The sequence below is a fragment of the Watersipora subatra genome, chromosome 2 (genome assembly GCF_963576615.1).
Source record: "Watersipora subatra chromosome 2, tzWatSuba1.1, whole genome shotgun sequence".
Taxonomy (NCBI): Eukaryota; Metazoa; Bryozoa; class Gymnolaemata; order Cheilostomatida; family Watersiporidae; genus Watersipora; species Watersipora subatra.
Genome location: NC_088709.1, coordinates 1898157 through 2007219, shown reverse-complemented (window position 1 = coordinate 2007219; position 109063 = coordinate 1898157). Strand labels below are relative to the sequence as shown.

Sequence of the window (109063 nt, the reverse complement as noted above, 5' to 3'; positions counted from 1 at the left end):
CCTACAGGCCGTGAAATCATCAGGTGCTATTGATGAAAAACATGCATCGGCAGAAACTCTCAAATTGTGGTCAAGAAAAGAATTTTTGGAGATAGGCCCAAACGGGGCTCTGCAGATCAAATTGCCAGATGGGCGCCATAGAAGTCACCAAACTGTGTGCCCTCAGGAACGGCGGTTGCTAATCATGACTGAAAATCATAACCAGGCTCACCTGGGAGTCAACAAAACCCTACTAGCTATTCGTCGACAATGGTATTGGCCTGGTATGACGGGAGACATCCGAAGATTCGTGGCGTCATGTACAGCGTGTCAACAAGCCAAGGTAGCTCGCCATCGCCACTTCCACCCCAAGAATCATCTAACGGCAGGCCGGCCTTGGCAAGTGGTTGCTGTAGATTTGTGCGGACCGCTCCCTGAGACAGAAGCAGGAAATACGCAAATATTAGTGCTGGCAGACCATTTTACCAGATGGTATGATGCCATTCCGATTAAAGATGGCAAAGCTTCCACCGTGGCTAAAATACTGGATGAACGGGTGTTCTCATATTTCGGCATTCCTGAAACATTACACAGCGACCAGGGGGCGCAATTTCAGTCCCAGCTGCTAGCGGAATGCTGCAAGCTCTGGAACTGTACGAAGACCAAGACGGCACCTTATCACCCACAAGGGAACTCAGTGGTAGAAAGATTAAACCGAACGGTAGGGAATTCCCTGCGTGCCCTATTGCGTGATTCAGAGCATCGAGAATGGGATGAGCTTTTGCCACAAATTATGAGAACCCTACGTGCCACGCCCCACCGGATGACAGAAGAAACACCGAATTATTTGATGCTCGGAAGAGAAACGCGACTACCACCTGATCTACTCCATGAAGGACGGGAGGAATCCGTGTTGCAAGAAGATTATGCCCAGCAACTCCAGGAGCGTTTACAAATAGCTGGAGAAAAACTTCGAAGGAAACAGCTAATGCCTCGAGTCTCAGATAGTGAAGAACCATCAAAATATATGGTTGGGGATAAGGTGTGGTTGAAATCCTTCTATAAACCTACTGGGAGGGGCCAAAAACTTCAGCCCAAATACATTGGTCCATACCACATTACGGCAGTGCTTCCATATCAGAGTTACGAGATGAGCCGAAACGGCAAGCTATCCGTTCAACACGAAGGACGTATCCGGCTATGGCAGGGAGGGGAACAATCGCAAATGGAGGAAACTCCAGCTCAATCAGATACAAATGAAGACACCCAAGAAAGCCATGACATAGGCCGCCAGGTCGCAAGTGCCGTTCAGAGACAGCAGGTGTGGAAGTCACCCCGAGGAAAGAGGAAGTCTTGTCGACCCAGATACCTAGATGAGTTCCACTTGGACCTGTGTAAGGCTCAGGAGATGTTTCCGGTCGACAAAGAAGTAGCTATTCTGGGACAGAATTCAGTTCTTGTCGGGGGTAGTGAAGTAAACGCTCATAGCCAGATGAACAACACTCTTGTACAAGGTGGTGGCCCTGAAAAGGGCCCTTTGGGGGAGAATCAGCTCGAAACTATAGGCTATAGTCCCAGTCGATCACGAGGGTCAGGTCAGATCGCGAAGACTACTCGCTTTGGAGGAGCATTAGATTTAGCATGTTAGAACTAGCTTACGGTATTTATGGGTAATAAGCGGGCGTATCGGAGAGAGGACTTGTAAAGCGGAGGTAATAGACACTCGTTTTGTTTGTTTTGCGCTAACTTTTGTGGTAAGATTTGACTGGATCTTATCGTTTTGCTGTCTTATCCATGCGTGTAACCAATTACAGTCAGTAAAATTGACCTATATTATTTTAACCAATTATCTTAGTTTTTGCTATTTTTGTGTGTATATAAGGACATGCAATCGTGTTGTTAGAACGTTCTGCTCGTGTTGTGCTTTGTGCTGATATTCGTGAATAAACTTTGACGCTTTCTTAAAGTGTTGTTAATTGATTTATAGCAGACTATCTAGTAGGGAGCACTAGCTTTATTTGTTTTGTCTTCTCCTCATAAGCCGTGGCTTAAGACTGCGTTTCATAGCTGCAGCCACACAAGGCTTCGAGGGACGACAGACAGATTTGGCGAGTCTGTAACGCTGTGCGTAGGCACGTGGTATTAGACAGCGAACCACAGCTGCATCCACGCTAGTGCACCACCTCAGCCAGACAAGTGTTCTGCCAACTAATAGGAACTAGACATTTAATGATAGTTGGATCCTACGCGGCCAGTATTCGGTCTGATCCTACGAGGCCAGTATTCGGTCTGATCCTATGAGGCCAGTATTCGGTCTGATCCTACGAGGCCAGTATTCGGTCTGATCCTACGAGGCCAGTGTTCGGTCTGATCCTACGAGGCCAGTATTCGGTCTGATCCTACGAGGCCAGTATTCGGTCTGATCCTACGAGGCCAGTATTCGGTCTGATCCTACGAGGCCAGTATTCGGTCTGATCCTACGAGGCCAGTATTCGGTCTGATTCTACGGGCCTGTGTTCGGTCCAAATTCGTCAGGGCCAGTCTTCGGTCCAGCTTAGTCAGACTTAGGGTAGCTCCCGTATAATCTTGACGGTCGGGTGTGGCATCATTAGCGAGTATTACTTTATATTCATGGTTTTTATTTTGTTTCCTCATTTTGTATTAATTGTATGAGTATCAAATGATTTTTCATTGTAATCATTGTAGCAAAACAGACTACCTAGCCATTACTTGCTAATTATTTCACATTTAAGCACCTTCGCAGTTGCTTTTTCCTCTTAATTTATTTGAACTGCATAAAACACTTTTCGCATCTCAAAATATGAAGTTTAAAAGTTAAAATGGTAAATGTTGTATATGTTAAATAAAAATAAAATTTCTGTCGAAAGACTTTTTTATTACTGCTTCTTTATCTCTTTATTACCCAGGAGGCATTCATCTAGTATATACATACATACTCGTATATGCACAAATGTGTATATATCTCATCTTATATCTATATTTCTCAAAGTATGTAGTAGGTGTGTAGGTTTTCCGGCTATAGCTTGTTATGTCACGTATTAACCAATAAAATTTATGATAACACTGGATTAGCCGATAGTTCAATAGTGCAACAACAACGAGAGTTCATGAGACTACGGTTCAAGCATGGTATAGGACGATAGCGTTAGACAATCAGTTTACAGCTAAAACTTATTACTATTATTAGGGTTGGCCAGCCACTTAGATTATTTACATTAACTTCAACACTCAAATCACTCAACACTACTAAGGTAAACAACTATCTTGTAACATAGCTATTATTAGAACAGCTGAGCTGGACAACAATGTAGACTCAAAGTCATGGCTTACCGTCATTGGAAGCCTAACCTTATTAACTAGCTTAGTGGAGTTTTCCATTGGCATTATGCCAGGCTACTAGCTTGAACAGTACAGTTGTTTGACAAAGTTTTAAAACCTTTACAGTTGTTTTTATTTGTCTCTTAATTTATTTCAACTACACGACACACTTCTCTCATGATATGTAGTTTGAAAGTTAGAATGGCAAATGTTGTTATATGTTAAATAAAAATCAATTTTCTGTCCAAAGACTCTTCTATTACACGGGCAACACCGGGTGGCACAGCTAGTATACATGTATAGCTAATAAACTATCAATCGAATTATGCGGTACTTGCTTATCACATATTACCCAATCAAACCTGAGCTTCTGATTCTCGTAGCTAACATACTCATTCCTCTTACTATTATAGTAAGACATCTACATTAAGCGTTATTGACAGCATTTGAAATCGCTCTCTTATATGGTCTAATAGAGCTTTTAGATGACATGATCAAATCACTTTGCAGTTTTTCTCCTAGATAGGGAGGCCTGGTTGGGTTTTTTCTATGCAGAATGATAAGTTGCTGGACTTGCAGAATGGGTAATGTTCACTGATTTTCAAATTCACCGTTACATTCTTAACGATTTTACATTACAGTAACTATTTTGTCACTCTGTTAGTTTGTCTGAAGCAGCTTTTCAACAGACCTTTTGTTACCACTTTATGGAAGCTTACTAAAGCACTCTGTATAATTGATCTTCTCGTAACAGTGTCCAATAGATGGGGAATGTTGAGTACGAGAGGTAGCTGTCCAGACTGAATCACTTTACTTTTGTCAAATGTAACGATATTTCATCTAATGATGTGAATTCGCAATATCAAACCTCAGCCCACGGTTAATTATTACTACAACCCACCTTTATTACAGCACAATGTAAGTATGTACTGTAGATGAACATTTCAGTTTGTTCTATAATCATTTTTAATAATAGCAAGTTTAAAGTGTTAGGAAATCCCTTTGTGTAAGGTGGGTTCTTCTTGCTTCAGGGAGTGTTGCTATGAGAATCTTCTCATAGCAACACTAAACATCCATTAACCTCAGCAAAAGCTTCGGGCTATGCAAGAACGTAAAATCCTAAAAACTGGCCCACTTTTGGGTGAGATATTACAGCTTTCGAGTCTGTTGGGAACATCTATTGCACCATTGCATGAATACATGTCGCTAACCCAGCCTGTATGGTCATTTATGATACAGCACTTCGTATGCTGTAAATGCATATAGACATGCATGTTGTTACTAACACATTTGAACATATATGTGATACCTTCATACTCAAATTGCTGCATTCAACGTTCTGTTCTGCTCGCCCAATAATGGATCATTAACTGTTTTATTGTAATATAGTTAGTGGAATCTGGAGAATCAGAAAATGGAACAGCTACCTAGCGTTATCAAGAGCCTCTTAGTCCTTAAAAAAATCCTTTTTAATGATATGAATATTTTTTACAGATTTCTGTGAAGCGGAGTGATGAGCAAGAGCTTCTCCTTCAACACAGTTATCTACCTTTCATAATAAGACACCTACACCTATATATACCTACTGTTCATAACCTATGACACATATCTAAAATTTAATCACATTTTTTAATGCCATTCTGTCTGTTCACATTCTTTGTCACAAATAATTCTTAGTCACATGTTTTGATATACAAGGACAAAGAATTTATTCAGCATTGCAAGCAAACAGAAAATCATCACAGAGCTAGATGCTGGGCTTTCACTACATTTATATACCTGAAAAACAATTGGGGGAAAAACATTTAGTATTAGATGTGTAACATAAGTCTAAGTCGCCTCCCTTGACTCTGGTGAAGTAGATTCATGGGTATTTGTATGCTGCTCACCGCTATCATCTGCAAAAGTATAGTATAGTATAATGAGCTGATGTTTTCTGAGTAGAATATTCTACAGTAATGCTCAAGTTACTCAAGTGTATGGCCTAAGTCTAGAGACGGGTAGTAGAAGTCTACCATAATTAGCCTTGCCTGCCAGTTCTTGGCTTTCAGCTGGCAGTTTTTGCATGAGTTCTTTGTATATATCCTCATCGAGCTTCAGGTAAACGCAGAAAATAATGAAGCAGTCCTACAAGATATGTCATAAAAGTGATAATATAAGAGTGGATCAAAATCAATAATATAGGGGTGGATCAAATGACAGTTGACCGCATGACAGTGACTACGTGATAGATGTCTGAATGTGCAGACACCATTGGATTTCACTGCCTGTTCCAAAGTTATTTGCCATTTGAGAATTATAGAGTACCTCAGATACAGTCGACAACTTCATCATAACTCAACTTGAACTAGAATAACTTGGTAAGCTTTTGTTAGTAATTTGATCAAATGCACTTGTGTAAATTTTATTGTGAACAAAAAGAATCAAGGAATGTTTCTTGTTAATCATGTGTGTGAGAAAACCATGTGACAGATCTGCTTAACTGAAGGGGTGAGTCAAGGTGCAGGGTTGCCCATCACAATGTTTTACCGGAGTAAGGATAACATTTTACATGCAGTACTAAGTTTGACAGGGCAGAAAATACATGATAGAATGTTGTGTTATTAAAGCAACTCTGTTGTAGGCTACCTTACAGCATGGCTTCTTCTGCCAATTATGCTAACATATTCTACTAAAAGGCCACTATTAGAAACTACAGTATTATTAAAAACTATTATTAAAAACTGCAGTACAGCTTCCTCTCTAAACTATGTTGACAAGCTCTATTTAAAATCTGCAGCAACTTTATAATATTCTTAAAATACTTGCTGGTGACCTAATTTACACTCCAATCCCATATAGTAGACAGGTACGTCATGCTACATCGTCATGCTACATCGGCCAGTCTCTTCTTGGCATTCATAAGGACAACTAAATCTAAGATGATTATGTATGCTGATTGTTGAACTAAACATACATATAAGTCAAGGTCATTTGAGTTAGATTAGAATGGCTTCAGATGGTCAAATTGATGGAGGAAGCCATGATGGACTCTGTATATATCTGAATGACATGCTGTCGATGGCTTTGCTTATCCAAGCGCAATAGACCTCCAAAGTAGTATTTTATGGTAAAATATATGAACAAACTACATCGTGAATCTGAAATACCTAGTTGAGAAATTGCATTTGAAACTTCTGTATAAAATTACGCAAAAGAATTTTCAGTCCTAATGATGGATAGGGACCCCAATGCAGAATATTACGCTTTCTGCGTGTAAGCATTCTGCAAATGCCAAGCGCTTGAATAGCTAATCGTAAAAATGATGCCGGGAATGAGCAACCTGTTAAACTTTGGTATCGATGTTAAAGAGGACATGGGTAGAGGAATAAGGTACATAGACTAGCACAAATGCTTGTATAAGCAGTCCAGAGTTGAAAAGGGTTAAATCTCAACCACACCTAGAAAACTTGACCTTTTTTTAAATCAATTCTTATAAGATGGAGACAACTTACCGACGAGTCTTCAGAACGGTTTTTTAACCAGCTGTACACAGTCTCCACAGCGACTTTTGCAGCGGAATCATTTGGGTAGCCTGGACAAGAAAAGAGCTAATACACAAACATACTTACTCACCATGATAACTAATGAGGGCATCTAGCTCATCCAATCATATTGGATCGCTCTTCTGACAGTGGCAGCACTCACTATTTATGCCCGACGCTGGCAGCAGGAGTTTACAGATTTCTTATTGTCTTTGAAACTAGCAGTGAATTGTAACATGTATGCTTACTAACTCAAGCACTGGCAGATTCGCGAGAAACGAGATTGGAGCATGCACACATTTTTCCATTTTTATAAAATGACATACAAATGATGGTTTCTCATTGAATATCTACTTATTGAACTGTCAAACCAACTCATTTATTTGCTTAGGACGGAGTGCAAGAGTGAGTCTTGCTGCCTGCTGCATATCCTACATTATGATAGTCATTACCGTATATGCCAGTAGCGATGCAGGGGAAGGCTACACTTTTTAATTTATGCTCATCGACCAGCCGTAGCACATTCCTGTAGCAGCGTCTTAACATCTTTTCAGACGCGTCCTTCGGTCCGACAGCGTGAATGACATCTACAAAATGACAGATCTCTTGGTAGCAACTAGCCTTGAAAATACTTTGTGGAATGAAATCAAACAAGATGAAAACCTTGCGCTTCCAAGTTATAATTACCCTAGCTAGAAGACTATCTGAAATCTGTCATGGACAGTTCCATTTGACTAACATATCAGTTACAGGTAAAAATATTTTCCATTTGTTTATGCGTAAAAGGCTAGTGTGAAATAATATCAATTTGTGCTAGAGATGAAAAAAATGGAATCAGGAACAAGCCCATTGGTAACAAACCTTTTCGGACAATCATAGATACTTACGTCAGTTTACTCTTCCACCTTATACCTCACTTAGACAAAAGAAACACACCTTGTCCATATGTGTCAGAGAAGTAAATACAAAGAATACACTAACATACCAGATAACAGCTACTCACTGCGTGCAAAAAAACTAATCTGAAATAAGGCAGCAATGAAATAACCACATCAGTCAGTATCAAACCGGTGAGAGCAAACAATTTTTTCATAAATTACACCATTCAAGTGGAGCATATACGTTTAGCTGGCAGTCGGTATCCAGATGTGATTCTGGCCTCTCCGGTAGGACAACCGTCTGGGTAGCGCTTATCTGTTTCCTTCTTCAACAGTTTGCCAGCAGCTATGTGAATAGCACCATCAACTGTAAAAAGCAATACGCAAAACCTATCATGTTGACTTCTGTACATAAATCTATAGCATTCCATTTTCTGACAGCGATGAACATCAACAGACAAGCTGATGAGACAGCCTAAAAAGACCTACCACCACCACCTCCCCATAAATTTTTATTCGCTGCATTTACAATGGCATCGACTTCAAGGCAAGTAATGTCCCCTCTCCATATACACATCTTATCTTTTACGCTGTTCCTTACACCTGCAACAGAATTAAATTTATATTAACAATTAATCAGGATCCTCACATTTGAAACAAAGAATTGTATTGATCGATTTAAAAAAATATGGCATTGATCCAGCAGCATAGTATCCAGTTTTAACAGTGACAGATTAGTGACAGACAGAAAGACTTACCCTTGCCGAAGAATCGAGGAAAATTGTCTTTATCAAATGTAATAAATTTATTGCCACAGGAGTAATGGCGGCGCTTGTCTTCCAGATCCATCTTCTCAAATTTGTCTAATAACAGACATAAATTGGTAATCAAAAAAAGAGAAATAACAAAAACAAAATCTGTCAAGGACTTCCAAATGATCATTTGCATTATTGTCAAAAAACATCATCTTCTTCCGCATAGTCTCGAGAGACTACGAAGAGCATTTGAGTGAAGGACACAGAATGAATCGTAATAAGGCTCTGTGACATGCACTGCTAACATGAGAGAAGTTTACTAACTTGGTCTTTGCTAAGGCAACCAAGATATTCGAGAGTAAGGCATCCCAATTGACGAGTTTATTATGCGGTCTAACTAACCTAATCTTGTATTTTTTCAAATTACCGATAAAGGACATTTGAGGTATTTTGCAGTTCTGAATCTCTTGCAGCAAACATTGTATGTGCGACCCGTGAATCATGAGTCAACGACTGACGTACGGCAAATTATGAGTGATATGCAGTCACAGCGATTCATTACAGCTAAATGACCAATAAGAGGTTACGGTTGTTAATTATATTCATATTATTATTATTATTCATATTATTTATTAGTTTTACTGCATTAAAAGTTTGGTCAAGCATGTGTTGAGTCATCATTGTTGTAGAATGTTTCACAACGGATTCTACAACTGGCCGATGTCCAAAGTAGATAGAACACTAAGTTAAAAGACTAGTAGTACGCTAGCTCATACTATGAGTTCCGCAGGACGTAGTGCCGCTAATAATACACCTCACAATCACAGAGTAAACACCTTCAAATCTACATCAAACTCTTCGAGTCAGCAGCACTAGCTCTTCAAATGTGTAAATAAACCTGTTTCCGCTTGTCAGCAAACTATTATAATGTTAATTTATTTAACTAGTGCGAACTGACCATTATGAGAAAAAATATTAAATATATTTTTACAATCTACAACGGTTCATTCTGTTGAGAAGTGACACAAGAACGCAACAAACAGGCCAACTACTTGTGACTGTAATAGAACACGCTGGATAGAATGCAGCTCAATGATCATTTCATGTTGAATAGGTATTCTATAACTACCGACCTTTTTCCACTTCCCATGACGATTTATGAGATGTTGTAAAGCATGAAAGTTTTGATGTAGTAGAGTATCTTCCGGTCGCACTATCATTACTCTTTCGCCTCTTGTGATCCATCGGGGCAACTAATGAAGGCGCAGATTTGTAGACTGCTAAATATCTTCTCAACTCATGAAAAAGGCTTTGCATGAGCCAGCTTCTAGAAAATACAAATAAACATTTTAGTATGACACAACAGTAACATATACCTTCTATGTTGTTTTTATTGACAGTTGACATAAGGCAAAGACATGAGACATTGTCTAAATGATTGCGCGCGAGAGAAATATGTTTTCAACTTGAAGAAATCATTTTCCTAGATGTGATACAGAATATCTTTTTATCTCAGTGATGAGTCTAACTACCTAATCTAATCATCTCAACATGTAGTGTAGAAGATGAACAAGTATTTCAATTTTTGCCTCACATAATTTCCAAGATACCAGTTACTGTAGTGATAACATTACAGATTAGGGCTTCAACAATATTTATCTGTAATTTTTGATGATAGTCAAGATTTCATCAACATTTTCAAACCATGAAAATGGACAGAAAGACTCGCGACATAAAATAATGACCAAAAGAAGCTGTGATGCTTCATAATGATATAAAAATCGCTTGATTTTGAGCACTCGATTGTATAAATATTGTTCCTTCAAAATCCTCATTCGTGGAATCGGAGCATGCATCAATTTGTTTCTAAAAACAAAGACTTCCGAAAATAGCAAATTTTTGCAGGCTTTTAGGTTTTCGATTTGCTTGAAAAAAAAATCTCTTGCTAGTGCACTCCACGAGATGTATGCACAAGCAAATTGGTGTAATTTTATAAACACCACTCAGTCGCCAAATTTGGGACGTATAGTAAATACGATATACTATTTTCTGTATTTGTGCATTCTACTTTGACCTTGGGCCGCATGAGCAAAAGATTGATGTTAAAAGCAATGAAGTTAAGGGCCATCGGTGAGAAAAGAGAAAAGTGTGCATTCAGCTTTTAATTAACGCCATTAATATTTTTAATGACAAATTTGGACTTGATTTTCTGGAGTTAAATGATTTGTAACGATACTAAATAAGGATTTGTAATGAAACTTATTTCTTTAGTAGTTCTCTTACAAAAATCATCAATTCAAACTAGTGGCTTTTCTTCATAAGGTTCATAAGCAGCATCTCTCTGTTGTAATTAACTGCGATGAAGAAAAACCGTAAAGTAGCGTCAGGCAAACAGGAAAAATGTATCTAAAATGGCAGCCAATATACAGCCTTTCATGACGCATCGACTAATCAGCGGCTTTGACATCAACAATTCTTATGTCAAAAAAGATAACCTTGCATCACGTGATGCAAGTGTTTTTGTATCCATAACTGACTTCCTATTTTACCCGCATCAAAATCAGCATTGAAAAACTATTTCGATTACATTGTTGCAGATAGATGTAGTAATTTTAGAATGCCATCAGTCATCTTGTAACAGTTTTTGAAGCTATAAAACTTGCAACTAAGCTTCCATAAAATGCGATTTGGTGTTATCCAAAAATTATCTTTCAGATTATGAAACCAAACCAGGTAAAAGAGAAAGTATGTTGCTCTAAATTATTAATGTGTGTATGACATAACGTCGCAACATACATTACATTTGTATGAGTGTTTTGACATATTACATAAAAGCATAGTAACCAAATATAGCATACACTACAAAAAAATTAGAAGTCTTAAACTAAGAACTGAAGTCCAGCACAGCAAAAAAAAGATATTCTACCAAATTAGAATGTCCTAAACCATACATGATCTGAGAAGAATGTTAAACTAAAAGCAAATTCAACAGGTATACATACATATACGCATTGTATATAAATATTTACACCAATGCAATATACCAGATGGCTATCTCTCCCTAAATAAAAATACCATCAAGCGACCTTTCCTTAACATTTGCAGCTAAATTGCTTTGAAGTTTTACCTTGTTTTAGACAGCAGGAGAGAGTTTCAAAAGCATAAGCCTTGCATCCAACAAAAGTGTAGCAAAGTACATTTACAGCGAGTGATTAGCAGTTCGTAAAATAGTTTTGATAAAACTGATAACAAGCGACTAAACCAAATGCTTTGTAAGCTACAGCGGCTACTACTTTGCTTTATTTTCAAAACTAGCATCTTAACATCTTTACTAAGATTAGGTATCTAAATTAGCCTTAATGTAACATAAATTATAGCTGGTCATTAGGGAGACCCAAGGCTGCATATATTATTGCTTTTTATAGTTGCTTCTAAAATTAATGATGACCTTAATGCAATTTAATTCTCATGATATGTAAGTATATGAAACGCTGTTAGGCATGCTTTTGGTGTATATAGTTTTATCACTTGGTGAGTCAACATTGCATCCGTGTAAAAATAATGATTGCGCGTGTTGGAACTGTTATTTTGCTAGCAACATATATTTTGCAAAAGGTGTTCACCAGCAGCTGTATAGGCAGCATAACTGTCTTGATAGCTTTTGTAATAGGCCTACTGCACTGTAACTTGCCAAACTGCAGACTGCTTTAAGATAATGTTATATTTGATATCAGCCATGTACAGTTGGACAAAGAGAATAACAGGTTAGATCACTATTGCAAATTTCATAACCGAGTTTCATAGACATAGCAGCTACAAAGTCCGGAGATGAGATGATCACCACTACAAGTCAACTTCAAGATTCAACCTACCCATTGCACTATTAGAACATTGAGAATTTGGCATAAGAAAATCTCAGATAATCACTAAAAGAATGTTGATAGTTATAGCCCAGACTATAACGACTTGTGTTGTGCGATATCAAATTCGCATCTGGTACCAATCTATACCAGACGTGGAATTACGATTAGAGATTACAAATGTTGAACTTTTCGCTGACAGAAAACAACAAGAAGTAGTCAAAAATGCCCAAAACTGCAAGATTTATAATCAAAAACCTAAAATGTATAGTTTCACGCCTGGACAATAAGGCCAATACTGAACCAATATAATAGGACGAATATTCACTCTTTCAATACAGCTTCATCAGAGTAGACAGACGCATCCGCAGATCGAGCTGAGAAGTTGATTACCGAGAGAACAAGAAGGTGACTGACTATATTCTAGGTCTCAGACATTTACTTTCTATTCTTATAATTTAGTCTACTGGTATAATTATTATATCTGTTTCCTGTTCTTAAAATAAACATAGAGTTATGGTAAAACTCCTTTACTTTCTTTACTTTAGGAATCTCAATTTCCTTTGAAACTGTAGTTCTAAATTGCTGCACATGGGATGGACAACTGTAAGATCTTAGTTACATTAATCAACAAGATAAAATAATTAAAAGTCAGTAAACAAGATCAGACCTTATTTAGGAGCTATTAGCAAAAACTACTCAAAGCAGTCCATCTGCGTTCAATAATAAGCTGAGCCATTCCCAACACGTTGTAGAGTAATTGGTACGATAATCCAGTTTTATCAATTACCAACACAACAATAGAGCAGTTTTAACTGGTAACTCTATTACCTGTCGTTTGACGGTCAAAACAAGCTGTGAATAAGTTTATGGCGAGTGCTTGTTAAAGTTGAACACAGAAAAACAATTCACCTTGCATGTTTGTGTAACGCACCATGTATAAAAATAGATTATCCGAGTTCTTTTACATTCATGTAGTCAGTCTTGTGCAACGGGTGTGACTTGGCACAAATACCTACAGTAATCCATATTAAATAATTACAGAAGTACGTGTAGATGGCAACTTATAAGATTTTAAGGTTATTGTTTAAGCACCAAGGTCTCAGGTAAAAAACTCGACCTGACACGCAATCACTGTACTTCAGATAATAAGGGTAGAAAACAATTTACACTCGTATAAACCGGTAAATCCTAGCGGCACAACAATTAACACTTTTTTCAACTTTAAGGTAAATAAGTGAAATCATTGTGATAGCCACATGGAAGTATTTTTTTCTAAATGCCAGAGTTGCAGAACCACAAATGTATAAAGCTAAATCATCGTTGTGGCGATTTTGCAATTCACCAAAACCGAGATAAACCTGATGAGAAGTGATGTCATATTCAGTTGTGCAAGTGATACTGAAGGATTGTTAGAGACAGTTTATTAGAGACATATTAGAATAATAATATACTCGTATTGATAACAAACGAACCTACTTACCGCTTTAGTTCTATTAGTGCGTTAGTTCTGCATGAATGCAGAAAATTAAAAACAATTGAGAAGGTGATTATATGGATTCGCTAACTTGAAAATAAAATAAGTTTCGCTAATGCAAGCGATAGGCTACTCGGCTGTGGGACGAGCAAGCAGACAAAAGACCCACACGAAGTTCGGTTGGCACCCTTTTGAGTAACAATTTCTGATGTGAATTAGTTTAATTGAGTATGGAAAATTTAAAACTGAACAGCTGTCGCGGCTGCCATTTCCACTTCTGAGAAAAAGTTGATAAAATTTATGTTTTAGGATCTATCTCCCTTGAAGATTCCCTCCGTAGAAGCATCAGATTTGCAACTTTTTCTTAGAATTATTTTGCAGTGATTTAAGATGTTAGTGCACTCAAAATTCTACAAGCAGTGCTATGTGAGTGTCAAAAATCCAACTGCTGAGAGAACAGATGTACCAGTATCACAGCAAAGTTTCCCAACACAGAGCTTGAAGTAAACGCTCATAGCCAGATGAACAACACTCTTGTACAAGGTGGTGGCCCTGAAAAGGGCCCTTTGGGAGAAAATCAGCTCGAAACTATAGGCTATAGTCCGAGTCGATCACGAGGGTCAGGTCAGATCGCGAAGACTACTCGCTTTGGAGGAGCATTAGAATTAGCATGTTAGAACTAGCTTACGGTATTTATGGGTAATAAGCGGGCGTATCGGAGAGAGGACTTGTAAAGCGGAGGTAATAGACACTCGTTTTGTTTGTTTTGCGCTAACTTTTGTGGTAAGATTTGACTGGATCTTATCGCTTTGCTGTCTTATCCATGCGTGTAACCAATTACAGTCAGTAAAATGGACCTATATTATTTTAACCAATTATCTTAGTTTTTGCCATTTTTGTGTGTATATAAGAACATGCAATCGTGTTGTTAGAGCGTTCTGCTCGTGTTGTGCTTTGTGCTGATATTTGTGAATAAACTTCGACGCTTTCTCAAGGTGTTATTAATTGATTCATAGCAGACTATCTAGTAGGGAGCACTAGCTTTATTTGTTTTGTCTTCTCCTCATAAGCCGTGGCTTAAGACTGCGTTTCATAGCTGCAGCCACACAAGGCTTCGAGGGACGACAGACAGATTTGGCGAGTCTGTAATGCTGTGCGTAGGCACGTGGTATTAGACAGCGAACCACAGCTGCATCCACGCTAGTGCACCACCTCAGCCAGACAAGTGTTCTGCCAACTAATAGGAACTAGACATTTAATGATAGTCGGTCTGATCCTACGAGGCCAGTATTCGGTCTGATCCTACGGGGCCAGCGTTCGGTCTGATCCTACAAGGCCAGTATTCGGTCTGATCCTACGAGGCCAGTATTCGGTCTGATCCTACGAGGCCAGTATTCGGTCTGATCCTACGAGGCCAGTATTCGGTCTGATCCTACGAGGCCAGTATTCGGTCTGATCCTACGAGGCCAGTATTCGGTCTGATTCTACGAGGCCAGTATTCGGTCTGATCCTACGAGGCCAGTGTTCGGTCTGATTCTACGGGCCTGTGTTCGGTCCAAATTCGTCAGGGCCAGTCTTCGGTCCAGCTTAGTCAGACTTAGGGTAGCTCCCGTATAATCTTGACGGTCGGGTGTGGCATCATTAGCGAGTATTACTTTATTGGTGGCAGCGGTGGGATCTTGCTGAAGAAAGATCAGAGAACCCACATAAAACAGGAGGATGTCGACACCCCAAGCCTCACCAATATCATCGCGAACCAGGGCAGCTATTGGAAATAGCTCGATTACAAGACAGATGGGAGCCATAGCAGCTGATGTGAATCATATGGCGGAAGAAACTGTACACCTAATGAAGGCATCAAAAAGGGCAAATCTACCTACACCTACGTTTGATGGGACCTCCGATGTCGATACATTTATACACCAGTTCACGCGAGTTGCACAGTTAATGCAGTGGGAGGAGCCAGAAGCTGCTATTAGATTTCAGATGGCGATATCGGGGCCTGCTAAAAAGGGACTAACAGCAACATCCTTCGAGGGGATGTGTACTCAGTTAACCTCCCGCTACCGTTTGAGTGAAGATAGCGCAGTGAAGCTATTGAAATCATTGAAGTGGAAGGCGAATGACAATGTTCATGAATTTGCTGCTTATGTGCGCAAATTGGTAGAAAAAGCTTTTCCGGAGCTGGATGATACACAGCAAGAGAAAAGAGCCATTAAGGAACTTACCAATGCGTTGCCATCGGGATGTCAGCCGCTTTCATGGGAGCTGCGTCATCGTACTCCTGATAGTTATGAAGAGGTGGTTGAGCTTGTACAGTCGTTTGGGGAGCTAAATTTTGGAGGACCCAATCGCATAAGCCAGGTCGAGACAGATGAAGTGAGTTGCCTGCGGAAGGAAGTTGCAGCTCAGGCCGCCTTAATTGAGCAAATGGTAGCTTCGCAGGCGCAAATGCAAAAGCAGCTGAGCGCTGCCTTAACACAGATACAGCCCAGGCGTACACCAATTACATGCTACCGTTGCCAAAAGACTGGGCATATGGCCAGGAGTTGTCCGACCATGCCTAGACCGGCCCCAAAGCTGCAAGCGGAAAACGGCAATGTTCAGCAGGGTCAAGCCTGAGCCCTGCTGAACAGGACCCTATCCGGCAAACTATTGTATTTAACATTGGAGGGCACACATCTGCTCTATTTGTTCCTACCAGGTTTGAGAACAAAACTATGCCCATGCTACTCGACAGTGGTTGTACACAATCCGTCATTCCAACCGCGGTGCTGGAGACCTTGCCACGAAGTTGTTACACACCGGTTTCGCCCACCCGAGGTCGCGGGGTGCTCGCTAATGGGGAGGAGATCCGGTTAGATGGGGTCACAACACTAACCTTTAAGCTGGGTCGTCTACAAGTAAGTGCACCATTCTGGGTGGCGGACATCAACAACCACGCCTTATTGGGGCTCAACTTTTTCCAGGAGCATGACAGCTCAATCGACTTTAAAACTTGCCAGTTCCAATGCGATGGTATCAAAGTCAGCTGTTGCTCAAAAGAGGGAGAACCCTTACAGGTCGGGGTACAAGCCAGACACGCAAGCAGGATTCCTCCGCAAACGGAATTGGTCATACAGGCCCGACTAAATCGTGTCTGGGTACATGGGGCTGGGTGTATTGAAACCACTCAAGCAGCCCCAGGAGTGGTAGTGGCTAGCTCGTTGCACCGCCCTAATGGGCAGCTCTTACCCATACGGGTGATGAACTATAGCGATCATCCAGTGACCATTCCTGCGGGCAAACGGATTGCGGTTTGTACAGCAGTACAAGCAATAGAAAGCCTAGACATGGCCACCCCAGCCATACCAGACAAAAACTGGGAGGATATCGTCTGCAGATGGTGTGAAGGTCTGGATCAAGAAGGATCCGTAAAAGCAAGGAATCTGCTCAGCAAACATCACGCAGTATTTAGCAGAGAGAAATTTGATCTGGGTCGAACAGATGTTGTACAACATGACATAAATCTCAACACTGGAGCTAGGCCTATCAAACAAAGACCGTATAGACATGGGCCTGTGCAAGAGGAAGAGATTGAAAAGCAAGTCGAAGAACTAAAAGCACATGGCCTGGTCAAGGAAGGTCATGGTGCATGGAGCTCTCCAGTGGTGCTGGTAAAAAAAAGAGATGGCAGTTGGCGCTTTTGCGTCGACTATCGTAAGCTAAATGAGGTCACACAAAAAGATGCTTACCCCCTTCCGCGCATAGACGACAGTCTGGATGCTCTTGGCGGGAGCCGCTTGTTTAGCACCTTGGACTTGACATCCGGATATTGGCAGGTGGGGCTAGCTAAGGGAGCTCGAGAGAAGGCAGCCTTCGCCACACGTTCTGGTTTGTGGGAATGGCAAGTCCTCCCCTTTGGTCTAACCTCAGCTCCATCGACATTTGAAAGATTAATGGAACGAGTACTGCGAGGGCTACACTGGCGAACTCTGCTTATATATCTGGATGATATAATCGTGTTTTCCAAAGATTTGGACAGCCATCTCAGTAGGTTGGAAGAAGTATTCACCCGACTGAAGGCTGCGGGGCTGAAATTGAAGCCGAGCAAATGTACACTTTTTGCAAAACAAGTAAACTACCTGGGACATGTTGTCAGTGCAGATGGGGTGGCAACAGACCAAGAGAAGGTTGCAGCTGTTAGAAATTGGCCAGTACCGCAGCACAAGACTGATGTGCGGGCTTTTCTGGGAACTTGCGGGTACTATCGTCGGTTTATTGCCGGGTTCTCCGAACTCCAAAGGCCACTCAGTCAACTTTGTAAACGGGAGGCAAAGTTCCGTTGGGATGAAAATTGTCAAAGAGCATTTGATATACTCAAAGAGAAGCTGACATCAGCTCCTATTTTAGCTTACCCGGATTACACCTTACCCTTCATTTTGGACACAGATGCCAGTCAGGTGGGAACTGGAGCTGTTCTCTCCCAAAAGCAAAAGGAAGGTGAGAAGGTTGTCGCCTACTACTCCAAAATGTTTTCCCCGGAAGAAATGAACTATTGTGTCACCCGCAAGGAGCTTCTGGCCATAGTCAAGGCAGTAAATCATTTCCGGCCACAACTATACGGCAGGAAGTTTGAGATACGGACGGACCATGCCTCACTTCTCTGGCTTTTACGAACCTCTGTTCCAACTGATCAACTTGCACGTTGGATGGAAACACTGTCAGAATTCGACTTTTCATTGACTCATCGTTCCGGTCGCAAGCACAACAACGCTGATGGATTGAGTCGCCAAGAGTGTCAAGACTGCAAGCAATGTGCCAGGTTGACAGGGGAGATTAAGTTGAGTGCCTTAGACAACCCAGAGATTCATAAGTCAAAAATAACCTCCGAACAATTGGCTGACCCACACATTGGACCAGTCCTACAGGCCGTGAAATCATCAGGTGCTATTGATGAAAAACATGCATCGGCAGAAACTCTCAAATTGTGGTCAAGAAAAGAATTTTTGGAGATAGGCCCAAACGGGGCTCTGCAGATCAAATTGCCAGATGGGCGCCATAGAAGTCACCAAACTGTGTGCCCTCAGGAACGGCGGTTGCCAATCATGACTGAAAATCATAACCAGGCACACCTGGGAGTCAACAAAACCCTACTAGCTATTCGTCGACAATGGTATTGGCCTGGTATGACGGGAGACATCCGAAGATTCGTGGCGTCATGTACAGCGTGTCAACAAGCCAAGGTAGCTCGCCATCGCCACTTCCACCCCAAGAATCATCTAACGGCAGGCCGGCCTTGGCAAGTGGTTGCTGTAGATTTGTGCGGACCACTCCCTGAGACAGAAGCAGGAAATACGCAAATATTAGTGCTGGCAGACCATTTTACCAGATGGTATGATGCCATTCCGATTAAAGATGGCAAAGCTTCCACCGTGGCTAAAATACTGGATGAACGGGTGTTCTCATATTTCGGCATTCCTGAAACATTACACAGCGACCAGGGGGCGCAATTTCAGTCCCAGCTGCTAGCGGAATGCTGCAAGCTCTGGAACTGTACGAAGACCAAGACGGCACCTTATCACCCACAAGGGAACTCAGTGGTAGAAAGATTAAACCGAACGGTAGGGAATTCCCTGCGTGCCCTATTGCGTGATTCAGAGCATCGAGAATGGGATGAGCTTTTGCCACAAATTATGAGAACCCTACGTGCCACGCCCCACCGGATGACAGAAGAAACACCGAATTATTTGATGCTCGGAAGAGAAACGCGACTACCACCTGATCTACTCCATGAAGGACGGGAGGAGTCCGTGTTGCAAGAAGATTATGCCCAGCAACTCCAGGAGCGTTTACAAATAGCTGGAGAAAAACTTCGAAGGAAACAGCTAATGCCTCGAGTCTCAGATAGTGAAGAACCATCAAAATATATGGTTGGGGATAAGGTGTGGTTGAAATCCTTCTATAAACCTACTGGGAGGGGCCAAAAACTTCAGCCCAAATACATTGGTCCATACCACATTACGGCAGTGCTTCCATATCAGAGTTACGAGATGAGCCGAAACGGCAAGCTATCCGTTCAACACGAAGGACGTATCCGGCTATGGCAGGGAGGGGAACAATCGCAAATGGAGGAAACTCCAGCTCAATCAGATACAAATGAAGACACCCAAGAAAGCCATGACATAGGCCGCCAGGTCGCAAGTGCCGTTCAGAGACAGCAGGTGTGGAAGTCACCCCGAGGAAAGAGGAAGTCTTGTCGACCCAGATACCTAGATGAGTTCCACTTGGACCTGTGTAAGGCTCAGGAGATGTTTCCGGTCGACAAAGAAGTAGCTATTCTGGGACAGAATTCAGTTCTTGTCGGGGGTAGTGAAGTAAACGCTCATAGCCAGATGAACAACACTCTTGTACAAGGTGGTGGCCCTGAAAAGGGCCCTTTGGGAGAAAATCAGCTCGAAACTATAGGCTATAGTCCGAGTCGATCACGAGGGTCAGGTCAGATCGCGAAGACTACTCGCTTTGGAGGAGCATTAGAATTAGCATGTTAGAACTAGCTTACGGTATTTATGGGTAATAAGCGGGCGTATCGGAGAGAGGACTTGTAAAGCGGAGGTAATAGACACTCGTTTTGTTTGTTTTGCGCTAACTTTTGTGGTAAGATTTGACTGGATCTTATCGCTTTGCTGTCTTATCCATGCGTGTAACCAATTACAGTCAGTAAAATTGACCTATATTATTTTAACCAATTATCTTAGTTTTTGCCATTTTTGTGTGTATATAAGAACATGCAATCGTGTTGTTAGAGCGTTCTGCTCGTGTTGTGCTTTGTGCTGATATTTGTGAATAAACTTCGACGCTTTCTCAAGGTGTTATTAATTGATTCATAGCAGACTATCTAGTAGGGAGCACTAGCTTTATTTGTTTTGTCTTCTCCTCATAAGCCGTGGCTTAAGACTGCGTTTCATAGCTGCAGCCACACAAGGCTTCGAGGGACGACAGACAGATTTGGCGAGTCTGTAATGCTGTGCGTAGGCACGTGGTATTAGACAGCGAACCACAGCTGCATCCACGCTAGTGCACCACCTCAGCCAGACAAGTGTTCTGCCAACTAATAGGAACTAGACATTTAATGATAGTCGGTCTGATCCTACGAGGCCAGTATTCGGTCTGATCCTACGGGGCCAGCGTTCGGTCTGATCCTACAAGGCCAGTATTCGGTCTGATCCTACGAGGCCAGTATTCGGTCTGATCCTACGAGGCCAGTATTCGGTCTGATCCTACGAGGCCAGTATTCGGTCTGATCCTACGAGGCCAGTATTCGGTCTGATCCTACGAGGCCAGTATTCGGTCTGATTCTACGAGGCCAGTATTCGGTCTGATCCTACGAGGCCAGTGTTCGGTCTGATTCTACGGGCCTGTGTTCGGTCCAAATTCGTCAGGGCCAGTCTTCGGTCCAGCTTAGTCAGACTTAGGGTAGCTCCCGTATAATCTTGACGGTCGGGTGTGGCATCATTAGCGAGTATTACTTTAAGCTTTGCGCATGCGTGCACTGTAATAACACTGAAGCAGCAGTAGCAGAGCACGCCTATGGCAAAAATGATGATTTAGAACTCAACATATTGAACAAATAGTTAAAATGTGCAATATTTCGAAGTGCCCCAGCTAGTTTTGTAACACTGTTGATATTAGCATTAGTACTAGTTGTTGTATATTAGAGTTATCTTCCCTATCTGTTCAATGTTTGGTTCTCATTAATCACGAGATTTAGTGTGATCAGTGTTCGTCCATGAAGGGAACAATAAACATGTGTAAACCATAAAGCTAATTCAGATCCTAATAAGATACAACAAATTGGCGACGAGGATGGGATTAGCAGTAATAGCACAATGGCAGAGATGGGAATTAAAGCTCCTACACTACTGTGTGTAATGGGAAAACCTCCCACTCTGGAAAACTGGAGAACTTTTAAACAGCAACTGAAGCTGTACCTCATTGCATCAGGTATTCCTGATGATGCTGAAGCTAGAAAGCAAGCAATCCTTCTGACACTGGGAGGTCCTGAATTGCTTCGCATATATAATACATTTGATTTGGCGGAGGACCACGGAGAAACACTTAATCAAATCTTAGTGAGATTTGATAATCACTTTCAACCACGAGCAAATGTGCTTATAGAACGTTTCAAATTTCGATCAGCCAAACAGGAAATGGAAGAGTCTGTTGATGCATATCTAGTACGAATCACTGGACTAATTCAAGATTGCGGTTTTGCTGACAATACACGCAATGAACATCTTAGAGATCAGCTGGTCTATGGATGTTATGATGAACGGTTGCGAGAGAAATTGTTTCGAAATGCAGCGCTGACATTTGATCAAGCCAAAGCTGATGCTAGAGCTCACGAAGCGGCACGTGAACAAATGATGATATTCAATCAGGCCAGCCAAACTCGGTCTAATGAAAAGCATCGCGAACTGGGTGCCAATAAAGAGGTCGTTGCGCAGGTAGTCCAACGAAACTTTTCACCACAAGGTAACAAGTCCTGCTACCGATGTGGCCGAAGGACCCATCTGGCCAATAACTGCCCTTTTAAGGACGCGGAATGTCATCAATGCCATAAGAAAGGTCATATAAAACCCGTATGCCGCCAGAATGACCAGAAGAAGAAACCTAACCAGGAGAACGGCAGCAGTGTAAAAACCGTAGACAGTACTGGCCCGTCCAACCATCGAAGCGGAGAATCCGGAGATGATGAAGATGGAGAGAATCCTGTATATCTTACTTCGGAGGTAGTACACGCAACTGAAAGTTTACCTAAACATGGCCATCCAATAACTGTTACCTGTGAAATAAATCAAGTAGAGCTAAACATGGAAGTTGATACCGGATGCTCTACCACTCTAATCCCTGATTATGTGTATGACACTAAATTTAGACATTTAGTTTTACAACCATCTAATAAGAACTTTTATAGTTTTACAGGTGAATCGGTAGCCTGCAAAGGAAGGCTGTGGGCAGAGGTGCGCTATGCCGGATGGTCGGGGAATCTGTGGTTGTATGTGGTCACTGGTGCTAGATGTGTTCTTCTGGGGCGGGACTGGATGCGACGGCTTCCTATAGACTGGTCATCGGTTTTACACGCTGGAGGGATTGGCAAGGTAGGTGGTGGAGACGGTCTGTCATTGGATGAGGTGTTGGCTCGTCACACTGAGTTATTCCAGCCTGGTTTAGGGACCCTGAAAAACATAACAGCTAAGTTGTATTTGAAAGAGGGTAGTAAGCCAGTTAGGGAGAAAGCATATAGGATACCACTTGCACTAAAAGAATCGGTTGAAGTCGAGTTAGACCGGCTAGTAAAAGAAGGAATAGTCGAGCCTGTAGAATTTAGTGAGTGGGCGTCAGGGGTAGTACCAGTAGTGAAAGAAAATGGTAGTCTTAGGCTATGCGGTAATTTTAAACCCACTATTAACTCATGTTTACAAGAGTTGTCCCCTCCCCAGATACACATGGATGACATTCTGTCCAAACTGTCGGGTAGTAAGCTGTTTACAACACTAGATTTATCAGCTGCCTACAACCAGATGGTAGTAGATGAGCAGTACAGGGACTTGTTAACTATAGCTACATGCAAAGGTTTGTTTAGATTTAAACGTTTGGCCTTCGGTATCAAGACGGCTCCTGCTATCTGGCAGCATGCGATGGAGCAAGTTTTAAATGGATTACCAGGGGTTCAAGTCTACTATGATGACATTTTAGTTTCCGGTACTTCTAAGCTTGAGCATAATATAAACCTTGATGCCGTAATGGATAGACTAGAACAGTTTGGGTTGAGACTGAACAAGCGTAAGTGTAAGTTCATGCAGCTTTCGGTGCAATACCTAGGTCATATAATTGATGAGAAAGGTGTAAAGCCTGTCCCTAGTAAGGTAGAAAGTATCGTTGATACCAGTGTACCGAAGGATGACAAAAAGTTGAGGTCGTATCTAGGCATGCTGGGTTTCTATAGAAAATTCATTCCGAGATTTTCAGAAGTGGTGAAGCCGCTAACAGAGTTATTGAAGGTCGCTGTTGATTCGCCAGTCTGGGGTTTAGAAGCGCAGAAAGCGTTTGAGACATCTAAGAAGTTGTTGATTACTAGTGAGTTTCTGATTCATTTTGATCCAAACAAACCGGTTGTACTTACTTGTGATGCCTCTAGAGATGGAGTAGCCGCGGTTTTGTCCCATAGGTCAGCTGATGGTCAGTGTCAGCCGATTCAGTTTGCTAGTAGAGTTTTGTCGAAAGCTGAGCGAAACTACCCTCAGCTAGAAAGGGAAGCTTTGGCCATAGTTTTTGGAGTTGAGCGCTTTTATTATTTTATCTTTGGGCGTACATTTACACTAGTCACTGACAACCAGCCAGTAAGCATAATATTTGGATCCAAAGCTGGCATACCAGTCATGGCAGCAGAGAGATTACAACGATGGGCCTTAAAATTATCTGGGTTTAACTATCAGATTGAGTGTTGTCGAAGTGAACAAAATCCAGCAGATTTTCTGTCTAGATATCCAGCTGAGAAAGGTGATAATGATCAGTCTGAAAAGGAGGAAGTAGCTTATGTATTCCGAGCAGCAAGTTTACCAGTTAATTCTGAACAAGTTGCAGTAGCCACTCGTACAGATGTGGTATTGTCAGAAGTAGTAGGTAGGTTACGGGAGGGTGGTTTAGAAAAAGCATCATCTGAATCAATGAAACCTTTCATAGCTAAGAAAAGCGAAATGTCTCTAGTAGGAGGAGTGTTAATGTGGGGGTTACGAGTAATAGTTCCAGAGAAGCTCAGGGCTAAACTATTAGAGGAGCTCCATCAGGGTCATTTAGGCATGAGTAAAATGAAGGCTTTAGGACGCTCGTTTATATGGTGGCCTGGTTTTGATCGAGACATAGAGTTATGTTGCAAAGCATGCCCACTTTGTCAGTCATTGGGGGGAGATCCGCCAAAAGTTGAAGTTCACCCGTGGTTACCAGCTAAAAAAGCTATGCAAAGAGTTCACATTGACTATGCGGGACCAATCAAAGGAACAATGCTGCTGATAATAGTAGACGCGTACTCTAAATGGCCAGAAGTATATTTAACCACTAGCACTACGTCTACTAGTACGATCGGAATGCTTGCTAACTATATGTCGAGATACGGTTTGATCCAAGAGTTGGTATCCGATAATGGGCCGCAGTTTGTGTCTTATGAGTTTCAACAGTTTTTACAATCGAATGGGGTCAAGCATACTAGATCTGCTCCTTATCATCCAGCTACGAATGGGCAGGCAGAGCGTTTCGTAAAAACAATTAAACATGGCTTACAGTTGTGTATGGAAGAGAATCCAACTGATAGTATACAATTGTGTTTAGATAGATTCTTACTAGCTTATAGAAATTGTCCGCACATAGGCACCGGGGAGTCGCCCGCTCTACGATTCATGGGAAGGGAGCTCACTACCAAGTTAAATATGATTAGACCAACCTTTGAAGATCATTACGTTACAAGGGGTGGAGGTAGAAAACCTATCAGATTTCAAACCGGGGAATTAGTCTGGGCACGTAGCTATGTAGGTAGTACAAAGTGGCTAGAAGGCAGGGTTAGGTCAAGAGAAGGGCAATTACTATATAGTATAGAGGTCAATAATAAAATATGGAAAAGACACTTTGACCAGCTTAAACCAAGGCTGGTTGATACTCAGTTTGAAGAGTTCCAGGCACCTTTGAATGTGATTGACCCAAATCCGCCGCTTGTTGTAGATCCGGAAAGTGTGTCGGATCGAGGCGAGTCTGTGGGATGTCCGGCTGCGCCCGGCCCGCCTGGAGGGGCGCTGCCTGGTGTTGGTGGCGCGGCGTCCGCGATTTCTCCTACCACTCCTCGCATATCCCTACCTACGCCTACAGCTATCCGACAATCTAACCGAGAGCGGCAGCCACCTAAGAGACTGATTGAAGAAGTTTAATATTACTATTACCCCGATATTCATTATTATAGAGTATTATTTTTTCTTTGCGAATTCGACAATCAAGTAATCAGCTGTATCTAGATTTTTATTGAGATGGGGAAGAGTTGTTGTATATTAGAGTTATCTTCCCTATCTGTTCAATGTTTGGTTCTCATTAATCACGAGATTTAGTGTGATCAGTGTTCGTCCATGAAGGGAACAATAAACATGTGTAAACCATAAAGCTAATTCAGATCCTAATAAGATACAACACTATTAATCACCATGTTCAGTGCTTGCAGCTTTCTTGTTATTTTCTATGATTCATCGATGTCAAGTTATACAACGTAATTAAAAGGATTTTTTGTAAAATAAAGATATTAAACCGGATACATGTATATATATGTATATAGTTTGCACGTACGTGTAACAATTAGTATAGGGTATGGAATATTAGAAAATAGGTAGATAAAAGATGAATTTTAACTTCCTATGACCCTTCTTCCAGTAACCTGCAAAGGAGGAAGTTGCATCACCGCCAGAGCAAGCATGCAAACCTATGAGACTTTCCTATTGGTAGGTTATCTCGCAGCTTAGTAGCCATTGCACTGACATCTAATAGCCACCTCTCATCCCTCTGTACAATAAGAAAAACTGAGTCAGCATTCAATATTCTTACCATGGGCAAGTGCCATGATAGCAGCATCTGCGTCAAAGGATTCGATCGTCACTGGTGAATAGTTATCAGCAGCATGCCACGCAGGCAGCACGGGACGCATGTCTACCTCCTCGTGATCACAAGCCAAAGTATGCATCTCTGTAGTGGTGTGTTGAGTGTTAGGGTTAATACTGAGCAAGCAGCATGATTTTGTTATTGTTTGTGTAGAGTATCAGGGTATCATGCCTAACTGTAATCTTCCCGAGCGAAGCAATGAATGCCCACATCATTTGTTGCTTTTAGACTTTGGAGAGGCTTTTTAGTTTGCTATCTTCACAGCTTTGTTACTATCATGAAGATCGCTTTGCAGTTGCTTATCACCTTTTGCTTAGCACCCTAACCTCGATTCTCTTGTAATAATTGTCCATCGCAAAATCCACACAAGCAACCTTGTACTTTTAAGCATGAGCAATAAGCACATCAAGAATGGTATCAGCAAGTCGTCTGAATGTTAAAGGAATACCACTGATAAAGAGGGCTTAGATAAGCGTAATGGCCTCCACAATGATGGTCCCCACATCCTCAATAGTTTGAAGTCACTGTATTCATGGTAGTTTGATCATGTCTGCCATAACTGGTCCTCCAAAAGGTTTCTGACTCAGTTATCCGCAAAAGTTATATCCAAAAACTACAGGTAGAGGCAGATCTCTCTGCTTGTGCCACTTTACGTAAAAAGTTTCAAGGTAAGTGTTGAGCAATCTTTTTAATTAGTTCTGTCAAGGCAAAACTGATCAATATTTCTAGCGCTTATGCAGAAGTATATCGAACATGATGCAGATTTACTCATCATAACGTTTGCTATGATAGGCCATCTCTAATCTAATCCGGTCTTGATCAAAGTGCATGAGTATTCCCTCTTCCTGCTTGCTGGTAGCAGCATTCTTCAAGCCAGCTGCATATGTAGGCAGGTGCACCACTCGAAAAATTAGTAAAATTCTTACGCACACCCATGCTTCTTAACACCTGCTTGAACATGTTGATAGAAGTTTAAACCATCTGTGGAGTCATAGCTGCTTGCAGGGTGATGTGACACCAATTATCGGTACCGTACCAGTACAAAATGGACTGAAAACCGTAGACAGCACCGCTTATAAGTTACTTATCAAAGTCAAAGCAACTGAAGAAATCAAGTTCAGAAGAAGAAATGCCTCAAGAAGAAAAGAAAGAAGAATTCAATCAAATGAAACATGCGTCGACTTAGTTCACAGGATAGATAGACGTACCAGCAGACCCAGTTTTTTTGGCTACACAAAGAACAGCTTAAGTTGGGAATAGTCGAGTTGTGCGAGTAGTACTGCACTTTCTTTTCACAAATCACACATATACGTTAAAGTATAGGTGTTGATGCGGAGAAGTGGACAGCAGAATCGGATCTTGTGATTTTTTTTGGAGGCTAATCTTCATCTTGACAAGGTCTACCAGAAGTAGCAGGTTTCCGACTCTCTTCGTGTGGCTAAATGAAAGCCAGGAAAACACTGATAGGGGAAATTACTATTACTCAGTCAATTAATACTAATGAACTAGAGTGAATACATGAATGCTTTGTCCATTTGATAAACAAGGGAAAAATTAAGTCTGGCTAGATTATAATTTAGCTATTTTTTAAACTGAACACAAGTGCCTTGATCAGTAGCCACCACTACTGTTTTATACAGAATACCATGTCAGCCTTCCTTTTGTTTCAATAATAATAATTAATTATGTAACTAAATTACATAATAATTATAAGTCACATTATCTCACTTTAAATGTCTGAGTGGTAAAGTATCTCAAGTCTAGAAAACAACTCAACTCACCCCAATGTGTTCATTACTAGCAAGCTCAATATTGCTTTTCTTAGTCAGGCTCTGATAGCATGCTCTGTGAATCTGAGAGCAATCTTTTGCAGACAATTTGAAGGCACACACCATTGGAAACAGACCTCTCAAGCCCTTTAAAGAGTATTCATCCAGCTTTCTAGACAGTGACTAAGCGTTTGACTTGTTTGCTCAGTTAATGTTATCAAATTATTTTCTTGGGAACCATTAATGTGGGCTACACAAGCCATGTCAAAGCTTACACCATGCATGCATAGCAAGAAAAATAAAAGTTAACTGGTGATGCTTTGACCTTGACCTTAGTAATAAGTAGGCAAACTGAGACTCACTTCGAGCCAATTACATTTCGGTATAAAAGGAGACAACTCCTTAAAATCTACCAAGCTTAAAATGGGAAAGTTCTCCTTATTGGAAATAGTAGGCACGGCAACTCAATGGATATGAATTTTACACCATCAAATCTATCTATTAATAGCAAAAATTTGCCACTGAAAGAAGGTGCCAACAGAAATGCCAGATAAACTACCTTGGCCCACGCCTATTATACACATGTACATGTATATTTTGTCTTATTATCATTGGAGTTTCCCCATAAGACCGCACTTGGCAATGCGTAAAAGAGTGTAAGAACGCAATGTCTTAATAATTGAAAAAAAGCAGTTACTTTTCTTGGGTTTAAAGTAATAACTTGGTTTAGATGTATTGTCGCTAACTTTATCTGCATGTGATGAGTACTTTTCAAGACCCTAACTCCCTTAGTGTAGGAGGCCAAAAGGATTGGTTGCTATATACAGTATAGTGTATACGGTAGTTGCTTGCTCTTTGAGGAGTATTACATGTATAACCTATGCTATAAAACTGAAACAGTGGCTCAATGCATTCAGCAGAACACCAAACATTCTGTCTCTGCCTTCCCTGCTTTCTCCTCTCCTTCAGAGACTCAGTATCTTCTCTCAGTTTTGTAAAGCTTATTTGCTCTTCGGTTTTCAAAATAAAGCATTATGTTTTATTTTATAGCTATATTGTGTAGTTGTGTTGTGTAGTTAATGCAAGGTATTATCTTTATGACAACTCCTACACAACATGAAAATTGATTATTCCTGCACTTCTGACGATGTTTTGAATGTGTTTCTGTATGGGAATATCACCAAAACAAAATATGCACGCAATATACACATACAACATGATGCCTAAGATTCAATAATTAAAAAAGCAACAAGCAAATTTGAAACTCCAAAGTCGAAGGAATTTTCAGATAAGCTTTGGATTTGCTGCTGCTTCTATCAGTTATTTTTTTTTGGATCTGTTTTTCATTACAGAGTGTCGCTTGTTCTGGTTTCTTTTGCTTTCAGGATATTCATCATGACCAATGGTTACAGACCGCAAACCAAAGTTGACTGGACCTCCAGTGACGCTTATGTCGTTTATAAATAGTATTTTAGAATAGCTGCATTGCTCAAGCCTGCAGCTGCATGTACTTAGGTATTTACAGTACTTTTGTATGATTTACTATTTACTTTTGTACTATTTGTACTGTATTTACAGTAACGTTTTGTACTTGGGCAGGGTCATCACACATGCTTTTATTCCTGCAATTACACATCTGGTTTGTATTCCTGGTAGTGGTAAGCTTGCCTGCCTTTTGTGAGTGACCCTCAGTTGTTAAATACATATTAACACATGCAATCAGACTTTAAGAACTAACTCACGGTTTAAATTGTGGTGCAAATAAGTGGAAAGAATTGTTGGTGGACTGCTTGCTTCCACATCTGACACAATTAAGGTGAACCAAATATACGTTTGGGTAGGCGCTCATGTTAAAAGGCTCATTGAATCCAGAAAAAATGAAGACCCAGACGTCTAGCTAGATACTGATGAGAAACCTCCAAATGAACTGGCTGCCTGTCTAATGCCTGAAGCTTCTCTCAGAAAAGCTAGAAAGGTTTTTACAGCATCAAACTAAATGAAAATACAACCACATTCTATTGTCGCATAATTGATGTGTACAAACGAGTTTATTTTCCAGACTACACTGACTCCCTAATTGTTGACAAACTTCTCCATAGAGGCAACGACATGAAGTGTAAACACACATTCATGACTAAACCTTGATATACCAGACAGTATATTCAAACAGTGCTTGGATAAACTGAGATGTTTTGAAGCTGTCAATAGAACTATGAGATGTTTTGAAGGGTTTGATTAACCTGCTTCAAAGGTACACGCAACTCATCTCAAGGATTCTATCATGAAAGAAAATTGGTGATAAACAAAAACCAGTAACATCTGGCTATAGAAGACAAACCCAGTTTTTTTGATTCTCAAGCTAAGAAGAGCTACTCTTGGTGTGATAAAACACCACAGTCTAGAGATGAATGCCTGGCTAGAGGCGCCACATGCAGATTTTATGGTAAAAGAAGCCATTTAAAAATAGCCTGTACAAAGAAATGAAAAACCAAAAGCACAGTGGTGCCCAACGCCAGCATGACATCAGCACTGATCTCTCTGACGATTGTAAGCTCGATCTGAAATTCGTGAATGTAGAAACTCTACTGTAAAAGAATCAAACAAAGGAGGTATTTGCTTCTGTAGAATTCTTCCTGCAGTTGTCTGGAATGGCAACAGCAGTACCTAAAATACAAAAAGGTAAAGCGAACACGTAGCTATGGTTTTTTGCAGGCCGCTTTTTATCCTGTCATCGCTCAGACTCTCTGAAAAGCACTTTACACACAGAAAAATTACATTTCAAGTTGTTTCAATCAACGAACTAGAAAACCTTGGATTCATTGATGTCATGGTCAGATTAAAGACAAAGCTTGATTCTATGTCACAAATTCCAGCCGTGACCTCCTGGGAATCATGTTTTGTAAGAAATTTCAACTCGTGAGTTATGCTTTCAAGTTAGTGTTTAGCCAAATAATTTTAACACTGTTCACATATTCTATTCTCAACTCCAGAGACAATGGCAAAGGCATCTACTTCCGGGAAAGAAAACCGGAGATGCGCTGAAAGACCTTAAACTAATGTTTTATACAATGTTTGATGGAAAATTTGGATTATTTGATGGTTAGTGTCTCTAGATGTTTTTGCGGATGCTAAACCAGTACAACTTCCCACAGAGCATTTTACTTCAGCTAAAAAAGAACTAGATGAATTGGAACAGGAAGACACCACCAGACCTTGTCCTGAAACCATGGAATGGGTTCACAACCTCGTCACTGTTGTCAAGAAGAATGAAACCCTCAGACTATGTTTAGATTTAAGAAATCTTAACAAAGACCTTATCAAAATTTAGCCCTATACAGCATCATGGAAATATGCACAACATTGCTTCAAGTATGGGCAGCATTTTTCAATGCTTGATGCAAAATCAGGCTGTTGAACAAAACTTCTCAACAAAGAAAAACCAGCTTTTCACTGCTTTCAATACACCCTTCAGAAAATACTGCTTTGTCCCGCTGCCATTTGCATATCTAGCATCGATTAAAATCTTCTGTGAGCACATGGATAGTGCACTAGAAAAACATTATTAAGAACATGTTCGTTATTGCCATAATATGGTTGGGAAGAAAGTAGCTATTTAAACAGGTGCACATATTTTACTGATAGATAGACAATTGTTGAAAGCGATAGCGAGTTTTTAAAAAGGGTTCAAAATAAGAAAATGTAAAGACGATAGCGACGAAAGAAATATTTCTAGATATTGGGCAAGAAATAGAAACTATGTTAGAAAAGAAATTTTACAATTGTAAATTATGTCCAAGAGTTTAGGAGTTGTCCGGGTATTACATGTTTTTCTTGCGGCAAAGGCAGTCGTGTATCCCAAGATTGCAGGAGTAAGTAACACAATGTGAGTTACAGTAAGCAACATGGCAGTAACTATAAAAAGTACAATAGGAGCCCTGAAAGTAGTAGGAGGCAAGGAAGTAATCATAACGACAGTTATAGAATGCATAGTAATCGAGAAGGTATTAGGGAAAAGTTGAGTGAAGAGTGAGACAGTGGAATGGATAGATACAAGAGTAGAGACGCGATATACATAAAAGGAATAGTAGATCACGGAACCACCGTATGAACAGATGCGCTAGTAGAGAAAGCCCTAATGATAAAAATAAAATTACCATAGGAAGCGAGAGAGAAAAAAATGCAGCGACTATGAAAATGGCAGCAGAAAGTACGATTGTCGTGAGAATAATAGTTTTGGCAGAAGTTTTAATTATGCTAGTTCTAAAAACAAATATGGCAAAGTCCTATGACTATCTGGAAAATGTTCAATAGCTAATTGGGGAATCATATGCACTTAATTGGGAGCACTGCCTACTTGCTATACTATGGAATAATCGTGTACATATTTATTACACCATTTAAAATACGGATGCTTATAGCACTTGTGAAAATACTATTGATTACTACTAGATCATGAGTGAGTGAAAGATCCGATTATAGCATAATTGCAAGCACGGCTCCTATTATAATAAAGATTTAGACTAGCTTAAGTTATTAGCTCAAATTACTAAAATTCATTACGTTAAGAAACTTAACCTCTACATTACCTGTCACTGTTACAGTGTTACATATGTTACAGCCAATGTGTAAAATCAGTCAATTAGTAAAATGATGAATACTTTTCAGTCAATTTACAAATTGACTACAAAACCAGTTCACATATTTGACAGACTGCCTGAAACGGTGATTTGAAGTAAAAAAGGCGATTTATGTCAAGGAAAGCATAACTATCGCATATATGCATTCTAATATTGTTTAATTTGCTACCATTTAGTACTGTAAAAAATAATTTCTTCAATAAGCACAACATATGACGTGAATATACAATATCAAATATCTGAACCAGATGCATGGAAGCTAAGATGCTTGGATGAGTTGCAACGTGACAAAAACTTTCAGTCATTTTACAAATTGTCGATGGAGTGACAGGGATACAGCAGATTCAGTGTTAAAAGCTTAGTTGTACTTTTACTCCCTAAAATACCTACCAGAGCTGAGGAACCAGATCAACCAAACTTCACAACATAGGGTATGATGAGAAGCGAGTGCCCTTGTAAGAAGACAAACATCCAACTACAATACTATAAAATGTTTGGAATCTTATTGTTTTAAAAAAGTCATTCTTACTAGAGTATTTCTAGACAAATTCCATTAAACCATTTTGTTTCAAATGCATTATTTGCTGCGTAGTCACCATAAAGTGGCGAAGAATGCCATTGGCTTGGACGTAATGAAAATATTGGTTGCATTTGGTCATAAATGTCGAATTTAGACCTAACGTATGTTCTGCACCACAAAACAAAGCGTTAGCAGTCCTATGCAAACAAGCACCAGTTTCTTTCACCAAGAAGCTCCAAAAAATGATATTTTTAGTGTGATTTTGTGAACTTGGTGGCACTCGTGTGCTCATACAACCATGAAGTCGCAAGTATAACCTAGTAGCATTGAAACTCGTGCCTCTGTACATACAAGAAGTCTACAACATGTGAGTCCTGTAGTTGTGAGCTAGTTACGTTAGAAGTAATGTACTTGAGTGTTGTGCCTGGTGCAGGTGCTCAAACTACACCGCTAGTCAGTACTGTAACCGCTTGGCTCATAACGAAAAAGACAGCTGCCTTTTTGAGGTGCAAGCAAATTATCTTTTTATGTAAACATTTGAAGAGCTGACGATTGATCGCTCCTTCATAAGATTGTAACCCACTAATGCATTCCAAGTAGTTTTAAATGCTATGCACGATTGTGTACTATTTTGGATAAAGCATAGCTGCGGATAAGCTTTCACTTTCAGTTATTGCTATTTTATTCTTTTGATCGATTTTTTGGAGGGGATAATAGTAACATGAAAACACTTTCATGGCTGTCAATGCCACTATCATCTCTGCACTGAGAAGCAGAAGTAGTTGCTAATCTGGGCACGTTCATGTGATTTCCAGACACAGAAAGCACCTTATACGTAAGATTATGTGCTGTGTGAAGCGCACATCTTCACAAACAGATGCACTCTTACTGGGATTGAACCTGAAATCTTTCAGCTGCACGCTAACTGTTACTGCCTTCGCTACAGTTGACAAAAAACTCCTAGCAGAGAATCTCAGCACTGAGTATAATATTTGTTTATTTTACAAGCACCTAATTTGTGTTGTTATCACATTATCAAAGTATGTATGTAAACATAGCGTTAAGAAAACCTGTATGCCCTGTGGACGAGTTATTCTAATCGTGTTACGGCCAGCAAGCTTATTATTTTGTTCATAGGCTTTCTGTCTTGTTTAGGTTGTTCACTAGAAAAGGCAGCTACTAATGAACATTATGGTGTTACTCAACGGTGTTTAATATACAAATTAGTTACAGTCACACTGAGCAATTAAACTTATAGCTATTACAAGAGTTATCTTCTCAGTTACAAAGGCAAAATTAGGAATGGCCAACCAAATGAAAACCTAAGGCGAACAGGGAACAACAAGACAAGTTGTTTTGCATTTATTATGACCAGTGCATAACTATAAAGCATTTGTTGTGGAAAGACAAGTATGACCTTCATTAGAGGTTTCTCCATGACCTTAAGCAAGCCCTGACTACTTGTAGATCATTGTAGGCAGCTTACTTACAAACAAGACAAGCTTACTTGTCCAGGAATGATAAATCAATGATCTGAAAAGATTCCATGACATACTAATAAGGCGGACTAGTACCAATTGGTAAAAAAGGTTTACTAGCTAATCAACCTTGTTCAGTAGCAACTTGTGACTGGACCTCTGCATGTAGGGGGCCTTCTCTCTCATACACCTGTAAATCACATGTGAAACAGTGTCACTTCAAGTGTCCCAATGCTGGAACAATAAAAATAACCATGATAGTGATGATCAATAATCAACTAGGCTAACTTAACAACAAACTGTACTGAGTGATCCGCATATTAGCAAAGAGGAGGCAATCGCTTGAATGCGTGCCAGATGTCAGAAAACAACAAATTTCATTACATTGATAGTAGTCCTCTCCTGCACATTTTAAGAACCGCAAGAACTGAATACCTCATAGTCAGCAAAAGAGACTTCATCGAAGGACCCTAGCACAGTTCTTCACAAAGTGTTGAAAAGCGCTTTCTACATTTTATCCCATCCATGAGTAAGAATGTAATCAGTGGTGTTCACAAATTTATGTTATTTAAAACGTATTACTTTAATAGTGTCGTATTTATACTCACCAGTTAAGTTTGTATTGGAGTGCCATTGCATAACTCAGCAAGGTACATTTACCGAACTAGTTATGTATGTTACTACAATACCACAACTATCAGACCTGCGCAGTGACTAAGTGCCTACATACAACTTACTAAAATGTAATGCCTCCTAGCATACAAATCAAACAGTTACACTTATAGAGGATTGCGGTTGTGCAGTAGCGCCCCACCTTAAGCTTAAGGAGAGTCGAAGAGGAAAAGATTTGATGAGCCGAACTCGTATGAACAAGGTTACGTATCACATTATACTTGAGAATATGGCCCTCCTGTTCGCTCTCTGTGCTTCTGTCAAGCAAGTACTCGAGAAAGGTCGGGTGATCCCTCATCGCCTGCAACATTTAACCAATGTATAGACTCAAGCAAAAGGAACCAGTACAAAGTAAAGGTGTATTCAGTGTGCAGCTGCAGGTTTACAGCAATTGTACGTTAAGCCTCGTTGCCATTTTATTAAAATTATTCAAATCTCAGGGAGTACGTGCGAAGTTACCTGTTGCGCCCAAGCGTGGTCAGACAGCGCTAAAAAGATGTGTAAAGCGGCGAGTCGAGCTTCAGAGAATGGAGTGGTGGAGATGCGAAGAAGTGTACCCCATAAATCAGAGGCAGCGGCATTGAACCACATTTGACATATGTCTGAGAGGATATTTATTCCATCTTGATCGACCTGCATGAGACGGCTGAGACAGACCAATGCGACCTGCCGTACCTCTGATCGACCTCCATTGATAAGTGAACCGATCCTCTTTAGGCATTGGTTGATCTTCAAACCTGGCACATAGAGAGTGGAGTCTCAATACCATTTAGTAACATTGCGGGTGTATGGCCACAGGATACAAATACGCAACAGTACATATAGATGTTTCTCATGGCTAGTTCAAGATAAGCTGTGTAATGCACAGTCCAAGACCACCCACGAAAGAGTTCAGGTGTTATTAAAACAAGAATGAGAGGGCAACGAAAGTAAAAGAGTGCTCAACCAATATATAAAAGTAAGCACAACCTGCCTATACTTTGTATAATTAATTTTTTAATTTTAATTCAATTTCATTATCAAGATATATTCATTTTTGCTGCATGTACAGCACTTTATTCCGAACCAGATTTATCCTGGACCTAAATGTACTGTGACCATCTGCGCAAGGGATTTGGCACATGAGCAATTCTGGTTGAATGCTCTTCCTAACAGCACTAATGGTCCTACTGTGATTCGAACCACTGACCTACTGATTATATGAACCACGGACGGCTACCCCGTAGCTTTGGTTCAGTGGTTAGTGCACTGGCATATAATCAGTAAGTCTTTTGGTGTATCAAATTTGCGGGATTCACCTCATTTGCAATCTTAACCAACTCATCTATGGACAAAACAAGATATAAAATACGGTATCATGACACCCACCTGTTTTATGCAAAACCACCTTGCCTTGATTGGTGGTAGCAGTTGCGGTGAGAGAGTCCAAGGCATTGGTAAGCAAGGGGTCGTCCACCCTTGTTTCATGCACCAGAGTAAAGAGTTTGTCAAAGTATTTATCATTGTTGTCGAACACCTTCTCCGGATACTTTAGTGTGACCGCCCCAAAGAACTTGAGTACCGCTGTAGGGGCACAACTATAGGTCAAATACTACTGATTTAACATGAACTGTTCAACAAGCAACTGCATGAAAAACAACATGAGCTAATTTAGCAATCGTAGAATAATACATGAACAAATTTTTACATTACAGCTTCCACACCCATCCCCATATCAGGGTATCAAAGTGCAGAAAGAAGATGAAATCTGCTGACTTAAAAAAAACACAATAATAAACATACAAGGCACAGAATGGAATGCGGTATCTATAGGTCTTGCCTGGTTGAATGAAGGAACTCAAAGGATTGTCCGCATCATCTAGAGTTCCCACCAAATCAGTCATGACTTCCTGTCCAAGCAACCAATCATACCCTAGCTCTGTCCGAGCCAGTCTTTCCAACATTTCTATGGCTACTGATTGACTCAATATGTCTGAATCGTCTTTGACCTTGATAATGAACTGGTGTAGTATCTCATTGTCAATGCATAGTCTAAGAGCATCCTTGCTCTCCGCACAACACTCTAGAGCCACCTAAACAAATAGAAATAGCACTCAGAGAAGGCGTAATACTTACTTGAGTCCCTCCATATCACACTGATTGAACACTCTCCCCTTGTGGCCTCCAGTCCCTCCATATCACACTGATCTGACACTCTCCCCTTGTGACCCCCAGTCCCTCCATATCACACTGACTGAACACTCTCACCTTCTGACCCCCAGTCCCTCCATATCACACTGATTGAACACTCTCACCTTCTGACCCCCAATCCCTCCATATCACACTGATTGAACACTCTCCCCTTGTGGCCTCCAGTCCCTCCATATCACACTGATCTGACACTCTCCCCTTGTGACCCCCAGTCCCTCCATATCACACTGATTGAACACTCTCACCTTGTGACCCCCAGTCCCTCCATATCAAACTGATTGAACACTCTCACCTTGTGACCCCCAGTCCCTCCATATCAAACTGATTGAACACTCTCCCCTTGTGACCCCCAGTCCCTCCATATCACACTGATTGAACACTCTCCCCTTGTGACCCCCAGTCCCTCCATATCACACTGATTGAACACTCTCCCCTTGTGACCCCCAGTCCCTCCATATCACACTGACTGAACACGCTCCCCTTGTGACCCCCAGTCTCTCCATATCACACTGATTGAACACTCTCACCTTGTGACCCCCAGTCCCTCCATATCAAACTGATTGAACACTCTCCCCTTGTGACCCCCAGTCCCTCCATATCACACTGATTGAACACTCTCCCCTTGTGACCCCCAGTCCCTCCATATCACACTGACTGAACACGCTCCCCTTGTGACCCCCAGTCCCTCCATATTACACTGATTGAACACTCTCACCTTCTGACCCCCAGTCCCTCCATATCACACTGATTGAACACTCTCACCTTCTGACCCTCAGTCCCTCCATATCACACTGATTGAACACTCTCACCTTCTGACCCTCAGTCCCTCTATATCACACTGATTGAACACTCTCACCTTCTGACCCTCAGTCCCTCCATATCACACTGATTGAACACTCTCGCCTTGTGACCCCCAGTCCCTCCATATCACACTGATTAAACACACTCACCTTGTGACCCCCAGTCCCTCCATATCACACTGATTAAACACACTCCCCTTGTGACCCCCAGTCCCTCCATATAACACTGATTAAACACTCTCCCCTTGTGACCCCCAGTCCCTCCATATCACACTGATTGAACACTCTCACCTTGTGACCCCCAGTCGCTCCATATCACACTGATTGAACACTCTCACCTTCTGACCCTCAGTCCCTCCATATCACACTGATTGAACACTCTCGCCTTGTGACCCCCAGTCCCTCCATATTACACTGATTAAACACACTCCCCTTGTGACCCCCAGTCCCTCCATATCACACTGATTGAACACTCTCACCTTGTGACCCCCAGTCCCTCCATATCACACTGATTGAACACTCTCACCTTCTGACCCTCAGTCCCTCCATATTACACTGATTGAACACTCTCACCTTGTGACCCCCAGTCGCTCCATATCACACTGATTGAACACTCTCACCTTCTGATCCTCAGTCCCTCCATATCACACTGATTGAACACTCTCACCTTCTGACCCTCAGTCCCTTCATATCACACTGATTGAACACTCTCACCTTCTGACCCTCAGTCCCTCCATATCACACTGATTGAACACTCTCGCCTTGTGACCCCCAGTCCCTCCATATCACACTGATTAAACACACTCCCCTTGTGACCCCCAGTCCCTCCATATCACACTGATTGAACACTCTCACCTTGTGACCCCCAGTCCCTCCATATCAAACTGATTGAACACTCTCCCCTTGTGACCCCCAGTCCCTCCATATCACACTGATTGAACACTCTCCCCTTGTGACCCCCAGTCCCTCCATATCACACTGATTGAACACTCTCCCCTTGTGACCCCCAGTCCCTCCATATCACACTGACTGAACACGCTCCCCTTGTGACCCCCAGTCCCTCCATATTACACTGATTGAACACTCTCACCTTCTGACCCCCAGTCCCTCCATATCACACTGATTGAACACTCTCACCTTATGACCCCCAGTCCCTCCATATCACACTGATTAAACACACTCCCCTTGTGACCCCCAGTCCCTCCATATCACACTGATTAAACACTCTCACCTTCTGACCCCCAGTCCCTCCATATCACACTGATTGAACACTCTCACCTTCTGACCCTCAGTCCCTCCATATCACACTGATTGAACACTCTCACCTTGTTATCCGACACGCTCACCTTGTGACCCCCAGCCATCATGAGCTTGGATTGAAGCTGACCCCACCAACTGCCTAGAACCTAACAGTGTATTAAGACTGACCTCCACCAACTGCCTGAAACCTAACAGGGTATTGACGCCGACTCCCACCAACTTCCTGGAACCTAACAATGTATTGATTCAGTACTGCAAAAGTCAATTTTACTTGGTTATATTGTGGCTATGCAGACCGCTTGTCGCTTTTGTGGACATCACGGTCTTCGGCACCTATGTGGGCACTGCCATGTTGGGCACTAGTGTGTTAAGAACATATAGGGGCACCCAATTGTTCCGCATCGGTTAGCACTGTGTTTGGTACCTATGTAGGCAGCGCTGTGTTTGACACCTATGTGGGTACCACTGTGTTTGACATCTATATGAGTACCACTGTGTTTGACACCTATGTGGGTACCACTGTGTTTGACACCTACTTGGCCATGAGAGTGTTTCTCACATACATTCGATGACATGGAAACTAGGTTTAACATGTTAAAACTTGTGTGAATTAATCTTCTAGTTATCTATTTTGGTTAAAAACACTCTTTGAAAAGATAATAGAAATGGTAAGATCAACTGATAAACATAGATTAATATGAAATAGTCTTAAAATGCGTAATGTCATTTAGCAATACCTAAACAGTGTGAGCATAACTATTGAAATATAGTTAATAAAACAAGTACTGTGCATGACTGCCTGCAGCAGCACTCAAGCATCGGCATGATGCCCCATGCTAACCACCGCCTCCCAAAAGCCACTCTTTTACCAACTCAAACATACAGCTAGTAATCACCTTTCACTAGCTCCATGGAAGGTCTAGTAGGTATCTGTTTAACTATTTGTAAAATCCCTATAAAGAATGTTTGGTTCCACGAGTTAACCGACGTTAACCGGTGCTATCAGTTAAACCGAGCCCACTAACCTCCATCAGCCTGAACCAGACTGTTGTGCTGCTGTTAACGAAGCATTTGAACATATAGGCTAGAGTTGGGCTCTGAAGGTCAAATAGTGCACGAGCGCCAGATGGAGACTGACCTAAGAAAGAGAAATGCTCACGATGGTATGATGACAAATCATTTTAACAAATATGAAATCAGCATAGCGTGAACAAAAATACTTAAATAACATGGCAGACACAAACAGGGCCATCTACTGTATTTAGAGCCATGGATAGCCATGGCTGAGACTTGAATAAGAGTATTTGAGATAGATTGACATATCACTTCGCATGATAATAGGTTTTTTAAACTTATTGACCAGATGTCAACACAGCAGATATCTTTCCGACTAGCTGCCAGTCATGTTTCTGGCAGATAGTTTCGACAGCGACTAAAGGCACGCTTACACTCCAACAATAGTGTTGTGACGACTTGCTGATTTGATAGATGCACCGAAACACAATATTGAGAACTATTTGGCATTTAGTTGATAAACAGTTTACATTAAAACAACTAGCTTGGCGACTATTTCATGCAGTGCCATAAAATCAAATGCCCTTACTAAGAATTTCTGGTTAATAATTAAAACGCACTGCGCAAATTAAAATATACATGTATTTAATATATTTGCATGATTTGATAAATTAACGTATCTACAGTCATACCTCGACATACGAGTGCCCTAACATACGAGAAAATCGAAATATGAGCAAAGTTTTGAGACAGTTTCTACTTTGAGACACAACAAAACCTTGAGATACGAGCATATGAGCAGGTTCTTTACGCAGTCACTAAGTGGCCAAATATGTGAGTGGCCGTTTTTGAGAACAGCATCGCTCGATTTTTTTCGTCAAATCGGTTTTAAAAAGCCGGCTAAAAATTATAGTGAAAGTGAGGCAGTAAGCACCAAGTTGAAAAGCGATAATAAAAAATTAAAATGGAGACAAAATTATAGTTATGATTAGTAAAAGATTAAGACTTGCTCTATGTGCTGATTAGTAAGTAAAATTAATTAAAGTTAAATTCAAAGTTTATGTTATGTTGAGTAGCGTCACCAAAGTCTGGTGCACTACGTCTGTCTTGAAGGTATGATCTCCTTACAGCAGTAGCAGGACTATACATAGTAATGTCACATTTTATTGCAGATCATAACCACTACATTTAAGCATTAGTATATTTGTTACTTTGTGAGCTTAGGTACTGAATTACAACAACTAAAACACCTTAAAACATTTTTCCATCATAATATGGGAATGCATTAACTTGTATTTAATTATTCTATATGGTAAATATTGCTTTGAGATACAAGAACATTAACATACGATCTTAGCCCCAGAATGCTGAGAGTTGTCTAGCGGCAGCCAATTATAAGAAGTGTGATGCATCAGGCACTTGTACCCTTGCACTAGCAAGTTCATGAGCTATAAGGATAATTTCATCCTAATACTACTAACACAATAAGCAGTGATAAACAACTAAGCTCATATGTCAGGGTATGACTGTATATTTATAAATACATGTATCTAGATTGTCAGTCCAGCCAAGTCTAGACGATATCGATTGTTTTTTACCATTTAGCATTGACACTCAGACAACCTCCACAGAATTTTGAAGCGTGACCAAAATAGTCTCAACTCTCCATCAAGATGTAGCCATTTTGTAGGATTTTCTTAAGAAAATTCTCCACAAATTGTAAAAGAATTTCTACAAATCAACATGGTCCGCCATAATTGTTCTTTGTTCTTCTCCAGAAAGTTGCCCTTATGCAGCTGATGTAAAGGTTGCAACAATAAGGTTTTTTTACTACAAATATCTTCTATATTATAACATTTAGAAAAATCAATATTATAGCCCATTCAAGGTTGGAACTCACCACAAAACTAGAAAATACTCCAAAACTTTCAAATTAATACCAGTGCTTTGGTATCAAATTCACCTCCTCTCTGCAGAAGTGTATCGATTTGGCATAATCCTCGGTTGTAATGCTTCTAATGAAGGATTTTGTAGACAATGAGGATTGTAGCACTCATGAATTTAAAGTCTAAAAATGTTCCCACTTGTTAATAAATGTTGTTCCAAGCTTTTCGGAGCTTCCGCTTTACCTACTTCTGTAACATGGTAGTCTCAAAGTGCTTTGTACTGTTTTCACAACTTTTTTCTACAGATGTGAAAACAAGCAAGAACAAATACTGTACCACTACAGATGTCAAGTCAAGGCACCAAACATATTTGTAAAGAATATTTGACGTAACATTTTTGGCAACTGCAAAATCAGTTCGTATAATATTCTTGATGGGTAAACCTTCAAGACATAAAACTGAATATAAGAAGGCAGCCTGAAATTTAAAAAAAACGGAATATCCAGCTAAATATTTATAAGATTGTATAAAACCTTGTATCCTAAAACAATGAAACTTACCTAGTCGTACAAGTAGGTGGGATGAGGAGCGATGAGCACTTCCTGCAGTCTCAGATTCATCACAGGTACAATCAATGAGTGGTTCTAAGAACTGCTGTTGTATTACATCAGAGCCCTTTTCTGTGCTGAGTAGTCGATCCAACTGAAGTAAGTCAAGATCAGCTGTAGCTCACTACACGTCTCTTCACCAAAATAAGTCACAAGACATTACAATACTAAGAATTGTCCCCTCAAAAAAACTAGCATAAGGTGTAGTGATTAGACCCATGTGAGAGTATTTGGACTATTTGGATAAAAAATAATATTTCGTATAAATGACTATTTGAGCAGTTACCTGTGTGCAGCACAACTGTTTCACAGCCCCTTGAGGGTGCCGCAAACCAGCTATCAAGTCATTCTTGTAAGCTTCTAACACAGCTATAGGGTCTAACGTTTCTAGCAACTTGTGCAAGACATCACATGTTGATCTGCACAATTCCCTGCAACAACGTAAGACTTGGAGTGTGCATCGCGTCACGAGCGTTGCACAGTGTCACGACTGTGTCACAAGCATTGCTAAGGGAAGATACAGTCACCGTTATCACCTACTAGACATCTACATTTATACGTTGTCAGCCATGACTGAGAGCTGTTTTTTCCTACAGGTTGAAACGAATTCACAAGGTGATGCTGCAATGTGTAATACCTATGATAAGCTATACCAACACCTTTAAGAGACCAACTAGGCCTACAGGACATATTTTTGTCGTTGGCTTGCTCTTAGTTCAATAATTATGCCTCACGATATCCGAACAGTCAAAATACTATTTTAATGCCTAATTCACATAAGCTAGAGCAAATTTTACATAGCATTATCATCTTTCAATTATACAAGTTAAAAGAATGATGTAAGACATAATCGCTCAAGTACAATAGCGACAACTAATTAATAGATTGACTATCCATCAAATTAGTCAAAACTTCGTTGATCATTGAAAAAGAATCAAAAAGCATGTTACAATAATTAAAACGACATTTGCTAAATGTTATAAACTGACAGAAAAAAGAACTCCAAGGAAAAAAATAGGAGCTACATCACATAAAAGAAATTGCTTTCATTATCAAGATTTATTCCCTCTCTGCAGCATGTGGCCTTCACTAACCACACCAATGAAGAGTCACGGAGAGGAAGGCCATGGAGAGAGACAACTAAAGAGGTAAAATTTAAATCTAGCTAGCAAGCTATCTATTAATTTATAAAAAACAAACTCGCCATCCTTTAACATTTATAAACAGCATGGCATCCAAAAAGTGAAATGCACAACATGTAATAGATTCTAACTCAGCAACAGACAAACAAACTAAACAAATAGCACGGGAGCCAGATGACTCGAGGAGCTATAAGCGTCAAGTTATATTTGCTACTACATTATACTTTATTCTAATTTGATTTGTTAAAACTCTTATTTCTTAATTAGAAATATGACACGGAGAAATAGACTAAAATGTATAAAATATATGCAGTTTTGCTAGGCTATGCTAGACTTCCGACATTTTTAAACACGAGTACCGTAAAACCTCTAATTGAACGCCATGGCGACCTATTTTTCAACCTCTCCTCTATGGTGGCGGTCAATTGGAGGCGACGTTCAAATAGAGGCTGGCGGCCTATTTTTTAAATAGCTCGTCAGAATTTTCGCAAGATAAATTTAGCCCTAATACGGGCGAAGCGAATGTCGTCTATATTTTACCCTCTTTTTCCGGTGGGCAAAAGAAATTTATTAAACAATCTGAATGCAATAATTATGCCAACTTACCTCTAACTGGTCAAAGATCTCTTAATAAATATGCATCAAAAAACCGAGAAATATCTCTATCAGTTGATATCAATTGCTTGCAATTGACCTGCAATGATATTATAGCCTGTGTCTTTTGCAATTTGTTGGCATTTTTAAATTTTATTTAATTTTAAAATTTGAAGACATAATTTTATTTTATATCTATAATTAGCAAGTTTGCATAAAAGCTCATTGCACTCACTGATATGTTTGCTAGTTTTCAGCCAAAACTAGCTTTTTATGTGCAATAGAAGTGGAATTATGAGCATCGATCCATTGGAGTTATGAGCATCGATTCATTGTAAGCCGTGTTAAGATAGCCGCAAAATGCTATTAAATAACATACTATAAATCTGCATATTTATATGTTATGCAACAATAATCTATCAAATGATACAAATATATATTCATGAACAAGTGACATAAATGAACCACACTTGTATTACATGCAGAAAAAAGAATTCACGTTTTTAATACAAAAAAATATTTCCATTGTTTGCTCGGATAGCTGCGTCTGATTGTTGCTTCGATGGAATGAACATTTTCTAGTTGTCCAATACCTTCCACAATATCTTCTGGCTTCAATTCCTCTTCTGCACTGCTGAACCAGTCGATATTAGCGTCCAAACAATTTTTCGGCAGAGCAAAACTTTCACATGCAAATTTATCACTGATGCAGTGCTAAGTGTGCACGTGAAAGCAGTGCGAAATGCAGTGCTAGAAGTTTGCTCGCTAAACGTATACCCTTTGGTCCAAAACTTGCGAACCAGTTTTTATATGCATGTCCTTCGAAGTATTAGGACCGTGTTAAACAAGGAACTACTATTAGCCTGAGATAGTCAGTAGTTATTTCTATGGCGTTGCTTTCCAAGTTCCATCTACTATTGTAAATATAAGCCGTTTTTTATATATGTAGGCTAATTCGTATCGTATGGCTAATTTATATACCGTATGTAGGCCAATTCGAAGTAGAAAGACCGAGTTAAACAGAACTTCTAGTAGCCTGAGACCGTTATTGATTATTGCTACAGTGTTGCTTTCAAAGTTTTAACGCAAAAAAATGAAAAGCTTTGGAATTGGACAACAAGATAATTAACTGTTATTGATATAAACGATTGCTTATTAATACGATTTTGTGTACACTTTTTTACTGATCAGTTGATAATATGGGCTCGGAAAGATCAATAATGTCAAAGTGGCGGTCAAATAGAAGTGGCGTTCAATTGGAGAGTGGCGGTCTATTTTTCAACCCTTCTCTCAGGGTGGCCGTCAATTGGAGGCGGCCGTCAATTGGAGGCGGCCGTCAATTGGAGGCGGCGTTCAAATAGAGGTGGCATTAGAGGTGGCGTTCAATTACAGGTTTTACGGTATATTTTTGTTGCAATTCCTTAATACATCTACGAATACCATTCATCTACGCTAACCAAGTTAATGCTAATTAACAGTGTAATAAAAAAAGTGGACGACAAGTACGACACCGAGTTTCCACCATTGTCGTCGCAGAACAAAACCCTTAAAACGAAAATGATAGCCCTGAAAAGGGCTGAGGTGGTTGGTGAGACTACTGGCACTCAAAAATCGATTTTGACTGGTGAGTCCAGTAGCCCGAGAGGGTCACTGTCGTCCCCGATAGGATCTACCGATGGGCGAATGGTCTTGGACCCCACTTCATGCTTGTAAAAGCGAATGAGCTGTCAATCAGTGTGTACCCGTATTTGTAGAAGTCAGAATGCGTAAGAGTTGATGACGTCTTTTCTAAGCCTATAATCCGGCAGCTTCAAATTGCTAACTCAACGGATCTATATTACGTTCATCGCAATTAAGACAAATTTGAATAGTCATTTATAAGGCGCACGCTTAACACTTGTCCAATGTAGAGTATATGTATGTGTGATACTAGCAATTTTTTTATGTTACCCATTTATTACCATATTGTTCTAAGATTTGCATGTTACTATACAAACACTAAAAAAATTATTAATACTCGTATTGCGTGATTAGTTAGTGACAAATGTTATCGTTTTTGTATTCGAAATATGTTATTGTGGAATTGGTTGACCTGATTACTGTGCAGCCAATCAATTGTGGATTTTTCTTGGGATTGCTATATAACCTGCCGGTTTGATCATTGTTGGTGTGTTACTGCTTGGTACTGAGAGATATAACACAAATAAAGATACTGCGTTCTTTACAAATAAGCTCTGCTTGAGTTTGAAAAGCAAATAGGTATAACATTCTTGTCACTGTTTCTGACTTTAGCATTGTGATATTAGCCAGCGTATCATAGCTGCATTCACTATAAGTGCTATTGACCGAACATCAAGAATTATTGTGCTTGGCTTGCTAGGGTGTAATAGTTGAGAAAAGACACCATCGAGTCTGTTCATCAGCTCACCCACGAGTCTGCTTATCGGCTCACCCACGAGTCTGTTTATCGGCTCACTCTCGAGTCTGTTTATCGGCTCACCATCGAGTCTGTTTATCGGCTCACCATCGAGTCTGTTTATCGGCTCACCATCGAGTCTGTTTATCGGCTCACCATCGAGTCTGTTTATCGGCTCACCATCGAGTCTGTTTATCGGCTCACCATCGAGTCTGTTTCTCGGCTCCCTCTCGAGTCTGTTTATCGGCTCACCCGCGAGTCTGTTTATCGGCTCACCCGCGAGTCTGTTTATCGGCTCACCCACGAGTCTGTTTATCGGCTCACTCTCGAGTCTGCTTATCGGCTCACCATCGAGTCTGTTTATCGGCTCACTCTCGAGTCTGTTTATCGGCTCACTCTCGAGTCTGTTTATCGGCTCACTCTCGAGTCTGCTTATCGGCTCACTCTCGAGTCTGTTTATCGGCTCACCCGCAAGTCTGTTTATCGACTCATCAAGTTTGTGTGAACTCGCTCTTGAGTTGGGAGTTGTCTATCCTTGTCGAGTAGAATTTACTTCAACAGACACATTTTCATACCCCACTTCTTTCAAGTCTATCACCAATTATTTAACTGTTGAAAATCCCTTTAGCAACAACAGCGTTGAATGATAGCATAACGTACCTTTGGGTTCCAAACAAGTATCATTAATAAACATTTTTATATTTACACTCAAGTAGCATAGTCTAGTTGTAAGAAGTGTAGTAAAGCAGCAAAAACTGCAAAAAATTTCAGTAAACAGCAAAATGTTGCAACATATACAAGCATTATTTGTCATAAAAAGGTTCTAGTATGTTAGAGACTTCCATAAAACTTAAAACCAAGTTGCTTGAAAGTTTTACCTCGCCTGAGGTGAACTAATATATGCTTACCGACTGACCTATGCATGTTGCCGTGATCTCTGTTATTAATTGTTAGATATTGAAAAAGTACAGGAAATGGTAAAGGTTTGTCATATTCAAGAATTTGTCTCGTATTCAATGAATTAAGAAAAATTGACACATCTGAAACAGCATCTAGTTTGTTTTTTACACTGTCATATGCACAAAGTGAGACGTTTTTGAGTAAATCGGATAGCTTGCTCGAATCCATTTTGCTGAGCAATGTGTCGAAAACTAGGCTCCATTAATATTGCGGGTAAACGATCTTTTTTATAATCGTGAAACGTAATATTACGCTCTAAGGCTATTTCAGAAGAAAAAGTCCCGTAAACCAAAGTTAACCAATTAACTACACCCTTTTTGATCATTGACCAATATCGTATTACCGGAAATCAAGAGCTTTACGTCGTGGAGTACGCGAAGTGCTGTGACATCAATTTAGAGAAAGCATGGCTTCTCAGGTTGCTTCTAATATCGAAGCTCTGTTAGATCAACTACTAACTCCTGACAACGAAGTTATTAAGAAAGTATGTAGTGAAAACATAACTTTTTTGTCTTTGCTTCGATGAATCAAGAACCTTTTTGCTAATGCTACGAACCTACCAGTGCTTCGTGGATAATTTCATTTTGTTGGCCGAAACTCCGTCTACGCTAGCATATATGCGGATACGTGTTCTGATATAGTTATCGACGCACAACTTACTGTTAAAAAGTTGTGTACACATCAGAATTCAGCACGTTACACAGCACTTCCAATCTAAATCAAACATTAGTAGAACGGCGTTGTAGCTTACTCGTAGGCCTAATGCTATTTTATCATAACGTTTACCTCATGCGCTCAGCTACTTGTACTGCCACTTAGCAAAGCAAAAACAGTAGTAGACTATCTAGATATATATTACAACTGAGCCATAGTAACTAAATTTTAAATAAAAAGTAACCACGTCGGTAACTAATTAAAGCAGTACGTCACGATGTACTGTTCCAGATCCAACTTTAGTTGTCTATTACCGCTTAATGTATTAGTAATTTTAGGATGTGCACAATTATCTTTATGGCACATGAAATTGCTAGTGCAAGCGCATAGGGGTGCAAGTGCATGATACATCACACTTCTCAGAGTTGGCTGCCGCTGGACACTGCCAGCAGATATAAACTAAATTGGAACCATATTGGCAAGAGTGAATAACCAGACTGTTTTAAATAAATTTTGAAATATTTTGAAATCAACATTAAATATGTGATTGCGTTCAAAGGGTCGATTTAATAAAATTAAGACCATTAAAAGGCTAAAAAATCAGCTACCATTTGATGTCGTTTTTGTCTTTATAAACTAACCCTGTCCAAAAATATAAGCGTATGAATGAGGCCATCTTTTAAAAAGCTCAGATTCGAGCGGGTGCTTCATTCGTGATGTAATGAGTGATACATGTGAAAAGAGTCCATGAGCGATAAATATAAGATCTCTTCATTAGCCAATCATCAGCACGAAATTTTTATATAGGTCATATTAAATGTTATCGCTCGTAAAACGGTTTGTCTGTGACTTCAAAGATTCTCATTGTTAGGGATTTCACTCTATTACTAGTGAGTTACGCGCATCGACTAGTAGTAGATTCTAGTAGCTACGTGCATCGACATCGATATTTAATTTACTGATTTAATTGACATTGTTGATTTACTGAATTACTGTACCGACACGTTTTATTGACGAACAACAGAATTGTAACGATGTTCAGTTCAATGAAAGTGACTCAAAGTTTTCTGAGCGTCAGGTTATTAAAGATTGGAGCAGACAGGTTATGGTTAGAGCCGACAGGCGTCAGCAGCGTTATGCTGCAGAGGAAGATAGGAGAATGGAGGTAAATCTATCTTTAACTTTGAGTATCTTTTACATATATTCTAAACTAACGGTAATAATTTTAGTACTCATGAATACATCTACTAATAAGTAAAATTATAACTTTTCGCTATCACGAATCATCGTTTCATAACTTTTTAATCGTTTCACAACTTTTTATCGTTTCACCTCGCTATAACAGTTGCTTAAAATTTTCTTTTTAGCATTATTTTTAGCTAGTAAGTTAGATTTATGATTAGAATTTATGTTCATTTCTCGCTTGTAGAAAGTGAGGAACAGCGATTGATCATTGCTCATCTTTAACTCTCAGAGACAGAGCTTCGAATTGCTGGCTTTGCGTATTTATGTTTTCTTTAAACATTTATTCATTTTGAAAATTACACTCACAATCTATCTAACTCTCAAATTGAAAGCTTTCAGTAGATACGCGTTAGAACCACATATATATAAATGACATTTATTACATGTTTTATTGTTACAGGATGTTTATGTGGTTCACTAGAGGAGCAGTCGTGTCGGTGTGGAAACTGCCATAAATGGGAAAGAGAACCACGAATGTGGGCTGCACAAACCATAATATGTTTTGTTTGAGTTTGCTGCAGTGGATTAATTTGTTCCATTATATGAGCTGAAACTATATGAATAGCCATGACTTGGATGGACGTTTTTATTAAAAACTTTATGTTGCGATGAAAACTTTTTGGCTTGTAAAAGTTATATAATAAAATAATATTGTTGAAGACAGTGCAAAACATGATTTGCAAAACATATTGAATACATCATAGCCATGTTGCCATCTGTGTTGAAATCTTCTCTGATAGATGGATTTATGAAGTGTAATCAGAGCTGTATTGGCAGGTGCTTCTGCATAGCTCAACTCAATTCCAACAGACCAAATATTAAGTTCAAAATTTTTTATGCTCCACCCGACTAAATGAAAACAGGTAAGTCTACAAACTGCCAACCAGGTGCAAGAATGGCTTTAGTAATCCTTTAGTAGTACACAACAAACAACATATCAACTGATAGACAAAAAATGCTTTCTTTTGAAATCAACTAAAATTTGACGCAATCACATCTTTAACAAAATTGTTGCCTACCCTGTATATACTCTATTCTGTTAAAATGCACATTTAAAAGCGTGTAGGTGTTTGTTTCTGTTTTACCACATTTTTACTGAAGGCAAAATACTCTTTGGTAAGAACAGTGTTTATTTAAAACATTGAGTATTCAATAAAATAGTCGCTTAATGTGGTTATATATGTTGATTAGGTTAGCAATTATTTGTAATGCTAACGATACTTTATCACAGCTTTACCTTGTTTTATCTAGGCCTGTCCATTTGCAATTTGCTGTATTCATCACTGAAAAACTCTTTCTTGTGTTCTCTTATACTTGTGGTCGCAGTTCTTTAAATTTGATGAGTTAATAGAGAAATATCATGGATTCTAAAGAAATATAGTCTGCTGCTTTTCTTAAAGGTTGACTTGCAACAAAATTCACATTACAGTTATTTGGTATCAAAAGATTCGCCATGTCTTACTCTATTGTGTTGTAGGTGCCAAATATGTGGGAATGTGATTAAAAGCTCGTAAAAGCTCAAAAACGAACAGAAAATCGCAGCCACACGAGACCGCCCTAGTTTGGATTCGTTTTCCAAAACAGCTAAAATGTGACGTATGTGTGCTAAAACGGCTAAAATGTGTGCGAGATAGTTTATGTTTACACTTTCATGCATCCTTATTCGTCGAACTATTTTCACAAATATACTTCACGCTTGCGATAAAAACCATGTCTATTGTTCTTACGCGTCCATTTTATCGGCATCGTAATGCTGCAACTTTGAGCACTGATATCTCAAAACATAGCATAAAAATATGTTTAATATTTTAAATTTAGCTTGAACGATTGCATATCATCCTCTGATAAAAATGATGAGCCTTTTGGTCCGCTATGATGGTTGAAAAATGCTGTAGAAATTGTTCGCGCCATATGGCGGGAATTGTAAGTCACATGATCAGATAATGTTAGTTTCAGTTCAAGTTTGATCCATCGCAAATAGCAAACACGCTTTCTCATATTAAACTTGTTAATTTCAATTCGTCATAATGTCTAACGCGCCACATAGTGTTTGTGCAGCTGCCAAGCTGAGAAGCACCGTTTTTTTGGCCAAGAGCTGAGAAAAGACCAGACCTTCACCGGGCGTGGAGCAACTGGGTGAAGCTGGATGTGACAAACTATTTATTCGCCTGCTTACTCTTACCTTTGTTTTCGCCTGTTCAAAGACGACATGTTTTCTAACCTGTTTGCATACTCCACATATCACCAAAGCACGTGAGTAATTTATTTTATGAACTACCTGTATTAGTAGTTGTAACTCGGGTTATTTTCTAGTATTCTCCTAATAGTACTGTACTAATCTATATTTAATATAACGATATTAATGTCATTTAATTGTAATATGATATTATTAGTATTTTATCTTTTTAATTACGTGTATTATTCTTATAATAACAAAACTAATTCATACTGCATATCTATCTGTAAAACGTAATATATTAATATATAATTGATAAAATAATGTTGTTTCACGATTAATTTCGCCAAATTTCTTAACCCCACTCACTTATAGATATGTTATATAAAATAGTTATTGTCATTTTCTGGTATCATCGTTAATAGCATATTGATATTACTAGATGATTATTATTAGTATTAGATGAAGAGTTTGTGCCAACCACTGAAGACTGGGAAGAGTTTGAGCGCTATGTTGGCCAGCGCTATGTTGGCCAGCGTCAAACGCTCTCCAATTACATGTAAGATAGAGCTGAACTAAACCAAACTTGACAAAATATAAAGAATATCCATAGAGTTATTACTCACATTTTTATGTTTACAATATCATGGATTCTGATAAGGTTTTGTAAAATCTGTGTCATGATTGCATGGCTATATATTTATTCTTTTTCTGATCAAGCAAATATGATATAATAACAGGAAATGATGTTGTACAAATCTTATTGCAAGTCAACTATTGTGTTGTGATTTCAGACCCGAATCCTCCTTCAAAGAGGAGAAAATAATAGTAAGTGTGACAGCACTCCAGCGACTATTTCACTGTCACGCCTGCGCCCTCCCCTGCTCATTCACGATGGTGCGAGAAGGCGGATGGGTAGAGTTCAAGGTTACACGTGCCTCCTGTCACCGATCGTACACTTGGGAAACAACTGCCAGGGTGAACAGAGCTCACGTCATCAACCCCCTGCTGGCAGCTGCATCGCTCTTTTCTGGCGGATGCCTTACGCAGAACCTCCGTTTTCTGTCACTCCTGAACATCGCGATACCAAGCCACAGCGTTTGCCTCTACCAACAAAGAGAATACTTACATGGTGTAAGTGTTAATATTTACTCATAAACTTGGAAAATGTGAGTAAAAGCTTGGCACACTAATTGAATAACGACATTTAGAAACAATTTTTTTCTTGAAATGAAAATATGTCATCCTTCAAGCGAAATATATTATAATTTAAAATTCTGATTCTTCATCATAATATAGCACAAAAAGGGGCAAGAGGATTCTACATTCTTAGACTAATGATAATGATACAAATTAATCTTGTATAATGAAGTTTTACAATATTTTACAGTGTATTGCTGAGCAGTACACCCTGCATAACGAGGGATTGATGGCAGCAATCGATTGGGAGCTTGATTTGGCAGGTGACGGTAGATGCGATAGTCCGGGGCACTGCGCACTATACAGGGCCTACACTATGATGGATCAGAGCTGCGGTTTAATAGTCAGCAGCCATCTTGTAAAGGTAAAACTTTGACAGTTTTTACTTCACAGCCTGACAAAAACCCGAATGTTTTAGTAGTTATCAATACATAAACATGAAGTTGCTGATCTAGCTAAATAATTCATTCAAATAATGTGAAAGTGATTGTTGGTCGTAACTTTCTTTACTTTGCAGTCAACAGAGACCACCAGCTCTAACACCATGGAGCTGGAAGGCTTCAAGCGTTGCCAGTCCGATCTAATTTCCCACGGCCTCAGAGTGAGGTCCATTACAACGGATGTTGTTACAAAGGTTGTGTGCATACCGCAAGCTTGTGTTTTGGCTTATGCCGCAAATTCGTCGCCGTGAGCGACGGCCTCTACCTGCCTGCTTGGTGTCTAAGATTCGGGCTCTTTTCCCACCAACGGATGATGAAGAAGTGTTTGCAGACTTGCAAACAAGATTTGCGGCATAAACCAAAACACAAGATTGCGGTATGCACACAACCTTTTCCGAGCATTTGGCGATGGCTCTCCAATTGGTAATAGATTATCTACCAAACAATTATTGAAAAACAATAATTGCTGATCATCAAAATAATCTCGATCTTTATATAATAAAATCATAAAACTAATACACTCTCTACTGTAGTAAGTGTACAAGCCAAATATAACAGTTCTCCTTGTGTTCCACGAGTTCAGAATATGTGTGTTCAACCGATGCATTAAATGTTTAACACAAGAATTGTAGATAATTCATGACACATTAGCATAGCTTTGGTGTTGTTGGCATTAAATGAAAATCCAACTCACTATGATATCGCAGGTAATTATTCCACCCCAACTCAAGGGGTGCAGGCACTACGAGTTTGTCCACACCAGGATGCATACACAGGCATTCATGCTCCCCGCGGTCATGGAGACGATGCACAAACTCAGCATCATGGCAGCGCAAACATTCAGGAAGAGATGGCATGTCTTGTCAGCGCTTGCAGACACACCACTCTGTAGCCGGTGGTATTAGCTCCTAAAGAAATGAACAGATATGTCTATGCAACCATAGCTAATACATCGGGTCGATGTTATCCAACAGTATATCAGTGCAGCACTAGACTAAAATTGTTAATGTTGTCATTCAAGAAAAATCTGTAATTATTTTTTCGCAATATGAAACGATAATTATCATTACTAAAATCACATATATAATAATATTCGTTCTATCACTCTCAAGCTAAAACTATTACTACTAGCTAGCTTGGCACATAAGAGCTGGCTAGTGGCGGTGCTTACTTGCTGTGAGGTTTGATTCTGTTGAGAATCAGTTCTTCAGAGTTCTTCAGATAGAGCGTTAGGCTCGAAACGCCAGGGTCTTAACTATTCAGAATTTGACATTTTTTTATGATCGCAACTGAGACATGTACACGTACGTTGAATCGTTGGACGGAATGCCCAAGCTGAAACTGTAAAGTAGCGAGCATCTATATTCGATACGGGGTCTTAGGTAAAGCCCGAAGTGTTTCTCATAAACTATCGCTACGATAAGTTTTATATTGAGCTTTTTATTGGCCTTTCAATTCGCGCGAGAACATCACGTGACAAGACAATAACCAAATGGCGCGGATACGTCATCGAAATCAAGAGATTCCAATCTATGGCGGCTTTTTGTTTTTGAGCTTTTAAGAGCTTTTAATCACATTTCCACATATTTGGCCCCTACCACACAACACAGTAAGACATGGCGAATCTTTTGATACCAAATAACTGTAATGTGAATTTTGTTGCAAGTCAACCTTTAAAATAATTTAGGTCATGATTTCTAGGGGAAAATTTTAATTTTCAATATTTGGATTTTTTCACAATTTTGAAGCATCAAGTGTTTCTTGACAATTAATAATGTTCTAATGTGCGTGTTACCAAGTCTGTAAACACTCCTATGTCATGAATTAGCACGTGTAATGAAGATAATTGACTGCATATGTACTACATTGCTTTGGAATGACCTTTGAAATTAGAACCTACATGTTTATTTATTAAACCTCAAAGCAGGATTAGTTGTGAGAAGCAACTATAACTGGTACGGTTGTCCATCTCTACTCTGTTTGATAAAAGCATTATGACATCAAATGACATTATGTCACATTCCTGCAATCAGCTTGTAGTGCCAGCGTTGTAGGGTATTATCCACCTTTGGTCTCGTTGATACCAAAATAATTAACCAGCCAGGTACTATAAAACCCAGCAAACCGATATTTATATTTCACATGATCAACCGCATCGATCATACGAAGAGAGAATGCTCTTAAATACTTCACACTTCAAAAATGAGTTCATCAGCATTCTGATGTGCAATGCAATTCACAGACAATTTGCATAAGTACAAATGAAAGATAACGTCTAATTTATCAAAAAAAAATTATTAAAATTGACAAAATCCAATATTTTATTTTTAAAAAATCATGATTTTTTCCAACCCTGTAAATAATTAAATTCTTAATTTTTTCACGACTAAAAGCACATTTTTCTGTTACAATTGAAGCGGCTGGTTTCAACTTGAAGGTTATGAACCTTCTTGAAAAAGGTGGAGAAAAGATATTTTACAGCTTTTTTACAACAAAATTTCAAACTGATATAAATATCAATGTTTAGCATGTCTCTCCCAATAATTGTCGATAAGGAGTTTTGACCGACAGCAAAAAAATTTGTGTTGCCATCTGATTTGAGTTTCTTTAAAGAGTTGACTGCATCAAGTAGTTATTTAAAATACACACATCACTTTTTTTAACTGCTGAATTACTGTCGGTGATAACCAGAGTATCCTAAACCACCTAGTAGATAAACAGACCTTTAGCTGTCGTTGATGGGTTTCTTTTACAAAGTTAGCCCTTCAACTAACTTAAAATATTTATGTCGCTTTTCGCAGCTTGCAAATTGTTGCTGTTACTGATTTCTATGTTCTACAATGCCTTGAAGAAAGGCAGTTGAGAGCATTGTTAGGTGCTTGCAGTAGGCTCACTGCAAACTCCTGCAAAGTTTTAGCAGATATTTCAGTCTGTGGAACTTGTGTGTAAATGATGTCTTATATGTGTACACAGTAATACAAATTTTATGACTATATAATGTCATTAAAGACAGTTACTAAGTGAGTGCAATATTGCCCAATTTTTCATTCTTTAGTTTGTCTTTCATATTTCCTCCAACCTAAATTTTTTGTCAGGTATTGCCAGCATCATTGTTATTGCTGTCATTTTAGGCAACTGAGCAATTGCGGACTCTTTCTTCAGCGCCAGAATTTCTACCCTCGCTCTGCACAGTTCTAAGTACTTCCCAGAGTTCTCAGGTTTGTGTTGCAATCTACATTTTATTGTTATACAAGCGCTGTCTCAACTTGTTCATGACAGAATCACTTGTCTTGTTGAGAATTCGCAATTTATTAACTTGACAATTCACTTTACAATAGTCTTGTCTTAGACTGAGTAAATATTGACTTGACTGAATAATGACTGACTATATTCAGACTGTTTGATTAGATCCAATTCTTCATCATTAATGAGCATCAATCGACAGAAACTGAACTTTACAAGAAGTGGAATAACACAAGTATCCTTTATATCAAAATAAATCAGGCCAAAATTTTGTTAGATTAACGCGTATTGCCTTTAGGGTTGCATTCCAGAGACTTTGATAAACAAACATGGAAATAGTTTGTAGTTCTTGCCTCCAATTTGCTTTATCATGGCTGATCATCATGCATGGCTGTTGAAAGGCATAAAGTACATTGCATATTTTTGTAAAACCTGGCTTCATGCTGGTACATACAGTAATACATCATTTTTGGCAGCTAATCGAGACTCGCACTCTACACTCGGTACGATAAGGGAAAGTCTGCAACATAGAAACTAATAAACTCATATCTAATGAGGTGACATTTTCATTAATCGTCCACGTTCTTTTATGCTTAGTTTCATTAGACAATTTTGAGAGAGTTCAGGGCATTTATGTGGCATAACGAAGGGTGTCACAAGCACTCTGCCCTTCTATACTCTACAAAACGCAACAAGAAAAACAGCAAACCGCGGTGACTACCACCATAATAATGTTTGCAGAGGTATCTCACCGAGTCAGAGTCAAAAAGTAATTATGGATTTTACTTTTATATAGTTGTTTACTTTTTTGAGAATTATTTTTCACCCCGAGAAATACTAAAGAGGGACTGGGAGAGGGATTACTGTGGTAGGGATTACTGTGGTAGGGATTATTGTGGTAGGGATTACTGTGGTAGAGATTACTGTGGTAGGGATTACTGTGGTAGGGATTACTGTGGTAGGGATTACTGTGGTAGGGATTACTGTGGTAGGGATTACTGTGGTAGAGATTACTGCGGTAGGGATCACTGTGGTAGGGATTACTGTGGTAGAGATTACTGTGGTCAAGATTACTGTGATAGAGATTACTGTGGTAAAGATTACTGTGGGTGAGATTACTGTGTAGAAGTTTTTGCTAACATACAGCTTTAGATGGATCAACAGTCATCGCATACAAGCTACATGTCAGACAATAATCTCTGCTAGATGGACAAATGACTCTTTTATCTTCTGACATTGTAATAGTTGCCATTGTTAAAATATAAATATCAGAGTTGTGAGTAAATTTATGTTAACATCGATACATGTGACAATGTGAGCCTGTCTTGACAAACTTGTTTTTGCAGAGTTGTCTCCCGTCGAGCGGAGCGAGCAAAACAACAGCTTCTCACAATACGCACTGCACCTGATTCATCAGCTGCACTGAAAGGGAGTTGTTCTCTTCCGTTCATGCGGTTTGGCTGTGATGTTATGTCGGTCGCTCCATTGGTAATCATAACGGATTTAGCCCAAAAATTTATGTAGAAAAAATAAGATGAAACCGTTTAACCAGAGACCAGTTTCCGCGGTACACTTTAGTAAAACTTAAGAATAAATTAAATTGAAAATAAAATCAACAAGAACTAATAAAACTGACTGATACAAAAATACAACTAAAACTGACTAAGCGCACAAACAACGACATGTTCAGTTGCTGTTGTTGCTCAAGTTCTTATTTTCTACTAAAGTTTCCCGCAGAGACTGGTCTCTGGTTAAACGTTTTTATCTTATTTTTTTCTACATACTGTAAATTTCTGGGCTAATTCCTTTATGATTACTCATGGAGCAACTGACATAACACCGCAGCCAAACCGCATAGATGGAAAAGAACAATTCCCTTTCAGTGCAGCTGATGCATCAGGCGCAGTGCGTATTGTGACAAGCTGTTGTTTTGCTCGCTTCGCTCGCCAGGAGACAACTCCGCAAAAACGACAGTTTGTCAAGACAGGCTAGTGACAATGTATGAACCTTGAACTTATCTTAGGACAGTGTTTCAGGCGAGACAGTACGGTGCGGTGTTGCTAAGACGTCGGATAATAAAGCGAAGTCAATGGATGAGTTTATCTGAAGAGATGAGAAATGGGTGAGTTTCGGGCTGCCTGTATTGGTGAGTCAAAGCATCCGTCGAGTTTGTGATAGTCTGTCGAGTGCTCTTTTCACCTGGCTAATAGTTAAACTCAACTCCCTGGTATGACTATTCAAAAGCCATTCTAACAGTTCAACTTTGTTTATTCTACTTTGTTTGTAGATTAAAGGAAAGTATATTTGACGTCCTAACCGGGGAGCAACAGTAAGTATTCGTATTAAATATCTCTCTGTTTAGTTGCTGATGTTGTTACTTTCATATAATTCCATGTGAAGCACAAATCCATGTAGTTCTCTATTTCCTTACTTGTGGAGGTACTCCTGTGCCATGTTCAGGCGAAGCAAACTTAACACCATGGTGTTAACAACATGGTGTTGACATCATGGTGTTAACATCATTGTGTTAACAACATGGTGTTAACATCATGGTGTTAACATCATGGTGTTAACATCATGGTGTTAACATCATGGTGTTAACATCATGGTGTTAACATCATGGTGTTAACACCATGATGTTAACACCATGATGTTAGCACCATGGTGTTAAAATCATGGTGTTAAGAACATAGTGTCAAGTAGAGTCATTTGTAGACTCACCAAAGTTCAGGTTATTTGAAGCGTCCTTTTTTTGGTAACTGACTATAAGTTACATGAATATTTGGTCATAGCTCGAAAAACAACTAGAGTTTCAGCTATCCTTTAAGGAGGTATAAAAAGAATTGTGCATTGCTCTTTACAACGGTTAACCAAGAAATTTATGCATTTGAATCTTGCGTATTGAGTAATAATGCTCAAAATGGTAACTAAACGTCTCAGTTATCCTTTTGAATAAGCTAAATCATTCCTAAGCCATATAAAGCACTACATTTGCTTCTCTAATCATTTTTAATAATATCACTCATTCAATGAGTTTGTAGACTTCTACATGGTACAATATTGTAGCAGTGTAAGTGTGGAGTGTGTCCTTCAAGGTCAAATCTAGTGCTATATGAATTCGGGCTTGCATAAATTTTCTACACATTTGCTAGCAAAAGAAATTCTCTTCACAAATAGCTTGTGATGGTTTTAATTTTAAGCATTTGAAAACTTGGCCTTTCATTTTGTAAACAATAATGCTCAATTCTTTTTATATGTCATCAAATGACATGTCAAGATCATAGTTTGTTTTTTGTGTCCGTAACCAAATATACTTTTATATTTTAGTCATTTACAAGAGAACTAATGCATCAATTGGTCTAAAATTAGGTAGTTCTACATAGAAGACTCTGGTTAGCAACAGGGTAATATATTGTTTTAATATTCTTCACCAACACAATATTAATTGTGTTGGTGAAGAATGTCATCTATGTAGGTATCGGAATGGACGCTGTACCATATAGACTGCTAGCCGCCATTGTTTCTCAGTGTTAATTATATGATAACAGGGGCTGCTATTGATATTTCAGCCTGTTAATATTGACTAGCTCTGGTGTTTCTTTTCCTCCAAGTAAATTAGAATGAAGGCTGATAGGTGCTTCAATAGATGATCAAAGTGCGCTTCTGAAGAGCTTCTGAAGAGGTTATAATTTTTTGCCGCCTTGTAGGCTGAGTTACAGCTGTTTATGATTACTTGCACACATACAGTCAAACATGGATAACTCGCCCTCGGATAGCTCGAACACATGGTTAACTCAATCGGTTTCTTTGGTCCGTTCCCACGTAATGATAAATTGCTTTAGATAACTCGACCTCAATTCTGCTAACTCGAACAGTTTTTTGCCCAACGGCTACCGAAACGGTTGTTATCGCTTTAGAAAATCACTTTATTCTAAGCCATAGAGGTAAACCTCAACTTTTCGTAATTCATAAGCGTCGTTATTACCACCATCGGCAAAATATTTTTGTCAACGACTTTTCTAAAGGTTTGGTTAAATTTGATTTATACCAAACATCCGCTTCGCGATCGCCCTTCGGAAGCAAGGAAAAGTGTGGTAATCTTTGCATAAACTTGAAGAATAATCGGCAAAATTGATCGTGGGTCAAACGCTCAAAAGAAAAGTCTTTTCTTTTGAGCATTTCAACAACGATCAAGTTTTGCCAATGTCAATCTAAAAAACGTCCTGGCAATAACATCACCTCAAACAACAAACCAATCTCAAGTGATAGAAAAATCTCTATACTTTTTGATAAAAACGTTTTAAACTTTACATTAGAAGGATTTAATTTGAAACAAGCCATTTGTGCTTTTGATTTATATTATAGTTTGTATATGTACATGTATCTACTAATAAATAAGTAAATACATGGACCTGTGACAGTGCTCTGATAACTTGAACGCTATGATAATTCGAACACTTTCGCTCGGTCCCGTGAAGTTCGAGTTATCCATGTTTGATTGTATATGTAACAAACTTATTACACCAAGTGTTTCTACAGATCCCCTGTCCGTAATTCATTGGCGCAGCTTATCGGGACAATCGCCCATCACTGTGATGACATCAATGAGTGGCCTCAGCTCCTGAGTTTCTTAGAAGGAAATATTAAGAGTGAGAATGAAGGCAGCCGACAGGTCAGTAGATAGCGGAGAACTTGTTAATAAGCTGTTATCCATCTTGTTGATATCAGCTCATATCAACTTCCTCTACCTACTACTCGCTCATTTTACCCTCTCCTTATAGCAGTTTGAGTACCAAATGGAGAGAGTGTGAGAACTTGTCTCATATAGCTGAGATCGTAGATGTATTTGTGTCAGAATGGATGCTTTAAAATCTCTTAGAGAATAACAATATTGATAATAATAGTGATAATAACAACAATAGTGATAATAATAATAGTGATAATAATAGTGATAATAACAACAATAGTGATAATAATAATAGTGATAATAATAGTGATAATAACAACAATAGTGATAATAATAATAATAGTGATAATAATAGTGATAATAACAACAATAGTGATAATAATAATAGTGATAATAATAGTGATAATAACAACAATAGTGATAATAATAATAATAATAGTGATAATAATAGTGATAATAACAACAATAGTGATAATAATAATAATAGTGATAATAATAACAATAGTGCTAATAATAGTGATAATAACAACAATAGTGATGATAATAACACTAGTGCTAATAATATTGATAATAACAACAATAGTGATGATAATAACAATAGTGCTAATAATAGTGATAATAACAACAATAGTGATGATAATAACACTAGTGCTAATAATATTGATAATAACAACAATAGTGATAATAACAATAGTGCTAATAATAGTGATTATAATAACAATGGTGATAATAATAACAATAGATATAATAATAAAATTTGTTAACGCGCAACAAACAGTCAAACATTGCTAACTTATCCTACCGATATCTTGAACACATAGCTCACTCGTATAGTTTTGTTTGGTCCTTTCCCATACAATGATAAATTGCTTTAAATGACTTCAATCTAACGTTATTAACTTCAACATTTTTTGTTCCATTTCACATAATTTCGCGTAGAGATAAAAAAGAAAGCGTGTTTGATGCGAGGATTTTCGGCTCATTGGCTATTGAGACTGCAATAATCATTTCAGAAGATGACTTCATTGATGCAAACAACACTTTGGATGTCCTCAAATGACCTCAAGGACATCAATAATGTCGTTAATATTGATAAACTGCAGCGTGCAATTCTGCATCTGCAGCAAGGAGTTGGGTGGAATTAGAGTGCATCAGCAATTATATAAGTAATAAGAATTGGTTTTGTAACATATGTTCAACTATCTTAAACAAAGTTGTTCAAATGCCTTCGAGAACAAAAAACATTGATCATCAGCTGCATGACTATTATAGTATCTGTTGGCTTGTATGCTACTGCTCATGTGCAAATGGGTTGGTTACAATGTTTCATCAGGAAATTATTCTTGATGTCCAGTAAAGCTGCCTGTCCTGTAACTTTGTTCACAAAATGTGTAAGCTGAACTGCTGTTACATCTCTTTTAAAAGGTTAGAGTACATGCATGCATACATTAATAACATGCTGAAAACCATCCACATTCCTCATTTGATTAAATCCTTTTGAATAGCGCCTTGAAACAAGTCATTGGCCTTTTGGTATCATGATGGTGAAGCAGTTACATATATATGGTAGATACACGAAAAGCTGCATAGTTGACCAATTGAGAGCTGATGAGGTCTGCAGTGTTAAAAACAGTTCATATCATCATCACTATTGCTGTCTGATTGGACTTCTATTAGTATGATTTTGTTGTCTGTGTGAAGGTTTAGTACTCTCCAACCTTGTTTTTGTTATAGTCTGCAGCATCGCCATGTGGTCTTCTGTTCTTATGAGGGTTGAACTGACTGTCTATGGAATGCTTGTCATTTCTCAGTCTAATTTGTGCGGTTTGATTACAGTCTATATTCTTTGAAATTGCATTTTTGTGAATGTTATTTATTGTTACTTTAGTATCACTATAGAAGAGTAATTCTGTCGGTCTTGCCACGTGTCAGCATGGCTATGGTGCTGCCTAAGAGCATTGTTGTGGTGCCTCATATAAGGATTGTTGTGTTGTCACATGTGAGCATTGCTGTGGTGTCACATGGGAGCATTGCTGTGGTGTCACATGTGAGCATTGCTATGGTGCCACTTGTGAGCACTTGCTATGGTGCTTCATCTGAACATAGCTGTCATAGTACAACAAAAAATTGACGCGGTGTGAAAGCTTGATAAAGGAATCTCCTTTGTAATGACAGTTTCTTGTCTGTATATTATCTCTTTCTCTGATTGCAGATTGCCATGGCTGTACTGAAAACGGTGTCAGCAGAGGCACCTGTGCAGCTTCAACCCATGCTAGGAACAGTACTGAACATTTGTGAGCACATCCTCCATGACTCCAGCCTTACCGTCTCATACTACGCGATACTGTAAGTATGACACGCTAGGTAGCTGACAGCTGTTTCAGCCGGCATGCTCTATTGTCTGTGCTTTTGTGTACGGATGTATTAGCTGGTCCGTCTGACCCATTTTTATCCGTTTCATTTTAGAGTGCTGAGTAATCTTGTGGATGAGGTCTCTTCTAGTGAAATGGTAAGTGAATCGCTGCTATAAACTGATGAATGTAGCTACACTTCATTCTTGCTTCTTAACTATGCATCTCTATGGCAAGCAATCTGAAAATCGTCAGCAGTTACAATACCTTTTCCCTGTTCATTCAAGCTTTGGTTGTACTAATCAGTATATAAAAACTAGATAACTTTTCGAGAGTAGTTGTCAATATGTCGAGCTTATTCTGAAATTTATTTGTATACCATAAAACCTCTATTGAATGCCACCTCTATTTGAACGCTACCTCTATTTGCCCGCCACTATGGAAGAAGTGTTGAAAAATAGAGCACCACCCTCTAATTGAACGCCACCCCTATTTGACCACCAATTGACAATCTCTGATCTTTAGGAGCCCATAATATCAACTGATCAGTAAAAAAGTGTTCGCAAAATCGTATTAATAATGACTCGTATATATCAATAACAATTAGTTCTCTCGTTGTCCAATTCCGAAGCGTGTTGCTTTTTTTCGTTAAAACTTTGAAAGCAACATCATAGAGATAATCAATACGGGCTCAGGCTAGTGATAGCTCTCTGTTTTACGCGGTATTTTTATTTCTAAGTAGAAAACTACTTCGAAGCTTACATATAAAAAATGGCTCAAAGTTACGATGTTAGATGAACTTTTAAAGCAAAGCTATAGAAATAATTACTGTTTCAGGTTAATAGTGGCTCCTTGTTTAACGCAATCCTGACACTTTGAAGTACATGTATATAAAAACGGTTGGAATTTACGATGGTAAATGGAACTTTGAAAGCAACACCATAGAAGTAACTACTAACTGTCTCAGTCTGAGAAATCTGGTTTAATAAATCTTGTTTAACGCGGTTCTAATACTTCGAAGGACATGCGTATAAAACCCGTTCACAAGTATTGGACCTAGGGTTATGTTTACTCAACAAACTTTTATGGGTTGCATTATTGCTAAATGCAGCGCGTGAAAGTTTTGCCCTGCTAAAAATTTTTTAGACGTTAATATCGACTAGTTCAGCAGTGCAGAACAAGAGTTGAGGCTAGAACATATTGTGGAAGGTATTGGACAACTAGAAGATGTTTGTTCCATCAAAAGCAACAATCAAAATGCAGCTATCCGAGCAAACGATGGAAATATTTGTTTTGAAAACTTTAATTTTTGTTTCTGCATATAATATAAATATGATTCGTTTATGTCAATTATTTATAAATACAAATTTGTATCATTTGATAGATTATTATTGTATAATTTATAAATATGCTGATTTATAGCATCTTATTTAATAGCATCCTTGCGGATGTCTTAACACTCCTTACGGTGGATCGATGCTCATAACTCTACTTCTATTGCACACAGAAAGCTAGTTCTGGCTGCAAACTAGCAACCATATCAAAGAGTGCAATGCGTTTTTATTTAACAATGTTAAATATAGATATAAAATAAAAATGTCTTTAAATTTAGAATGAAATAAAAATTTAAAATGCTAGCAAATTGCAAAGACGGACACAGACATGTCATTGCTGGTCAATTGCAAGCAATAGATATCAGCTGGTAGAGATATTTCTCGGTTTCTCGATGCACTTTTATTGAGAGATCTTTGACAAGTTAGAGGTAAGTTAGCAGATTTATTGCATCCAAAAAATGTTAAATACACTCCACCGGAAAGAGGGAAAATATAGGTGACATTCGCTTGACCTGTAAAAGGGCTAAATTTCTCTTCCCAAAATTATGACAAGCTATTTGAAAAATACAACGCCAGCCTCTATTTAAACGCCACTATAGAAGAAGGGTTGAACAGTAGAGCGCCATGGCGTTCAATTAGAAGTTTTATGGTAAATGTTGTTCTGGTACTGGGTATAAATAACTTGTCCATTCTTCATGCTACACGTAATTAGCACCTTTATTTCATGGTGAAATGCAATCCATCATTCATATAGCTAAAATAACAGCAGATAAAGGTGGTTGGTTAGACATGATTTTAAACTGGATAACGTAATCTACTTTATTTGAAACATGATGACGTGTATTAATGACTAGTAAATACCGGCACTATTTATGTTACTCTCTTGCATTCAGAGCATGAGAGCAGTCATGGCTGTGTGGTCTAGAACACTTGACCTGCAAACAACAGGTTGGGTTCAACTGACCTGCAAACAACAGGTTGGGTTCAGTTCAATTGACCTGCAAACAACAGGTTGGGTTCAATTGACCTGCAAACAACAGGTTGGGTTCAATTGACCTGCAAACAACAGGCTGGATTCAACTGACCTGCAAATAACAGGTTGGGATCAGTTGACCTGCAAACAACAGGTTGGGTTCAATTGACCTGCAAACAACAAGTTGGGTTCAATTGACCTGCAAACAACAAGTTGGGTTCAATTGACCTGCAAACAACAGGTTGGGTTCAATTGACCTGCAAACAACAGGTTGGGTTCAATTGACCTGCAAATAACAGATTGGGTTCAATTGACCTGCAAACAACAGGTTGGGTTCAATTGACCTGCAAATAACAGGTTGGGTTCAATTGACCTGCAAACAACAGGTTGGGTTCAATTGACCTGCCAATAACAGGTTGGGTTCAATTGACCTCCAAACAACAGGTTGGGTTCAATTGACCTGCAAATAACAGGTTGGGTTCAATTGCCAAAAGGCTACTGCTGGTGACAAGATTGACATTCGTCCTTAAATTGCTCTCTGAAACCCGGCAGAGTGCAAGTCATCGTGGTTCCCTTTTCCACTGGATTCAGACATGTCCAGCAAAGATCGCAGAGCCATTGTTTGTACAACAATGCTCTACTAAAACAGGCACAGCCTCTGCTTACTGTAAGCTAAGCAGACACATTTGATCTTTGAGAGATTGCTCACACTAGCATTCGGGTGGAAGCTGAGAAGTTATATCGCCAAGAAATAAACTGCATGCAAGCCTGAAGCAGCTTATGTAGAGAAAGCTAGTTATCTCTGTTTATTTGTGGCCTGTTCGCTACTTGCAGAAGCAGTTCTCCGATTTGGTTCCTCGCATCCTTGAAGTGATACAGACTCTGGCGAGTGAAGATGAGGTAAAACATAGCATTCTCTTCTCTTCAGAGGTTAACTAAATATGCTTATTTTAGTTACTTTGGTAAATAATATGAACCTTCACGTCGTTGTAGCTAAGCAGATGTATCTAATATCCTTCTACAGAGTGTCTGCTACATAGATAAATCTCTGTCTCCTGCATCTGCTTATTGCTGCGATATTTGCATGCGAACTCTGAGGTCAGCCAATGAGTAGTCAGTGGCTACATAAGTAACTGATATGAATAGCCCAAATAACTGAGTTGTAAACATTACTAGGAACCTGGTAGTATTCGGTGGCAGCTGGCCATTATGTATGTTAGCCTTGAATCTTACTAAATTTATCACCATTGCTCAGGTTAATAACACTCTCTCCGCCTCTCAGTTATAGCCGTGATAATCGAATCATAGCAGTGCTCTGCTGCTACCCCAATCTTTCATTGCAGCTCCATGATAAAGTCTTGATATTTTGCTGCTATAAATGGCTAGCCCGATGGATCAGTCTGTTTGCATTTGATTGTTATGAACGATTCCCCTCCCTACTTTCAGAAAATGCTGCCCACGTGTGTTATAAATGTTAACTAACTACAGTGTAGCTGATCTCAGGCTGCATTATCCTCACATTATTCTCATGTGTATGAAAAATGATGCTAAGGTGCATCGATACATCTACAGAAAGCGGGGTTGATTTGCTTGGGCCTCTGCCATTGGACATCAATTTTGTGTTATAAAGTGGTTTTTCAATCTTCTGCAATCTGTACCTGTTTTAGCCATTCGTTTATTTGTGAAAAATATACTCGGACCCTTGCAAGATGGCCAAGAGCTAATCTCTATTATGGACTGTAAAACTCTAGACAGTGCATTTTTCAGACACTGATTGAACTATATATCTGCTTATTTTGGCTTCCAATCGTTGGTGTACTTACAGACCAATATCATCTACTTTAAATTGTTAGCTTGAAGAAAGTTGACACCAATTCATCTACAAGTGAATTCTATTGAAATCATATAGAGGGAACAACTCTAGCCTAAAATTTTTATTTAAAAGAACTTTCGGTTAAACATTTACAGCTAGCGGTCTGAGTCCTTAGATATGTACAGACATCATGAGTTACCTCAATTAGCAGGTATTGTTAAATTAGCCATGGCAAAGGTTCATTTGTGTACTATCATTGTCATGAGCAGACAAATCTCTAATTAGCCAACTTTGTAACAGGAGAAGGCGTGCGAGGCTATGAGCATATTCGACATACTCGTAAACTGCGAGGTACCCATTCTACACCCTCACGTCAAGACAGTTGTAGCCTTCTTTTTAACTGTGAGTATGTTTTTATCTAATACCCCCCCCTAGACTCACATCATTATTTTCTCTGCAGATTGCTAGAATATTTTGACTCCCTCTGACTCTTAGGGATTGTTATGGCTGCCTATTAGCATTCCTTGGAAGCATGGGTAGTCGTTTAGCTAAGCAGCAAAAGTTTAAATGCTGCTACAAATTAACAAATCTACCTTCTTTGTTTTTTTCTTTACAATATGACAAAAGCGGCTCCTTCAATCGATCTGGTGTCATCCAGCGTTCTCTTCCGTTGTGTATACTTTCTTGTTGCCTTTGTATTTAACACTTGCACTCTCTGACCAATAAATTTCAGCATTTTGATAGACCAAGATGGTAAAGTAATTGTAGCACTGCAGTAATAATGTACTATGTATTTGCTGACAGGTTAAAAAGTATCACAAAAATCTACATATTCTATGAGAGTAGTTATGAAAAAAGCGACTTTGTAGTTTTGTTGCAAAATATATTTATTGTGGGCATGCTTTATGTATAGCCAAATAACTCAAAGAACTACTAATAATGTATACATTTATATTACTTTTCTATCTTATTCGCTGTCAGAGGGTGGATCACACCATCCTTTTCTTTAAAAGCTGCATAGCAAGCATTTACTGCCTAGTATAATAGCATTTACCATCGTAAGTGGTTTATAGCAACAACTCGCAACAACAATTGCTTCTCACCTTTAATACCCATTCCAGAACACTATCATAATTAATTCATTAGCATTCATCGAAAACCATTTACACACAGCTGCATTACGATTTCAGCTGCTATAAGAAGTCTGATATCAGTAACAAATTTGATTGACTTTCAGCCAATAGTGATTTTTACTAATTTTATTAATCTACTATATTTTAAAACTCATTTTGTAATTTGCTTAAAACTTGCCCATATGGTAATTAACATGCTTCACAAAAGATCACTTTGCACTGGTTTTGATCTCACGGCATTTGGTTTGGTAGACTGCCACTCTACTAACTGCGCTAATCAAACACCTTCAGCAATAGTGAAATACTGTTTAGTATAACAAGAGTAGTATTCCGTGCCATTAAATTCTCGTGTGAGAGTCAATTTATAAGAGCGGATTGCTAGGGCTCCGCGCGATACCTACGGCTTATTTAATGTTAAAAAGCAGACCCACTTCAAACGTTTCAATGCTCAGCTGGCATTCTTAGAACTTTCATTTTGTATATAAATGCGTCATGATCTCTCCAATTTGACACTCAAGAATCTGCCTTCGTATAGCTTCAGGATGATTGTCTTTAATGAATGCATTAATGGATTGTTGTCGAGAAAGCATTGAATTCGCATAGAAAAATTAAAGAAATACTTTACTACTAGTAATTGATAAAACTAATAAAGTTAATTGATATAAATCTATTCATTCTATACAAAGATAAATAACTAATAAAAATTCTAGATATTCGCTCCCTAGGAAGATATATAATTAATAGAATTTGTAGACATTCACTCTTCATGAAGATATATAATTGACAGTATCAGCATAGAACTCATAAAAAAACTATTACTATTACCAAAAACATTACTTTGCTATTGAAAACATTACGATGCTTTGTTATTGAAACTGAATTTCATAAGTGCGCTTGACTAGTGAATCACCGTCTACCCCACCATGTTTATCACAACTACCAAAGTTTATCACTAGTCATTCTTGCATTATGGTTCATGGTACTTGTTGAAGTTTTAAATAAACTGCACAAGTGGAAGCTTCCATTTTTATTTGCCTTTGAAATCAAAAAATGATCCTTTTTTTTCTTTATGCTCTCATATGAAGTATAGCACAGGCTGTGGTGAAATGCATAGTTGGGAACATTGCATCACACCATTACGCAACTGGCAGACCAAATTCTAACTTTAGCTTTGACTTAAATCAGAAGTTTTTTAAATTCTACTTCGAAAGTTTGAAGAGAACCTCTTTAGACGTTTTTTATTCTAGATGGATGTGTAAAACATTCTAAAATAACATGCGTTTCTATGGCAATTTAGTAATTCTGTAAACAATAGTGTGTAACTCGATGCTCTAAATAGTTTGAAACCTTTTTTGACCTGATCTTTCGAGTCTGCTGGTGTTTAAATGTATAATAATATAATAATAAAGAACTAATTCTCTAATTTTTAAAACCCTTTGATTTATTGTATATTCACTTATTTACTTTTAGGTAGCGGCAACAGACGCAGCAGGCAATGCAGTGAGAGTGAAGGCATTGGAAGGCATCAGCTGGCTGGTGTCCATGAAAAAAAGGGCTTTGCTCAAGATGCAACTTATCCAACCTATTCTCGATGTTGTTTTCTCTCTAATGTGCAATTGTGAGGATACCGATGATGACCTTGAAGACAGTGAGGAAACAGAAAAGGCGGCATCTTATGCCGCTAGGGTTAGTTTCTAGTTAATTACCAGTGTTTTTATAGTGTAGAGTTCTTACTAGCAGTTTATACATGAGAATAAATCTGCTGTGGAATTTATTTGCTCGAGTCTTATTTGGTGAGCTTACACGAAGTTCTGTACAAACATTAGACAGACAACAGTAATGTAATAACACTACTCGCGCTAGGTTTGTTATCTGAGTTCTAGTTGGCTGCATTCTAATTAGTATTAGTATTCTAATTGCATTAGTAAGCATTCTACATTTGTCATTGATCTGCACTAAATCCTTCAACTTATTAATTTTGAAAGAAACATTACGAAATAAAATTTTTATCTGTTCCATAAACATTTACTCAAAATAAATTTTCCATAGTCCTTTGAACGAAAAGTGGTATTCCAAGCGTAATTTTATCTTATGTGCATAGTGCAACTTTGCCTTCAGATTGTAAGCTGTCGTTTTATATGTCATAGGCTGTATTTATATAGGTCATGTGCTATCACTGTATAGGTTTTACACAGTCATATATCATTCATACACTGTTGGTATATAGCTCATAGTCTGTTGTTATATAGCTCATAGACTGTTGTTATATAGCTCATAGACTGTTGTTATATAGCTCATAGACTGTTGTTATATAGCCTAAAGGGGTGGTCACACGAGTGCCGAACCGAACTAAATGACGCAAAACGATGCCGCTTTCAGCTCTAAAAAGTTCGGCCGAGGACATTTCTGGCCGAAACGAACCTTTTCGGTCCTGCTCGAAATTTCGTGCCGAACCCTCGCTCTTATTGGCTGGTTAAAATGCTAGAATTCTAGCAAGCACGCGTCACATTTCTACTTACGTTCGTGTGAGTAATGTTAAAAAAGAAATGGGACGATACTTTTATTTCGTTAAATAAACCACATGAAGCAATTTATGACAAGGCTCACCCAGACTTCTGATTGTGTTGCATAAATGTAAGATGTTGCACTTAAGTTTTGCATAAATGTAAGAGAATGGTTGTGATTTTCTTTCGTGTAGAATATAAGTAATGTGTCCTATTCATCCTGATGAAGTATCGTTGACTGATTTATTTATGTAAAACCACAGTACTATGATAAAGACTGTTTTGGTTTGTTATGTACTCAGCATAGAAAAACATTCGTATGTTAATAAAAAAATATAATTATGTTGATGGGAAGGGCTGGCAAAATCTTTGTATCGAGTGATTTATTTTGAGCAGCTGAACGATCGTCCGATAAATCTGCTGTGTAATTATAATTTATAATTGTTCTTCAAAGTTTTTTTGTTTACAATAGAAATATTTAACTCAAATACATAAAAACTACTAATGAAACCGTGTCCTGTCTCTATACGTATGGTATCTAGGAAGCGAAGTTACTTTGGTGGCCGTGTGACATGTACCACGAACCGAACCAGCCTCCGAACCGATCCTACGTCGGTTCGGTGCTCGTGTGACCACGCCTTTAGGCTACTTAGTGTTCTGTATTTCTCAGCTTATTATGTTAAGTATTGTAATTGGAATGCTGTTAAAATAGGTCACAAGCATATGTGAAAACCTTGCCTAAACATTTATTTTGAGCCATCCTTGTCTTTAGATACTAGACTCCTTAGCGCTGCATCTGCCGCCAGAGAAAATAGTACGGCAGGTAGTAGAAAATTCATCAAAAGCCCTGACAAGTGAGAAGCCAAGCGGGAGAAAGGCAGGCTATGTTGCTCTAGGAATCATTGCTGAGGGATGCTCAGAGCATATCACTAGCAAGTGGGTCTAAAGATTGATGACTTACATATCACTAGCAAGTAGGTCTAAAGATTGATGACTTACATATCACTAGCAAGTAGGTCTAAAGATTGATTGACTTACATATCACTAGCATGTAGGTCTAAAGATTGATGACTTACATATCACTAGCAAGTAGGTCTAAAGATTGATAACTCACATATCACTAGCATGTAGGTCTAAAGATTGATTGACTTACATATCACTAGCATGTACGTCTAAAGATTGATTGACTCACATATCACTAGCAAGTAGGTTTAGCTGTTTAGCTTACAACTACGAGTCGATCATTCTAAGCTATAAATTTCTTACTGCATTCAGAGGTTTTCACGAATATTCATCGATTTGGAGGCCTTTGATGAACCAACAACTTGTGGTAAGTAATGAGTTTTTTCAAAACCATTTACTAAATTAATAATTGAATTTTACTTTGGTTCTTCCGTAAAACGCAATATTTATTTTTTCCATCCTTACCGCTTCATTATTTGTTTTAGTGTGAGAGAGAGAGTCCAATAATCTGCATGACCTATTTGCACTAAAGCTAATAAATGCAGACTGCGCAACGGTTGGTCATCTACCCCGAGAAGTAAGTACAGTAAGCAGCTTTTTCATCATACCCGGAGGCACAATGACTGCAAGGGTGGTAGATGTCATTCCTAGAAGATCACCAATCATTCAGGGAGGTCTTGAAATTGAGGTAGAAGTGACCGCAGCTGCTAACGAGGAGAATATATCTGTTTTAAAAAATGACCAAGAACGCCTTTAAGAGCACAAATTTTTGGCCAACCGGCAGAACTTTGCAATAGTAAGCCACGAGGAGAGTTCTGATGATAACTCTCTTACCAGCCATGTAGTAGCGAGATAATCGCCTTTAACATCTACCCAAAACATTGACAGCAATATAGAGCTGCTATTACCAAAATAACTAGTCAGAGAGCACCATTACACGCTAGTATTTACTTATCAAGAGTATCAGTTTAATTTTATTGCCAGACAACCGCCATATGGGCCAAACTGTTTTTATTCACTCCATTCATCGTTTGTAAAATTTTATTTGTATTTGAAATATTCTATTTGTACATTCAAGTTTGTAATGAATTATAATATATCTATACATGAAGTAGAATATATAATATAATCATGTTTGCTGCAGTGATATCAAGGAGTTGTTGTTGATGAAGGGGTTTAGGTTGACTGGTTGCTTCTCTGCCAATATTCCTGCCTTGGTGAATATTACTATCTCTCTCTAGTTTTTGTAATCGGAATAGGTTCTGTTTCATTCTCAATCTGCAGTAAACACAAAAAAGAAAAAATATTAATAAGTGTAAAGGAAGTACAAAAACAATAGCTGAAGTATTGAATGAAAGCGATCAGTTTTTAAACAAGAAAACGAACTAACTCAGTTAATTATGAAAAAACGTATCTGCACTGCAAATCAAATACATACCATAATGTCCAGATCAGAATCATGATCGTTATCAACTTCGGTATTAGCGGTTGATCGAGTTGATTTCAATGTAAAAGGACTATAGGAGAGATTTTTGCGATGACGACGTCATGCCGAATAACTTGTGAAAACCTTGAATAATTTTCTAAAGAAGTGTGATGCATTGGCAATGGGGTCAACTTGAAGCCCCGGTGATGATTTTAAAAAAGTTTTGGAACTCTGCTACGTTTAGTACTTCTGCCTAGCAGCTATTTTTGCGATGACGCCATTCTGCATATCTTGTGACAACCTCGAATAATTTTGCAAAGAAGTGTGATGCATTGGCAATGAGGTTAACTCGAAATCGCGAGTTATTATATCCATCGAATATTTTCATCCTGTAGGGTATAATAGCAATATATCACTATGCAAGATTGTTAGTGAAAAAAGTAAAGAAAACAAGAACATATGGAAGGCTACAGAAACAAAGTTGGTTGTAGAAGATATGCTGATGTTGTATACTTGACGTTATATCAGCGAGGATACTTTAGAGTTTAGAAGAAGAGAAAAGTTGTAACAGATCTCTGCAGTTGAATATACCAACTGTTCTTGTTGATCAGCTGTAGGGGATAGTAATATATAATATATATTTATATGATCTCCTTCCTTTGCTTGTTTCTCTTATGCATTTATGTCAGCATTTCAATTGCTCACACTTTTAATAAGGAGTTTGGAAAAAGTTGGTTTAACATTGTCATGTAAACATTCTGTTGAGAAGGAAGTTGATCCTGCTTGCTAGTTTCGATGTGCAGCTTGACACACTTAATTCTTTTTTTCACAAATATAAAGCGTTTACTTTATATGTGGTAAACTAGCGAGGAATGTAAAGCTAGAAACAAGTTGTATGTGAGGTGAATACACCAGTGTCTGCCTTTTCTTTTTAGATACTTGGAACAGTTTTTAGAAAGAGTAGTGAAAGGGTTCGACGATCCCCATCCAGGAGTAAGGAATGGGGCTCTATTTGCTTTAGGTCAATTTTCTGAGCATCTCCAGCCAGGGATAGTTAAATATGCGAACGACCTCGTACCCCTGCTCGTTAACTATGCAATTAAGGTAGGCCAGTTCGTCATACGGAGATCTTTAAAGTAAGTGTAATATACACAGATATGGCGTGTGGCAGTTATACTTGCGAGTTATTGGCTTTTTAAATTCAGCTCGTGTAAATAATTTAGTTTTGCAATTTTGCAAAAATTCAGTGCATTAGCGAATCACGTCTCCTTTTTTATTCACAACATTCCATCAACGAAATTGTAGCGTGTTTTGATCAAGCGAGATTAATCTCATTCTAAAAGCTTTTGCTAGAATAGATTCAAAGTTATATTGATCATTTCTCTTTTTTAAAAATGTTTTTATGAGCTGAGCTAGCTAATAATGTCAAATTTTTTAGAAAGCAACTTATTCTCGTATTTTTGAAAGTGCAAAATTCTGCATTTAATAGGAGTGTAAGTCACAACATGTCATTGTTTCACCATGACATACTGGTAAAGTCTGTATATACAAGCATAGGGATAATTTTCACTTCTGGCTGCAGTTGTTATCAATCAGTATTAAATTTGGCTGACCAGTCATTTTAAGTTAGCATTTAAATCAGAATTTCTGGCTGTATTGAATTTGATTGAAAAACAAAACTCTAGCTTCAAACTTTTCAAAGTTGAACTCAGGTAAACTGAAAATAATATTGCGTGGGTTTGTTAGGTAATAAATGACTTTTTTTGATGACATGGAAAAATCTTTTGTCTCTAAAGCATCTTTTTGTATTTGAAATTAAATCTAATAAGTTATACAGCAGAATATAAAAATTCCTCGTGCCTCATCAGCAAATGTGCTTATTTAGGTAAATTATTCAAAGTCCAAATTATCCCTATCAATAAAACATGTTTGAATTGTCTCCTGTCTACAATTCAATGAAAACATTGTCCAATTACCTTATATCCCCGCATGTAAGCCGATGCTAACGCAAAAAAATGGCCAACCTAAGGGGCTTTGCTTATACGCGCGTAACTGATTAAAAGCAAAGGAAATGACATGGTAACTTAATTTTAACAACTACAATTCAAACTTTTATTAACTCAACTTTGTTAATAAAAGTAAAACAATACAAATAGTTGCTGCTATCATCAACTCTTTCGCTACTAAATTAGTTTTTTATCGAGACAATTAATTATTCAGCAAAACCAAGTATTTAATATTGCTGCAATAAGTTGTTATAACATCTGACCAAATTAATTACTATGTAATTTGACATCAGCCGATACCATAAAAAGGCCAGGAATGTGTTGCATAGTGTGTTGCACTTTTTTATCTTCATACTATCGTGGTTGACAAATTGAGCATGTTCCGAGTCAGGCGAGTTACTACTACACTGGACCCTCGCCATACGATTTAAATTCGTTCCAGTGTTGGCATCAAGAAGGAGGAAATGTCGTACAGAGGGGTATAGAAAGGTATAGAAACTATCTAATGCAAACAAATCCTGATAAAAATCATCAAAATGTTTACCTTAGCGACTATAGTTGCCTACAGTAACTTGAGTGTATTTAGTGGTTACGATTTGCAATAAAATGTAACATTACAATGTATGTACTATGTGCAGTACGTACCTCAGGGAGTTCTTACCTTCGAGACAATAAATTTAGCTTACTAAACGCAAGGCTAAGTCTTAGTATGTATTTTACTAAACTAAATTTCAACTTTGTCATCGTCTAAAATTTTATCACATCTGTTTCCGGTTCCATTTTCACGATAATTTATAATGAATAACGTTGAACTGAGAGAGAGCGAGCATCATATCTCTTTCAGGTGTTGTGAGGGGATTTCTGCAAATAGCATATCGACATCTTCATTATTTCAATGTAATCAGCACACCGACTGCCACATTTGAATTTCGAGAGAAACTTTGGTTGATATTGTATGATGAAGAAAGTGTCGTATACCGGGGATAAAAAACATCGTGTTCCACATCGGTATGGCAAAAACATCGTTCAACAGGAGCATCATAACCCAGGGGCGCTTTTCATTACTATGATTGCTTACAGCATTTTTATTATTTCTGTTAAAAGTAAATACTCATTGTCACTACTACTACTCTTGACCAATAGATAATCAGCAGAAACCATTGATCTACAAGTTGTGAAACCTACGTAGCTGTAATGCGTCCGATCATCACGAAGAAGAAATAGCTATAAAAATGTTTTTTGCAAAGCGAAACTAAGGTCAGAGCGAGATGCAAACATGTTTTCTATTGACTCAATGTGAACAGATGATTGTTTCCTTTCGAATAAGCGAGGACATGATAGGCTAGTTATACAACAACGAACCAATCAGAAACGTTTTGTTCTAAGCCTGCAAAAGGCGCACAACCTTTCACTTTGACAAATATGTACGTTGTATTACAAGTTATAAGGTCGGCTTATATGTGAATTCTTATAAATTCCCTGATTTCAGTTGTTTTTCTACTGTCGGCTTATATGCAGGGACATGCAGTAGTTAAAAGGCAGTATCAGCTGAGACATGAGGGCATGTTGCATGCGTTCTCACAATAGACACCTTGATGCAGCATGCCTTTGTTGTAGCGTATACCATCGTGTTATAGTGTATACCATCGTGTTGTAGTGTATACCATCGTATTGTAGTGTATACTATCGTGTTATAGTGTATACCATCGTGTTGTAGTGTATACTATCGCGTTGTAGTGTATACCATCGTATTCCCATGACCACACGAGCGGAGCCGAAGTGTGGGAGTTTTTATAAGTTTTTTTTTATGATGAGTTTTTATGTGCACACAACTTACGAACATTATTCATCAACAATGAGACGAACCCTCGTCAAGAAATTTCATCAAAAAATTTAAGCATCGGAATTTAAAGTCGTTAAAGTATAATAACGATACAAAACACATTTAAACCTATTTAAATATGTTACCAAGTCTTTGTAAACCTACGATAATATCTTCAAACTTACCCATCTGATCGGATTATACACAAATAGACAGATTAATTTGAACGAAAATTGCCACAAAAAGCTTGAAAAGCTCGGTTTAATAAAAGTTAAGACCGAAAATTGAAACGCCAATAAAGCCGTGCGACCGATTGTAGAACTATTTAGCAGTGCGCATTTCACGAGAAAACCGTGCTCATTTCATCAGTCTATGGCATTTTTTACTTGTAATCGAATTTATTCGAAGGTTTCTGTAATAAACGTAGACCATTTGAGGCGTAGACCGATTTACAGGTACGAAATTGTGGTACACAGTTTATCAGCCTGTGTTTTTGTCCAATCACCGAAGGTTTCATTATTTGAAACGTTAGCCGAAATTCTTTACAACTTATGTACAAGCTAGGGCCGAACTACAACGCCCCTTCAAGACGAGAACATTTTTTATTTTGCTACAGTTTTATACGCGTGAATGCTCTTACACGCTTTCTGTTAAAGATCGCTTATCAAAACCATTCTACATTCAACGCAACCAACTTTCAAACTGTGTATAGTACACAGTAGCTTGCCATTTTACTTCTAATTTTGCATTTCAGAGTTATAATAAACATATTTCTTTATTGTTGTTGAATTACATACATTACAGTAAATTAGGCCTACAGCTTTATAACACTTTTATAACAGCTTTTATTTTGCTGCAGTTTGCAGAAATCTTCGAGACGCATGAACGCTCATAGGTTTTCTATTATTGCTGTATTACTATATTAACAATATTGGTTATTTTGATAATATCAGTGCATTTTACTTATAATATTGGCCAACATTGCGTTTCTCCTATTGCAAGGGAGAGATATAAACGTGTAATATTTTCCTTTCATTGTTGTTGTTTGTTATGACCAAACACTTTTTAAATAAATTTTCTAAAAACCTATATAAATACCACAACTTCTCGATATTGCTACCTATGACGTTTTGAAATGTAAACAAAATTGTGTATTGTTTTTCTATTATTACTATATTAATAAAATTGGTTATTCTAAGAATATCAGTGCATTTTACTTCTAATATTGGCCAATATTGCATTTCTCCTATTGCAGGGGGAAAATATAAACATCTTTTCCATTCATTATTGCTTATTGTTGTATATAATAACACCCACACCCAGTACATTACAGCTACCATTGCAGTTATCCTATTGCACTGCAGAGCCATTTGATTGCTAATATTGCATTTCTCAACCATCAGTACCCTTTATTTTTTTGCCAATATCTCTGGCCATCTCTTTGGTCGTGGGCTGTATGACAGTGGAATTTCTAGTGTAGTGTATACCATCGTGTTATAGTGTATACCATCGTGTTGTAGTGTATACCATCGCGTTGTAGTGTATACCATCGTATTGTAGTGTATACCATCGTGTTGTAGTGTATACCATCGTATTGTAGTGTATACCATCGTGTTGTAGTGTATACCATGTTGTGGTGTATACCATGTTGTGGTGTATGCTTGTGCAGTTTAGTTTTTGCCCTCAGTGCCATGCATCCATTTTACTATAGATGAGGGAAAGTGAGCAGCCTTCCATAGCCACTCTTACGAGAACCTACTATGCACTTGAGGCTTATGTTGAAAATCTCGGTAAGTAGTTTCATTGCTTGCTTCTCCTGCATTTTCATTGCTTGCAATCCTGCGTTGAAAACTATAACATATAGTACAGTTTAACACAGTGTATTATCTGCAACTTAGACTTTGTCTCGTTATCGCAGACTCCACTGCTCAGAGATAATACTATGTTAAACAGAGATAATACTATGCTAAACAGAGATAATATTATGTTAAACAGAGATAATATTATGTTAAACAAAAATAGTATTATGTTAAACAGATAATATTATGTTAAACAGAGATAATATTGTGTTTAACAGAGATAATATTATGTTAAACAGAGATAATATTATGTTAAACAGAGATAATACTATGTTAATTAGAGATAATATTATGTTAAACAGAGATAATATTATGTTAAACAGAGATGATATTATGTTAAACAGAGATAATATTATGTTAAACAGAAATAATATTATGTTAAACAGAAATAGTATTATGTTAAACAGATAATATTATGTTAAACAGAGATAATATTATGTTAAACAGAGATAATATTATGTTAAACAGAGAGGCTTGCAGGTGCCAACAAATACAAGAAGGTTACTGGTGATCTCACTCTAAAATACACGTATACACCTGCTATTCTCCTGTTTCATGTCTCTGTCACTTATATTCTTGAGTAGTCGTCGATAGCCTATTTGTAAATACAATTAACATCAGCCACTTTCATCTTCTCTTCATCCTTGAACTTGATTTTAGTAGAGCAGCTTCCTCAAATCTTATCTCTCCAAACTTTATGCGCATATTGCAGAAAAGGATGTCTTCCCCTTTCTTCCTGATCTTATGCAGCATTTGCTTGGTATTCTTGAGAGTCAGGGGACTGATGAGACAACTCTCAAATTGAAGGAGCTCTCCTTCTCTTGCATTGCTTCTATAGGTTTGTTCCATCGATTGAATTATTCATGATGTTAAGTCTGTCTCACCTGTCACTTCTCCTCACCTGCGTATTTTGTAATTTTATAGCGTGTGCAGCGCGGAGCAACCTGAACCCATATTTTCACAAGATAATGGGGCATTTTCAGGTCTACCTCTCTAACTTTGGTAACGAGGATGAGGTACAGGAGATTCAGCTGCAAGCTTTAGGTGAGCATATGTTCCTTGGAAACTGGATACTTTTATCTCACCCCTGATGCTAGTTATGTTTCACATTCTTCAAGTTACCGCGTGTTAACCACTGAGCTCCTTATCTCTAACACTGATGACAATTTAAGATGAGCTAATTTCCATAGAAATTGTGTGTATATCACAAAGGATTAAAGCTATTAAAATTATTTTGTCACAAAAAATGTGGGAACTAGAAAACATTCTACCAAAAATTTTCATGTTGCCGGTCTTCGATATGACAAAAACTGAAATATCTATATGGGTCGCGGTCACAGAAACCATGGTTAAGTCGCAAATCACGAAGTTGAGTTATTCGACTTTAAAGTTGCACTAACTGAATTTATAATTTTGGTAAGGAGTTTGGTATCACGTGCTCCTGGACCAATCAAAGAGTGATCTTTCTGAATCTGAAGTCAGTTTAGATAGTAAATGTCTTAAAACCTCGGAAAAACCCCTTAAAACCGTTGCTATGCTAAACAGGAAGTACTGAAAAATGGCGTCCGAAAAACGTAATCGTTTCTTTTTTGCCGATTTGAAGGATAATTCTGACATTTTGGACACTTATAATGAGTACTTTGGTATTCCAACTGATGCCAAAAGCAGTGTAAGTAAAGGGAATGACCATGATATATTCCTAACCATTCATATAAGATTTTTACAATATTTAATTATAAGAATAATTATTCGATTTTATAAGATTTGATTATAAGAAAAATTATTCGAATTTGCAGGATCAAAGTATAGAGTGACCAATGATGTGCAATATGTTACTGTTATTATTATTTTTAACATTTTGTTGATCATACTACGGTTGTGCTCAATATCGCGGCACTGCCAAGCCGTTTTTAATATCTGCAAAATTAGGTAATACATTTTCTTATAGATATACAGCCATTTCTATGACAACCAGCCAAAATCTGTTTAGATTTTTAAATTCAGCATAATTTTTTTGATATAAAGACAGAAGTCTAGATAAAGATCACAACCTCTTAATATTGATTGCTATGGCGTTTTGAAATGCAAACAAAACTGTGCATCGGTTTTCGTTTCTCAGACTTTAACACCAGTTTTCTCGGAACTAGGTTTTCGCACTGATGGTAAACATGCATTCAGTTTATTGACCATAAAATCTGTTGTAATTAAGCTAGAATCAAAATTTTTTTTGCAAAATAATTGTGAGAATTTTCTCCTTTTGTTAATGCAGATAACTCTAAATCTTATAATCTCGACTTAACCATGGTTTCTGTGATCATGACACATATATTTGAACAAGCATTGTCTATTATTATGCAACTTTTTTCAGTAAACTATTATTGCTCACTGACATAAGTCTAAAGTTCAAACTTCGACTTGCGATCACTTCAATCATAGACCTAATAACTATAGTTAATCCCACGACCAAACACGAGCGAAGCGATTGTTTGGGAGATTTATGATAAATGCATATGTGCACACAACTCACGAAAATTATTCATCAACGACCGTCGCAAACCCTTGTGCCGAAATCTCATCAACAAAGTAACAAAACACATATAAACCTATTTAAATATATTACCAAGTCTTTATTATTTGTAGAAAATTTTCTAAACCTTACCCATCTGATCAGATTATACATAAATAGACAAATTATTTCGGCCTAAAATCGTTATTAAAACTTTACAAGCCTTATTTTTATCAAAATTAAGACCGGCAAATGAAACGCCGAGCGACAGAGAATAGAACAATTAAGTCGTGCGCATTTCACGAAAAAAGACGTGCACATTTCATCGCTCTATAGCATTGTTCAATTGCTGAAGGTTTCTGTAATTAACATTGAAGTACTGATAATTAATCGTTTTTTTTTGCCGATTTCGAAGTAACTGACATTTTCGACACTTATGAGTACTTTGGTATTCCAACTGATGTCCAAAGCAGTGAAAGTAAAGGAAATGACAATGATCTTTTTTCTAACGATTCTTATGAGATTATTACAATATTTAATTATAAGAATAATTATTCTATTTTATAAGATTTTATTATAAGAATAATTATTCGATTTTATAAGATTTAATTAAAAGGATAAGTATTCGAATTTACAAGATCGAAGTATATAGTGACCGATGTTGGGCAATATGTTACTGTTATTATTTTTTCTAAATAGTTTTGTTAAGTAGATTTTCTAAAAATCTTTATAAATATCACAACTTCTTGATATTGTTAGCTAGGACGTTTTGAAATGTAAACAAAATTGTGCATTGGTTTTCTGTTATTACTGTATTACTATATTAATATTATTGGTTATTCTAATAATATCAGTGTTTTTTACTTCTAATATTGCATTTCTCCTATTGCGAGGGAGAGATAGTATAGATAGAATTTATAGTAGGTATTGTTGTAGTTAGCAGGTATTAGTATAGTATTAGTATAGTATTAGTATAGTTAATAGGTCTATGACTTCAACACACACACTCTTCAACATACGGCTTAGAGTTTGAACAAGTACTTGTCTCGACATACGAAGTTATTTTCACCATTTGACGTTTGGAGTTATTCAAAACATTACAATTTTGTATCTCAGTATATGCGCATGCGATTCTCCTTCATGTGGTTTTGTTTATTTTACTCGAGTGCCATTAACCTATTGACCTTTTATAGTTTTACTATCATAGGTTCCAGTAAGACTAGTGTGAGGAGTAGCATTAGAGAGGAAAGGAAGTCAGCTATGCTTTCTTTTGAATGAAAGCGATAATTTGTTGAGAAATGGAGCAAAATCTTCAGATCATTTCTTTTTCACTTTAAGAAAACATCTGATGTAAAGAAAAGAAAGCTGGACACAGTTAAAAGAGAGAGGTAGAATCGTGTAATGAGATAAAGTGCAAATTTTATCAAATATAAAAAAAAATATATAAATAAATTATGCTGATTTAAGTTTCATTTAGTCTAAGCTAGACTAGCTCTGTATTTTTATCACCACCTCTCCCTACGCACTCTGTCTGCATATCACCAATGCTATACACACACCTCTATTCACCCATTTTAATGTTGAAGTGACGCAACAATAAAATTAACTTACAATGAGTTTTATTTATTTTGTTCTTATATGTCAGTTTTTAAGTTGAGTTTTCTACATAGATTTATATGCTGCAGCTGTTTTAATGCTACACGTATTTAGTTGAGGCACTTGTCATTAAGGTTTTTGGGCTCTGGAATAAATTAAACAAAATACAACACATTCTTATAAAAATACATGCTTGTACGTGGGACAGTTTCAACATATGGAACACATTTTGGAGCAGATGAACTTAGTATGTGGAGGTTTGATTGTAGAGTAATTTTATAATTACTGCCTGAAAGCACTGGCGTGCCTTGTTAGGCTTTGTAAGCCGAGGGCCTTTCATCAAATTTATAACCTCGTGTCGCTTGTTATTTGTCCTCTCCTTGTTTCTCTTTCATCGGCTGGATAGCTAATAATTGTAAGCAGTCTGTATGTCACTGTGATTGGCGCTGCCATAGAAACCTAGACAATAAAATTTTAGCCTTTTCTTGCAGAGACTCTCAGCTCTTTGGCTAGAGAAATGGATGAGGAGACCTTCACCCCGGAAGTCACCAACATGTGTGTGGAACTTGGTCTGGCTCTTATTAAAACTTACGATGATCCTGATGTGAGGAGATGTGTGTAAGTGTTAATAATATGCCTTCGTTATGTGGTTTAGCATAATAGTAGTACAGTAAACACTCCTATAACGTATACCTTCTATAAGGTAAATTCCACATACCGTAAAACTTTCTGTAAAGCTTTCCATACTAGTTGAAAATTCCATATAACGTAAACTGTGAGGTCAGCGTGAGTTCTCAAATTCGATGTGAATAGCACACATCTCGCGGTTAGCTTTAAAATATCGCTCTTGCCACACTTGAGAGAGAAAATAGTGTATGTAAATGGTTATCTCTATTATATATACTAGTGCCCTGGCAGTTTAGTTCGCCGGGAGAAATCTTCAGGTGTCTCGAAAAAGCGCAGGTAATAAGTAGCTGCACAATTATTCGGTGTAGGTGTTAGAGTGCCAGTCTAATTATCTGAATGTCGCGAGTTGGACTATCATCAAAAGCTGTTTTATTATAACCTTTAACCTTTTTGACTAGTAGGCAGGCAGACAGATAACTCTTATAGTGAAGTTATACTTTTGTTTTATTTCATTTTTGACATGCAGTGGATCCTTGCCATATGAATTTAATTCGTTCCAGTGTTGGCATCGTATGTCGTATAGAGGGGTATAGAAACCCATAGTAAATATCTAATGCAAACACCCCAGGTGGAAATCATCAAAATGTTATATACGTACTGTACATATTTGAAATTTAGTACCAAAATAATATGTTAACCTTAGTAACTATAATTACCTACAGTAACTTTAGTGTATTTAGTTCTTATGATCTGCAACAGAATGTAACATTACAATGTACTACGTGCAGTACGTACTGTAGGGAGTTCTTACCTATGAGACAGACGTATAACATAAACATTTAATTTAAATGAATTTAGCTTACTAAACACATACACGAAGCCAAGCTTTAGTATGCATTTTACTAAAGTTAAACGGTGTCATTGGCTAAAATTTTATCACCTATCTGTTTCCGGTGTTGTTTTCGCTATAACTAATAACAAACAACGCTGAACTAAGAAAGTGCAAGCATCATATCTATTTCATGCGTTGCAGAAGGGATTTCGGCGAATAGCATTATTCATTATTCCTGTGTATTCAACACACCAACTGCCAGATTTCAATCTCGAGAGAGATTTTTATTGATATCATATGACAAAAAATTGTCGTATGGCACGGGCGTAAAAACACTGTATCCCACATAGTAAAGCGTAAAAACACTGTATCCCACATAGTAAAGCGTAAAAACACTGTATCCCACATAGTAAACGCTGTATCCCACATAGTAAACGCTGTATCCCACATAGTAAACGCTGTATCCCACATAGTAAACGCTGTATCCCACATAGTAAACGCTGTATCCCACATAGTAAACGCTGTATCCCACATAGTAAACGCTGTATCCCACATAGTAAACGCTGTATCCCACATAGTAAACGCTGTATCCCACATAGTAAACGCTGTATCCCACATAGTAAACGCTGTATCCCACATAGTAAACACTGTATCCCACATAGTGAAGCGAAAAAATTAAATAACAGGTTCATTGTAAACCGAGCGCTCACTGTATAAAACATTTTATTGTTTTCTTTTTTCAAAATGCGCCTGTCTAGAATAAGAAAGAAATTCGAGGTAAATTGACATCGAAGGTGGGCATTCTCTTCACCTCCATTGTAAAATTAGCAATGGACCGTGAAAGTGATAAAAAAAGAGAAAAGTTGACAATACAAACCAATATACTACAGGTACTGTACAGACATTAAAATAAAAAGGTCAGTCTAGACTTTTTCCTTTTTGAAGAACCAAAGGGGTGGGTTTGAAAAAATCTTGAAAAGATTTACATGTATTTTACTGTTCTTATAACGTAAAATCCCTTTATTGTAAGCATTCCCAGAATTGATTGTTTACGTTATAGGAGTGTACTGTGTAATCTAATACCTACTGGCATACCCTGCCATGCAGAGGGGAGTTTTGTGTTAGACTTATCCTCTCCATCTCTTTTAGCTTCCATCTGGTTATCTATCTCATGATGATCTCATGATCTCATACATGTATGACATGTGTATATGTACTTGACTTAACAGTATTACACATATGAAGTGGTCAATTTGTAGCTTTTTATAAGTATAAAATGTAACCCATAAAGCAGAAGAGATGAAAAACTGATTACAAAAAGAAAAACAAATATCTTTGTAACACGTTGAAGTAGATTTAATGAACCCAAATAAAATTAACACAGAAAAGGAGTTGTAATTATTAGTAATGGGTAGCAACTAGCAAGTTACAAGCAGAAAAATTGTTGAAAATTTACAACACAAATGCAGAAAATTGTACATCGTTAAACAGTGTTTTGTGTCCATTTTATATTTGGTGGGAAGGGATTATTGCCTATTGGCTTTCATTTCTTCAGCATTAATTAAAATTGTAATAAAAAGTCCCTAGTTGATGAGGAAATTAAATTTATAACCAAAATAAAATGATAAAACTGACAATTACGGCTAAAGAATGGAAAAAAGAAGAATCTAGTTGATAAATTTTATGAGTAAACTAAATTTATGTCACTTTATGAGTTCGTTAGAATTCCAAATGTTGGCTAACAGATTATTTTTTAGAATGCTATGTATTTTGATTTAATTGAGATGGAATTTTCAAACAGTTTTCACTTAGTTTCTTTAAATTTACTCACTCGTAAATAAAGATCAGATCTTTCACCTCTAATGCCTGTTCACATGTAGTCCGAGGCTTTGTAGAAAATTATCCTCGTGACATTCTCATGGCATGGTGTACGATTTCTCTACTCAATAGAATAAACATCAGAGTAAACAAGATTTCAAATAAATATTAGATTTCATAAAATTAAAATGTTTTAATTAAATAAATTAATAAGACATCAAAATAATTGATATGATAAGTGATATAAGTCTGTCAATTAAAAGTTAATGGCAGACAATTTTTTTACTTTCTTATTATTTTGTGAGAACCAAAGCTTCTTTCAAATTAGAAAAGACTGAGTAAAAACATTGGAATCAGATAAAGCCTTAGTCTGCAAGGTGAGATGCCATCAAACACTGATTAGTGCACACTTTTTTGATGCGATCAAGTTAGCTCAGGCTATTTTGTCATTCGTTTTAGATATGGTCTTTTCTCTTCATTGGCTACACTCAAGTCCACCGACATGGTACCACACCTGCAGACGATAGTTGGATACATGCTAGAGTCGATGAGGTCAACAGAAGGAGAGAAGGTACATTATGGTGAAGAAGAAAATCCAATGCTTGCAAATTTTGATGTCGACGACACAACTGAAGAGCTAGACACAGAAGACGATGATGTCGTAGGGTTCTCTATTGAAAATGCATATTTAGAGGAAAAGGAGGATGCCTGCACAGCGCTGTCAGACCTCGCCATACAATACTAGTACGTGAGTCACGAGTGCACTTCCGTCGCAGCGCTTACTTTCCTGTTAGTGTCATGAAACTAAGACAAGCAGGTTCTACAGTGAGACGAAGATTTCTGTAGCATAAAAGTACTCTGTACTTACTCTAGGCGAAAGCTTTCATTTGCCTAAATAAACTTTTAGTAATAAGTATTTTTGTGGGTCCAGCCCAGAATACTTAGCATCTGTGATTGCATAAACCTTCAAAGATATATCTGCAGTGAGCAAATTGACGCTTATTGGCAATGAAAATTTTTGCAGCTCTATTTCTGTTCCTTGTTCATTTTATCAGCCTCAGTAAAGTCGACCCTCGTTAAATCTAATAACGTTAGCTAATCTAATAATGTATTAGCTAGTTATACTCGGTGAGCTAGAAGTCTGCTTTATAGAGAGTTGACTGTATTAGCTAGTTATACTCTGTGAGCTAGAAGTCTGCTTTATAGAGAGTCGACTGTATTAGCTAGTTATACTCTGTGAGCTAGAAGTCTGCTTTATAGAGAGTTGACTGTATTAGCTAGTTATACTCTGTGAGCTAGAAGTCTGCTTTATAGAGAGTCGACTGTATTAGCCAGTTATACTCTGTGAGCTAGGAGTCTGCTTTATAGAGAGTTGACTGTATTAGCTAGTTATACTCTGTGAGCTAGAAGTCTGCTTTATAGATAGTTGACTTTATTAGTTTGTTATACTCTGTGAGCTAGAAGTCTGTTTTATAGAGAGTTGACTGTATTAGCTAGTTATACTCTGTGAGCTAGATGTCTGCTTTATAGAGAGTCGACTTTATTAGTTAATTATACTCGGTGAGTTAAAGTCTGTTTTATAGAGAGTCGACTGTATTAGCTAATTATATTCGGTGAGCTAGAAGTCTGTTTTATAGAGAGTTGACAGTATTAGCTAGTTATACTCTGTGAGCTGGAAGTCTGCTTTATGGAGAGTTGACTGTATTAGCTAGTTATACTCTGTGAGCTAGAAGTCTGCTTTATATAGTCAACTGTATTAGCTAGTTATACTCTGTGAGTTAGAAGTCTGTTTTATAGAGAGTTGACTGTATTAGCTAGTTATACTCTGTGAGCTAGAAGTCTGCTTTATATAGAGTCAACTGTATTAGCTAGTTATACTCTGTGAGTTAGAATCAGCAACTCTTAAAGTATCTGAGTTAATGACTAACTAATACTCCACGGTATAATCAAGACTAACATTAGTACTTTGCATATTAGGATTTACTTTCTCACCCATTGGCCTGTTTGAGTTGGTCTAGCTTCTAGCTTGGCTTTATTCACATCATATCATCATATTCCCTATTGAGGTATTGTTGTGGCACTGTTTGAGATTGGTATTCTCAAATATCAAATGGATTAGTTCAATCACTTTAAGCATTGCAGACTTTGCAAAAGCATTTTACCTCCGGGAAAGCTACCAGCCTGTTAGGAATTTTAGTGAATGTTTTGGAACCTATATGCAGCTTAAGACTAACAGTAAGTTGTGGGATATGGTAACAGTATATTGTGAGACATGGTAACAGTACATTGTGAGACATGGTAACAGTACATTGTGAGACATGGTAACAGTATATTGTGAGACATGGTAACAGTACATTGTGAGACAAGATAACAGTACATTGTGGGACATAGTAACAGTATATTGTAGGACATGGGAATAGTACATTGTGAGACATGGTAACAGTATATTGTGGGACATGGTAACAGTATATTGTGAGTTATTAAGTTAAACTCTCACGTTGTTTAAGCTAGAGTAGGTTACATTTTGTACGTAACCTTATCACCTCTACTACCTTTAATTTACGTGTCGTCATGTCTACTCTTGTGTGTCTGTCTCTAAGGTCAAGTCAAAATGAAAGCCTCTAGATTACATGTTTATGAATGTTCTTTTTATGTTGCACTCCACACTTCTCCATAAAAAATATGTATGCAGAGGTCCGAGAACCAATAATTAAGGTTTCCTTCTCAGTACACCTGTACATCCAGGACCGCGAGTGTTAACTGTCTCAGAGTGTCAAATTCATCTAATCTATTCTGACCAATGAACGATAGGGAATTCTTTTGGCTTATTCACCAAAAGTTTGAATTGAAAAGCTCAAAATTATGGGTTTCTACGTGTTTTCATTTAAGTTCAGCGAGCAATGATAAAACACAAATTTCGGTTAAGGTGTTTTCTGGTTTTAACATTACTTGAAAAGTGGCGCTAAAGGGAGAACACTTGTTAATTTACTGTTTTATCAAATAGGTAGCATAGACAATTGTTTACAATGTATTTGCTGCCAGTTTTCTGAATGGCTTTATGAATGCGCTATAGCAGCGTTTGGTGAACCCTTTCTCTGTAGTGAACAGTTTATGCCGTACATGGATGAGTGCTACAAGGAAGCCCTTAAGCTATCAGAGTACGGCTCGTCAGAAGTCTCCAAGAGCTGCCACAAGGCGCTGGCCAATTTTGCTATAGCTGTTCATGACTACAATCGGAAGATGGCGGATGAACTCAGTGCCAGAGGTACTAACTTGTGCATACCAAGCATTTTCAGTACATAAAACATGTAGAATGACATATAACAGTACTGTATGTATACAGTTTTCCTTCAGTAGATATATTGTATGTATACAGTTCTTCTTTGGTACATTCAATGTACATTCAATGTACGTATGTATACAGTTCTCTTTCAGTATAGATACGCTGTATCTATACTGTTCTCCTTCAGTATACACACTGTACGTATGCATTTCTCTTTTCCATAGGTTGGCTCTAAGAACAGTGAAGACTGGTTCTTACTTAACCTTTATGATTTTAAAGTCACAGGTCCCAAGAAGGATAGTGCAAGCAGTAAGAGTGTTAAAAAGGAAGCAGACAATGCTCTCCTTGCTCCAATAACTCTATTGCTGGCCGCAATAGAGTTAACTCTTCCTAGAGAGTGACCGTTTTCAGCCACGAATAAATTAATCCGCGAATATGCATGAAATTTCAATTTTCGTGAAATATAACTCCGCGAATAAATTCATCCTGTTCGGTATATATAATGCAATTGTTTTAATGTTATATATACTTTCTGGAGTATTTATCATTAAGTTTTTGAGCTCCAGAATGGATAAAATGAAATACAATATATTTTATTATAATGATGTCCACTCCACCATATGACAGTTTTGGCCTACCAAACAGCTATCAGAATGTATGCTGAGGTTGGACTGTATAACCTCTGTTTATGCAGTTGAAAGTTTTTGAGGTTTTCTTTGGACCTACTTATTGATTGAAAACATTCTTTGCAGCTCTCAAAGCCATGCTGGAAGAGCTTGTGCCCAAATTTATAGACACAGTCGCACAGGATACAGACCGAAGTGCTGCCATGACAGCTCTGCACTGCATACAGGAGATGCTTGACAGCATTGGTGAATCTGTACTTCGTGTTAGCGAGGACACATTTACATCTATCATCTCGGTGGTCAAAAGTGTCTTGAGAGGAAAGGTTTGGTTTTATGCTTTTACTTGTCTAGTAGTAGAATGAAATATTAATAGTGATGATAGTAATAACAGTAATAATAGTAGTAGTAGTAATAATAATAGTAGTAGTAATAGTAATGATAATATTAACAGTAGCAATAGTAATAATAGTAGTAATAGTAACAACATAAACCTTTTTTTTGCAGAAATACTACTGAATTTAAAGAATATATCTAAAGTTTTTGCTTAGTATTACGTAAACAATTTTTTATAATGTATTGTCAAGTTGGTGCAAGTTCTCATATTCAATTTGAATAACGAGAGTGCTGTGTTAATCTTAAAATATTTTTTTTCTTTTGCTGCTTTTGGGAGAGAAAACGACGTATAGGGGTACAGTGCGCCCTTGGGATACGATTTTAATTAGTTCACGGATACTAAAGTTGTTGTATAGAAGACTATAGTAACCAAAGTAACTATATAATGCCTATAACTATATAATCCCCTGGTGAAATTCATCAAAATTTTATATAAGTACTGTACCTATTAAAAATTACTATGTAGTATGTTAACCTTAGTAACTATAGTTGCCTACGGTAACTTTAGTGTATTTAGTGGGTATGATCTGCAATAAATTGTAGCATTACAATGTACAACATGTATGTGCAGTAGCAGCAGTAAGTACCGTAGGGAGTCCTTACCGTCGAGACAGACGTATAACAAATAATTTGAATTTAACTTAAATGAATTTAGCTTAGTAAAAAGATACTTAAAGCTAAGTTTTAGTATGTATTTTACTGAACTTCAACTTTTTCATTGCTAAAATTTTATCACTTATTGGCTTCCGGCTCCTTTTCACTATAACTTTTAGCCGACCTCATTAAAACCTTTTTCACCCTAATTCGACAAGAAAGCCCAAGCGATGCTGTTCCCTAAAGCGGCCTCTCGTATACTTGACCATTTAATGGCCATCGACAGGAAAAATGAAATTTTCTTTACTTTACCTTTAGGGTTATTTGACTTGGCTGGTACATTTAAAGGGCAGAGCAGAGAGGAGGCGAAAAATGTATTAGTGCTAATTATGTTACTGTACACTTGAAAATAAATTTAATATCTAATAAAGTGGATTTTTGTTAGCAGGCTAAGGGAAGTTGTCTGATCCCTAGCCCTCTGTTTGAAGGCATCGCAACTCCAACTTTGCTACTGGTTTCAAAGGGAAAATTTTACCACTTTTCACACGAGGAATGCTGAACTGAGAGAAATCAGTCATCGTATCTCTTTCAGGCATTGTGAGAAGGTTTTCGGCAAACAGCATATCCGCATCTTTGTGATTTCGACATGAGTACATGAACTGCCAAATTTGAATTTCAAGCAAAATTTTTGTTGAACCCTTATGGTGAAGTGGGATTCGTATGACGAGGACGAAAAAACCGCCATGTTCCACTTCGTAAAGCGAACAAATCGTATAACAGGGACATCGTAACCCGAGCGCGCACTGTATATGTACACTCTGTACTTTTCAGAGCATAGAATGCTGTTAGTAGTACGTCTGACTACTTATCCATTATACATGTACATGTATATCTATATACACATATACAGTATATACATATATATATATATATATATATATATACACATATACAGTATATACATATATATATATATATATATATATATATATACACATATACAGTATATACATATATATATATATATATATATATATACACATATACAGTATATACATATATATATATATATATATGTATATACTGTATATGTGTATATATATATATATATATATATATATATATATATATATATATACATGTTTATGTATGTACATATGTTTGTATGTATGTATATGGATGTACTAGCCGAATGCCTGGCGTTGTGGGTATTATAAACAGCATGTAAACAATGGCAGGTAATGTAGTTGTCTGCCACTTGCCATTAGCCTGGCACATTGCCAATGGCTAATTTGAGTAAGCTATTATTGCTAAACTAGTATTGCTAAACTTACTAATGAGTGCCGTGAGAGCAAGCTTTAAGCCTGGTTCCCATATCGATTGCGATACTCCGGCGGTAACTTGCGCAGCAAAACGTTTGCGGCGTTAGGCTCAGTGGCATATGTTCACATACATTATAAGCTGCATCGCTAAACATAATCGCGTAATCAAATAAAATGCTCGCTAGCCACGCCGTTTCTATTATGGTGTACTATGCATTTCGAGAAGGTTTTGCCTGCGGTCTTTTGCGAAATTTGAGCATCGCAAAACTATTGCGATGCCGCCGGCAACTACCGGCGGTACCCGGTGCGTAGGTTCCCATTTCACCGCTAATAGCCTGCGGTGCTGTTGCCGGTGCTTTGCGACGTATATGGGAAGCAGGCTTAAGTGACGTTGCGCCGTAAGTAACGCAAAGCTCTATGCGTATTTTAATCAGATAAAGACTCATATTGCTCAATGAATCCACTACATTACACGTCGCCCAATGGGTTAGTTTATTGCCTGGTGAACAGGAGGTTCTCAGATAAAATCTTCTGTGATATGGATTCTTCATTGCTAGATACTAATCGCTATAGCTGGACAGATTGAGCGACAAACTATGAGATTTATTATATATATATTTGTATGTATATATACATTCAGAAGGCTGGATACATATATATATATATTTGTATGTCTATATACATTCAGAAGGCTGGATACATATATATATATTTGTATGTCTATATACATTCAGAAGGCTGGATACATATATATATATTTGTATGTCTATATACATTCAGAAGGCTGGATACATATATATATATATATTTGTATGTATATATACATTCAGAAGGCTGGATACATTTATATATATTTGTATGTATATATACATTCAGAGGGCTGGATACATATATATATATTTGTATGTATATATACATTCAGAAGGCTGGATACATATATATATATATTTGTATGTATATATACATTCAGAAGGCTGGATACATATATATATATATTTGTATGTATATATACATTCAGAAGGCTGGATACATATATATATATATTTGTATGTATATATACATTCAGAAGGCTGGATACATATATATATATTTGTATGTATATATACATTCAGAAGGCTGGATACATATGTATATATTTGTATGTATATATACATTCAGAAGGCTGGATACATATATATATATATTTGTATGTATATATACATTCAGAAGGCTGGATACATATGGTTTTCAAATATCGTTATCTAATTCTTTCATTATAATAACAATTCTTATTAGAATTATATCGCAAAAAACTGATACGACTCGTTTTTTGGTAGGTAATTGATGATTATGATGCAGATGAAGAATTACATGATACTAACTATAAGTTTCTAGATTATTTTGTGTCATGAAACGATGATGAATGTGTGCTTGATGGATATTATGCTACTGTAAATATTTTTACAAGTTTTTAAAATCGTTTGAATTTATATGGTTTTAGCCTGAAAAACGTGAAACAATTCTTTTCTATTTGGTGACATTTGATGTGTGTTGCCAGACATTTTTACGAGTGTCCTACTAAATATCATTGTGTTATAAGCATATTTAGATGTATTTGATAAAAGTTTAAAAACATTGGATCGTTGGACAAATTGCCCAGGGATACTGACACACATTGACAAGGGTGGCCAGGGTTCAAAGGGTTAAAACCTCTAATGCAAAATATAGCCTTGTTACGTGCACGATGATGAATATGCAGTACATTGTAGCATATCATTAATCCTTCATCTTTGAAGGTTTCTTTTTCAGGCTGGCACCTTTTCAAGCTGGCACCTTTTCAAGCTGGCACCTTTTCAGGCTGGCATCTTTTTTTCAACAAAGGATAAGCAGAAGTGCAGTTGACTGGATAATTATTTAGTCTAGCCATTGCATTGAGTTCAAATGTCTTTATGCCAGACAGCCTGCCAGGATGAGGATGAAGATGATGAGGATGAGGAACAAGCTGAATACGATACATTCTTATTGGAATATGCTGTTGGCACGCTGCCCCTACTCGCTCGTATAGTTGGCACCGAAATCTTCACTCCTTACTTCGCTGACTTCCTCCCTCATCTTCTTAAAAAATGCGTAAGTCTTATTTTTAAATGGGCTTGCTAGAGTTCCATGTACATCTGTCTGTTGATATGTCTGCAAGAACGCTTTTCTGATTTCAGAAGGCCAGTTGCACGGAGACTGAGAGATCGTATGCCATAGGAACCATAGCCGAATGTTTAGACATGATGGGTGGCGATTGCGCTGTTCCCTATCTGGACCGACTCCCTTCTATCTTCATTTCCGGAATGACTGATTCGGATGACGAACTCAGGAATAACTCGGTTTTTGCTCTCGGAGTACTTGTGACAACCAGTGGTGGTCATCTCTCTGAGTATCCTTTATGAGCTCTTTGTCATCACATCACCTGTCTCTTTATGACTGTTTGCTCAGTCCGCAAATTGCTTAGAGTTGTTTAGTACATATTTGGCAGATTTTAATATAGGTAAACGTACTGTCATGTCTCTACTCTGAACAGATCAAGGTAGTATATCCTATTGATTGTACTGTCATGTCTCTACTCTGAACAGATCAAGGTAGTATATTCTATTGATTGTACTTACATGTCTCTATTCTGAACAGATCAAGGTAGTATATTCTATTGAGTGTACTGTCATGTCTCTACTCTGAACAGATCAAGGTAGTATATTCTATTGAGTGTACTGTCATGTCTCTACTCTGAACAGATCAAGGTAGTATATCCTATTGAATGTACTGTCATGTCTCTATTGTGTTATCCATGCTCCTCTCAAGTGCTCCTCCTTAACAGTGCTCCCTAGTAAATATCCACTTCTATTGACTAACCTACATGAGCTAGTTGAAGGAGAGAAATCGGGGAGAGTGAGAGACAACATCTGTGCTGCCATGGCTAGAGTTCTTAGTGCTGGTCATTCACAGCTTCCTGTTCAAGAGGTACTACTTCGTTAGCACAACCAAATGTTTTTATCTTTATTGTTAAATGTTACTTTCTGTTACTTTCTTGTTATTTAGTGTTATATTTTTACTTTTCAATAAGCTGAATTTATATAGAAGCAAACCATAATTGATGCTGCGTGGGAGCTGCAATATTTTCTTATTTATTATTCGCCAACTGGTGTTTTTATTAGTTAAGATTTTTGTAAAGATAATTAGAGGGAAGACAATTTGTTATATCACAAAGTAACATATTCTTAAAATAATTGTTTATGAATTATACACACACTAACATATGTGCTGTTGGTCTGAACTGATGACCTCATAAAACTCCAGCTATAATTACTATCTTGAGCCGCTTGCAGTTTAGCAGTTTGCGTCGGTTGCAATGCTTCCAAGCTCAGCTCTTCAATTCCATATCCTCAAATAATTCTGGACTGTTGAGCCTTTTCAGATTAATTACAAATCATGTTATTTGTACCCAGAGTGTAATTCTTACAGCCAACGGGAAACACAAAACACAGAAGCCGTGGGTTTTTCCCTTTGAAACTCGTGTCAAGATTTATAACATCCAGTTTTTGAAATTTTCCTTAACGTTCATATCAACTTTATTCATGACTATTAATCAGCTGGTTTCATTGAGCCATCTCACGGAGGGTAGATCACGGAGGGTAGATCACGGAGGGTAGATCACGGAGGGTAGATCACGGAGGGTAGATCACGGAGGGTAGATCAAGGAAACCACATCTACATGTGAATGTAGTGTGGAAAGGTAGTTCCTTCAAGTAATATTAATAGGTAATCAACTCTCATTGCTGTTAAGCTATGAGTGCACCATGTATCATTACTCAGTGGTAGAATTTTGGTCCATTTTACCAGTTGGTGGCAAAGCATCTTATTCTTAACACACCATTCTGAAATTAGTACTGCGTGTGGCTGCTAACTTGTTTAATAATGTTTTAATTAAATGCGCTTAAATATGATAAGAAATAAATCTTTGATTGGCATTACCTTTTGGATATTTCCAACATTGATGTAAAATTCAGACAACTTCAGTCATACCTCGGTTTTCGAATGCTTCTGATCTCGACCAAATCACATTTTAAACAGAAAAGCTCGTCAATTTTATGCCCCAGGCTTCAACCAAAGATGTGTTACAATTGTTAAAAATAGAAGACAAAGTATGTTCCTACTGTGCTTTTACATCTCATACAATTGTTGAAATTAGGGTTTCCTTTTGGGAATATTTGATTCAGCATATGACAGTTTTAATATTCTAAGCAGCTCTCCGAACGAATTCAATTTGTAATCAGAGGTTTGACTAAGTATCACTTTCACCTAACCTTAAAATTTGGTAAAATGTATAATTTTGCTTCTTAGACAATGAACTTTGTATATAGTGCTAAACAGATGTCGTTATATTGTTATATGAACAGCGGTCCAGAGGAGACATTTCCAAATTTAGTTTTACACTACATCTTCACGATAATAACGCTAGTTTGTGATAAAAATGCTTTTTTGAGCTCATTTTTCTTGGCGTTCAGCCTATTAAACATCCTGTAACAAGCTACGAGCAATGTTAAATAGCTGATCTACCTTTGGGAAAAACTGAGATTATTTTGAAGGCTGAACTCAGAGAATAATGGGTTTTAAGACACCCATCTCTATCATTCTAGATCGGACTAAACATCCCCAACTTCCGTCTCTAAAAAACTAGGTTACGTCCCATATTCATGGGCGGAGCTTATTGTGTCGTTTGCGAGACCGATATTGAATCGCTGTAAAAAAGCTTCCATGACTTGGAAAGTTATTGGACCAATCTTTATTCTGAGTAAAAAATCCGAATCAGCGTGTCTGATTTACCTAGAAAAAAACAATGAAAACTGTTTGTGGCACTTATGCTTTAACATATTATTTTGTTACTAATTTTTAATATGTGCAGTACGCATATAAAATGTTGTTGATTTTACCAGGGGGTGTTTGAATTAGATAGTTACTATGTGTTTCAACACCCCTCCATACAAAATTTTTGCTTCACGATGTCAACACTGGAATGAATTATAATCGTATGACCAGGGTCCACTGTAATCATAATCCAACTTTATCTCTGCTATATTTGCCAACATGTCCCAGTCTAAAGCTGCGTTTACACATGCCAATTTTATGCTGATTATCTGGACGATTTGCCCACTGACCGAGAATCGCATTGTATGAAAAGAGCAAACAAGCCTGACACTTTTTGTACTGAGAGAAATTTTATCGGACTGTGAATGATTGGTGGACGGTTCTAGGCCAATTTTCAATTTGAGTAGCCAATGAAATCACTGTTCACAGCAAATATCACAGATTTTTATTTAAAGTGAACGCCCACATTTGTTTGTACGTTTGTGTACATGTTTTTTCATTGGGTTCAAACGCAAGTGATAATTATGTTGATAGCACCCTGAAGGATGCTATCAACATAATTATTGCTAGCCCTCAATTATTATAGCAGCAAACGGCATGATAATTGAAGCATCTGTTTCAATTATCATGCTGTTGCTATAATAATTGAAGTAGATGTTCATAGCAAAAGATTGTCCTCCCTGTAGCTATCACATTATTAGATCGTCCTCCCCATTACTAGTGATGAACTTGACAGTGTAAAATAATTGGTAAACTTGCTAAAAACGTCTACGAGAAACTTCGTAGGAAACAGCAAAATATAAATCTTGACTCACTAAAAACATGTCAGCTGAAGTTATCTGGCTCTGCAAATAAAAAATGGCGAAATTACCCACTGTCAATCCAAAGTCATCTTGAGGTGTGAACAGAAAAAATCGAGCCAACAGCTCCCATAAAATCGTTCAGAAATCGGCTGCAAAAGTTCGGTTTGCCAATCGGCTGTTGTGAATTCATTCTTTAGTCAGTGTTTGCTGTTTATTAAGCCTGGTTCCCATATCGATTGCAAGACTCCGGCGGTAATATTGCGCAGCAAAACGCTTGCGACGCTATGCTCGGCGGCTTATGTTCACACAGGGTTGGAAAAAACAACGGTTTTTATGGAAAAACCAGGTTTTTTTGGTTTAAACCGGTTTTTATGGTTTAAACCGGTTTTTTATGGTTTTTATAATTTTACCAAGGTTTTTGCAATTTTAAGTCTAATTAACATCACTTACTATAGCTGCATGATTGAGTACTGAACATACATATGTGGAATCATCTGTTAAAGATGGTACTGTGGGAGTTGTTATGGGGAAAAAGAGAGAAAACATGGAAATTTCAGAATGAGTCTTTAATCAAACATGATTGATGAAATACAGAGCAGAAATCTTATCACATAAAGTGAATATTTTACATACAGCTCTATGTATAAGTACATGTAGGAACGTTAATCACAGTGATTAGTCTGTGGTAGTGCAGAGCATAATGCAGATGCATTGCTAGTGTTTGGGGCAGTGGCAGATGACTCAACTGCTATCACCTGAATATTAGCATCACTGTCTAAATTGGTGTTTTCAGCTTGACATTTTGCTACGTGAGCTTTAAGCCTATCTGCGTGACCTCGCATTACGACAGCACACATATTACATTTTGCCTTAAAACCTTTGTCTTTCAAAACACAACAAACTTGATAAACTGATTTCTAACAATCCAAAAACTTTGGCTAGTGCCCAATAAATCAAATATTAGTTTGCAAACTTGAAGCTTTTGCGCAAAGGAATTTTATTGTTTTAATTTCTAATTATAAGTAATCCTTTCTAACTGGCCAGACTTGAGAAAGTATTCATTCATTATTAGAGACGATGATTGGATTAGTATATTTCACATGGTTTTTATATTTCATCAGTAAAGAGATCATCAAATCACTTGATAAAACCAATTGAAAATGAAATCCACTAATTCATTATTGTGCTAGGATTTCATGTAGTTTCAACATGAGCTCTGCCATCAATTTACTACTGTGTCCTAAATAAACTTCCACAGCTGATAATTACATATAATTGCATTTCTACATTTCTGCATGTTTTTCACAAAAAATAATGGAAAAACCATAAAAACTGGTTTTTTCGGGCTGGTTTAAACCACTCGGTTTAAACCAAGCCAACCCTGTGTTCACATAAAGCTGCATTGCTAATAACGGCATAAAAACTTTTGCTCGCCGTACCGTTTCTATAATGCTGACCTTCATCTGTACAGTGCATTTCGGGAAGGTTTTTCCTGCGGTTCTTCGCGAAATTTGAACAACATTAAACTCTTGCGTTGCCACCGGCGCTCCTCATCGGTACCCGGCGCTTAGGTTCCCATTTCACCACTAATTGCCTGCGGTGCTGTTGCGGGTGCTTTGCGACGTATATGGGAACCAGGCTTTAGCTGCTGGAGGCTTCGTTCTACTTTTTCTAAGTACATTGACAAAATAAGAAATAGCTCGCAGCTCACTAAAACTAAAAATATCTCAAATCTTTAGGTGTTCTCCAGAATGCTGGACCTACTACCATTAACAGAGGACTTCGGTGAATATGAGACGTTGTGCCAGTGTCTCATCAACTGTCTTTACCCAAACTACAAACCTCTGGTGAGACTCACTATAGTTTAGGCTATTTATCTCGTTACAAATTTGTTATCAGTTAAGAGAGAGACCCGATCTTTTGACATGGGGAATATTCAAGGTAGCACGCATAACCATTAAGTGAAAGTTTGTAGTCGTAGTTGATGTCACATCGAGTAACAGATGGTTACAAGTGCTGGCTGTCTGTATCTTTTGAAATTCATTTTCTGTAGAGTTGCGTTTTATAAAAGCACTCTATTTAATATAGACGATTGCAGGTTGGGATTAACTAAAAGTAACTCTTTTTATTTGTTTTTCGAAGAGTGTTTGATGCTTGTGATTGAATCTATATTGCAAGAGATTATGATAAATATATTCTATCTCAATTGTATTTCTGGTTGCTCATTCTGCCCGTGCATATGCTGCTCATTTGGTGCGAAAGTGCTTATCAACGCCTGAACTTCTCACTTTTGTGGTGAGCTTATTGGTTGACATGACTTGTCACAGCGTGTCTTGTGCAGACATGTCTTTTAAAACTGATCACCCCCAAATGGGTACTGATCACCCCCGAATGGGTACTGACCACCCCCAAATGGGTACTGATCACGCCCCAAATGGGTGCTGACCACCCCCAAATGGGTGCTGACCACCCCCAAATGGGTGCTGACAACCCCCAAATGGGTACTGACCACCTCCAAATGGGTACTGACCACCCCCAAATGGGTACGAACCACCCCCAAACGGGTACTGACCCCCCCCCCCCAATGGGTACTGACCACCCCGCAAATGGGTACTGTATAACAATTTGTAAACTATGTTTTATATCTTCAGCCATTACACATACAAACCTCTAACTAGTCCTTAAAAACTAGGTTTGACAGATAAACTCACTTGTTACAGGTCGTTGAAGCCATGCCACAAGTATTTATGTTAGTTACAGACGCTCTGAAGACTGATAAGCTATCTTCCGGTATGTTGTGTTCGTTTGTTATGCTATTGTCTGGTCAGAAACTCATTCCATTATTTGTAGTAGTTAATCATGGGAATTGACGGTTTAGTATGCATATTATTGGTTTCTTCTTTGCAATACTCTATCTATAGTTTTTGCTACATCAAATCGGCCATTAGATGATATCAGGTAAAACATTACATGGTATGTGGTGTTTCAAAGGCCTGGCTACGGCTGGTTAGTGGCTACTAGCATTGGACTCTGGTGCAGCTGACTATAGGTAGTAGTTATGTTGTTAACTATAAGTGGTAGTAGTTCTGTTGTTAACTATGAGTAGTAGTAGTTCTGTTGTTAACTATGAGTAGTAGTAGTTCTGTTGTTAACTATAAGTAGTATTAGTTCTGTTATTAACTATAAGTAGTAGTAGTTCTGTTGTTAACTATAAGTAGTAGTAGTTCTGTTGTTAACTATAAGTAGTATTAGTTCTGTTATTAACTATAAGTAGTATTAGTTCTGTTATTAACTATAAGTAGTAGTTCTGTTGTTAACTATAAGTAGTAGTAGTTCTGTTGTTAACTATAAGTAGTAGTAGTTCTGTTGTTAACTATACCCTAGGACACTTATATTTCGCTAGTATTTAGTTTCGTGAGTAGCATACAGAGTAAAATTTCGCTGCAACTTAATTTCGCAACTCTGATGAGTGCGAAAATGTAATGATGTGAAAATAAATGCAGTGGAACAAACATAATTATATTTCTCAGGTTTGGTTCGCCGGTAAGAAAATTTTTTCATTTTGGGACTAATTTGTAATTGTGAACCGCAGGTAGAATTGTATGGCCGAGATCGATAATGCAATGTGATCGCTTGCTGCCATTTGTTTCTTGGACTACTGTAGAATGGAATTTAATTACGCTGAAAATTTTAACATTTTTGTCACAATTTAGCTTGTTTTTATATTAACGTATTTTAATTTTAACGATCAACGGTGTTGTGTATAAGTATTAATTTTAACGTTTTCCCAAACACTCAACTGCTGCTAATAATTGCTGAACATCTTTATTACAGTAATTACAAGTTGTATACAAATACATACATGATACAGCTGCTAGTAATACTACAGCTACAGATACTAGCACAGTGTGTAGTTATTATAACTTCTTCTCTTCCTTTTTTATTAGTGTTATTTATCAGAGCTAACTCTTTCTCTATTGCCTCATCTTCTGAACCATTACAAGTTATTGAAGAGGTGTCAGTGGTAAATCCAAACCTTTCCAGAGCCATGCTGCTTGTGTAGTACTGTGAGTGTCAGTGTGTCTTATTTTCTTTCAACACGCGGTGCTCACTGCATTGATTGATGTCCCCAACAAACGATAACGCTACTAATGCGTGTGCATTGACATCAAATTCCTATCATTATAAATCATTCTTAATGGGAAAACAATCATAATTAATTGCAAAATAATAACGTAATAAATTTTGACAGTCAAATTATTTTGTTGGATTATATTTTAACGGTGCTATAGTGGTCGTTAAAAACGTTAAAATAAATGTCGTTATAAAATTCCATTCTACAGTATCAATGAACAAAACTATTTAATTTCGCGTTTTGATATTCCGTGTTTTCTCTCGTTCGTTATGATAGTTTAGTTTCGCTCATGAAATTTTCGCGAGAGGATGACTCCGCGAAAACGCGAAAGTTAGATGAGGCGAATACATAAGTGTCCTAGGGTAAGTAGTAGTAGTTCTATTGTTAACTATAAGTAGTATTAGTTCTGTTGTTAACTATAAGTAGTAGTAGTTCTGTTGTTAACTATAAGTAGTAGTATTGTTGTTAGCTATAAGTACAGTCATGTGCAAAAGTATGGAGTCGCCCTGTGAATTTGCGTGAACTCAAAGTTCAATTTCAAATACAATAAAGAGAACAATTTCAAAAATAACAAAACAAGATATCATTTTAATTCTCACAGTCTAATCTACACGATGGTGCTATTTGAAACATAATTAGACAATTTGCTTCACTTGTGGGATTTCCTAAAGGACATGACACTCTCACTCAAATAAGTTTAGTACAGTGAAACTCGGATAACTCAAACTTCAAGGGACCGAGCAAAAGTGTTCGAATTATCAGAGCGTTCAAGTTATCAGAGCACTGTCACAAGTCCATGTATTTACTTATTTATTAGTAGATACATGTACACATACAAACTATAATATAAATCAAAAGCACAAATTACTTGTTTCACATTTAATGCTTCTAATGTAAAGCTTAAAACGTTTTTATCAAAAAGTATAGAGATTTTTCTATCACTTGAGATCGGTTTGTTGTTTGAGGTGATGTTATTGCCAGGACGTTTTTTAGATTGACATTGGCAAAACTTGATCGTTGCTGAAATGCTCAAAAGAAAAGACATCTTTTTCTTTTGAGCATTTTACCCGCGATCAATTTTGCCGATTTTTCTTGAAGTTTATGCAAAGATTACCTTACTTTACCTGGGATTCGTTAAGAGCAACACTCCGAGGCAGTTCAATTAAAATTTTTACGAGGTTTTACAGTACATTGTATATCACTCACGCTTTTTGAATGGATACTTATTGAATGTACACACGTATTCTGTGTTTAAGTCAAACGATGAATAGTTTTTTAGCTAAGACAACGTATACGTTTAATTACTTACAACAATCTTTAAGACGTTTTAAACATTCAACATTCCGACGTTGATTCAACACGGAATCAACGTCGGAAAACTATTCATCACGGGCTAGCCGGGTCACGCACCCAAAGATTTTCGCCACGCAAATACAAAACAAAAACAACATGCTGTTTTTGTTTTGTATGTGCGTGGCGAAAATCCTTGCGCGCGTGACCCGGCTAGCCCGAACTATTCATCGTATAGCAGGATAAATCGAATTTCACCAAACCTTTAGAAAAGTCGTTGACAAAAATATTTTGCCGATGGAGGTAATAACGACACTTATGAATTACGAAAAGTTGAGGTTTACCTCTATGGCTTGGAATAAAGTGATTTTCTCAAGCGATAGCAACCGTTTCGGTAGCCGTTGGGGAAAAAACAGTTCGTTATAACAGTGTTGAGTTCGAGTTATATAGAGCCATTTATCATTGCGTGGGAACGGACCAAGCAAATCCATTCGAGTTAACCATGTGTTCGCTATATCCGAGGGCGAGTTATCCATGTTTCACTGTATTTAATAATAATAGGAAGCGAGTACAATTAATTATCATAATTCAATCTCTCGAAGCCATTGTTTCAAAATCTTTGAAGTTTTGTTATTTTTGTGTACATAAGGATATAAAAGTAAGGATTTTTACCATTCTGTGCATTCGTTGTACAATATTTTCATTAGTAACATTCTCACTATGAAAACTACCGCAGAACAGCGAGCAACCATTATTTGACTTCATCAAGAAGGAATGTCTATGCGAGAAATTGCCAAAAGAGTTGGTTGTTCAAAAAACAGTGTCTGGTGTCATTCAGAGATTCTACAAGACTAGCAGTACTGAAGATAAACCACACTCTTATCGCCCAAAAAATAGGACTTGTAGAGAAGACAGAACTCCAGCGCGGATTTCCTTAACAGAACGTAAAAAGTCTAGCAGTGAACTAATCAGAGACTGGCAGGACACAAGCAATATCAAAGTGCGACCATCTACCGTTTGAAGACGCCTTATTGCTGCCAGGTTGAAGGGCTGTAAAGCAAGAAAGAAGCCAATGGTGACAGAGAAACAAAGGCACAATCGACTAAAGTGGGCATGCCAGCACAAGACATGGAGTGTGGACTAGCGGAAAGGAGCGATTTTCTCTGACGAATCTACCTTTTCTGTTTGAAGAAAACCAGGAGAAGTTTCAAGCCATGGTGTATTACTCCTACGGTAAAGCACGCTGCATCGGTGATGGTTTGGGGCTGTATGGCGGCATCAGGGGTTGGACGGGTCGACTTTGTACTTGGCATGATAAACAGAGAAAAATATATTAAAACCATGCAAAGTAATGTGTTACTAAGTTCTACGGCGTTGTTTAGTGAAGGTTCTACTGACTGGTGGTTCCAAGATGACAATTCCCTCTGTCACTGTGCCAAGAAAGTCAAAAAATGAATGCAACAAGAGAAAGTCGGCACAGTGCCATGGCCAGCTCAGAGCCCAGATCTGAATCCCTTGGAAACTGTGTGGCAGCATATAACAGCTATACTAAACAAAACTTAACCCAAGACTAAAAACGAGCTGATGGAGGGCCTCGTGAGAGCTTGGAACAGCGTAATTGAGCCATCAAAACCTGAAAAGTCGGTTGCATCAATGCCCAACCGGTGTTGTCTTGTCGCAGAGAACAAAGGCTGACCAATCAAGTACTGAGACTAACAGATTTCAGAAATCACCTCCACTCTCTTATAGAGAATATTTATACAACCAATGGCCTTTTTCAGGGCCACCAACTTGTTCAAAAAGTTGTTCACATTTGAAAATTATTTAGTAGATTGCATAAATCCATACATTAAACTTTAGAGGGCAGCCTGTTGTTTTAATTATTAATTTAGCAAGTTAATAATTAAAATAATCAGATAGAAGACACTCTCAGCATTAAAATGATACTAATATATTTGCTGTAGCTTTATTCTAAGCTGAGTAACAAAAGCTCGAAGTTTGAAATTGTAAATACTTAAGGGGCGGCTCCATACTTTTGCACATGACTGTAGTAGTAGTTCTATTGTTAGCTATAAGTAGTAGTAGTTTTGTTGTTAGCTCTAAGCAAAAGTAGTTCTGTTGTTAACTATAAGTAGTAATAGTTCTGTTGTTAACTATAAGTAGTAGTAGTTCTATTGTTTTCCTCGCTGGATTTCCCAATACCTTTATTGAAGTATTATCAGGATACTTATTATCTAATACGGATCAACAGTTTGTGATAGCAATAACATTTGTGCAGCTGTTTGCACTGCTATATTTTGCTTATGAAAAAATGTGACATGATAGTTATGAAAACACCCTCTGAAAATACTTTCAGTTCATGTCAAGACTCAAACTACAGAAAAATATTTCAGTTTAAAACTTTAACCAGATGTAATTAGCTAAAAATGGTAAAAGTGAAAATTTCTTTGTCTGTATATAAATAATTGTTTGTGTGATACCGTTGTTGTCATCATCTCTCGAAGGTAAATCTCAAATGAAACCAAACTGATAAAATGGAATCGAGATTATGTTCATGAGAATCAGCATTTTCACCTATTACACATGCCTTTACCAATGTAGACCCACATGTTTGTTTCGACATGACACATCGGCAACATGTTTCTGATATGTTACCGACTCGACTACGCAGTTGATATGTTTTGTCGTTGTGTGTGTGTAGCCAAGGTTTATGCTAGTATAGATGTTTGGCTCACCTTGCCCTACTGGTGCTCGCAGACACAGCATTTAGTAAGCTATTTGTCTATTCAAATCTAATAGATAAATTTACATGTATATTTGGATTTTGTTTCCCAACTGGATTGTTTACTGATAGCAGTTTATCGGCCTTCCTATCAAAGAAGCATCGCACGCCCTTTTCGCTAGCTGTTCCCTCTGCAAGATTTAGTAATATATATATTACTAAAACTAGTATAACTAATACTAGTTGTCTACATATATCTGTTGAGTGGGTGCAGTCCTCGGTTTAGCGGTATATTCACTATATTCTACTGTATGTCTTTGTTTCCCAACTGGATTGTTTACTGATAGCAGTTTATCGGCCTTCCTATCAAAGAAGCATCGCACGCCCTTTTCGCTAGCTGTTCCCTCTGCAAGATTTAGTAATATATATATTACTAAAACTAGTATAACTAATACTAGTTGTCTACAGATATCTGTTGAGTGGGCGCAGTCCTCGGTTTAGCGGTATATTCACTATATTCTACTGTATGTCTTTTGTGTTTTCAAGGGTTATGCTGTGGATATGTAGTAAAATATTGATCTTTTAGCTACCTCAGAGAAACTTGCTTTGATGCTGAGGGAACTGAAAGATGCAGAACCAGAGAGATTCCGAGGAGCTTTGGCTTCAGTACCACAAGACTCGCAGATTTGGTCTCTCTTTCCTCAAGGATGCTGATGGAACCTTGTTTCGTTACATCGTAGGAAGGCTTCTAATTTTTAGATCACGCCATGTGACCCATCAGGTGGTTTGCTGATAATACATGAGACTATCATACCAGTGCTGTGATTTCAATATTTTAAAGTTGCTCCTTGAAGCCATGCCCAAATGTTTCTTTGTGCGCTCATACAATTATCTAGTCACCCCATGTCAACAAAGCGTATCCACCCTGTTATGATTTATTCTTTGTTGAAATATAATTGCTACCAGCACATTGTTTAAGAATATTGCATAAGCAGCAATAGAAGACAGGAGTTTTAAGGTTGGTTCACACTATATAGGCGTTCATTGTCGATTATGTGAACCGTAAATCAATGGCATCGACGTAGCAACGCAGATTGTCGGGAAAGTTTGCAGCTGTCAAACTTTCCCGATATTTTGCCGAGCATCGACGACTGCCTCTACAATGTGAACTGTAATGGATTTATAGCATATATGTCTGCGATATGTTGGCCATTTTTGTTTGGCTGAGCATTTTGCCTTCTTCACGACAAACAACCGGTAGACTGAAATTACAAAATGATGAATCATGTTGTTTGCTAAGAACATTGGTCAGTTTGGTATTTCTGCTGACTCCGGAAATACAGAGTAAATAGCCTACACGTGAAAGGATA

The 109063-nt window shown here is 37.9% G+C and overlaps 4 protein-coding genes across 4 annotated transcripts; 2 read left to right on the top strand and 2 right to left on the bottom strand.

Annotated features, from left to right (window-relative positions):
• Window positions 1-4816: 4816 nt before the first annotated feature.
• LOC137387541 (macro domain-containing protein PG1779-like) lies at window positions 4817-13860 on the bottom strand. The gene is made up of 9 exons (XM_068073993.1): window positions 13819-13860; window positions 9609-9802; window positions 8479-8583; window positions 8210-8323; window positions 7965-8087; window positions 7295-7429; window positions 6813-6892; window positions 5334-5445; window positions 4817-5216 (listed from the first exon to the last, which is right to left on the bottom strand). Exons 2-9 carry the CDS (start codon window positions 9790-9792, stop codon window positions 5149-5151), a joined length of 921 nt encoding a protein of 306 aa, XP_067930094.1. The 5' UTR covers window positions 9793-9802; window positions 13819-13860; the 3' UTR covers window positions 4817-5148.
• A 7820-nt stretch (window positions 13861-21680) lies between these two features.
• On the top strand, window positions 21681-22753 carry LOC137387206 (uncharacterized). The gene is made up of 2 exons (XM_068073545.1): window positions 21681-22583; window positions 22730-22753. Exons 1-2 carry the CDS (start codon window positions 21681-21683, stop codon window positions 22751-22753), a joined length of 927 nt encoding a protein of 308 aa, XP_067929646.1.
• Window positions 22754-34682: 11929 nt separating this feature from the next.
• On the bottom strand, window positions 34683-48592 carry LOC137387768 (26S proteasome non-ATPase regulatory subunit 5-like). Its single transcript, XM_068074279.1, has 9 exons — window positions 48387-48592; window positions 43605-43749; window positions 43271-43412; window positions 40836-40948; window positions 37380-37632; window positions 36929-37123; window positions 36020-36297; window positions 35703-35861; window positions 34683-35078 (listed from the first exon to the last, which is right to left on the bottom strand). The coding sequence occupies exons 1-9, from the start codon at window positions 48392-48394 to the stop codon at window positions 35013-35015; spliced, it is 1359 nt and encodes a 452-aa protein (XP_067930380.1). The 5' UTR covers window positions 48395-48592; the 3' UTR covers window positions 34683-35012.
• A 203-nt stretch (window positions 48593-48795) lies between these two features.
• On the top strand, window positions 48796-108661 carry LOC137386972 (importin-4-like). The gene is made up of 25 exons (XM_068073222.1): window positions 48796-48914; window positions 57277-57363; window positions 59425-59510; window positions 59676-59717; window positions 61928-62060; window positions 64288-64421; window positions 64542-64584; window positions 67568-67633; window positions 68847-68948; window positions 71150-71365; window positions 72956-73119; window positions 75508-75676; window positions 80112-80190; window positions 80972-81097; window positions 81184-81303; window positions 84853-84979; window positions 88098-88382; window positions 90740-90903; window positions 91674-91870; window positions 95792-95962; window positions 96049-96260; window positions 96706-96838; window positions 101286-101393; window positions 102267-102336; window positions 108280-108661. The coding sequence occupies exons 1-25, from the start codon at window positions 48837-48839 to the stop codon at window positions 108405-108407; spliced, it is 3240 nt and encodes a 1079-aa protein (XP_067929323.1). The 5' UTR covers window positions 48796-48836; the 3' UTR covers window positions 108408-108661.
• The last annotated feature ends 402 nt before the right edge of the window (window positions 108662-109063 follow it).

What these genes read in the sequence shown, in the direction of transcription:
- LOC137386972 (XM_068073222.1), top strand. Translation starts at nt 48,837, where the DNA reads ATGGCTTCTCAGGTTGCTTCTAATATCGAAGCTCTGTTAGATCAACTA. An exon ending in GTACTTCCCAGAGTTCTCAG is followed by an intron (nt 57,364 to 59,424) that starts GTTTGTGTTGCA and finishes ACAGTGTTTCAG; the next exon opens with GCGAGACAGTACGGTGCGGT. An exon ending in TCGTTAACTATGCAATTAAG is followed by an intron (nt 75,677 to 80,111) that starts GTAGGCCAGTTC and finishes ATTTTACTATAG; the next exon opens with ATGAGGGAAAGTGAGCAGCC.
- LOC137387206 (XM_068073545.1), top strand. Translation starts at nt 21,681, where the DNA reads ATGGCAGAGATGGGAATTAAAGCTCCTACACTACTGTGTGTAATGGGA. An exon ending in CTGTATATCTTACTTCGGAG is followed by an intron (nt 22,584 to 22,729) that starts GTAGTACACGCA and finishes CACTAAATTTAG; the next exon opens with ACATTTAGTTTTACAACCAT.
- LOC137387768 (XM_068074279.1), bottom strand. An exon ending in ACCACGCTTGGGCGCAACAG is followed by an intron (nt 35,862 to 36,019) that starts GTAACTTCGCAC and finishes TAAATGTTGCAG; the next exon opens with GCGATGAGGGATCACCCGAC. An exon ending in CGACTCTCCTTAAGCTTAAG is followed by an intron (nt 35,079 to 35,702) that starts GTGGGGCGCTAC and finishes TGTGATTTACAG; the next exon opens with GTGTATGAGAGAGAAGGCCC.
- LOC137387541 (XM_068073993.1), bottom strand. Translation starts at nt 9,792, where the DNA reads ATGCAAAGCCTTTTTCATGAGTTGAGAAGATATTTAGCAGTCTACAAA. An exon ending in TCCTCGATTCTTCGGCAAGG is followed by an intron (nt 8,324 to 8,478) that starts GTAAGTCTTTCT and finishes ATTCTGTTGCAG; the next exon opens with GTGTAAGGAACAGCGTAAAA. An exon ending in ACCGTTCTGAAGACTCGTCG is followed by an intron (nt 5,446 to 6,812) that starts GTAAGTTGTCTC and finishes CATATCTTGTAG; the next exon opens with GACTGCTTCATTATTTTCTG.